The 144179-nt window shown below is 42.5% G+C and overlaps 7 protein-coding genes across 12 annotated transcripts; 3 read left to right on the top strand and 4 right to left on the bottom strand.

The window, feature by feature from the left end:
- Nucleotides 1–43725: 43725 nt before the first annotated feature.
- cfap221 (cilia and flagella associated protein 221) lies at nt 43726–74587 on the bottom strand. Its single transcript, XM_061226678.1, has 24 exons — nt 74555–74587; nt 72568–72741; nt 71459–71559; nt 71030–71116; nt 70075–70170; nt 69687–69787; nt 67792–67895; nt 62844–63003; nt 60277–60469; nt 59284–59398; nt 57423–57531; nt 56935–57022; nt 54981–55067; nt 54732–54827; nt 52047–52140; nt 51582–51682; nt 51311–51391; nt 50796–50903; nt 49240–49416; nt 48829–48987; nt 47868–47968; nt 46221–46316; nt 45334–45444; nt 43726–44534 (listed from the first exon to the last, which is right to left on the bottom strand). The coding sequence occupies exons 2-24, from the start codon at nt 72686–72688 to the stop codon at nt 44420–44422; spliced, it is 2601 nt and encodes an 866-aa protein (XP_061082662.1). The 5' UTR covers nt 72689–72741; nt 74555–74587; the 3' UTR covers nt 43726–44419.
- A 3151-nt stretch (nt 74588–77738) lies between these two features.
- Nucleotides 77739–88911, top strand: sctr (secretin receptor). Its single transcript, XM_061225928.1, has 13 exons — nt 77739–78211; nt 78565–78673; nt 80937–81032; nt 82160–82257; nt 82632–82741; nt 83097–83229; nt 83677–83830; nt 84233–84293; nt 84583–84652; nt 84790–84881; nt 85576–85696; nt 85911–85952; nt 87839–88911. The coding sequence occupies exons 1-13, from the start codon at nt 78164–78166 to the stop codon at nt 88001–88003; spliced, it is 1299 nt and encodes a 432-aa protein (XP_061081912.1). The 5' UTR covers nt 77739–78163; the 3' UTR covers nt 88004–88911.
- Nucleotides 88912–89003: 92 nt separating this feature from the next.
- Nucleotides 89004–94827, bottom strand: tmem37 (transmembrane protein 37). 3 transcript variants are annotated; one of them, XM_061225930.1, is made up of 3 exons: nt 93923–94827; nt 93056–93098; nt 89004–90637 (listed from the first exon to the last, which is right to left on the bottom strand). In XM_061225930.1, exons 2-3 carry the CDS (start codon nt 93074–93076, stop codon nt 90023–90025), a joined length of 636 nt encoding a protein of 211 aa, XP_061081914.1. In that variant the 5' UTR covers nt 93077–93098; nt 93923–94827; the 3' UTR covers nt 89004–90022. The 3 variants fall into 3 exon arrangements, with proteins under 3 accessions (XP_061081914.1, XP_061081915.1, XP_061081913.1); XM_061225931.1 differs by lacking the exon at nt 93923–94827 and adding an exon at nt 93665–93773; XM_061225929.1 differs by lacking the exon at nt 93923–94827 and having other exon boundaries at nt 93056–93613.
- A 129-nt stretch (nt 94828–94956) lies between these two features.
- Nucleotides 94957–99786, bottom strand: dbi (diazepam binding inhibitor (GABA receptor modulator, acyl-CoA binding protein)). 2 transcript variants are annotated; one of them, XM_061225933.1, is made up of 4 exons: nt 99649–99786; nt 96390–96507; nt 95472–95534; nt 94957–95298 (listed from the first exon to the last, which is right to left on the bottom strand). In XM_061225933.1, exons 2-4 carry the CDS (start codon nt 96442–96444, stop codon nt 95225–95227), a joined length of 192 nt encoding a protein of 63 aa, XP_061081917.1. In that variant the 5' UTR covers nt 96445–96507; nt 99649–99786; the 3' UTR covers nt 94957–95224. The 2 variants fall into 2 exon arrangements, with proteins under 2 accessions (XP_061081917.1, XP_061081916.1); XM_061225932.1 differs by lacking the exon at nt 99649–99786 and adding an exon at nt 98958–99114.
- Nucleotides 99787–100029: 243 nt separating this feature from the next.
- c17h2orf76 (chromosome 17 C2orf76 homolog) lies at nt 100030–102367 on the top strand. The gene is made up of 6 exons (XM_061226633.1): nt 100030–100171; nt 100353–100491; nt 100676–100726; nt 100847–100884; nt 101120–101201; nt 102015–102367. Exons 2-6 carry the CDS (start codon nt 100362–100364, stop codon nt 102089–102091), a joined length of 378 nt encoding a protein of 125 aa, XP_061082617.1. The 5' UTR covers nt 100030–100171; nt 100353–100361; the 3' UTR covers nt 102092–102367.
- A 1099-nt stretch (nt 102368–103466) lies between these two features.
- On the bottom strand, nt 103467–114891 carry steap3 (STEAP family member 3, metalloreductase). Of its 3 annotated transcripts, none has more exons than XM_061225423.1 (5): nt 114818–114891; nt 112701–113190; nt 110343–110870; nt 106371–106535; nt 103467–104340 (listed from the first exon to the last, which is right to left on the bottom strand). In XM_061225423.1, the coding sequence occupies exons 2-5, from the start codon at nt 113181–113183 to the stop codon at nt 104047–104049; spliced, it is 1470 nt and encodes a 489-aa protein (XP_061081407.1). In that variant the 5' UTR covers nt 113184–113190; nt 114818–114891; the 3' UTR covers nt 103467–104046. The 3 variants fall into 3 exon arrangements, 2 of the variants coding, with proteins under 2 accessions (XP_061081407.1, XP_061081408.1); XM_061225424.1 differs by lacking the exon at nt 114818–114891 and adding an exon at nt 114648–114698; XR_009705839.1 differs by having other exon boundaries at nt 104205–104340; nt 106221–106535.
- Nucleotides 114892–138230: 23339 nt separating this feature from the next.
- On the top strand, nt 138231–140612 carry c1ql2 (complement component 1, q subcomponent-like 2). The gene is made up of 2 exons (XM_061226590.1): nt 138231–139238; nt 139916–140612. Exons 1-2 carry the CDS (start codon nt 138657–138659, stop codon nt 140093–140095), a joined length of 762 nt encoding a protein of 253 aa, XP_061082574.1. The 5' UTR covers nt 138231–138656; the 3' UTR covers nt 140096–140612.
- Nucleotides 140613–144179: the final 3567 nt, after the last annotated feature.

Genomic DNA, 144179 nt, shown 5'->3' with positions numbered 1-144179 from the left:
CCCGGAAATATTTAGTAAATCTGGGCCAATAAATTAAAACGCGCACACACTCACACACACATACACTTGGCTCAATTTGAAAATAGCATTAGGCGGAACAACAGACATTATTCCTGATATTTTGCCGAGGAGGGGACATTACGGAAGGCGCTTTCGCTGGGTATTAATTTCAGAATTCCACCAGAGGAGAAAAGACGTCTTCAATTTGGTAAATTAGAAAAATACTATTTTCCCAAAAACAGATGGATGATCCCGCTTCCCAGCATATGCATATTTATGGTTCATAACAATGGAAAGCAGGCAATTACAGGGGCAGCCGTGCCATAACAGAGCGAGCTGGAGCTGGATGCGGCCAGCTGCCCGCTCAAGCAGGCAGAGTGTGGCACACAATTAGGCTCCCATCCTCTGACCCACCCTCTTAGGCCTTTAATGGCCGTGCTGACGGCTCAGCTACGCTTCCGGGCCCTTCCGTCTCATCCGCATTCACGACTGTGGTCCGGCTAAACCGCGTCAGCCACGCGTTGCTGTAAGAGCTCTGCGTCAGCAAAGCAAGAAAGCAGATGTTTGAGAGGGGGTCACCACTATGCAGAGTGCTCCTGGTGATTCCCCTGAAAGTGTTTTTTCTGATTATTGTGAATTTGCGAAATTTCTTATGGGAATGAATGTGCCCACGCAACTACTCATGAATGCATGTCGTGCCGTGGACTGGTCCATGCGATAAACAGAAGAGACAGCACAATTAGCTGCTCATGAAGAAAATAATTGACATCGTTAATTTAAAGGAGGGTTTTTTTTCCCAGGGATAGGAATGATGTTATCCATTATGCGATTGGAAGCCAGTGATATGCATCATCGTTTTGCATATTTTTTGTTTTGTTTTTTTGTTTATTTCCTCCAGAGAAAAGCAGCATTTATCGGCGCTGAGCTAATGCCGCTCCATTTTATTCAGCTGGTCCGTGTGAAACAGACCGACGGAGCTTCCAGGCTGGGCTGCATTTACAGCAGAGAGAGAAAGCATACCCTCACATGCCATCAGACTCAATCAGTACAGCCAACACACCAGATTGCTCTCAAGGAGCTGCATTATGTAAAATATATTTTATCCCAAATTCTTCTTTCTTCCCATCTTGTAATGAGCAATTATATTCACGAGGCTGTTCCATCACTAGGAGTTTGCATGAGCAGCATCCTCCATTTCAGCGATAAACGTTGCCGTGCTCCATCTCTGTGAAACACGGTCTTTGTGAAACGCTGCAGGCTGGGCACAGCTGACAGGCAGGCTGCAGCCACCCAGTCAGCCAGTATTCACTCATGCAGGGATACCGGGCCAGCCAAATTAACCCTCCTTTCCTGGGTGGTGCTACGGTCAATTATGTGTCAGTAGCTACAATGGACAAATACATGTTCAGCACCATAAACCAGGATTAGCTACAAAACCAGGATTAGCTACAAAACAGCCCCAAGAAGTTGCCTCATTGAACCTGTGAAATAAATTAACATTTGATGGTAGACATTTACTGTATTGTGCAATGATGCAACTCACAATGAACATTTTTGCATTTAAATTAATAGCATTTTTTGTCTCCATATTTGATAGGCCACCAATTCACAGTTGGACCTCATTAACAGAGGTTTTTTGCTTCGTTCCATTTACTGTCGAAGGGTGGAATTTCCCAGGTGCATGACACCAAACATAAACCAGAAAACATGGCTGACTTGATTGCTGGTGTTTATGTGGCATGACATCAACTGTCCGCATTCTACACTGCTTACACACATTCTAAAATGCTTTACTATATGAATGTTTTATTTTATGCAGGAACAAATGCCTTTTAGTTGATGATTGACTCTTTATGAAGTGCGCCTCCACAATTGCTGCCATTGTTGTGTGACGTCAGACCACTGCTTCACATGAAGGTAAATGGATTTGGCCAAAAAGCAGGAACTTTGAGTTTGAGTGACATTCTATGGCACTTTTCCAAGTCAGAGGTCGGAAAAAACTCAACTTTAGTTGTCCGGAACGCAACGTTAAACTGCAGAAATTGCTACTTGAATCAAGGCCTGGGGCTATTAATGATACAGTCAGGCTTAAAGCTGCATGTCAAAATGAAAGGCTTTAATAGACCTACAGCTTTTGAACAAAACCAGCAAATAATGTGCTAAAGGTTAAGACTTCGTAAAAACACCCCATAAATGAGCAATTCATAAGATAGGCAAAGACTGCAAAAAAAAGCTCAAAAGTTAAGCCACCAAACTTCTTCTAAAGAAGGGAAGAGTCCCCCTAATCAAAGGATAGGGAGAGAGGCCAGGAGAACTGGAAGACCTGGAAAACACGATCCCTCCGGAAACACAAGTTTATCACCAGTTACAAAAGCATAACAATGATTGAATAATGTTAGATTCATCAAACACCTTGCCATTTTGCCAACTATTACACACTGTTATTGCATATGATTTACTAATTTCACTAATGATTTAGATTTTCTGGCTGCTACTTCATCACATTAGTGGATAATGAGGTGAACTTGAAAATCTAGGAACAGATGAACAGCAGGTGTTTCCACAACAGTTCTGAAAACCTGGAAAATTACAGAAATGCTCCCATTTACATTGTCGAATGCATACTTCAAAGGTTCCGGTAGGTGCAGGGTTCACCATGTGGGAGTTATGGTACCTAAATAAATTGAGTAGAAAGATATTTAATGATGAAATTAGAGTCTTAATCTGCAACATAAATATACAGTAAAACATAAGCCCCCTATTTTAGTAGGTATAGGCCAGAAACACTTTCAGGTTTCTTGCATTTGATAATTGATATTAATTGACTAACCACAGATTCAGTCATAATTAATTTATGAATGTCTCAACCTTCCATTAACATTAAATGCTTATTATAATGTATCTCTTCTTCAGGATTCACTTCCCAGTGTATCACCATGTATACAGAAGGCATTAAAATAGCATTTGCATACACAGCCATATCACATGCACACACCATAACACAAGTACACACACGAGTGCACACATGCACACAATGCACACAGACACACACACACGCAAGCTACAGTTTCAGGTCTGTTTTAGCCTCTTTTTTTAACATTTCTACGATTCAAAAATAAGTACAGTATGTTTGCTAATGAGGTTCCAGAAATCCAAGTAATGCAGAAAAGTTCTATTGATCTCTTTTTCAAAGAGCAATGAAAGAGAAACCAGTACTGCATGTTCAATTCCTGCACATTGCAACAGATTGAAAGGGTTAGATTTGGTGTTCTGAAAAGAATGCTTCTAAGAATTGTGTTTTCCGGCAAAAAAAGAAGCAAAAACTGGAAAAATTATTTTATCAAAGAACATCCACAGGGCTTTATTTTTATTTTTTTATTTTTTTCATCCGGGGTAAACAAGGTCCGGCGTTCTTCAAAATAATCATTATTTAGAATCTTTAAAATTTCACAATGAATCTCTAATTTTATCCAGTTTATCCAGTATGGCTCAATATAATTTGCACACATACAATTGTGACCTTTAATCCTCTTTTCTTTAAGGATGGTGTTTTCTCTTTCCTTTACCTTTTAATGCGATATCCTCCTCTTCTGGTGTGTTACTTTGGTGCCTTTTCTCCTCACATTGACCTGACCTGGCTCCTTCCTCCCTTCCTTCATGCCTCCTCCAGTGGCCTTTTCTCTTCTCATTTGTTAGTTATTTTCAATCACTTTGCATTCGCTAGCTCAAGTGACATATGTAATACATACAACTGACATTGAAATGTACAAGATGTTGTTAATTTACACCCATTTGATTGGCTTTTCAGTAAGCCAGAAATGCCGGCTTGATACACTAGCTTCAGGGCCCTGTGTAAGTCACTAAAATGGTTGCATTTGGCTTCTGTAACAAGGAGAGGAGGGAGGAAACGGGTGCTGCAGATGGAAGTCTCAGTTGGGGGAGGCCAAACGGGCAAATTTTTCATGGGGGACACTTGAATCAGTTGGTTCATTTGAAAGATTCATTTGAAATGATTTGTTTGTTCATGAACTGCCCATCACTCTGTTCCAGGATGCATTCACTGTACACACACCCATACAGACATGCACACACGCACACACACACACACAATGATATGATGCATGTTCTGAAATGAATGACTCCTCCAGAGCCAACGTCCCCCGTTTCACAGAGACCTGAAATGATGTCAAGTTTTATTTAGAGTGCTCCAAGAAGTCACATGAAGGAGACCTGTCATGGGTAATCGAGTCTTCTTCGCCGACCTGACAATGTCTACCTGCTGTTTGCCCCTAAAATCAGTGTCTGCAATAACATCATTCCAGTTTAATGTGATATACTGAGGGTGACATTAGCCAGCGTTATAGGTTTGGCTGGGTTGGGTTGGCTGGTTGTGGGAGGGAGGCGCTGTCTCCAGGGAGACCGTGTACCTCCTCCCACCCTCTGCCTCTTTAGGGCTGAAGGTTGACGTGCTATTTTAAGTCATAAAATCCATGCCAGAAGCAACGCCCCATTTATTTTCATTCTCATTTGTCACCCATTGGCTGTTCCTCGACTAAGCTTTAACCTCCACATGCATACAATATCATCTGAAGGCAGCCAGACTCGGGCTTTGCAGGGGAGGGTCAGGGCAGTACAGCTCGGACGTCTGTAGACGGGAGTCTGGGAAACAGACAGAAGAGTTGGGGGGAACAACATTGATGTATCAGTGACTGCTGTTACAGGGAGGCCATTCTGGGAAGCTTGCATAAGGTAATTTCTGGTAATTAGAACTTAGAGGAAATCAACAGGTCGATAGGCACGCGCCCATAGCAGACCTATTGAATTTCACCACTCGCTTGGCTTACTGTACTCTATGCATATCAGGCCTCAGTGAAAGGGGAGAGCGGTGAGTATCTGAGATGTCTGAGTGGCATTTTATGCTTTTTTCCACCACCAATTTCGTTTTGGAAGTGACTATTTAATGCCATTGCAAAACTGCTCACCTCCCATGCCTGTATGGGCCGCTATAGTTATCAGTATTCACTCCTCCAATACCCAAAGCCGATGACTGTTATCTGCAGACATGCCAAAGTCAGCCTCCAAGTTTAGATTCCGTAAAGTATTCTGACACAATTATGTGCAGATAACCACAAGGATAATTATCAACCACACTGATAATGAAAACCTAAATGATAAGTGACTGCACATGAGAGTAATTGAGCCAAAGCAATTCCACTCCTATCAGAAATGTTTGAGGCGGTCTGTCCACTCTGATATCACATAAACAGTCAACAGTGCTCCTGAGCCGAGGCTTCATCTTCAGGCTGTGCAGAGATCGAGACAGAATAATAGAAGTTTTCCTATTTAATGATTGTCACTTTGCCACATGGCTGTGTCCCTGCCAGGTAATGACAACCGCCTCCCAGCGAGTTTTAGGAGAGAAGATCCACTTCTCAAAATCCCTGCCCTGGGTGCATCTCCACACAGTCTGTGCTGCTCATTAATTCTGTTTCTCATTTGTCAGAATGTACAAGCGTCAGGTGGCAATTTAGTTATTGATGGAGGCTCTTTTTTGGCCCGAGTCTCCTCCTTGACCATGGAAGGACAGGGATTCAGTTCCCCGCTAAATCATACCAGGCACTAAAGACGGTACTTAATGGCTTCCGCCTGCTTGCCACCCTGCATTAAAGAGATGGATCGTGGGTAATGGCTACAAGATAAAGTAGAGTGCAGGGAGTGTACGTGAAGCTCAGGTCTCTTTGTGCTACAGGAATAGGTGGAAGCCCTCATTTCTTGAGTTAGTGTGAATGTGCTGGCCATAGCCCTCACAGAAGCACTTTGAGAAGAGAGCCATGCACAGGACTAAGCCTAATTGATTGTAAAATGTGAGGTAAAACTTTTCCCTGCTTGGATTCACAAAACGGACTCACCCCTTTATTCTAATCACAGACCAGCAATTAAGGATGTATAAATTAGACAGGTTTTCAACTTCATGTTATCCCTTAAATTTTTCTTCTGTTTTTAATTGCAAGAAGCCATTTCTCTTCACAGCCATTTTTTATCATAGATGAAAAAAAAAAAGAATCTAAAATATGAAGACTTTTATTTTGTACATAACAAGGGCATTTTCACAATCGCCCAAGCTTGAGGAAATGGAAACAAAGTTTACCTCATCACCAGAGGCAAACATTCATCATCCATTTAGTTTGGTTCTGTGATTAGAACTTTCTCAACACCCAGTGAACCCATGCACACACAAGCACGCATGTACGGACACACACACACACACATATAAACACACACAGGTTGCAGAACAGAGGTGTCTGGCTGGTGTGTATGGTCCGATGATATTTTGAAGATGCAATGGGCCTCATTTATCAAACGTGAGCCGGATGAAATTGACCATGAATCCTTCAGAAATGCATTTGCACAAATAATGTGGGGTTTTTGGATGTCCGTTTTTTCGTTGGAGCCGAACGAGTGGTCTCAGCTGTTTGTATTGTGTGCAGAAATGAACCCGCATAGTAGTAAAGCGTGTTTGGTGTGTTTATTATTCCATTAATTGACACTATGAAATGAAATATGTTTTTGACTTGTACTTTCATAAACAGAACTTCAATCTCCGCTTCAGAGAAGCTTTTTAATTTTTTCGGCCATCTCTTCAAAGACCGGAAATTCCATATATGGTATTAAAGGGGCTTCATTTTACGCTAATCACAAATTTTGTGAACATGCCTTTCATGTACAATTACTTATCAATTTATCAACACGCACGAAAAAAGCTGTGTCTACACGTGTTCGATCAATCCCGGCTTCGGTTCCGATCACACATACATTTGCATGCGGATTTCCGAAAATATTGATAAATGAGGCCCAATGTGTGTAAGTAGCTGGCATTATGAATGTGCACTGAGCAAATATCAGTTCCGAGTGCTGGAGGGAGATAATGGGCAGACATCACTGCAGATCACACCAGAAGTAGTGTTTCAGTTGAACTACAGAGGCCTGGTTTCAGAGGGAGGAAGAATGGCAATTGCAGTGGTACACACAGCAAATAACCAGGGCCTGCTCCAAGAGCATGTCCATTGAAGCACGTAATTAATTACTTTACACTGATAAACCATAGGATTCGATTTCCGAGTTTTTCTCTGAATGCCAAATATTCATGTCCCGTTTTTTCAACAATTAATTGTATTCAAGATTGGCTTCATACAGGGAAACCTTTCAAATAATACTAGTTACATAACCTGTTCTAATGCAATGAAAATAATTCATCTTCCAAGAAAGATCATCATAGAAATAATATGTTTTACAGGAGTGGTTCATGGCAGAGTAGAGCAACTTCTCTTCAAAAATAGGCAAGGTGTTTAAGATGTTTAACAACTTGGACCATAATAGCATACATTCTATCAACACACACACTCTGTACACAGTCAGAGGTCTGCAATATAGACAGTTATTGGAACTGACCTCTGTAAGGTTGGCAGCCTGCTTTCACACTGATTTGAACTCCCACTAAAACGTTTTCACAGAAAAAAATAAATCTCATTGCGTCCTCATCAAGATGTTCTCTGACAGCATCTTGGAATGGCAGATGAGTTTGGGCTATCCTTTTCTGACCAGGTTTGAAACCACATTCCTGCAGAACAGACAGCTGAGTTTACCCCAGTGCATGTGTGTGTGTGTGTGTGTGTGTGTGTGTGTGTGTGTTGTGTCCTCATTTGTACCAGGCGGATCTTTTCCCTTCTTGTCCTGTCCATAATTTCCTCCTAACTCTGATCCATGCTTATTTTACAGCCTCATAAATCCACAGGGATTGAGCATCTCACAGACACGATCGCTCTTCTTCACCTGAAACATGCTTCACGCCTTAAATGACGGTCCAATCTCAGCACGCTTATGAATCCCATAAATTCACCCTTGCGATGCAGGTGCTGTTGACATTAAATCACCCAAAAGGATGTCTACCTCTTCCAGAGATGTGACGCAGTCTTGTAGCTTTGGCTGAAATGTCAGCTCCGGGTGCAATTTGGTGGAGCAAATCATTCCGTGATCACGAAAAAACAGAACGGTGACAGTTTTGTTCCTGATGTCAAGGCTTTGGTTTAAATGCTTTTGTTCAGAAGGTGCAGGTCAATGACTCAATGTCTGTCAGGCAGGGGAAGTCTGTCATTTGTCATCTCGGTTCAGGACATAGAGTAAAAAATTTTTTTTTTTTAAAGTCATCCAGTTGCTACACTTTTGAAAATTGTGAATGTTTGTAACATTTATAACTCAGAGGACTTGCTGGAAAAATTTGGAGAGCTAGAAGGTTAACATTGGAGCATTCTCACAGCAGAATAAAGCTGCCACATACTGATGGCTGCATAATGGACTGAGCGCAAGCAGCAATCTGTCTTTCTGAAAAGCTGGATATATAACTGCTCCCTCTCCCTGCTCACCTCAGCCGATGTTGGCATTTTCTAGCACAAGCATATTTTTTCAGGCACAGCTTCCTACGGCGTGCCTGGACCAACCCCAGTGTGACACCCCTGCATCGGTTTGTGTGTGTCTTGGTGCTGGCGCGTTGCTCCTGCGACTGCCATGTATATTTAATGCATCCATCCGCCTGCATTTCTTTCCATTATTATTTTAACGATTTCTTCCATTTTTCCCCTCCCCAATTTGGACTCAATGGACTGTGCCTGAAAAATGATCACAATTGCCACTCACAGCCAGCAGAAGAGGTGCTTCAGCAGGTGTGCATGTGCAGTTTGTGCAATGAATGCCATGCACCACCATTAGCACACTAGTGCTGTTCAGGAAGCTTGAAAAAGCCTGGCTCATTTAAACTGACACCACCCCTGATGGGAGGGAAATATTGTGTCCCAACATTGTTGACTTTTGACTGTGGTAAAATTCTGCCACTGTGCTAACCCAAACCCGATGGGGCCCAAAGGTAGTGGTGATCAGGCTGAGTATTGGGCCTATCTTTAGCTCTGTGATGTTGAGTCTGATTGTGTATGGACCCACTACCAACCCTGGAGTTTGCAAATTGTGGTATAGCAACACTTCTGCCAGCTATGTATGGTCTATTTTTGTGCCAAAACTCTGTGTGCGTGAAGGGATATTTTGAGCACACAAAACCTTCTGTTTTCAGTGTTCCCCATGAGACATGTTGGCAAATTAACTAGCAACATTGACAAAATAATTAGCTAAACCAATTTTGAGGACAATATGACATTCTTCTTATTGTAAACGACCAGTTTCTTCGACATGCTTTTATGGAATATATGTGTTTTTGGGTACAGTCGGCAGTAGGCTATGTTTACCTCTTTGGTGCAGCTCCAATATTGCTAGTGTTGTGAGTACTGGGTTCCATTTTAAGACTTGTTTTAGACTTTGCTGGTCTGTAGGCGCGGTGGATCATGGTCATTGTAGTTACTGCAATGCTTATTTCCATTCTAATTGGGTAGAGAAGCAGGCTTTTAAAAACTACAAAAATAAAATAAAAAAAACACCACGAGCTCAGAGAAAAATCACAGTTTATCCACAGAATTAATTCAATTCAAATATTGAACCGACTTTGATCAATTAATTATTTATTCACCGAAAAAACACTGAAATGCCGGTTAATCTCTCAGCGCTAACCATTTTCCACAGCAAATTAAAATAACTGTAGTTCACAGCACAGGAGTGTCCAGCAGTGTCACGGCACTACAGTGTCCTGGAACGAAAGCTAGCTGACTTTACAAACATTAACATATGAATTATTCCTCTATTTTACCAATACATTTTACAAATGTTTTCCTCTATGAAAACACAAACTGGAATAAAGAGGATCATTTGCTGTTTCCAGTTGCAAGAGGCAACCCCCACCAAGATGACAAAACTCACACTCCTACAGTAGCCTATACTGACTAACTAATTAACTACTTAACTAACTAACATTGGTTACTCCTAATCGGTTCAAACTTAACATTTGGCTAGGCATGCAGACAAATTACTGATGGGGTGGGGGGTTAGGAGTGGAGAGCTTGTCAACCAGACACGATGTGATATATTTAGACATACGCTAAAATTGGCAATAACATTATGCTAAATTGACCGTCTATGATATTGAAATCCTTGCATGGTTGCTTTCATTATCGGTGAGATTGTTCCTCAGTGTGTCACACATGAAATGGGTGATTTGAGAATGGGTTAATGACATAGCCATGGTTCCAAACACTCTGATATTGTTCGGTCTTGGGACCCAGGTTGTGTTAATGACTGTGAGGGCTAAAAGAGTAACCAAATGTACAACACAAAACTATTATCTCAAAAACTCAATAACTATTATCTCAAAAACACCAAAACTTCCGATACACAATCAGCAATCTTGTGCTGGTCAGTTGACACAGATAATAATATAATTCAGAAAAGTTCTTAGTCAAGACAAACCTAAAATGTTTTTTTTAAATCTGTATGTTGTCTTCCTCCATGAAATGTTCTTGGATGCTGTTAGCAGTCTTATACCTAATTATACGGCATGGCCACAGGTGAGTAAGCTAATTTCTATTTAAAATGGTAGTTGTATTATTATGGGAAATTATCATTCTCTATTCCTCTAGACTTTTGGTACCTGCTGATAGGTACGTGAAACTGTATCCTGCTTAATTTCATACCATCAATAATTACTGAGACATGCATGAGATGAGAGAGTAGGTTAATGAAGGTTGGTTTTTGGCAGGCTTGGAACCAGGAACAGCTGTGTGGCTATTTTGCTTTGATCAGGCAGTCACGTCTCCATTATTTGGAAGGCAGAAAGATGGATGCAGAAATCTGGCAGTGCAGCCGGGAAGAAGGATTGCCAGTCCACATGGGCGACAGATGACATTTTCAGTTTCAGCCCCATCCGTGCTCTAGCTCCTCTGACGAGATCAGTTTCGGTAACTACTTTTAAAAGAATGCTCTCGTTATGACAGCGCCTCTCCAAAAACGGGAGCAAAATTTGAGAGATGCCATAAATGTTCCTACAGATTCTAAAGTTCACAATCCAAGCAGTTTGCATAGCGGTAGAGACTCTCAGTCATCATTACCTTCATTACTCATTTTTATAATCAGCAGCCGTTCTTACCAAGAACAACTTTACAGAAGTAGAGATTATCAGCATTACTCTCAGGAATACAAAAGTGTGATATCGCCAAAATGCATTGAGGGCCCATTTATAATTTAGACAGATAAAGTTAGCTGAGCAAACCAACAATTAGCTTCTGTAGTCTAGTAAAAAATGTTTTTGGCCAAACATCAAATAATACTTCGCACTGTCATTGTAGCACATTTCTCCTTGGCTCATTAATCATAGTGGCACGGATGGTGCAGTGGGTAGCACTGCTGCCTCACAGCAAGGAGGTCCTGGGTTCGAATCCCCGTCGCCCCCCCCCCCCCCGTCAGTTTGCATGTTCTCCCCGTGTCTGCATGGGTTTCCGGTTTCCTCCCACAGTCCAAAGACAAGCAGGTTAGGCTGATAGGAGAGTCTAAATTGCCCATAGGTATGAGTGTGTGAGTGAATGGTGTGTGTGCCCTGCGATGGACTGGCGACCTGTCCAGGGTGTATTCCTGCCCTTCGCCCAATGTATGCTGGGATAGGCTTCAGCCCCCCTGCGACCCTGTTCAGGATAAGGGGGTTCAGATGAGGGATGGATGGATATTAATCATAGCTCATCCCGGCTTCAGCAGCCAGAGCCTCACAAACACACCTGGCCTGCCGTGGTCAGTGGCGGCTTCTTACGGAACGTGCCACGGGTGGGCACGCGCGTTCGGCGCCCCCAGCTGTTGCCCAGCACGTCATTAGCATATGCCCACTGCAAACCCTCCTCTTCCGCAGCATTTACATATGAAGAGCTGCTGGAGACAGGAGAACGTCCCACCCCCACCTGTCATTCTCCCAAGTGGAGAGGTGGCTAGGGAGGCGAAGTGTGAGAAAGCATGCCTTTATGAACATATATGAGCTGCATAATTGTGATTCTGTGAACTGATGATTTCTCTCTTTAAATGAAGCTTAACTATGAATTTAATCAACAGCTGCACCAGGCTTCCTTTCTCACTCATAACCAAGTGGTTTCCAGGTAAACAAAGTATGCTTTTTACTGAATGAAATTATTAAATTAGCAACTTATATGTTGCTATTTAGCCGTTCCCTGCTAAACATTTCAGCCGATCGGTGTCAGAAACACAGCTAGAACTGTCAAAAATACAGCTTAAACCAGCTTAGACACTACTTTGGTCAATTTCGGTTCGCTAAACATAATTTTGCAAGAATAAATTCTCAGCTCACGTAAACTGAGAAAACAAATGTGCACTCATTTTTAAGGTTGGTTGGTTAAGCCTCTCATTACAGGCATACTAAGCAAGATTTTTTGGCTTGCCTCACCCACCCCATTTTCATATTTTATATCCATTCTTATAAAGTTTTATTTTTATATTGTGTTTTTCAATAGCTATTGTCATTAAAGAAAAGCTATTCCAAGGTTGAAAGCTGAAATCTGATCCCACTCCACTGGCACAGCCACACATAAGCCCCAACCACACACACACACACACACACACACGCACAGAAGAGTATCATGCCCAGAACAGTCCCAAACACATTTTAGAAGAAATACCAGCAGAGGACCACGGATTTGGCGGAACGTGTGCTTGTGAGGAATGTGGTTAGAAAACATGTCTTGCTAGTGTTTTCTGTTTGCTTGCCACCTAGCTAGTTGGTATATGCAATGGAAGATGGACTTGTTTATAGGCGTGCTAGTGTTTATAGGTGGTTGAGTGAGGTGATAGGTATGCTGTCATAAGTAGTCAATGATTCTGCGGTCAACGTCACTGTTCATTCAGCTGTTTCAAGAGTGTTCCTCACTGGTAAAAAATAGTTTCTGTGATCGGTGTTATTATAGTGAAGCATGTGACAGTAACAACTGATTTGTTGTTCCAAATCTAAAACACATTTTCAGTTTTGTACCCCCTCCATATCTCAATGTTGATGTCAGACACAGCCTGTGTGTACACTGAAGGCATTTTGGATGAGTATGTAGCGTAGAGTCCAGCTCTAAAATAATGACATCTCATTTACCCGGAGTCGGTCCTTATCGCCAAATGTGTTTTTTATGACTTTAGAATGTGATTTTCCTACAAAAGGAATGTGCGCTGTAAAAGCTGGGGGCACCGGGCTTTGGCTTTGTAAATGTGAAAAGCGCTAACGCGATGTCTGCCATGATTATTAGAGGGCTGGGTAAGAGAAACGGCTTGGTATTAAGTGAGGCCAAGCGACTTTGCACTCTAACGGCGCCAATCCTGCAGCAGCAGTCAAACGCAGTAGAGAGAGAGCCTTCGTCATCGCAGGAACAATAAAGGAACCGGGGGATTGTACCGGATATTGTGTGCGTGAGCAGAATCACAGCTGCCATCCTCCCGGCAGCCTGGTAGCCAGAGTATGTGCGCTTATGAGATACACGCTCCTCACACGCGTGTGTATGCGAATCCTCAATGGGGCACTGCCAGAGTGCCCTTGACTCGATGCTTCTTTCAATATCCAGCAGGATGGACACTGCGTAGAATCCAGCAGTGAGTACTGTGAAGGTGTCTACTAAGTAAGTGGATTATATCAGCAGAAACCCAGAAGCCCAAGCTGTGCATTGTTGTGGAGAATTTGACCAGAGTATCCCCAGCCCTCACACCCCCATTTGTATGAAAGCTCTGGGGGCTATGCCTACTGGCACTTCTCAACCCGTTGCATTACCATGGGCGGATGAAATGTCAGGGCGAGCCGTCTGTCACCCCCGCTGATGACAGAGAGCGACCCCAGCGCTGTGAACTGCTGGCACGGCCGCTGAGCCGTGGGCCGGGCCACAGTCAGGGGTGAATCATCAGCAGACTTCACCCTACAGCCCACGCTCCCCCGAGCACAGCCCTCCCGCCACCCCGCGCCATCTCACTCACAGCTCTCTGCTGCAACACGTCTGACTCCCGCCTTTAACGCGCCAAAGACGATATTCCACAAAAAAAAAACTTTCATCATATGTACAGTACTGTGCAAAAGTCTTAGGCACCTGTATAACATTCTGTACAGACACGATTCTTTCAAAAATAATTCTACGAAAGATCCTAAATAAAAATACTATGCATTTTACATGACGTTTTTGTAATTTGGCAGAATCGTTAAAAACTGAATCAAATCAATATTTTTTGTGACCACCCTTCTCCATTAAAACTGCATCACTTCTCTGAGATAACCAACGCTGTCCTGCTGTTCTATAAGACAATCAGCAGGGAGGTTGTTCTAAGCATGTTGGAAAACTTGCCACAGTTCTTCTGCAGACTTTGGTTGGCTCCTTGCTTCTGATCTCAGACAGCCTTGATCAAGTTTTTGTGTAAAAAGTAGTCAATTGCTTACAGTAATGTTACTTTTGAAAATGAAAAAAATAAACATATGTAAAGTCTAGGGTGCATAAGACTGTAAATGTAATCATGATAATGTAAATCATATTTTAACCAGACCAATTCATTCAATCAAACAGTGATAAAATAAGTCACATTTATATGGAGAAATGTGGGCTATACAGTACAAGATATGAAGGATGACACTTATCCATGGGATTTAATTTTGTCTTACTTGCTTTATTCACCAATTTTTACCACATGTCACTGTATGCATTATATATTGGCTAGTTGCTTTGTGCAACACTGAGAACTTTCATTTGGATGTCATGACTCACAATGTCATTAGCAACCACTGACAAAAATTGTTTCCAATAGTTGCCAGAAGGTCTGTGTATCATGCAGTTAGTTAAGGTGTATTTCAAACATGTTACTCCTGTTGATTGAGATCCATGTTGTCAGATGAGTTTGTGCAACTTGAGGATTGACATTTCAAGTGTGTTGATGTAAAAGGAAAGCTCAAGCTTTATGAAACAGTGGAGGGTGACAGGAGGGTAGGGTGAACGTGACAGCACTGCCGATGCCAGCCCCAGTGTGGATTAACCGGGCAGCCTGCCCAAGGAAGAAAGAAATAGCACTCCCTGATATCCGAGACAGAGGCTGTTTACTATAAATCTGATTTGTCTTCTCTTTCCATGGATGTGTGAACACAGCAGGACAGAGTAGAGTAGAGGAGATTTCCATCGATGAACTTCCTCTCTCTACCCTAACTCAGAGAGGAGAATGATCCTAACATTACATTACATTACATTACATGGCATTTGGCAGACACTCTTATCCAGAGCGATGTACAGTTGATTAGACTAAGCAGGAGACAACCCTCCCCTGGAGCAATGCAGGGTTAAGTGCCTTGCTCAAGGGCCCAATGGCTGTGCAGATCTTATTGTGGCTACCTTTGCGGGTCCCAGTCATGTACCTTAACCACTATGATACAGGCTGCCCGTAGATGCAGAGCATGTTCTCCTAATATATGCTCAGGAACATCCGTGGTGAGAAAAACATATCTCTGTGTTGCCAGGTAATCATGACTGGCCACTTTTTCGGAAAGCAGCTTCCAGAATATTTTCTTCTTTATAACTAATCGCACATATAGCATGTAGAGCGACTATCGAAAAAAGTTAAACTATAGTCGCCGAGAGGCTAAGCAGGGGAAAACTTTACCTGCCGGATGCGCTGTCAATAAATCTTCGCTCCAAAGATGTTGCGGTTTTACATATTTATTGCTGATAAAAAACACACAGTGAAACAACTTCCCAAAGTTTAAAAAACAATTCATTTGTTAGTGTTGAGCGATCAAAAGCGATCAAAAGCGTTCAGCAAAAGTGAGACTTCCCCCCTCACCCTCTCAGTTAATTCATAAGAAACACCCAGTGAAGAGCAGCTGACTTTACTATAGTGCTGCTGACATACCACCAACACCACATGACTCACATCCTTGTAAGTGACCATATACACGGCATGCAAAGAAACTTAATACGAAAATACTACAATAACAATAGCTGGCACTTACATAGCATATTTATTTAGTCATTTTGGTGTTCAGAAAGCATTAATAATGAAGGAGAGAGGACTGTCCTGTGCAGCTCTCTCATGGGGGACGCACAGTGGCCATTTTGTTCCAGAGAGCTCGCCGTTTACAATCCTAGGTTGAGAGTCATTTATTTAGTCAAGTAAACTGGGGGGATAGGCAGACAGAGAAACTGAATTGAGTGAAGCAAATAGATGATTTGGCCAGGATAACAGAGGCCTGTAATGGCTTTTGGTAAGTGCCATTGGATCTATAATGATTACAAAAGTCAAGTCTTTTGTTTTAAATCTCATCCAAAAGGCAGTGTCTCCAGCAGGAAGTGAAAGGAATCCCTGGTCCAGGAATGCCAGATGAGCCTTAATCTGGCCTTGAATATTTAGTTTCTGGAAGATGAAACAGAGTACCTCCGGCACATGGTCACCTGTGTTCATTAAGCCTAATTAATTTATCCCAATAATGTAATCAGGCATTTGGATAGAGCCAAGAGCAGAGACATCTGGTGCACCAAGACACGGGCATTCCCTGTCTTGCAGCAGAGTCTCACTGCTCTGGTGGCCTTATATTGTCTCTGAAAAACGAATCAATAAGTTTGTTTAAGATTCTAATTTAATAACATCTGATGTGAGCTTCAAATGAGCCTTCAGTTTTTAAATACCTCAGTATGTACAAATGAGCTCAGGATGGTGGTGTTTAATTAAAAATACCGAGCAGGACTACAGTCAATTGCAGATTCGTGAATTAATTTGACATTTTACAATTTAACAATTTGACGTGAAATAAAGGTCCAACCCAGCAAGTTTGATTTTCTGAGAGCAGCCCTCGGTGTATGGGTATATAGAGGCCATGCAATATAAACAATATATATTTGGTTCCATTATGTCAAAATCACAGCTTACTTATCATCTGGTGATCTTGACATCACAAGCCTCTACCAGCTGACTGCACAGTGATTGTGTGTGACAGACTGGGGATAGCATATGCATATCAAACAATGGATGAGCAAATTCAGTTATACCAGGGGCTGACTCACAAGAGGGGAGAGATCACAAGAAAACTTTTATTATGTCAAGATCAAAAGATAATAAGTTGTGATCACAAGAAACCAACTTTCATTTTCTTGTGACCATGAGATAAGTAAGTTCTAATCTCAAGATAACGGGACCTAAAGATATATACAGTACGTATAGCCTTTATGAACTTAAGTAAGAGAAGGCCTGTTTGCCCATGATAAATCCTTATTTGTTTTCATTTTCTCAATTTTCTGATATAACAAACCCATCAATAGTTTATACTCGTAGGAGTGAGGAGTTTAATGCAGCCTCTAAAGCTCAGCCACATTCATTTGTTTTCATATAAAAAGTTGCTGTATTGCAGGTCTTAAAAAGCAAGGACATCACATGCAATTATTCGATAACACTTTCAGTTCAGAGGTTTCTTTATTTTTTTATCAACAGGAATGCGGGTAGATCAATATTCAGTCCTGTGGTTTGGAGCTGGCCGGTTTAATTTTTTTGCCTTTTCTTTCTTCTTCCTCGATCAAAGTCACTCCAGACTGGTGACCTTGGGGCCTTTTCCAGCCCATATTATCTCAAAGTGATCACAGGCTACATTATGAAACTTTCTGAAAGAGGCATGGCAGCTGTGGTGAAATTTCTAAACTGATGTTGGCTCTGTTCCCCCGGGGAGATTCTTTAAGGGCAGCTGATGTGAACGCAGGATTGCGAATGTCCACTCAACTGCTGCATTTCAATGCACTCTTTTCATGGTCTTGATGCGGTTGTGGTCATCACCCTGATTGTGAACAAAACTGAATTCACTTTATTTTTCCTGCTTGTTTCCTTAATTTTCTATGCAGAACTTTCTTTTCTTTTTCCTTCCCTCGTGCTCCTAGCCAGGACAACAGATGGAGAGGAGGCCACAGCTGAGAAAGTGCCATGGGGACTGAACCTCTGTCCATGCCGGGGGAGACCACTCATGGCTAGGGTCAACTGCCCTGTGGACCGTGCCACAGTTCCTGCCCACATTGTGCAGTTATTTTTAAACTGAAATTTTTGTATGTCTAAGCGCGGTGCATCTTTTTTGCCTCCACAATATCACACAGCCTGTTTGTCTATTGGTTTTATATGTAAATGTTGCCTACAGTTCTGTAAGAGCAAGGTACATTTTCAACAAAGACAATTAGGTTTTCTTACTCAGCAAAGTAGTATCACTTTCTACCATTTCCGTTCCATTGGTGGCGGTTGAGGGGAGTTTCCCCCTCATCACTGTAAATTGCTTTGAGTCGCTGGCTGGTAAGAAAAGCCCTATATGAATGTGAGGAATTAATTTCCATTCAGAATGACAGAGGCTGCCAATTGCTTCTTGCCTGCGGCATCTGAGATTTTTGTGAAGTAGAATAACATTTCCCTACCTTTATATCAAAATGATGGAATATGGATAGAAAAGAAAATATTGTCAATGTGAGTGCACTCATGCTGGTAAATAAATGGATGGGCTATATTTAAGTTGCTGCTAAACTGATACATGACATGTACAGAGCAAAGTTATGTTGTACCGAACTGATGCAAAAGTGAAGTCACTAGAATGTTCGCCAGTTTCCTACTGCATTCAGTAGCATTGCAGTTTGAGGAGATCCTTGTGTGAACTGTGGTTTAAATATCCTGTAAACCCAGCTTTAGTCAAGGGATTTCACTCTCATCTGTCTCCACACATCAGCGTTATTCCCCCTGCAGAAACCTGTCCAATGGTCTCACTGGCTGAGCGTGAACTGCCTATTTAGTTAAATCCAAGGTGCTAAAGATCCCCCTAATATCTGCACTTGCACATAATGTCTTGTTTTGAGATTATAGCGGGTGGGTGTGCGCCCCCCCCTCCCCCCCTCCACCAAAGGGTAATGGGTTCGGCGCTGTGTTTTCGAGGGGCCGCCTCTGTTTGCGGACCATTAAACACCCAATAGAGCTCTGAGGTGGGTGAGTTGTGGTAATGGTGTGCAGGGCTCTGACAGGACAGTTTTGCTGATGGATGGAAGGTGAAATGAATTCAAGGTAAATGCAGAAAAGCCACACCACACCGCCTAGAATCCTCAGCAGTTTTGCCCTTGTTTACAGACAGCATTTAGCATACTCTTTGGTGAATGTCATTCCTGCTTGCTCTCTGATTTTCTCACTCTCTCTCTCTTTCTCTCTCTCTCTCTATTTCCCATCCTCTCTCAAATTTCTTGCCCTCTCTTTAATCCCAATTTCAGTTTTGCAACTTCCCACTTATGTAGTTTAAGCATATTCTGGTTGATTTGAACATTGACCTTGCTGATTTCCAAAGTGTATTCTGATAAAGAGTAATACATTTAAAAAAAATAAGAAACAAACCTTTACCACTCGCATCACCCCTGCATCATCCCAGCATACTCATTGTTTCTCTCTCCTGCTCTCCCTTTTACTTGATTTCTCTCGCAGTCTGTACATAGTAAAGGATGAACAATGATTGGGTGAGTATTTGGGTGACTGACTGGGACACAGGGCTGTAACATGGGGGGCGAGGTTCCAGTCAGAATTGCACACATTTCCACAGACACTCAGGGAGCTGGCCAATGCCACCGGGGCTGGCCCGCTGGAGATAACCCTGCTGCTTTCAGTCCCATGCTCCAGTCTGCCTGCGTGCTTTCAGAACTCCACTGCCAAAACATGACCAGCCAGGTACTCAACAAATGCAATAAATACAGCGAAACTGCACTACACTAGCAGATGGCTATTGTACTAAAAATGTACACAATGTTTCAATCATCTTCCACGTGAATATACAATATTTTCTTGAGCAATTTGTACTCAGGGCAATATTTCAACTCAAAGCAAGTCTTCTTTAGCCTACAGAATGTTTCCAGAGCTTAAATTAACCAGGGTTAACATAGAGGTCAAGGCAAAAAGTAGTATGTATTCAGTCTCCATACGTTTCAGAAGCACCAAGGCCATCAGAATGCCTGAGGGGATGTACAGCATACTGCTCTGGGGATTGTTTGCGGTTTTCTTCTAAGAACAGTTTGGCTGTGGTTTAATCACCCACCGCAGTACAGTAAGTGGATCATAGACAGATGCAACCTCAAACACTTTACAGAAAAGATTTGTCATTGAGGTTGGTTTTGAAAATTGCATTTCCCAACTCACACTCCTTTCCCCTTTTGTCATGTAAGATTGATAGTATTCCTTTGACAAATGCTAAACACAATGCAGAAACCCATCACCGGGTGACTAAATATCAGACTTACTCAGTAGAGCTAGTGAAGGTCCATCTCAGGTAATCGTGGTACTTTACTTATGTCTGCTAGCGATTGGACACATGGCTTCGATGCTGCATCGCTTTGCTCAGCATATCTCTCTCTCTCTCTCTCTCTCTCTCTCGCTCTCTCTCTCTCTCTCTCTTTCTCTCTCTCTTTCTTATGATTTCTTGCCATGTCAAAGTGCTCTACTCATTACAACTGAATAATAAAAGGGTTCCATTTGACATTCACTTTTTAGTGCGGTTAATGATCGCTCTATTTTCCATTAATTAACAGGGAATCCATCAACAGCATTCATCTTGTTTTAACTTCAGGGCATCGTTTGTATTTTTGCACAGTTGTATAATTAAAGATTCAATTTTGATACTGCCATTTTCCCTAGTTAGCAAAATCTGGGGTCAAATTTTAAATTGGTGCTTCTCCATCTTCAGGCTAATAAAATAACCCTCAAACTCCCACCCACCCCTCATTATGCTTGAATATGATGCCACCATCTATATTTCATACAATCCCAATTGCACAACCATCCACTTAGCAAGTATAAGTGGTATTGTGAGTACTTTGAGGTTTTCTGGACCCCAGAGTAATGAACTGCTTCAATGTGCATCACATTTGATATATCCATTATTACTGCTTTCTTAATACAAAATAATATAAAATGTATGTTTTATGAATTATAATGTAAAAAAAAGAGAAGTGGGAAATCTTGCTGATGTCCTTACTTTTAAAAGCCTGATTTTGTATTCCTCATTCTTTGAAAGCGATCCTGCTCATGGACTGCATCAGCAGAACCCAGAGATGAAAGGGACCCAGCTAACTCTGGGCTAACTGACGGCCGGGACATTTCAAATTTCACTTTATTTAAAATCGTGAGATGCCAGGGCCCAGGGGGCTTGTACTTGCTCCAAATTGGTTACAGATGTATGCAAAAATTTGAGCACCCCTGGTCAAAAAGCCTTTTACAATTAATATCTTGGTGAACAGAAGCGAACCTGACCTCTAAATGGTAAATTGTTTATATTTTTTTCAAAATAATACAAAAAGGGAAAAGGCCCTGTGCAACAGTTTGAGAACCCTGTCAGTACTTTGTAACTCCTCCTCGGGCAACTATAACAGCTGGCAAACACTTCCTGTAGCCAGCTAAGAGTCTGTCAGTTCTCACTTTTGGAATTATCCCCTATTCTCCCTGGCACAACACCTCTAGCTCAGAAATATTCTTCAGCATCCTTGCAAGTACGGCATGTTAGAGATCTCCACAAATTTCAATAATATTGAAGTCTGGGGATTGTGGTCGCCATTCCAAAATCGTCATCCGCCTTTCCTGGAGGTACTTCATGGTTGATTTTGAGGTATGCTTTGTATCATTGTCTTGATGGAGTACCCAACCTCTCTTCAACTTCACTGGACTGATCTTTGAACATTTGCCTCATGAATTGCTTAATATTTGGTGGAATCCATTCTTCCTTTCACTCGCACAATATTACCTGTGCCCCCCTGCTACCACAAAACTCCAAAGCATATTGGATCCACCTCCATCTTCTTTTTTAAAAGCAGCAAAGAATAATCCAAAAGGGTTCCCAAACTTTTGCATAGGGCCCTTTTCCTTTATCATTTATAAACAGTAAATCTTGCTTTAGAATTTGCAGAAAGGTCTCATGTTTAAAATTTACAGGTCAGGTTTGCTTCTGTTCACCAAGATATTTATTCTAATATCAATTGTGAAAGGCTTTTTGACCAGCGGTGCCCAAATCTTTGCATACGACCATATGTCAAGCGATTCTCTGGAACTAAAACTTCACAGACCGCAATCTACAAACTGTCAAGAGTTTTTTTTTTTTTTTTTAAATCAACAACTATGTGCATTTTGTGGAGCTGTTCTGAGCCTGGTCACTCTGTCAGCAGATTTTGGGCCTGGGTCAACAGCAGATACCGCTAATCACCGCTTCAAATGTAGACTTCATCCCAAACTCATTTCCCACATTTATGGGGTTTTTTTTCTCCTCATTTTTAGTAAGCTAGAAAACCTGCTGGTTCACACCTCTTTGATACAGCTTGGCTCTCTCAGCAGGTTTCCAATACACGGGACACAAAGACGGTTCCATCCTGACAGAATGTCGGCAGTCTGGAGTAGTGGACCTGAGCTTCCAGTAATATGATTTCATAAACAGTTGACTACACTGGGACGGTGGGGGGAGGGTGGATCCAAAAATATGAAGAAAACAAATATAGAAAAATGGAAGTAATTAACTTGCTTTCCAGATAAATTACAGGAGAGCTCAGCATGCAAAGGTAAGGGAGGAAAATCAGCCAAAATGCAGCAGTAAAATGGGGTGTCCAAATCACAAAAGAAGCCACCCCTCACTTCACGATGTCAGTGTTTCTTTCTTTCCGTGTGCTCTGCAGCGAGACCTTAATTTAAGCCGATTCTTCTCAGTTTTAATTTGATCTTCTTTTCCTTTCAGATTTAGTTTCCTTTGTAGCGCTGATGTTCTCTCTGCAATTCCCAGAGAAATGACTGAAGAAAAATAATGAGCTCCAGAAATAAGAGGATAATATGGGTTGTGTATATATAAAAAAAAGGAGATTCACTTTTCGAATGTAAAAGGCAAACAGGCTGGTGAAATCTTTGTGATAAGTTGGTATTGGACTTATGAGCTCAATACAAGTTTTCAATTACAAGGATTTCAATAAAATATTAAATGTGATATTAGATTTACAGAGGGCTTCTAGATGTCTAGTGCTTGCAGCTGTCAGACAAGATTCTATCAGTATATGTGAGCGTACAGTACCCCATGTACGCATTGGACATGGGAAATTCACAAACTACATCCTAGCTTTGGGATGTGGGAAAACATGGCTAAACAACTGCAGCTACAGACTAAGCTTGTGTTGGCATTAGAGTTTTATACCCACCGGCCTCATTGTTGTAGGAACCCACACACTCCTCCAGGAGAGCAGGTGACTGGGGAAAAGCCCTTCCCAGCCATGGCAATGCTATGGGAAGGAGCTGATGCAATAGCAGCTAAAGAATGATTTATTGAACGCAGGAGCCTCTTTGCCCCAACAGTGCAAAGATGATTTATTTACATCAGGATTCATTCAATGAGTTAACTCCAAATCAATGTTAATTTAGCTTTCTTCACACAGTTGAATTTATTTTTATACTGTTTGCTGCAGTATAACAAAAATAAAAAAAACAGGTGCATTTAATTTTGAATCACAGTTAAATATATAATTGATTGAATTTAGACCTTGGGCCTCATAGCAGCCAAACCATCCAGCTCCAAGCTCCAAGGGTTTCTTGAGTGATTAACGGAGTCCAGGGACGGGTATGTGCATTGTGATAGTAACGGAAATAACCACACATTACAACAGTGGTAAGCAGAAGAGCATATCTGAACACACAACGTATCATAACTTTAAGTGAATAGCAGCAGCAGAAGGCTTATTAAGTCTAAAAAAATATGTCTAATGCATATGTGGTAAAGTGCTCACTGAGTGTATATACCGCAGATTCTACCTGAAGACATATTGCACACTGCTCAGTGTGTTTGTATCAAAATTGCACTTTGGCTTAAATAGCAAAGACATTTTGATTCCTACCTTGCATATGCATCTATTCACAGTGTTGCTAAGGACATAATATCAATAGCTATTGTAGCTAACTTGGCAGTGAGTATTTCTGTGGTCTTTTCACAACCACATAAACACTGACACAGATATCTAAGAGGACCAAAGGCTGATAGTGTCCCGTTAATTGTATTGGGAAGTGGGCCTCGATACCTTGTTTTTGGACAGAACCGGGCACTACCCCAGTGTTAAAGGACGCTCCATCCCTCCTTAATGAGGTGAGGCGGCTAAGAGCCAGCTCTGGAGTAGAGGCACTGACTGCAGGAAGTGGATCACAGGGCTGACACCCCGTAACACGGCAGGCTTGTTTTATCTGGACTACACACAGTCACAGTGCCAGCTATGTGCATAATTGCCATTTCAGGCTCAAATGCGCAGGCACAAGCGGAGGGAGATTTAACAGGGCAATGGCAGGCAGATACACGTCTTTTTCTCAGTCGGGGGTCCCTCTGTCTATGTAACACCATTTTATGTTTCTTCATGTCTGCATCCAAGAGCTACCGTGGCTACCAATATGATATACAGTGGGCTCCAGAATTATTGATAAATATGCATGAAACGTGCTGTCAACTAAAAAAATGATAGTTATTCATATATGCTTTGTTTTCTAATATTATTTTCTAATATTTCTAATAACCAATGAGTTTTTATTTCCAAAAACAGGTTCTACAATTATTGGAATGATAGCTGCACGCCTACTGCTTATGTGTAATGTCTTCTTTCCAATCCTGTGAGCTCATAACACTCTTGGCATCAAAAATACATTAAACATATATTGCTTTCACCTGAAAATGAAGCCCTTTTCCTCAGGCAAGTAAACATCAAGGCAGAGTTATTTAATGTGAAATTGACTTGCAAGGCAGATCCTGCAACTTGTTGCCTGCATACAGCAAACCTTTACATGGTAATGGATTTGCTGAGAGATATGTATTTGGAATTAATGATAAACAATGGTGTTAAGGGTGATGAAAACCTGCAATTATGTCCAAACACATGACAGGCAGCACAATGCAGCCGCAGTGACAGAGTGGAGAGCGTTGGAACTCACGGCTGGTAATTTTACAAATTCTGCGCTGACTGCTGGCTTTCGCCTGGCTTCCGTCTCAAGAGCCCCGGAATGATGACTTTGTGATGTCGGGCCATGTCGTGTGGAATGATGGCTCACTTAGGGCTAAAGGGGGAGAGGGATCACTTAAGCGTGTCCCGCGTGTTAGCCGGCATCTCTGCAGCAGCTCGCCCGTGTTTGCGACAGGGGTATTGGGTGTACCGGAGTCCTTACCCCTGGGTGTCGTGAGCTGGATTTAGGCCTGGCAATAAAGGTCTGCGGGACTTGTTAAAGAGTGAGAAAGATCCTTGATAATGCAGTGACTGTTGTCACATTCGTTGAGGTCACTAAGCCTGTACTTGAAATATTAGGCATCAAACCTGGCAATGCCTTATTTCCTTGGCAGAACTCAGGGACTCAGATCAGAAAAAGAACAACACAAATACATATCTAACTGCCGGGCTGTTTTATTTTTGCCTCCCGGGGATAACATTAAAGAGACACTGACGATGACAAGAACTGCAGACATTTCACAATCTCTCAGCCTGTTTCTGCTTTACCCGCAATACGCTGTCAATCCAGGTGTCTTTAAATCAGTCTGGGGAAGTGTTCTCAACCGTTTCTGTACAGTGGTGAGAAAATGCATCCAAATGTGTAAATAGAAGTGTCATTTCTCATGTTTTTGTCATTTATTCAAATGCAGTCTACTCTGGTACATGACATACAAACGCATATTGGAATTCTCATTGAAACCATTGAACAACTAAAGTTATTTAATTGGTTGTACCTGAAAAAGTTAAAGTCAAGGCCAAGCTTGATATTTATGTTGCATGTCTTTCCGAGGACAAACATTTGATATGAGAAACTGATTTATTTTAAAGAGCCAGTGGTTCTTTATTCAAAAAGGATGCAAAGCTTTTCAAAAACTTTGAAACCTTCAATGTCCAAAATACAAAAAATGGTCATTTCTGTTTGTATTGTGGAACACTTGCATTGACTTCTCTTTCTCATCCCTGCTGGAGAAATCTTCATTGATTTGGTTTCATTAACGACAATTGGGAGTGACAGGAGATTATTTTGGTTTGTGCGACAAAGCAGGAGCTGACAATGGCGGAGAACAATTCCCTATAATCGGATTTCAGCTCTCCAAATGTGCCTTAATTTTAACACGTTCCTGCATCCAGTGGAGGGGTATAAAAAGTGCATGAAAACAGGGAACCAACAAAAAACAGCATTAGGAGGAATAACGTTGGAGCGTGCAGTGTGAGAACTGAACCACAGATAGATTTTTGTAACTTGAATTCAGTCATAGCAGTTCAGCAACAGTAGCATTGACTGGTCTTTTTCGTTGACATTTTTAATGCCATGCCATGCACTGCTCACCACTTCATGTCTCGTGTTCTATTGTGTGTGTGTGTATGTGCGTGTGTGTGTGTATGTGCGTGTGTGTGTGTATGCCTCAGTTTAATTTCAAAGCAGTCAGACGTTCAGGCTACCTTGCTGCTTTTGTGGAGAGGATAAAAGCTTCAAGTGTTCATCTGTGAGACAATAGCACAATACCTTGCATCTTGCTATCACAGATAGCCACTATAAAAGGGTCATTAATCCAACTCGATCTTTCATATATTGAAGATAGATTTCAATAAACAGATGAAATGTATTTGATATGAGGCCTGAACCATTCTGTTGTCAGATGTATCACAGAGTACACTCAAAGCAGTGGCACAGATTGTCTGTTCCTCAGAAGCATTATGGGTATCTGTTATCAAAAGAATAGACTAAAATGGTGGCACTTACAGATTATACATTTCAACAGACCAGAGCAATGTTGGGATGCTTTGAAATTCTGTATAAATTTAGTTGTACAAATAAACTAACAACGAATGTGTTTACATGTAATTGAAGGTCTGTCAATTGAATTATATCTGAATACTGTACATTTAATGTATAGGCCTAATTGCATATGACTATATAATGGAAAATGTGTTTACACTTGAAATGCAGCAGCATGTCTCTTGTAACAATCACTGTATGTTACATGATTAATGACTTTCAGCCACCTGTTTGGTGCACAATATAGCCTTTTCTGGCTTCATATTGGGAAAGCAAGTAGACCACAGCCTACATTTAAACTTACAAATATGTTTTTTTGTTTGTTAAAAAATACATGCCACACCAAATATAATTGCCTCCAGATTCACATATGCATTATACACTCACTGACCTACTTATCATGCAATTATCTAATCAGCTAATTGTGTGGCAACAGTGCAATGCATACAATCATTCATATACAGGTCAGGGGCTTCAGTTAATGTTCACATCAACCATCAGAATGGGGAAAACATGTGATCTAAGTGATCCAAGTGACTTTGACCGTGGAATGATTGTTGGTGCCAGACAGGGTGGTTTGAGTATCTCAGAAACTGGGATTTTCATACACAGTCTCTAGAGTTGCCATGTTAATGAGAGAGTTCCAAGGGGAATGGCCTGACTGGTCAAAGCTGACAGGAAGGTGACAGTAACACAAATAACAACACATTACACAGTGGTATGCAGAAAAGCATCTCTGAACACACAACATGTCAAACTTCTGAGTGGATAGGCTACCGCAGCAGAAGACTTAATAAGTCTAATAAATGCCTTATATAGTGCTGCGTGTAGAAAGTGGAATAATTTATATTAGTATGGAGAGATAGGAAAACACACCCCAGAGGACACAGTTTTTGCTGTATACAAATCATTTTAGTAAAGGTCAACTTCAGTATTCAGTCTCCATGATAAAGGGATGTCTGTGTGCTCAGCAAGACAAGTTTATCTCAATGAATGATGTGTTGGCAACATATGCCCAAAAATATGCACATCTTTGCTGAATTCTACTGTCAGCAAGATTCACAGACCATGTTTGTTGTAATGCATCCAAACTAGGAAGGCTCACAGTTATGACAGTTCCTGCATCAGCTTCTACCGCTTGTTTTTGGACCAAACCTCGACCAGGATTGTCGAATCTCCTTCCACCCAATTAGGTTGTTTGTGTTTACAGGTAGCTGGGAAACCTCATGGGTACTTTTTACACTGAAATGGTTTGTGAAGCCCTGACACCGTGAAAGCTGTCAGTTTTAACAATGGCAAAATGCTGTACACATTCAATATGCAGCGCTGACAGCAAGAAATAGATTTAAATGAGCACTCCACTTAGCCACTAATAAGAGGGCTACTTAGCCACAGGATTTTGAATCAGTCCCAAGCATGGGCTTGAAATGTAAACTACTAGTTCAACTAATTTTGATCAATCTTAATGTCCAACATACTGCATATGCAGCACCATAAATAGCTGGTGAAATGACAGGTGTTAAATGCCACATCCACACAATGAAAGGAAGGTCTTAAGAATAGCATAGTGCATAGGCAGCTAAATTGACTGAAAAACATCTAGTGACTTCTGTTGGTGGTGGAAGTCACAACGTCCAATGTGAAGCATGACAGCATCATCACTTCGTAATATCAATACAGGATATTCTGCACTGACAATAAAAGATTCATGGTCAGGCATAATGCATTGCTTTAATGGAGTGCCATAACTGACACATTGTTGGAATACACATCGACACCTGATGTTCTCCTCAAAACAAAAAGTCAAATCATTTAGCGGTTAGACCTTGATCCAAGTTTGGTTTGGTGCATTGGCGTTGAGCCCAATCTGCATGAGAACACTCTATGCTAACTGTTATTTTTTGTTGTTGAATTACTCAGCCGCATTTCTGCGTTAGTCTTTTTCCCTTTGTCAGCTGGTCCTGTTGTTGGATCGGTGGCGCGTGGAGGGGTGTGTGACCTGGGGCGGCCAGTCTTTAAACCGACTGCGAACTCCTCCCACCTGCGGGCACTCTCAGTGCCCAGGGCATGATGTCAGAAGCACCCAGCGTTTCTAAACGAAGTGAGTGGGTTTAAGAGCAAAGAGCTCACTGTATCACTTTGTGCCTGAATGCACCGAGCACCTCTTGGATCTATCCGGATATAAACTTACTCAGTGAGCACTTGATTAGGAATACCTTTACACCCAATTATTCATGCGATTATCTAATCAGGGAATTGTGTGCCAGCAGTGCAATGCATATAATCATGCAGATGCGGGTCAGGAGCTTCAGTTAATGTTCACATCTCACTATCTGAATGGGGAAAAAATGTGATCTTCTGGGATTTTGAGGGTGCTTTGAGTGTGATATGCAGAAGAGCATATCTGAACGCACAATGCATCAAACCTATAAGTAGATAGGCTACAGCAGCAGAAGACTTAATAAGTCTAATAAATATCTAATAAAGTGTGCACTGAGTGCATCTTTGCCTGTAAAATGTGAAGAGTACTGATTTTTCAGCTTGTGATTGGAAATGAGCTCAGAGATTGGATGTGTGGGAGATTTCTGCTCCTGCTGGTGCGGGGCAGAGGGGCTCAGCTGCAGAAGAACTGTTGGGGCTACGTCCTCCTGAGCAGTGACCACGCTGAGCGTATGAGCCCTTACTGGTGAACTTTATACTCGCAACCGTCAGGAGAAATGAAGCGTTCACCCTAGCGTTCTGCGCAGCTGCACCGGACCAATAGGCACTTGAACTTGCATCGGTTTGAAACCTCCTGAACTGCCATGCAGAATAAAGACTCTGGGCCTCGGTGGGTTTTTATGCCAATGCTGAAGAAGAAGGAAAGCGGGGGGGTCGATGGCGTGAATCCGAACACGGAGCCCGCCCCTTGCGCTCGGCCTAGCGTGAAACACACCTCTTATGTGCCAGCAGTGTCAGTAAGGGTGTCAGTAAGGTTCAATCATCCCTGTCCTTTCCTGGCTGTTTCTTCCTGTTCGGGTCAATTCTCATCAGCCGTTCCTGAGACCCTCCGCCGTGTTAACCCTTCCTCAGCTTGGGCCTTGCACCACTCCCGTATGTGCGCACCACGTGTGATGGCGCGTCAGGCCAGCCGGCTTAACACGGAGAGCACAGCTGGAACGGAGAGCCAGCACAGTTAATAGGCCCCCCAGGATGAGGGTTGCTGAGATGCTGGTTCACAAAGTGAATATGAGAAACACAGAAGTTTTCTGCAGTGCTGTAGGCAGCCTTTAATAACCAGCAGTAGAGCTTTCCATCAGTGTAAGAAACGATGCTGTTCTCTACTGAAATTATAACTGCTCCCCATCTCCGCGGCCTTCCAAAACTGTGACTGTGTTGCATGCCCGAAAAATCATACAGTATATAAACACAGTCACAAAACAACCCACAACACTAGCAGATCCCTAAAGATGTTGAATTTAACTTTGAGTAAAAAGAGAAGAGCGAAATAAATGCCCAGTGAGATCAGTGTCTCTTCTATCAATGTGTCCCATGATTCAGCTGTAATTAGAGTTAACGAGATTATGAGCGTACCTCTGAGCGTTTTGGGCCTGATTTGGTCCATAATTAATACTGGGAATTAGCAATTCATCAGTCATCATTGCATTTTAAGGTCTGTGGAGTGGAAGGAAGTGGGCAGGCCATTTCAGACATTGTTATCATCTCTCCATTTGCGTTAACGTGATGCGAGATCTCATTTCATGCTGCTGATTTTTTTCTTTGCACGTTTGCATGTTAGAAACGGTAGAGGGGGTGGGTGGGTGGGGGGGAGGGGTGAGGTTTGAGGAAGTATGGAAATGATTCACACAGTAATGTAGGCTGTAGGTCGCAAACCAATGTGGTTAAATCAATATCTGGTTAAACAATGTGCCATTTACAAATGATCCAAAACATTACAGTTTCATGATTAATATGATGTTAACAGTATTATATATACTAATATACATGCCAGCACCTTGCTTGTTATACATGAAATTGATGTGTCAACTACTGTAGAAATCTGCCACCTGCAGAAATAGATATGCAGCATTGCCCTCTTTTGTTTAATTAACTTTTTATATTGTCCAGTGGACATCCGTGGGTTTCAAGTCTTGATTAACAAAACATATTTACTGAATGCATAATAATATTTAATAATGATAGGCTATTGAGTCATTTAAAGCTTTTAATTTAGCCTATTCTCTAGTATCTACAGTACCATTGCACCAACTCAGTGGTCTCTGCTTCAACAGGAAGCAGATGACCTAGTAAACTGTCCCATTGAATATAAACACATAAATACATGTGTCTGTTCACAAGCATCAGAATGCAGAAATGGAGGGCTGCAGTGTGATTGATTGGCAGAAAGAGTCCACACACCTTGTTCAACCAAAAACCACATGTGAACATCCAACATGTGAAAATCACACATGTGAACTATATGAATTATCCCACTTATAATATGAGAGTGGAATTTCATGTTTGGTTTTCACATGTTGATGTTGAAGATCACATTTGAAAAAGTCAGTGACATGAAAATGTTCAGGTGCAAATGACTGAATGTGACCCATTTTCTTTCCACACATGGGAAATTTAAAAATGTCCAGTTCCCAAGTGATATTTTCTTTTCACGTGTGAATATTTAAATTCTCATGTTAAAATGTTAAATTCACATGTGCAAAGGCAATTTTTTTATACGGAAGGCTTTAATCGGCTGCTGATTGAATGGAAATCACAATTACCTGCAGACATTGTGGCTCGCCAGGTCTGGGATTTGACTTTTCTACTTTATCATTTATCACAGCACTCTCTTAAAAGAGTCCTGAATGTTGGGAGCAAAAAAATAATAATTTTTAATCTCTCCCTCAGTGAAGCTTTTAACTTAATGACTATTTAAGATATCTGCAAAGCTCTCTTTTTACATGAATGCTCTCATCTTATCTGAAATATCCCTCTTTCTTCTACAATACTGAAAAAAAGCTTGGGATGACTTTCTGCAACTTGTACAATTAGCTTTGGCCTCCTTTGCTTCTTTTACATCCTTGGCACAACTGACTGCGTGAGACCTTTCTTTGACAGAGGCTCATCCATATCACTAGTGATCACAGCTGCTTTGCAATAGGACTAGCTCCCTTTTCATTTCTGGAAATGATATTGCTTTTGCTTTGATTCTTTTTCAGCCCGGGCAGAGAGCTGTCCTGTAATGTAATGGTTTATAATTCGGTTTGGCCAAAGGGACAGGGACGGAATATTACATTAGTTTGTGGTGGGGAGAGGGAATAAATGGTTTATCTATCATTAGAGTGTGAGAGAGAGTAGATTTTGAACATCGTGGCACAACAGGCTCATTGGGGTAAATAACCATGGTTCCCGGCTGTGGGAACTAATGGTGCTCTTGTTCTGTCTCTGTGGGGACTCTGCCTGCGAGCGGACTCATACTCTTTCTCTGGTGTTACATGTGCGCGCACAGCAGGGCACCATTGTGTATGAAATGATCCTATTCAGAGCGGGCCCACAAAGAACCTCCCGCAACCTTTAGGAAGCCTGCGTTCTGCCCACCTCATGGGTCAGCAGTGGATGTTGACGTTGTCTGCTGCCAGTTCTCCTAGCGCTGGCTCCAAAGTATTCTGATCAGGTTTCTAAACATCTAACAAATTATTTAAAGGGAACAGAACTGGCTTGCTAATTAAAAGAGAACACACACACACGCACATGCATGAACACATGTGCACACACGCACACCAGTATTTTCATATACAGTATGGAGCTGTTGGTGTAAACATTAATTGCACACCGAACAGTGTCTGATTTTCACCAGATAACTAAAAACCGGAAAACTACTGACTTTGACAAAGTTTCTGAGAATAAATCATTTACACTCCCCGAAGGCTTCAAATATGATTATTTCCAGAACTTGGCACATCGGCAGCCTGAGCTGGGGCTGAAATGCCCGGGAAAATGTTCTAAAGAATGACACATCGCATTGTGTTAACCCCCTCCTGCTCCATTTAGCACAACCTCCTCAGACCAGATTTAGCATCAGCTCTGTATAAATATCCCCTGCTCCTGTGGACCTGTTACAGGGCAGGAAGTTGGGTGTGAGATCAAGGTTTAGCACATTTGGGGTTATGGTAATGAAGCTGATGCTTTGTCTTTATGTATTACTTCTTTGTCTTAATGTATTATTACTATTATGGCTGTTTAGGCTATATTGTGAAAATGTGAATAAAATTCCCTTGATAATACACCAACACACCCATGACAAACACCTCCAACCCCATCAAAACATGATGATTATGATGGTCTGTGTGCATGTGTGTGTGTCTGGGTGGACACGGTGCATGTCATCCACGTGATTGAGTCTCCATTAGCTGTAAACACATCTCTCAGTGCATCTAAGAACATTGGATGTCGACAGCAAAAACCATGACTGAGTCACAGCTGAGCAATCTTTTGAGTGGAGGGAAAACAGATTAAAGAGGACAGCCAGACACGTGGGATTGCAGAATAATGCATGGATGACATCCACTTAGCACAGCACAATGGAGGCTCCATCCAATCACCTTGGTTTAGTGTTGCCTGACTTCATATGATCAACCAATCCCCCCTCACCTTGCTCAGAAAGGCAACACAGGTGAGCAATGTCGGTTTCTGAAGTTGTTACTCTGATTATGGGATTGCCTGTTTTTACTGCTTATGGTGAAGACACTGATATCCTTCACTGAGGACCATTCAGGATTGTTCCTTCACAAAATGGAGCAGCTTTTGTTTGGAACAGCCTCTAGTACCATAGTCTCTTGTTAAGTGTGTTGCTTTTGTCACATTCTGTTATTACAATGCCATGAAAAACTATGGTAAAATTGTTTTTTAACCTCTATTTGTCCTGGCTGTAACATCGGTTATTAAAAATTTGACTTGCAGATGTATTTTTAACAATTTGGAATACTATAGTCAGTCATGCAAATATAAATGAATTTATGCAGGAAGACCATATGTACCATGCATACCAGATTACATTTGAGCAATAGATTAACCTCATCCTGCACACATCACACTTGATTAGCTTGGTGTCAAGTGTTTTCGCACAGCCTATTTAATAATACAACACTGCCACCTAAAGGATGCATCTGGCATTAGATGCAAGGTGTACAGGGACTGTCATTTTAAAACAACTTGTTTCATGCGTTTCTGGGAGACAGCTGAAAGCCACTCCATGTACAAATCCTTCCCTCCACCCTTCTCCCTCTCCTGCTCACCAATCAGTCTCTGCACTTTTCAAACTCTACACACCAAAAGTCTAGGGAGGTAGAGTATAGCATCTCAAAGTGAGGGGAAGGAAAGAATAAGTACTGTGTGTGTGTTTGTGTGTGCATATGGGTGTGTGTGTGTGTGTGTGTGTGTGCATATGTGTGTGTGTGTGTGTGTGTGTGTGTGTGTGTGTATGAAAATATTGCAAACCATCCAACTCCTAATATTCAAAGTGTTTACACATTAGCATTGATATACAGTATCAGACACTGTGCATTTGCTCATTCCACTAATTTAATTTGCGATAGCTTTCAACGCTACAGACCATGGCATACTCAGTAATACTGTTAAGCTTACATATATGCCATCAACAGTAACTAGCGATGATTGCAAGATTTATTTATTTTTAAGCATCATTTGTTCCTGCTACATTTCCCCTGTTGTCACCATGTGACTTCCCATTGTGTGGTTGTCTAGCATGCTGCAGGCAGTCTTGTTTCATAGCGGACACCTCAACCCACAGCACACATATGTCAGCCATGTGAAAGGACCGTAATTATGGCAGGCCACTTCAAATACACCGTAGGAATATCTGTGGGTTGTGGTGGCAACAAACAACATCTTGAATCCTTTCTTGAACCTGTTCCATACCAACGGGATGCAAGTCAGTTATACTGGCAGCCATAGATGTGGTACCATTTGGATCGATCAACTTTTAATTGGAATGCTTAATGAATTATGCCCTTTTCCATGGACTCTTCTTATCCTGATATTGATATTTCTTATACTGATGCCCTGTACCACAATTGTAGCAATGCTCATTTCCTTAACAAAATGAAAGTCTTCTCTCAGACCTGATTCTGTCAGAATCTGTCTGTACCAAACTACATTTTGTCTCATTTTCAAAAATGTCTAATTCTATTTTACATGCAGTTTTTGGAAATTATAGTATGTGTTGTTGTTTTTTTGTACTTATTTATTCATCAATTGGATTGTGAAAAAGAGGGGTGGGGGCAAAACAAAATATAATGACTCTCCAGCATTGGAAATGGCCAAAGCTGGATTAAGTGCATCTCTGTAGACAATATTTTAGCAATTTACATTTTATTTAATCAGTTTTAATTGTTTATTCTCATGAATTGTGAGCACCCCCTAGTGTTGATCACTAGGAATAGCTCTTTATCACACCCACATCCTGAGACTATACACATCCCATCAGAGCTCTTTATCACTCTTTATCTCTCTTTATCTACTCCTATGCACATTCAACATAATCTTGACAATAGATGTACTTGTCAACCTAAAAAAGAAAATATGTCTTCCAATCTATATCTATACTAATCGCTGCAACGCCCCATTGCAGATTGCAGAGGTTAACTCGGCACAGTTTGTGCTGAATAGACAGAACATGCAGGATCAGTGAAATGGGGGTATGGATTATCGTAAACATAGTTATATTTGAACAGTCAGGACAGCCCCCCTTTGGAAACCTGGTGCAGTATGCATCAGGCGACCTAGGATCATTCTGCCATAAATGTGAGAGATAAGTCCCCAGAATAAAGGGATCAGTGTTTGGTTTTAAGTCTTACAAGTAAAGAGCTCCTCACCTCTGGTATAAACTTGATATAACGTTTGGTATGTCAAGCTGTATGGAGCAGGGGTTGTGCAGTACAGTACCTAGTGTTCTGTGCACCCCTGTTGAAATGTGCTCCAGTACACCCTTACTGTATCGCAGATTGTGCTGTACGTCCGCACTAAAATCGGCAGTTTGGCGGCAAGTGAGAGTATGAGAGACTGTGCTGAACCTCCACAGCGGTATGCTAATATCAGTGTGCCAGTACATATAGACTCAACCTTGCACAACACTATAACAAGACTTAAGTCGATGTAACAAGTAAAAACTGGCTGCACGCCCAGAGCAAGTTCTGTCTTCATTTAAACAGCCTATATACTTATAAAAATACTAGAAGCTGTATTTTAATATAGCCAATAAAACTCTTACGAAACGGCATATGCCAAAAAAAAAAAAAACATGCTTATACAACCAGACAGGACCCTATACAACCTTTACTGTAACTCCTGCTCCTTTAAGAAAGCACATTGCACCTGAGTTGCAGCGCTTTGCCAGTTCTCTTTTTCTTTATTATTTTTTAATCATAATAAACTCTTAACTCTGACCTGAGGGGTGGAACAGAGATCATTTTTCTGAAATAGTTTTTTCCCTTTAGTGAGACAGAACAGCTAATGAAAAGTTGCATACTATATGCGTATATAATTTGAGGTGCAGTCTAAATTGGAAAACATATTCCACCGATGAGGGACCATTGATGATTAGAACCAGGAAGTCCAGACGGTTGTGTAATGGAAGGATCTCGCTGGTGTGTATGGTTTAATAGTCTACTGAAAATAAGAATGGTCATTCCCCTGGGTAGCTTTTGCAGGCTATGACCAAGGTTGTAGAATCAGCACTAACAGGTAGCCAGGGGAGGGAGGGGGTGGCATGAGAGCACTCTGCCTTTGCTGGAAGACCTGTGGAGGCCTGGTGGTGGAGGCAGGGAAGCCTGTGAGGGGAATGTGAAAGTGGTTCAGTGGCAGAGGAACAGAGCCTGGACCAGAAGCGTGGTTCTATCCAGGGAGCTTTTCCTTGCCGGTGTCACCTGTGGTTCACTTTGTGTGGGTTTAGGCTTGAGGGTTTGTGCATGCTCTTTATGGATACAATATCCATATACACTCTATATGGAGTGGGTGGTGAGGAGCAGGTGGAATCTCTGTTGCAGAGGTGGTTAAAAGGGTGTGCAAATCAGTACAAACAATGCACATGCATCACAATCCTGAAGTTCCTTCTGACCATCTTCAGTGACACCTTAACTGCATATGGGAACATACGTAAATAACGCAAAGCATGACAGCAAACTCAGGTCATGATTCCTTGTGATCAAGTCCAGCACTTTTATAAGCTATTGATCTCAGCTATTTTAGATGTACACGCTGGCATTTCCATTTGACTTGGATTTTATTAAGGAGCAATCTTGATTACTTTTCAGTCTATAATTTCATAAATAAAAAGGCCTCTCATTTATCTTCCAGCATATTACAGAAATGGAAAACAATTGAATTGACTGTGTGATGACACAGACTGTCTCCACATAGAATGTAGCACATATTGCATGCACTTTAAAAAAAAGTTAATACCAAGCAAAATCTTTGCTGCTACTTGGGTTGCACTGTGTCCTGGCAGCATAGATACTGTGTCATAGATACCCTTTTGCCCTTTTGATCTCCATTTCACTGTAAATAACACATCAGCATCTTCGCTCACCATAAACATCTGCCTCTTGTATACATTCACCGAGCACTTTATTAGAAACTTTTTTTTCTTTATTACACCTACGTATTCACGTGATTATCTAATCAGCCAATTGTGTGGCAGCAGTGCAGTGCATACAATCATGTACATACGGGTCAAGAGCTTCAGTTAATGGTCACATCAGCCATCACAATGGGGAAAAATGTGATGGAAGTGACTTTGACCGTGGAATGATTGTTGCTGGCAGACAGGGTTGGTTTGAGTCTCAGAAACAGCTGATCTCCTGGGACTTTCATGCACACTAGTCTCTAGAGTTTGGAAATAATGGCGCAAAAAACTAAACAAAAAAATCCAGTGAGCAGCAGTTCTGCAGACAGAAACGCTTTGTTAATGAGAGACGTTAGAGGAGATGTTAGAAACTTTTTTTTCATCCAAAAACTGGGAAATGTAAAATAATATTCTGGACTTTAGGCAACTCCTTAACAAAAACTAGATTGATCCAGTATTTGAGCTTGCTCAGTGCCAAGGCTGCAGGAAGTTTCCAAAGCCCAATTACTGTTTGATGACAAAACTACCAACAGTCTTAGAAATAGTCACAGAGGAAACAATTATGCCAATTTCTTCTCAGGGTTTTAGCTGAAAAAGCCATAGCTTTTCACTTCCATTAATCACACACATGACCAATCACCCCTGCTTCTCTTGCTGGAACAACCACATTACTTCAGTGCTAAAGTAGTAGTTCTATGCCCAGTGACAAAGATCTTTATCACTGCACAGCACAAGGAGTGCTTCTTCTAAGCTTTTAGGAAGATGAATAGTAGCAACTGTTCCTCATTTCACTTAACGGACAGATCTGCTTCCAACAGGTCATTATCACAGACTGCTTTGGTCTCTTTTTCTATTATAATATTAATTTACTTTGGGAACATGCAGGATAGTAGTGAATGCAGAGTAAATGTATATTATAATTCATGGTGAGATATTCAAGGTGACAGGAAAAGTGCAGTCATATTTTCTTACGTGTTTAGTGATTCTTACAAATGTGATTTAAATCAAATAAGCATACATTTTAAATCCAAATTATAAAAGCATTTATATTTAAATATTTAAATTATAGTCAGCAGTAGCCTATATTGTGACAAATGTAATGGTCCCAGTTTAAAAGTGAATATAACTTAGAGAGCATATATTTAATTATAAATGCTTTTATAATGCTAGGTTATAAAAGCTAGGTAGTTGCTGTGTGTTTAGGGGTGCAATATTTCTAGGATACATTGTGAGAAGTGGAAATAAAAAAATAAATAAAATAATAATTATTATTATTATTATTATTATTATTATTATTATTATTATTATTATTAGAGCAGGAGCTCCCAATCCTGGTGGAGAAGCATGGTGTAATTAATTAATTGAAATTGCTTAAGTATAAGGAACTGTTAATTGTTTTTTAATTATGAGGGTGGGCCAATGCCACACTGTACATATTGAATGCCTTTGGTCGGACTTAATCGTAACAATTAAGCCATACGGAGGTCCAAGCAGTCCAGTGCTTCACTGCACTCTTCCCTAATGAAACGGGTGATTAAAACAGCCAACGGTAGGTCAATACCTACCATGGTTACGCTAAATAAATAAAATGGCGTAAAGATGTGATGTGACTGCTGATCTAGTGGCGGTTTTGGTGTTTGTGTCACTTTCAAACGTCCTGTTCGGCAATATCTGCGCTATAGGCTAGTCTTGGCCTATTCGGTTGTAACGTTACCTACAAAACAAGAATCCTGCAGGACCGTATCTCACAAAAAGAACATTAACGAACACTTAAATACAAACGATCACCATGGCTACAAACATAACATTACTGTTCTTCTGTTCCGTCAATGAACACTACAAGATCTTTGCTCAAAACATAGATCGTTTGTCACAACGAACAACGGAATAGTGTGTCCAAACAACTCATTTGTTTGTCTTTTTTCCTTCATGATACCCAACCCAGCTGATTCATTGCAGCATATGCGTCTTGGTCAGCAGGAAATCACGCGAAGAGGTAGGCAAACCATTTTTTGGGTTGGCTGAAAAATCTGTTTAATTGCAGCTAACACTAGCGAGTTTAACTGCTTCCCACTTGCGTTGATAGAACACGAAAACACCGCGTATGCTTCAGCGAATTAGTTAAAACAGCTAGTACACCCTTCATATCGATGCGATATGCTGAATCATTGAATGTAGGCTGCTAACGTCCTTTCCCAGGGTTATGGGGTTTTCTTTAATAGCGGTCCCACTATTAATCCCGTTCACTTCCATTACAAAACGTTTTAGCTATCAACAGAGAGTAGCAGGCGGACCAGAGCATGATAGGAAAGATCGATCTGAAACCGTATTTGGACAATGGGGTTTCAGATCGATCTTTCCTATCATGCTCTGGTCCGCCTGCTACTCTCTGTTGATAGCTAAAACGTTTTGTAATGGAAGTGAACGGGATTAATAGTGGGACCGCTATTAAAGAAAACCCCATAACCCTGGGAAAGGACGTTAGCAGCCTACATTCAATGATTCAGCATATCGCATCGATATGAAGGGTGTACTAGCTGTTTTAACTAATTCGCTGAAGCATACGCGGTGTTTTCGTGTTCTATCAACGCAAGTGGGAAGCAGTTAAACTCGCTAGTGTTAGCTGCAATTAAACAGATTTTTCAGCCAACCCAAAAAATGGTTTGCCTACCTCTTCGCGTGATTTCCTGCTGACCAAGACGCATATGCTGCAATGAATCAGCTTCACAAGCTTCATGAGAGAAAATGACACTTCTACACTTGGCATAGTGACATTTCAATAGTAAATATTATTACTATTGAAATGTCACTATGCCAAGTGTAGAAGTGTCATTTTCTCTCATCATGCTCTTTCCCATGAACGTGAGCATCCAGCAGCGAATCTCAAATCCAGCCCTCTCCGTCCAACATGCCTGAACAACAGACACAGACTAAGGCAGAAAAAGTAAGGATGCCATCTGGCCGTTGAGGTAAAACCTATTTGCTGCATGTTTCATCTCTTCGGTGAGTGCCGCATTTAAGACGGGGCCCTATCTGTGGGCTGTGGTTATGTGTGCATCTGGCGTCGACTGCACAAGCCGCACGCCATCTGGAACTGAACCAATGTCAAGCAATTAACATGAAATCAAATAAACATTTAAAAAACTGGCAAAGTGTCATTAGTCTTTTAATGATTTAATCTGTGTTGTATTGCTGCCTGTCTCCCAAAAACATCAAAATGGCATTGGTGAATTTAATTAATTATATTTATCTTTTCCCCCTTCAATTTGCAGTATTCTTTTTTTTTTTTCCTCTGCTTCCTCCAGGTGGTAGACAATTGTGATTTAAGAACCTCCATTAACTATGTGCTCATAGTTTACAAGACCTCTACATTTTGGAGGCGAGGACTCATTTGGCTCAGTTGTTGAAGTTGTTTTTATTTGAAGAAACAGCAGCAGTAGCATCAAAGGTTTTGGGGTTGGGGGGGTGGTGTATGAACCTTCCATTGTAGATACAGGACAAGACGAAAGATGCGAGAAACAGTTTGAAGATGTGAGGTTGTGAAGATGGATGAGATGAAGCAACAGGAAACAAATACACGTCAAACAATATCTACCATCAGCATCAAGGTGTGAGTTCACTGTTTCTTAGCATGAGATGTTGTGATATAACACGTTGGTTATTGAGCTTCTTGAACATGTGTAAAAGAGGTAGCTCAACATGACATATGAAAGAGGTAGCTGAGTGTTAATAAGACACATCATTAGTGAGATGGGATGTGTGAAACAAACAAGGTTTCTAGCAGCATGGCATCAACTCAGAGACAAAAAGACCAAAAATAACAATTAAAAACTTAAATGACTTGCAGGATGCAATTATTGTCTCTGACTTTTTGTCTCTGAGGAGGGGAATTGTTGTGTTCTTCTTTACTTCTAGGTGGCCAGCCATCCCCCTCAAAACAGCGACGACTGGTTTTTCATCACTCGAGTGTGGACACTGCAGATCAGTGATATCCACCAACAAGCCAACACTGCAGATCAGCGATGTCCACCAACAAGCCAACAACGCTCTTTTGAAATCAACTGAACTAGACATCCCGGCGATTTGGGGAAAGGAGGACAGCCATCACCGTCAAAACAGTGAGAACCAGAGATCCTGGAGATTTGGGGAAAGGAAGAGAGTATGCTCATACACATCACTCAAGTGCGGACAATGCAGATCAGTGATGTTCACCAACAAGCCAGCGACATTCTTTTGAAATCAACTGAACCAGAGCTTGGGAAAGGAGGAGAGAATGCTCAAGCAGACATCAGTCATCAGCTCAAGGTGTGGCTCTTCACACCAGAGACTCGTGCTACATCAGGGCTTTTAGACATATTCATTCATTTGATCTAATAATCAAATACTTTGCTTTTCAGGTAGATACTCTGCCATTCATGTCTGTCTCTGAGGGTTGGTCTGTTTGTTCTCTTGTTGGCTTCTAGGTGACTAGCCATCACCCTCAAAACAGTGACACTGCTAATCAGAGATCTTGCCCACCAAGTATGCAATATTCTTCTGAAATCATCTTAACCAGAGATTCTGGAGATTCTGACAAGTAGAGAATGTGAAATTTATGAGGACAGACTTAAGATGCTTAATCTCTTTACGCGGAGTAAAAGGAGACTTGGATTGAGATTTGATGGAGGCTTTTAAATTCATTAAAGGGATTAATAAGGTGAACTATAGGCAATTTTTCAGGGTGAGTTTGGTTAGCAGATATTTGGGAGTATTTTTTCACGCAGCAAGTGGTCACTGTGTGGAATAGCTTGCCAGGACATGTTGTGGAGGCGGAAACACTGGGGGTTTTCAAGACCAGGCTTGATACGGTGGTGGATACTACTTGGCTTTTAGGCAAACTAAGCTGTAGGTACACATAGGGGTAGAGAAAGGCGAGCATTGCTGGGCTGAATGGCCTGTTCTCTCGCCATGACATTATGTCATGTTATAATTCTCAATTAGACTAATTTCCTCTCTTCAACCATCAGCTGAAAGCACGACCCTCCATAGTAAAGACTCCTGCCGCACCTGTGAAAACCAGCTTCTGTTAAGCTTCAAAGCTTCTTTTTTTCTGAAATAACCTTCATTTCATTTCATTTCATTTCATTTCATTTCATTTCATTTCATTTCATTTCATTTCATGCCTTCTAGCGACATAATCACACCATTCCCCCCAAAAGTGCTTTAGTTTTCATGTCTGGTCTAATCTGTTGTTTCAGTTCAGAGACCTCAGTCTATTTATACTGCAATCACACGATTGAGCACAGGTGGATGCAAAATCATCAGGTGGCGTTGATTAACGTGTTTAAAGTCATCTCTCAAATAATGAACACCTCACCCGTCATTGTCAGGCTTTTGTTTTTCATTTCATCTATATCATTTTTGGGTTTTCTTACCAAGTCACTTAGAGTAGAAAACATCCCATGAAAATATGAATCATGGCGACTTTGAAACACTGTGAAATAGTGGGGTTTTAACTATATGCATGTATGCCAGATACAGTATAGCTTCACTTTACCAGGACTTTTCCCAGACATCTGCCATCCTGAAGGTTTTCACTACAACCCTAATTTGGCACTCTTCATTTAACCAATTACCAGCTCAAGGAGATCATTAGCTGTTTAATGAGCTGTGCTTTGTTAGGGTTTGAGTGGGGTGGGCAGCAGTTTTACTGTGCATGTTCTCTTGGAATGTGATTAAAAACGTAATTGAGGAAAAAAGCGTGGAAAACAGCAAGAGTTACCAACCATTTTCATTCCACATTCATTGCAGTAAATAACTGATCGTTGTATTCCATTATACATTTTTTATATTAAATGAGTATTGGTTTACTCTCTTACAGCCAAACTATGTCACTTAGTGAATGATTATTCTGACTTTCAAACATGTCAGAGATCAGTACTCAGAAATCATTGTTAATAGTAAAATTAAATTATTGTCATAGTAAAATGCTGTAAAATCTCTGAAAGATGTTACATTTCTGTATTGCTTAATTGATTGACCTAAAGCTGAAATGAGTGAAGTCCGATGAGTACAGAAAACTGCTTGTTAAAGTTAATTGTCTGTTCAAGTGTTTTATTTCAGTGTAAAGACAACTATTGTGGACCATTCCAACTTTTTCAGGAAGCAATTTTTCAGTGATGAGGTCCATGTAGCATACCTGTACAATGCGTTTGGTGGTGATAGACATTATGGTAGCCATGAGATGGCAGTAAAGAACAAGTGAAATTGTGCCAGCAGGCTGTCAGCCCTGCATTTTACTTGGTCGAAATGTTCCAGAAATAAGGCAGGGAGAAATGTGGACTTTAAAGCCATTTATTTTCTGATAAATATTTTATTTCTTGTATAAATGTTATATAAAACCATAATGAGAAGTGAGCTTAAATGTATCAGATAACTAGTGCACAACATTTACATTTTTACCTGTTACATGCACTTATAAAATTATTTCACTGAATCACAAGATCTTTGTGTGTCCCTTATTTTTGGATACCCTCATACTCCCTAGCACTACCAGTACTTGCAAGCAATTCAATAATCAGTCAGGGGTTAAATAAATAGTATTTAGACATGTTATAAATATTAACATATAACAATTTGCTCATGATATTTAGACTAGAATTCCAAGGGACAGGCAAGACACTACACAAGCTGAGTTTGAGTTTTAACAGAAACATGAGATGAGACCCTGAAATTGTTGCTGCATACAACTATGAACTTGTGCTTATGGAAAAACAAAGGGTCTATACACTTAATCCCAAGCTTACAAAATATTAAAATGGTTCATCCGCACATAACTCCGCCATCCGTCATGACGGTCGACCCTTCCCACAGTTTTCTGTAGCGGCGCTCCACTGTGGTTTAGATGGCAATGAAAACAGAACAAAGGGAATGGGATTCCAGGGGGAATGGATTCCGGGGGGGGACATGATCTGTGCCGCTACAGGTTTCATCCACTGCATTAAATTATACAGAGAACTGGAAGGTACTGTGTTTATACATTTATCATCACCTCATCCGCGTGATTTAAGAGTGCGGTGAGCATCACTGCGGGAAGAAGTCCGCCGTTGCCAGGGCCTTCAAGCCCCTCAGTCTTGCCTGCACTTTGGGGGCCAGTTTACTGGGCTGAGCCTGGTCCTTCTCCTGCGCTCTCACTTGTCTGTACAAAAGCAACAGAGAGATGCCGTCAGATGAGCAGGTTAACATTAAACCGTGCCCTCGGCTGATCTCTGAAACATGGATGGAGTATGTCAAAATCTATGAACCGGAGCCTTAAAAAAAGCAAAAAGGTGCTTGCCAATAGTCCCCGGGGAAAGTGTATCTGTGTTTGTGCTAAATATGGTCAATGGCCCTCATGCGGCTGACAGAATCTCTCACTGAACACTTTCCTTGGAGTTTGAGCATCTCATAGATGAACTCTGGCTGCCTCCTAAGGTCAAATTTCTCAAGGCCAAAACAAGTGTCAAAACATGAAATATGGAAAAACAGACTGAAGAAGAGCTTAAGAATCTGCACAAATTCTTAGCACATATGTCTTCCCAGGCAACACAGACAGTAGTATAACTTCAATAACAATTGGATAGCTATGAGAGCCATTTTGTGTCTATTGAAACCAGGCATACCTACTGTATTTGTTGCCCAAGCAAAACTGAGAAAAATCTGGTCAATGAAAAAGAAAGAATACCCCAACTTCAGGTGCACACTCAATTCATATGGAATACCAGTGACCTGTCCCACAGCCTTAGGAGTTCTTATTTGGTAAAGGGCACTGTGGGGACTACAATGCATGACCATTTACGCTTGTTTCCAAGCCTTTTTGAGTCATCTTGCTGGCCACAGAGCATGATGCTGGCCTGTTCCTAGTTCCAAACATTCCTAGATGAATGTTGGCTTTCTCTGTGGCTGGATGCGGTCTTCTGTCATGTGTCTGTACGAGGGGAGCGGAGGGTGGGTGTTACCGGTGGTCTTTGGTGGTCCCGTCCTTCAGCTGTGCGATGCGGGCGCTCTCCGGCAGGGGAAACTCCGCTCTCAGCATCTCTGGGGTTAGAGCTACTCCCTTGCTTTCAGATCTGCACAAACACATGCCAACATGGCTGGATGACACCAAGATCCTGCTCTGAGCAAGAAGCTGTCCGCTCAAACTGCTCAGCTATGGCAGCAGAGTCCCTGGGCTGCAGCAGTTTCCTGCCATGTGTTCACTTACTCTGCTCTGAGTGGTTCAATTTAATTCTCATGTACAGAAGTGAATATTTTAATCAATATCTTGGGAGGGGTTAAGCTCACAGCTTAACTGAGCAGCCTTTCATAATTGCCTTCTGTAGCTTTCATTGATTGATTAAATGTTTAGGACATCATTTGTGAGTCGGGGCAGGGCGTTCAGAGTTCAGGGTGTTCATTCAAGTGTCTAGTGTGTTTACCCTGGTGGTGTGTTTAGGGTGTTTACTCCGCTGTTCACTGTGTTGAATCTGGGTGTTCAGTGCATTTAGGGTGTTGAGTCTGGGTGTGCAGTGTGTTCACTGTGTTGACTCTGGGTGTTCAGTGCATTTAGGGTGCTGAGTTTGGTTGCGCAGTGTGTTCACTGTGTTGACTGTGGGTGTTCAGTGCGTTTAGAGTGTTGACTCTGGGTGTTCAGTGCATTTAGGGTGTTGAGTCTGGTGTGCAGTATGTTTCGGGTGTTGACTGCGCGTGTTCAGTGTGTTTAGTGTGGACTCTGATGTTCATTGTGTTCAGTGTTGACTCTGGTGTTCAGTGTATTTGGGTGTTGACTCTGGTGGTCAGTGTGTTTAGTGTGGACTCTGATGTTCAGTATTTGGGCGTGTTGGTCATGGCTGGTTCTTGCTCTTACAGCCCATCCATCACGTCCTCCTTCAGCTCCTCAGGCAGGCAGGCCAGGGCAGGAGGTGCTGAGCTGGGGAGCAGGTCTTCATTAAAGGCATCAGCCCTGCTGGGAGAAACAGCTTTTAGAACGAGGGTGGTCTGAATGGAAGATTAATAGGGATATCCTACCCAATGGCACACTCCAGTTGTCTCTCACAAGGAAGATGGAATTAAAATGGCTAGAATAGAACAGCATCTTATTTTCAGGGATTTTCTGATTGTGTGTTCATTTACATAATTTCAAGGTGCATAATTGTTGCACAACAAATCCAATAACCTCTTGCTTTGTCTATTGCACCTCACAGTTTTAATATGCTAGTCTGCATCTTTTCTAGCGGATTTTCATTTGAATATTTAAATCAAATGAAAGCAATTTAACGGTCCATATGGGGTATTAAATTTGATAATTAACAGCAAAGTAATAGACTGGAAGCTTAGCATTAAGTGTATCACTCCAGGAAATGTGCTACATTCATAATCGATTATTAATGTGGCTGTTTTTCTTCTTAGCGGTGTTCAGCAATGTGCTACATAAACATCTGTTGGGATTCATATACAGCCAATTTGTTCTGAGGGCCTGGTTTACATAATATAAAACAGTGTAAATTAAAGGGCATGACAAAAACACAAGAAAAGGCCCAAAATCTACGTTTGAGCAGGCTGAAGTGAAAGAATCACTTGAAGTCCTCACTTTGGTACAAGTTCGGTCTTAAAGCGGTTTCTCAATGTAATGTAATGGTTAGACTGAACACACCCCCCCCCTACCACTTTCCACATCCACCAGATGAGACAAAGCAGATTTGCTCTGAGAATTTATCTTTGATTGTCAATTTGAGACCAAGGGCAAGTCTCCTTTGAATATATGAGGTGTTTTGTTCTCTTAAGAGCAAATCATTTGTATACCTCCCTACATGTAGGCGTAATCTTACACTAATCGCTTTAACACGTCCCGTTGCTTCTAAATACTATCACTCTAGATGACTTCACCATCGTCAAGCACCAACGTTATGCCTGCTGCAAATCACATCTTCCCTTTGAAATACATGAAACACGAGGCACCCAGTGACAATTCCTTCTGCCAACACCACTATATAAATTATCTCCATTTCCATGAATGAAATGACTGATCTCCAGCCATGTCGGGACAATAACACTCTAACTCTCCTCTGTTATTGTACCTCATATAGCCAGGAACAGCAGGTTGGCCTATTGGAATATGAAGCTTAACAGCATCTGTGCTTTCATTGTATGTATACAGTATGTATGCTTTGTATTGTATTGTATTTCAGGCCCATAGCTTGTTTTGTGATGCTGCGAACAGATTTTCCCAAAGGAAACAAAGTCATAGGCACCATAAGGAAGCACGGTCATTTCTTTGCTTCTCAGAATGGCTTGTGTGGCAGCTGATCTCTGACGTTGGCCATCCAAACACATTTGACCCTTTATTGGGTTATATGCTGAACTTGTCATATATGGAAGAAGCCACGGCTGGTCGGTCGCTCTCCCGAAAATGATTTTCGGAAGGGTGGGATGTCTGAAACACGGTCCGACTTACTGTCGATAATCTTACCAGAGCGCATTTTGCAATACACGTGTGGTGCAACGATGCCCTTACATGCGTGGCGTCCAGGAGCTGGTCAGAGCAGGAGGGCTGGACAGAGAGGACAAGGCTGCTGACTGGAACTTCTTCCAGGTCATCACCCCTCGGATCACTTCCTGCGGTCAACAGGGAGTGATGTTAGAAAGGAAGAGCCACTTTTCCTTCCTTTTGGAGGTTGTTTTGTCTAAACAGTTTGTGCCCTTCTGAATGAGCACTTATCTCATGTTAGTCTGCACATAAAGTAGTTTGGAGAAGACCTGGACTGCTTGTGATGTAGACACAAACAAACACGGCTCACTTTTGTCTCTATAGTGTTTTCATAAGCCCTCCTCTTTGATTCCGAGTCAGTAAATTCTTTCTCATAATAATCAGTTATGTTATCAACATTGCTCCAAAAATCGGTTAAAACCTAGGTGCAGTCATTCTCCAGTTGAATGGGACTAATGGATTGGAGGCTGCTCCACTGATGTAGAACAAAGCTGACTGTTTGGAAAGCAGGTGTGTTTGGATTCTGTCCCAGTAATACCCCTTTCTGCACAATGGAATCATATCAGGGCATTGCCTACACACTGAACCTCAGCACACCACAGCCAGCACGGTTTAAAAATAACTCCAAAACTTCACCACCCCTGCTGTACAATCAAATTTTACATTATGGGACATTTAAATTATCTGCTGGTTAATACTTTTTTGAGTAACCCACGTCCTTTGAAAAAAAACTTTGCATGGGTTTTAAGAAAAAATAAACTCAAGTAGAGGGTTTAAGTAATTAGTGCCACTTGGTACTTGCAATATGTCCAACAATATGCTTTTCGTATTTTCCCTTTTTTTGAGTAGTTCAATTTGTTGCAATTTTAAATGAGTAAACACATTAAATGTTACTTGTGAGAGGTAAATCAGAAAGGTTCAAAGCCCTTTGTAAAATTGTTGACTCTATAAATGCTTGTCTGTTGTCCCTCATATCCAGTGGGTTTACCGTCCGGTCCAGGAACTTCCTCTGGGTGCTGGGTGCATGGACCCCCACGTTAGGTCCTTTGGGAACGGGGTGCCTCGGTAAAGGACACAGGTGGAACTCGGGGTCACACTCCAGGTAGCGGGGGGGCTGCTTGTAGGCCTGTAGGCCTGGGGCCGGGTTCTACACAACACGGGGGAGATGTTAAGAGTTGACAAAGGTAATTTATCGCTGAACTCTGACACATGGCGTAACTACCCTATTATGGTCTAGCAATCTACTGGTTTTATCTACTGGTCTACTGGTTTGAGATCTACTGATCTACACATTTTATGGCATTTTATTTTCAGGTTTACCATTTTCAATCTCAAAGCATAATGAATTTACAACTGGGCGGGGGGGGGGGGGGATGTTGTGATTTGGATCAGGACATACAAAGATTCTGAGGGGGTGGGCATTCGGGGGCCGCAGCAGGGCAGGGGGGGCACTGAAACTCAGGGCGGTGGTCTCTTTCAGCTCCACAGCCTGGTCCTGCCAGCTCTGTCCGGGCCCCTCCGATTCTGGGAGACCGCATTCTGCTGGAGATGTTATCACCGCGGGCAGGAGTTCATCCTGCAGTTAAACAAAGAATGATCAGAACAGGGCTCCTACAGAGATCCTGAAGAGAGTCTCTCAACCAGAGGAGACAGAGGTGGAGAGATGTGATGTTTTCAACCGGCCTACGCAAAGGATTACATACACAGCACTTTCAAATACTTTCAAATGAATACACGAACACAGCCTACAGACATGCATCGTGAAATGGGATTTTTGGGCTTAAACTGATGGAACATGATGCAATTCATCCAGCTTTGGAGCAATTTTTCTCAAGTGAAGGCCCTCGAACTTGGGTCCTGGCTCTAGGGACGGGAAGGGGTAGTGGTTCTCAAACTCAGCCCTGTGTATGCTGGTTTTCATTCAACTGCGATCCTCATAAAACCATTTTTGTAAGAAATAGCTATGTATGCCATGAAGAATAACATCCCATATCAGTTGTGCTGTATAATAAATGATTGAAGAGAGGTTGTTTTTTAACTCAAAAGGCTCAGTTAGTGTACACATTGGTGTGGACACATGGCCACTAAAACCATTTGAAAGATAACAAAGGTTTCAAAGACAAGGCGAATAATAAGAAGCCAATTGTGTTAATAAATTTAAGGAAAAAAAGATAGAAGTAAACACATTCGACAACCTTAACTGAACAAGAGATCGTCTGTAACAAAAAGCAGCATACACAGACGTCCCTCTGGATGTTGCCGTGACGCTCAGGGCTCTTTGACGGACGGCCGTCCTGGTGCCTGTTGTGTTTACTCAGCAACAGTTTAATGGAGAATGTGAGGTCTGAGAGAAGGGTCAGGTTTCCATGGGCCGCTGGGACAGGCTGAGGATGTAATGTGATAACACAAACTCCAGTCTCTGGAGCGAGCGCTCGGTTTGGCAGTCGGAAGCATTGCCGCGGCGCGGTTCCCTCGGTACCGAAGGGCCTGTTTATGAAAAGCGAGCGACTCGGCAGGTCCCGAGGCCGGCGTGCCCCGTGTGCACCGAGGAATGCATCGCGGCCAATACGAGCAAGATGGGAAAAAGCACAGAGATGATCCTCAGTCTGGGAATTTACAGGCACCATCTTTCCGTTAGAAAATAGAACTCATAAACTGACCCTTGCAGCATATTCGTCACGGATGACACATTTACTGGCACAAATCTAGTTTCAAAAGCTCCACAGGAATCAGCTCCAATATAGAAACATATGTACTGTGAGCTGGAGGACCAGTGCCCAGATGAGTGTGTAGGGAAATAGTAAATCTCAGTTTAGCAATTCTATGAAATCTTGAATGGTATCTGCGGTTTACAGCTAGCCTCCACAGTTTTAGTAGTAATAATAATAATAATAATAATAATAATAATAATAATAATAAAAGTACTAATAAACGCTTGGTGGTGAGAAGGGTCACCTCAGCTCCTGAGCGTAGCGGTCGGGTTGAGATACTGGGAGCAGAGCCCTCCCACGCCTGTAGAGGTGACACCTGCTGATAGCCCATCAACCTGTAGTGCTGAGGAACCTTCCAGAACAACAAGAGAACATTTTAATACAACAGCTTCATCCCACACACCCCAAAACACAAAGCAAATTGTGGTGAATGTTTTGAGATTCAAATTTTTTATTTAGATTTTAAAGTTAACCCTACTTGTGTGTCTGAACAATGAGCATCTGCCAATTCATCAAGCTCTGTCACTATGGTGTGTTTCTGAGGGTTTGTTTATGGAGCTTAAAAGTTCAGTCACCCTTTCATTGTTGCTAAGGAAATAACACATACAGATCTGAAGATGAAGCTCCTTGCCATGCTTCACAAACAGACTAAATGTCCTCATTAGTAACCAGTGTCTCCTCTGCAGGAGATACATAAGGTCTTACAGTTTCAGCTCTATAATACATGTGCGCTGAACAGGATAGGCATTAATACAGTACCTTGAGCTTGAAGAAGGGGACATGGGCTGTTATCAGAAGTGAGACAGGCTTCACCGGAACTTGGCCCAGGGCATGAGGGGTCTGGAGAGACACCATCTGTCAGACAACCATCTTCACTGCTGTACCTACTGATCTCTGATAATAATCAGTCAGCATTGCCCTATTCACTTGTTACTGCCTTATTCACTGATCATGGATCTGTCAGATAATCACTGTTCTGTTCCTTGCTGCTTTACTGACTGCTGCTTTTGACTGTTAGGTTCAGACTTACGAGCTCATCCAGGTGATCCAGACAGGTGAAGGTGGGAAAGGAGAAGTGGTGCAGATTGTCCCGGGACAGTTTCAGAGGGAGGGGCTTCTCGTCATCATCTGCTAAAAAATGGATTAGACACACACTTCTTTAGTAACTTTAGGAACCACCTGAAGTTCATCTTGTTGAATTGCAGACAGAGATATTTCAAATTAGCTGAATTAGTTTGTACATATGTCTTCACAAAGACATAGTGTGATGTTACCTATTAATATTAAACAAAACTAATTCCCGTTGATATTTTAGTAAAAAAAATAGAATAATGCAAATCATTGTGGAGTTGAATCCTCGATCTTTGTAGAAGGACCTTTCGCCTTGAACAACAAATGCATTTTGAGATACTTCAGTGACATTGGGCTTTGATACAGAGCAGTACTGTACGGTATGGTTCGGGATGTGGCCTGGCCTGTGGGTGTGGTCGCTCACCTGCAGGTGTGTCACTGCGAGCCTGCCTCTTCATCCTGCGCACTGCCTGCTTCAGGGACGAAAGACGGCTGACCAGGCGACAGCGGATCAGCACCTGAAACGCACACGACACAGAGCGCTCACCAGGACCGAAACTGTAGGGCGGCCTGTAGTGTAGTGGTTAAAGTAAAGGACTGGGACACGCATGGTCGGTGGTTCTAATCCCGGTGTAGCCACAATAAGATCCGCACAGCCATTGGGCCCTTGAGCAAGGCCCTTAACCCTGCATTGCTCCAGGGGATTGTCTCCTGCTTAGTCTCATCAACTGTACGTCGCTCTGGATAAGAGCGTCTGCCAAATGCCAATAATGTAATGAAACTACAGCTAACATAGCATCTTGTGATATTCGGTCGGGTTTTGGTTGCGCTAATTGGTTCCTGATTGGACCTTATTCGGTAAAAGAGAAATCAGGAATTGCAATTCCTACAAATATCTACCACGAATGACAACATCTGTCCCAGTCTCTCTGCTGTCATCTCATGCAGAATTTGGTCAAATTAAACTAGATCTGACCCTCAGTAGAAATTGGGCTGTAGATAATTCAAACTGGCCTAGGTACAGCAAATCTTCCCAAACCTTATTTCTGGGACAACAGACCTGTGCGATATTGGAAGGATGGGCGCATTTGGACTACGTTTGTTGAATTTGTGATCCTGTAATCGGATTTAAGAAGGTTGATGACTTCCTCTTTCTGTGAGCTCAGATGCGACGCTGTAATCGGATTTCCACGGTCAGCGAGGCTCAAGCAGAATCGAGGCGTTAATCTGCCGCTCATTCGTATCCGACAGCCGTGTAGCTGCTTCTGATACATATCACCGGGATGCTGTATGAGAACAGCACGCTCCCCTATCTGTCACCGGCTGGGCTGACCGCTAAGACGCCACACGCTCCCGCTACAGCAGAAGCCAGCAAGCCAGATAATGTCCATGTTAAATGATACAATGCAAAAAACACACAATGCATAAACAAATGGGATTTGCCACAGAACGGGGGAACTATCAATTCTCAGCTTTGTTTGAGGTTTTAGGCGGCCTGACCTAAGATTAAAAGCCGGGGCAGGATTTAATATTAACTTGGGTTCTTCAGTCCGTAGAACAAAGGCTTTTTCAGTACAGATACCTTCAGTCTTAGGCAAGGTAAGTATCATATTACATTTTAAATGCATTCTGAAGTTACCCCATAAGCAGTCTCGTGAATGATGATAATGAAAAGTTATTTCGCTGTAGAATATAGTGTCTGGAGGTGTTACAGATACATTCTTAAGACTGTGTAAACCATTACCCAGCCATCTCATGGAAAAAAAAACACATCTTATCGGTAATTGCTTGCAGATAGTTTTTAACCAAGCGCCTGTCGGTAAAAGCTTGTGTATTTGTCAATTACACTGAGATTACAGACGACAGACCCTCTTTGTCAGATAAACGCTATCTTTGTTTAGCTTTAATACTGCACTCAAGCTCTTTATAAAATAAACGTCTAATGCATAGGAACGGAGGCTGATCAAACGGATATTATGTACCAAGCCATTCATGCTGAGAAGAAATTATTATGGGGAAGATGCTATTGAAGTATACAGGAACCCTGCGGTTAGCTTACTGACTATTCTCTTTATCTAAACTAAAAACAGGGGAATGAAATCAGTTCTTTTTTTTTTTACTACTTTTTTTGAGAGAGTAATGGATTTCACTGCGGCATTTCAGTGGAAAAATCCATTTTAAGGCTTGTGTTTAGAACAAGAAATGTGTTTAAAAAACATAGCAGATTGCTACCAGGCAACACCCTATTATAAATCAAGATGAAATATCCCTTGGTGTATAAAAGAACTTCAACCTATGTCTCTCAGCAGAAAATACCAAACAGCATTTAACAGTATGGAAAATTTCTTACAATTGGCACAAATGAACAAAGTGAGGACAGAGAAGTCCTTAACGAGCTCGTCAGACTAAATATAGCTGACCTTTGGACGCTCACCCATAATGTGCTATTTAGAAGTTATGCCGTTTCAAGTGTTAATTGCTTTCCCTGGCTTGCATAGTTTCCCTAAGACACTGGACTATGGACAGCCAGGCCTCTTTTATGGAGTTAAATACACAAATTATCCTTGTTTTCCTGCTGCTTGCAGATGCAGCAAGACAAACACACAGGAGCTGGATATCTCAAAGATGCGCATCAGCTGTCCATCAGGTTCAATGTGCATCACGTCACCGTTATCCTGGAAAGCTACAGTGTTCTGGGACTGGATGCCATCAGAACCCTTATTAAATATGTCAAAGAAACAGATCAAAAGAGGCCATAATGCCACAAACATGAAGTCCTTTCTGGAATGGAGTCGTATTTGTCAAAGCACTGTAAAATTATTCATCTGTACGTCATAATATTTTTTTTTGCATGACGTTTTGTGCACTGTTTATCTTTATGCCCCAGTTTGGAATGTCCAATCAGATTTGTAGGCCTGTTGACTGCCCTGTCCAATCAGAAAGGTGGTCACTAGCATGCGTTCTGTGAAAAGTGTGCAGCCTGCTACCGTCTCTTATCACACTGCACAGCTGGTGCGGGGCCGAATGCAGGCACCTCTTAACACACACACAGTATTTCTGTCAGGAGCAACAGGCGAGGACCTGAGGGATTTAGCTCAGGCTGGTGTACCTTTCGGGCAGCTTGCTGGAAGAGTGACAGGGCCCTCTGTCTGACCTCCAGCGGGCTGCTGGGAAAGCTGTGGAATTCTGGGACATAATCTGGCAGCTGAAAGACATTATGAGTTGACATGTTACAGATCAGAGAAAGAGAGAAAGAGTTTGCAGATCTCTGCCCTAGTGGATTGTGGGATTAGAAACCAGGTGGGACATAGCTAGTATCAGGCTCGGGTGAAGCCGAACATTTCAAATCCGAGGTTACCTGTCCAGTGGCACGCAGGACACGCCGAAGAGACAACCGCGTCCGGTCCTGGACGCAGACCGCCTCTGCCACGTCCTCTCGTCTAATCTGTGAATAAAGACCAAAACACCACGCTTTTATAGTGGGGCAGGCTGAGGAGAAGACATTTTATTGTGTGTGGCGGGAGGGGGGGGGGGGGGGGGTTGTCTGGCAGGACTCCAGGGTTCCAGCGGAGAAGCCGAGAACAGTGGGGAGTTTGTCTCTTGAAGTGGCTGTCGTCTCTTCTCCCGAAAAACAAAGTTCCCATAAAGTATAAAGTGTGTAAACACAGAGCAGATGGGACAGGAAGCCCTCCGGAACATCTGGGGGGAATTCTGGGAGACATCCGTCTCTCTCCGCGTCCCCAAAATCCCCCCGACTGCATCGGCAACCGCAAAGAGACTCATGTCCACATCTCTGTACAAACAGCTGTACTCCTTTTCAGCCTGATTGACCTATTTATGTGTGAATGAACAGTGGGCAATATATCCCACTGAAGTCAGAGCAGCAGATACCGCACTGTACCTCAATAACAATACGAATTACAAAAAATGACTTCAGATAATTATTTATATATATTAACTGTAAAAACATTATATTGCTCTTGTGCATAGTATGTCCCTTCCTAATATTTCTCTCTTCTGATGAGTGCCATCCCGATATTGCCACATGGATGTATTTGCTGTGTCTTAAGATGTCAGAGGATTAGCGTACTTTATGCTTCTACCTGACTCCCTCAGGTAATGACTCCATTTCCCAGGAGTTAGTGTTCTGGGAGAAACCCTTGGGTCACCCCCACATCTCATATCTAAATTGCATCTAAATCACAGTTATATTCCCTGTTCCTCTTGCTGTGATATCTTATTAAACCTCTTTCCTGAATGGGTATTCTTGGGCCCTCCTGTCTTCCCTCTGGCATATCTGTCTTCCCACCTCTGGCCTAATATACTGCTCATATTCACACATTTCCACAATGTATTTGTACAGCCAGCTTTCATTTGAAAATCACAGACTACAGTGCTTAATTATACCATGTGTGCTGCTGTTTGATCCCAGCTGATTTGCTATGCTAATATGCCTTGATTATATACATACTGTATACCGTAAATCCTCAAATTGCGGCCGAGGTCTTTTTTTTACTTAGACTGCACAAAGCACAGGCCTTTATTTCTTATTAGGCTTCTCTTGTAGAATTTTATTCTTAAGGATCTTTTGTGCGTTTTATTGTGAGACATACATTTCGTTTGGAGCAGCATACCGGTAGGCTATCAAAAGATCCTCGCTTTGGTTTGGGATTTAATTGACTTTTGGACTGTTTGATTCTATTGCTAAATGTTGGGACTGATGGGCACTGAAATCTGGGGGGTATTTGATGGTTCACTGTTAAGCTTTATGTAGTTGAAAGAGTGTCGGGATTTCCACCCGTCTGTTTATTGCAAGCCAAAATTAAATTGAGTTAATTTTTAATTTTGCCTGATTTACTTTTTATTAAATTCGTAGGCTGGAATGCCTCACGGCAACAATTGTGTTTAAATGTATACTGCTTCAGCCTTTGGCAAGCTACTCAGAAGGGGGCGGCAAGCGACTGGTAGCTTGAGAGCAAGGTGTTGGGAGACCCATGGTGTAGGACAACGACTTTTCATTGGCAACAGTATTAAACCAACCAACAATATAAAATATTAAGAAGAGCTCTTTTATTTAATTGAGTTAAATCGAAACAATGTCTTCTAGTGCTCATGGACTGATAGCCCTACTGGTAGGCAACATTACCCCGGTTTGTATTTGGGGGCCGGCCTTTATTTGTCCGAATCGACCACGCCCAGGCTATTACCCGAGGCCCGGCTTCAAATAGAATCCCGGACACAATTCGAGGATTTACGGTATATAGACATTTTCTGTGGTTTGTATTTAATATATGGCCATCAGGCCATCTTACCTTATATTCGCCAATGGCCAACTCTCTTTCTTCAAAAATCTGCTTCCTGGTCTCAGTGGAGACTGGGTCCCTCCCAAGATGAACTTGCCTTGTTCAGCACAGACATAAGACATATTAATATGGTCTATTCATTTCTATTACAGTCTCATATCTGTTATTATCAAATATTTTGATTGAATTAATGTATTGTGTTTGTGGTTTCTCCCTGACTGACAGAGCAGAACTGCAATTCACTTAGTTTTCTTAATTAGCTAATTAGCACAAACCTGCAGCCAGGAGGTACAACTAACTAGTAACATCAGCTGTCTGAGTTAATGGGTGGAACACATTACATTCTGACCCCTGGATTGTACAACGCTGCCTCATGCACACTGAAATGTGTTGTATGAACTCCTACAGAGTACATAGGTCCGATGTGTACTCTGTTAGAGTTGAATTAACACTGGTTATTTCACTGTGTGCCACGCCCTGCTGTACTAACGGCTTACCATCTCAAAGTATTGGCCCTCTCTTCCTGCACGTCCTGGCGGACTTTGCTTTCAAATAAAGCTTCCTTCATCTGTCTGGACAGGGACCGCGCCTTGGCCTGGGACATCGCTGGACATGATAAAGAACAAACACAAATGCTGTGCAGGCACAAAGGAAAGACGGACTGGAACAGCCAGCTGAAGTAGATCACACAGCATATTCAAAGCTTTTGTCATATCACCCTGCGCTGACCAGGAACAGAGTGTCTGCACTGGTCAGCCAGAGTCAAAAATGTATTACACATTCCTTGATAAACTTGAATAGCTTCCATAATGAATAATGAACATGCATTGCCGCTGATTTTGTTTTGTGTTTGCTTCTGAAATTCGGTTCCACAGTGCCTGTCTGTTATTATTGAATTAGATTTGATGTCAATCACATTTGCTTAAAGCCAAATGCAGTGTAGCCAGCGTTCCCGTATTGAGAAATCGGCTCCTGAAATATAAAGTCACAGTAGCACAGACAGTTACCACTCATGCATTGCTTTGAGTCATTAAAGTGAAAGTGAAAGCCATCCACTGTAGAAAAGATGTGTCATTATTGCATTATGGCACTGGTCAGAATGTTTAGGGTGTAACTGTATTCCACTATGATTGCTAAAAGCTACGCTTTTTTAAAATCAGAATGGATGGTTTTCCAGTGTGAATGACCTGTGAAATGACTGGGATTGAGTGAGGGGGATTACCCATCATAGTTCAGAAACTGTACAGCATAGAATCACAGACTCTGTAAAGACAACATACTGTCTGTGTCATAAGAACAACATGAGAATAACATGTCATTCAGCCCACCCTAGCATGTCATTCTGTGTGTGGTCTATGGCTGTAGTTACTGTAAGCTAGCGTTATGGGACTGGGGAGTTATATTCATTACGTAACCGGTGCCTACAGGTGGGCATTCATAAAGACAGAATTCAGAAACCCACGTGCACTCTGTGTAGGAGCCAATCAGAGGCGAGCGTGCCCCAGGGGTTAGGGGAGGATGCTTTCATCCTATCAGGACGCTTGGGGAAAACGAATAAGGGCTCTTCGCTACGACGGTCCGATGAACAGGTGAGGCTGTGTAACACGGGCATGGCAGGACGGTGTGTCAACACTCTGAGTGATAGTGCCTCCAATATGAACTGTGTCGCACTTGCAGGGACTAATAAACCGCCCAGCCTCTGTTCAGCTAATCTGCGCGAGGTCTGTTCGATTGCAGTAACAAAAAGGCGGAATAATAGGGAGGTGGGAGAGTGATATGCAGGAGCAGGGGGTAATGCCATCTGTGGGGATCGTTTTCCCCACTGCGTCACTGCATCGCACTGCTGAAGAGCACTGAACGTGCAGTCTGAACAGTGCAGTCTCCAGTCTGCAATGAACAGAACAGCAGGTGGGTTTTAATACAGAAGTCATTTGGAGGATTATGCCCTACTATGCTGTGTCACTTTGTTACTGTGTGCTGTGTCACTTTGTTACTGTGTCACTTTGTTACTGTGTGCTGTGTCACTTTGTTACTGTGTGCTGTGTCACTTTGTTACTGTGTGCTGTGTTTGTTACTGTGTGCTGTCACTTTGTTACTGTGTGCTGTGTCACTTTGTTACTGTGTCACTTTGTTACTGTGTGCTGTGTTTGTTACTGTGTGCTGTGTTACTTTGTTACTGTGTGCTGTGTCACTTTGTTACTGTGTCACTTTGTTACTGTGTGCTGTGTTTGTTACTGTGTGCTGTGTTACTTTGTTACTGTGTGCTGTGTTTGTTACTGTGTTACTTTGTTACTGTGTGCTGTGTTTGTTACTGTGTTACTTTGTTACTGTGTGCTGTGTGTGAGTGGGTAATAGTACCTTCTCTCAGGTCTTTGGAGGTCAGCTTGTCCTGCCTCTGCATCAGCACCTTGGCCACTCCAGCAGGCGTGCTCACATCGATAGCAGGTTTCAGGCCCTGCGGCTCCCTCTCCCTCTGTACAGGAGGACAGTGTCGCCGTTAGCAACCCCTCACAGCTGCTCGACTGACAGATGAGCTGCCAATGACGGAGCATAACTCCTACAGCTGTGTGGATGGAAACCGGGCCCACGATGGGACTACCAATCAATTAACAAGACAACAATGAACCGGACATTACAAATTGGTTACAAATTTTTCCCTTTTTCTCCCAAATTGGTAGTTAATTGTGCCATATTTATTCCAATTATTTGCGTTAGCTGGAGATGCACCGCTTACGTCCCTGCCCCTCAGCAGCCCGGAGGGATCTGGCGATCCAGAGAGTGACACACCTTCTTCAAGCCATATCGTCTCAGAGCCTGCGACCGTGTAGCCGAGGCCAGTCTGACTGTATATTATCTTTTATTTCATTCTAATTCATCTGAATGGTCTTTATTGCACTTTATGCAATTTTGCACATAATTGCACTCGAAAATTAAGGCTCATTGATATCAATGAACATCTGTTCTGATTGGCTGGCTAGCTCCAATGAGTTGAACGCCGTCTGTGCCAAGCGCTTGGATTTGTTCTGCCGATGTGGAAGTCCAAACGGGTTGTTTAAATGCACTTTCTTGGATTTATTTGAGGACTGTGCATTTTGATGCTTTCTCAGTGTTTTTATAGCACCTTCAATTCCTTTATAATCCACATAGCAATATGGTAAATATGGGACCTTTAATATTAAACACCATTGCACCTTATTTCATTTTATGTCTCTCTCCAGACACAGTGGAGGATCTGATCGGAAATAGCATTGAAGGGTCTGAGCTTTGAGAAAGTTAATGTGAGAGAATGTGTTCAAGTTGGTTTAACCAGGGAAAAAGGGTTAGAAGGCCAAATCAGGGAAGTGTCCTCACCTTGCGAGGGCCCAGGGTCTGGGCCTGGGCCTGGGTTTGGGTTTGGGTCTGGGTCTGGGCCTGGGTTTGGGCCTGGGTCTGGGCTGGACCCAGGAGCTTCCTCTTGGTCCTGGACAGGTGCAGTGGTGAGATGGACTGAGGATCCAGGAGCTCTTTCAGTGACACACTGCCCTGTGTGTCACCCATACCATCACTGTCCACAGCCGAAAACACACACACACTGCCAATTAGACATGTAATTAAATAAGAAAATAACATATTATTATTATTATTATTATTATTTAAACGTTTTACATAGTTTTTATTTTCTATTTATGACAAATAAAAACATCACCAATTTAAAAATGATATTATTAATGATATACTGTGTGTTATTATGTATAACTGTCATCATCCTTGCTTTCTTAGGTTCAGTCATATTAATATATTTTTAACCCCTTACTTAAAGTGTCAGTTCAATAAAGGATTGTATAATTCATTCATAATATAAGCGTAAATTGGTTTCTGTGAAGGGACCGGAAAATGTTGGCGATCTCTCAATCTTTCGTCTCGTGATGTCCTCGTTACAAATCGATAAATCTTCATACATCCATAGATGCATCTTTCTCCCTATCTTCCCATCGCTCATCTCTCCCAATTACGCCTGATGGAAGTGGACACAGGCCTCACCAGCCTGTCTTAGCAGGGGGCTTGATCTGGAGGTGACCTTTGTGTGACTGTACACTTGATATCAGAGTACATCCCTCAGGAGAATCATTAACTTCCCTGTGCTATAAACTGGGGAGAAATGCAGATCCGCCCTCCGTGATGGATTGCACTCATTTTCTCATGGGAACAGAGTAAGGGGGGGACTTAATATGCAGACGCACAGCCAAACACAATCAGGCCCAATTATCGTACTAAAGCACACTCATCTAAATTCAAATGTGAACACAAGGCTTCCCGCATTTGAAAATATAGACCTACCTTCAATTCCATTAGTAGAATTTTTTTTACATATTTAGGCATGGAAAAAAACAGGCCATTTCGATGTGATCATTCATGCAAGTCAGCTCAAATAGCAGCAACGTGTTTATGCGAAGGTGCTATTACCCTTTTACTGCTTTTTCTCAACTTAATGTTGAGAGAATTGTGCAAGATAAAATCATTGGAACTATTAATGTGACTGAGAAGGCCACTCAAGGTTGTCCAAAACAGAATAAGGTGTTCACCATATATACTTTACCACCCATCCACAAACATAAACATCAATGAGACCTACTTAGAAAATAGATCCAAAGGTGCTTAGCAGGATTTACCAAGCTCATATACAATGTCATTTTTAAATTAGTATGCAATTTACTGGTCAATTATTTTGTTAGTGTGTACAAGAGCAAGGTTTCTATTATTTTTGGGTTACTATTGGCATAAGCTAATTAAAAAAAATGTATTAATTATATAACAGTAATAATAATTTCATATGTACCGTGTATTTTAACTAAAAATGTGATGTTGAATGTAACGCATCTCATCGGAGCTGACATCACAAAGCTGTCAGGCGGATGAAATAAACTCCCATGATCATATATCAGACAAGCAGCGTGAGCCACAAACACAGTCAGTTTATGGGCTGTCTGGTCATACAATGGATCACGGACCCGAATTTAGACAGCGTACACAGACAGTGTAGGACCGCAATTCTGTGTGGCTCTAGGGGGTTACAACCACCTTCTGTTGCCATGCATAAACTCCAGTGTTTGGTCAGACCTCTGGAAATGAATGCAGGAATGGTGGAATATAAATGTAACTTAATTCTTAATGGTAGCTTTCCAAAATAGGACATGAAAATAATATAATACCATGTGACAGGGCAGTCTTTCCGATTGGCGGAAAATCCAAGATGGTAGCATTTGCTTTTCAGATTATCTTTGTGTATTTACAGGTAGAATAACCTTTTTCTGGTTCAATAATCTGATTAAAAGCCAACATCGTGTTTATACAACATTGCTCAACCATTGCACTGGAAATAATCTGTCCCAAAACAATGCTTTAAATGTTCCAATCTTAACAAATGTTCTGTCTTCTAGTGCTGGATCCAGGTCATAACTTTTATAAACAAACTTTATAAACAAACTCCCCAGTCATTCTTGGCAGGTAAATATATAATATAGTGAAAGCATTAGACAAGTACTTCATTATTACATTACGTTACGTGGCATTTAGCAGACGATCTTATCCAGAGCGACGTACAACAAAGTGCAAATCAAACACAAGAACAAGTGCAAAAGTGGACCTGAGAGGACAGTACTGTTCCGAGTCCTAGTGTAAACATACAGCAATTCAGAACCCTTCACCTACCACCATTCCATAAAGTATACAAAGCAGGTGAACTGCAGGCACCTTATTGACCAGAGGTGTCGCTATTGCACTCTGAGGCAGGGAAAACCTTGCTGACAGAGACCTTTGCTGGGTTACAGTGCTCTGCTCCACTGAGAGCTAGTGTGGATGCACAGCACTTTCCTGTTATATTTCACACATTTATCACACAGGCCAACATGGATCATTTCACTTCCCTCTCCTGGACGTACCCGAGGCCCAGGTACGGAGAGCAGGTCCCCGTGATGGTGCAGACGTAAGGCTTGGAGTTGAACTGAGAGATGACCAGCTGCAGGGTGGTCTGGGCAGTGCCATACTCCAGCGGCGTGAATGTCACCGTTACTGTCACCCTCCCGTTCGCTGGGATGACCCCTATTAACACAGAAAGATCGGCTGACTGGCACATGCCTCAGTTCTGGATTAAACCTCAAATGAACAAGTACAAGTATACATTGATGTATTTATATTCTGATAAGTAATGTTACAACATATTCATATACTGTATACTTTGTTTTGGAACAAAGATAGAGCTTGAGATTTGACACGTCAGCCTCATTGTCTTTATACACTGACCAGATTGTCAGAGGGCAGTTCAAGGAAAAAATACATTTGATATTTTACCACTTCCCTATGTCTCATAGTTTATGTTTGAATCCTATTGAATCACCGAGTTCACCTTAGACACCATCTTCACTCGATGTGATTGATTATAAAGTACTGGTTCCACCCTGATAAGTGGCTGTTTTCTTTTCCTTCTTAACCCAGCACTCTAAGCTGCATGGCTTTTGCTTGACAGAGAAGGGGTATTAGGCTTGCACGCAAGGCCATATGTCTATATGCAACATATGCTAAACTTTGATGGAAATGTTTCGAATGAAAGTTCTTTTTTCAGACTGTAACCTATGTCTCACAAAGCAAAGACAAAGAGAGAGAGTCGGTGCTCTAATTTCTTCTGTGTGAAAATGACTTTAGTGATTAATGAAGTGTTGGAGGAAGTGGGGAAGCTAGTGTAGCACTGAGCCATTTGGGTAGGACGACAGTAAACATCTAAATTCATCCCCAATGTCTGGATTGCATCAATGCTCCGGAGACAGTCTGGGATAAGCCTCACACCCCCTCCCTCTCCCTGAGGGCCCAGACCCACACGTCACTGCCTATGAGGAAACTGAACACAGCTTGTTTTCTGTCACGGTGACGGCAGGTTACCTCAGGATAAATCAGGAAACCTGGGTGAGAGGGACGTTAAATTGCAAGGCACTGACATAAGGTGAACATTTGGATTTGGTGGTCCTTTTAGTGGGACTTGAGATTAAAGGGATTTGGACCCCCTGTCTTGAGAAAATTCATTGGGTAACATAATCTGTTGCAAATGACTGTGAAGTTAAAGTGCAGACTTTCAGTTTAACACAAGGGTTTTTACATCTATAGTGGGTGAACAGTGTCGGAATTGTAGCTGTTTTCATACATAGTCCTCCCAATTGTAGGGGACCAAAAGTAATTGGACAATTGGATACTCAAATGTTTCTTGGACAGGTGTGTTAAGTTTCATCATTAGTTCATGCATAAAAGAGCGAGCAAAAGAAAAAATGTCAATCAAAAAAGAAATCAATCATAGCCAAACAATTAAGTGTGTCAAAACGGTTTGGTACATTGTTAAGAAGCAAGAAGGTGCTGGTGCGCTCAGCAATGGCAAACAACCTGGTAGACCATGTAAGACCAGTGTAGTGGATGACAGAAGATTCCTTCAAATAGTGAAGAATGGTATCAAAATAATAAAAATAGTAATGATATATAAATGGTGAAGAAAAATCCCTTTGTTCAACAGATCAAGTGCACTCTCCAGGATGTAGGCGTAGATGTGTTAAAAATATACTTTAAAAAACTTGTGGAGTTTTGGAACAAAGTTTCATGGATGGATGAGACAGAGATCAACCTGTAGTGATGAAAAGAGGAAAGTGTGGAGAAGAAAAGAACAGCTCATGATCCAAAGCATACCACCTCATTTGTCAAACATACATAGTGTTATGGCTTGGGAAAGTATGGCTGCCACTGGAACCGGCTCACTTGTGTTCATTGATGATGTCACTGCCGAAGTATCCAGAAACATCTTGTCTGCTCAGATCCAAGCAAATGCATCAAAACTGATGCAGCAGGACAATGATCCAAAACATACAGCCAAATAGTTTTTTTCAGGACAAGAAGTGGAATGTTCTTGACTGGCCAATCAGCTGACCTCAATCCAATTGAGCATGCACTTCACTTGCTGAAGACCAGGCTGAAGGCAAAATAGCCCCCAAAAAAGGAGCAGTAGAAGAAGGCTGCAGTTCAGGGAAGTTACCCAGCATTTGGTGATGTTCATGGGTCAAAGACTTAATGGTACTGACAATGGTACCTTAATGGTAACATTCATTGATCGCAAAGGACTTGCATTTAAATATTTTAATATGATGACTTTATTTCAGTTTGTGTCCATTTGTCCAATTACTCTTGGTGCCCTAAAATTGGGGGGGAACTAGGTATAAAAAGGGCACAACACAGTTCACCCAATATGGATGTAAAATTAAAACAACTAAAGCTGAACGTCTGCACCACATTGTTTGATTTCAACTCTGTTTGCTGTATAGAGCGAAAACAACAAACATGTGTTACTGTCCAAATAAGTACACCAAATATGTGTATACATTTTGAAATGTTATTGCGTGCAAAGTTGTGACCTGGTTAGTTGCATCAACGGCAGACAAACAAATTTTCTGAATACAATGCTGAATATTATTTCCATGGCGAACGCCAAACAACCCTGTTTGTTGACTTGAGATCTGCTGCATCTGTTGAGCCTCCTTTTTTTTTCAGATGGAGTGCCATAATGTTCTTGGTTATTTATTTAGGTAAAATTAACAGATACAAATTGTTTGGTTTATGTGTTGTACATGACTGTTGAAACAAAGCTTCAGATTTGGTTACAAAGTTTTTGCATGCCCTTATCAAACACTGGATATAACTTAGCACATTGTCAAATCAAACAGATTAGGCAAGGGAAAACATTTTAGGGAATTTTTTTTTGTCACTTGTGCCATTAATGTCTCGGAACTGCTGTAACACTCTACTATCTCGATCTTTTAAACAATTAATATTTGTAAAGGTGGCATAATTTTCATAGCTCTTCACTCTTACTTGAAGGTGAGAGTGAAGGTGAGAGAAGATAGGTGAAAAACTATTAATTTGAGCATTGCATATGATTCTGCACATGACATAATATTCCTATTAAAAAAACTACCACTGAGTAAAATGTTCCACTGACTTTCAGAATATATTTTTGGAAACAAGTTTAAGGCAATGTTTAAAGTTATGTGAAGCATTTTTAAGGCTACAGTATATTTAAGACTTTAATGCTACGGTTAAGACTGTGTGAAGTCTTTTAAGACGACATGTAAGGCTATGTTAAGCTGCTTTTAAGGCTAAGTTTAAGATATACACTCAGTGAGCACTTTATTAGGTATTTAGTAGACAATGTTAGTTGAGAGATGCTCTTCTGCATACCACTGTTGTAGTGCCTGGTTATCCCGTCTGGCCCTTCTCCTCGGACCTCGTCTCATTAAGAAGGCTTTTCTGCCTGCAGAACTACTGCCTACTAGATGTTTTTTTGTTTTTGCACCTTTCTCTGCAAACTCTAGAGACTACTGTGGCTGAAAATCATAGCAGTTTCTGACATACTCAAACCACCCTGTCTAGCACCCACAATCATCCCACTGTCAAAGTCACCTAGATCACATTTTCTCTCCATTCTGATGGTTGATGTGAACATTAACTGATGCTCCTGACACGTATCAGCATGATTTTATGCATTGCACTGCTGCTACACGATTGGCTGATTAGATGGCATAAATAAGTAGGTGTTCCTAATAAAGTTCTCAGTGAGTGTATATAAGCAGTTTTTTCACACTCCAGATTTTGAGGGCTTCCAAAGCTGATCACAGAGATTTGGGCAAAACCTGGCCTGAGCGATTTCAGGCTGAAAACCTGCAGCCATGCGTCCAGCCTGGGATTCAAACCTACAACCATCTGATCACAAGCCCATTTTCTAAATCTCTGAGCAAAAAGTCTGTTTAACTGAACAGAGGAGCATTGATATATTCCCTTCATTGGCAGAAATATGTAGGTCACACGGTTCTGTAACTATTTTTAAAGTATTTTTCAGCTGGCTTGTGTAGCCTGGCTCTGTCAGTCCAAAATCCAAACTCAGCCCAGCTTTTCCAGCGTTAGACACAGATGTACAGCCCGGCGACGTGTTTTGTGTGTCCATAGTGTTTTCAAAACACACAAATCAGAGCGGGGCCCTGGGCGACACTGGCTCCCACACCCCGCACACGCACACACGCACGGTCGCCTGAGAGACGGGCGAAACACGAAGCCTTCTGCAGCACCTGAGAACGACCAGCAGCGGAGCTCTGGAGCCTGCACACACACGCCTGACCCCGAGACAGCGGGACATTCACGGGATTACTCAGCTACTGCAGCTGAGAGCTGGCCTGGAGAGTCGTTATTATCAGCACAGAGCTCCAGGATTCATTACTCCCCAGTTATTCATAAAAATGCAGAAAAGTGCCTGCATGTCTCTTTCAGCTATATTTATAATGCATATTTATAAATATGAGAAAACAGTACATGCCCATAGGAACTGCCAGGAAATACCAGTATACATTTCCATACTTCCTGTTTGAGACTAGTTTGCTGTATGAAGGCAGGTGGCAGTCCAGTTTTTTTTTATCTTTAATAGAGCTGATGGCATGTGTGGCATGTGTGATTAGCATGTGGGGGGGGGGGTGTTTCTGTTTATAAGTAATTGAATGAAAACCAAGGCTGACACGTTCAGTTAGTCATCCAAGAAAGTGATTCTCAAGCATCATATTTTGCTGGTTGTGGTTTAGTGGTTTAGTACAGTTCAAATTCCATACGCCATTTGGAACATACATATGTGGATACAAGTGCTTAATGAAAGTGTCATTTACAATTTAGGCCAGAACCGGACCTACTCTAATGTAGGTCATAATTGAACATAATAAACATGATTGATTGACAGTGCATAGCGGCTCCACCCATGCTAAGGTTCACTTCACTTGAAAGTTCTGTACTTCACAGCCCCTTAGCGTGAGGCAGAGTTACCTGAGAGAGGCTGGATGCTGAAGGCCTTGTGTGGCTCGATGCAGTACACCTGGAACTCAAAGTCTATCGGGCAGCTGCAGCTCAAGGGAATGCAGTGGCCGACGCTGCAGGAACAGGGCAAAACATGAGCGCTCGACTAATGAGTTATTCACTACCAGTACCATTACCGTCAACAAACAAACATACAGACGATAACATGCAGAGACGGTGTGTGGACTTTCAGTGGTTTACATCGCCACACCACTCTGGCCTTCAGCGAGCACACAGGTGACAGGAATGGCGAGAGGAATGGATATGTAGCTGCTGCTTCAGAACACCCTCCTGTGCAGCATAATAGCTGGCACTTCTCTCTCCATCCCTCCCTCCTGGCATTCCTAACACACAAATCTTAATCGCTCTGACATAAATGCAAAGAAAGGGAGCCTGCAGTCTGCACTGATGAGATCAAATGAAAGCTGGCCATTTGTCACGGCAAGTTGGCCTTGTGTAAATGTTCAGTAATTAGTCAAAGGTGCTATTAAGGAGAGACTTCCTCGTGCTTCTCATTCTCTCATGGAATGAACTGTGACTCATTTCCCACCTGTTGTGTACCGCACTCTCTCTCACCCAACCCAACAGTTTCTATTCACAGATTTTAAATCATATTATCGCAGCATTTTTCCATAATTTGACTCAAAATTGCTAATTGCTTTAGGTTAGTACCCTAAACCTTACACTGAATTAGTCTTAAGTGGATTTAAATGTGTTGCCTGCATGAATAATCTTGTGATATTACATAATTTTGCTAAATAATTTCAGTCCACGATAAGACTGGGGCATCTGTTCCATGAAGACATCACAGTTAATTATACTGATAAATCGATCAATCCTGTTTTCGTCCTAAACATGCCACAAGCTTATGGGGTACAACCTGCTTCATGACTCAGCCCCTTGGTTTTTGGCTGGCTCACTGTAAAAAAAAATCCCTTCCAAGGGCTTAAAATAAATGCTTTTATATACCACTCTTATATATTAATTATACTGTATTAGATATGCAAGGAGAGCAGGGTCCTTAGAAGCAGCTACATTGAAGTTGGTTCAGTTGTAACTCTGCAATGGAAGAGGACTTGTCCTTTTCAAACATATTCCTTCAACGCTTGATCAGCTTTCTCTGCTCGTCTCCATTCTGTCTATCCAGACTAATCCAGACTAATAAAAAGGCCCATAAAACGACTAAGACCAGACTGCCGAAAATCTTTATTGCCTTCCGTTTACAGGCAATATCACTTGGGTGTTTATTCCCCGAACTTGTCTGCAGCGTCCCCTTATCGCACTGTTTTATAAACGGGACCTGAGCTTTTTTTCTCACTTTATTTGTTTTGAAAACAAAGGTGCATTTGTTTCCTCACGGGTTTGTAACACGACTGTGGTTACAAAGGGAGGGCTGGAGATAATATCAGATACCGTCACGTTAACAAAAGCCTTGGGCTGATAGTGCTGTGAGACTGAAAGCCGAACACGTCAAACACCTGAATTAAACATCAAACTTGGCAACGTTTCACAGTGTTTAATTTTCTTGTGCAAATATCTTCTGGGGGTCAGCCATATTTCACCCTTTTCCATCATGGAGAGAACAGGTGGAGTGTGAACTTCACAAGGTCAGCGTGACAGTGGGTTACATCAAAAGATTTTTGGGAATGTTGTTTCTGTTCGCGTCCTGACCCTGTTATCATCCTGGACTGCCTCATAACATTGTCAGACTGCAAAAAGCTTCTCTCTTCTTTGGAGGGACCAAAAACTTATCATAAACCTCACAACTATTAAGTTAACTATTAACTAATACGCATGAAGTTAATAATTTTTCAGGAGGGAATTTAAAATATTCAGACAATTTAATTGAAAGTTTAATTTAATACCTCTGACCCAGCGGGACGGGTGGCAGGCGGACATGGGGAGGTATTTCCAAATCGTTGATGACGGGGTAAGCGTGGACAGGTACCAGGAGGTTCTCGTCGCCCTGAAAACGACAGGCACACTGTGGATGGAGGTCACGGTTGGGCAAGTACAAAGCATATGAACAGAAAACGACTTCAACTGAAATGACTCCCCTTACACAGTAGTGAATAAAATGACTGTGTGCATGTGTTGGTAAGTACAGTGTTAGTGTGTGCTTCTGCTATTTTATCCTTTAATTAACCAGGAAAACCCTCCCTCACAGAGTGAAAATCTCCTTTACAAGTCTCAAAGGCAAAGACAACACAGTTGTGAATCATAATACTCATCTCCTGAGTGTTAGATATCTACCTTGCAGTGAATCCGAATGGAATCATAAAAGTACCGCCATTCATCTGGGCTGAAATGCACTTTCACTGTATAGGAGAGTCCTGGGACCAGCCGACACTGCAAAGCACAAACATCCTATAGTCAAAGTGCCTGCATTTCATTGATGAGTGTAGTGTAAAGTTATTCTTTAATACATACAAATACAAATAAAACCACAAAATATATTTAAAAAATGTTGTATTGCAGTATGTTTTTCCGACATCTTAATGCACTTGTAATATGATGCAATAAGTAAAAGTACCGCCTGTAGCTTAGTGGCTAAAGCCCATGACCCAGAAGGTTGGTGGTTCAAGCCCTGGTGCAGCTACGATAAGATCCGCACAGCTGTTGAGCAAGGCTCTTAACCCTGCATTGCTCCAGGGAGGATTGTCCCCTGCTTATTCTAATCAATGATAAGTCGCTTTGGATAAAATTATCAGCTAAATAAGAAATTATAATTATAGGATTCTTGTGAACCTTTCAGCACTTAACCAAACATTACATCAAGAGTGAACATTCCCAAGCATCAACACTGGGAGTTTGTTAACATATACTGTACAAGTGATCATCCCAACCTCCTTTTTACTTAAATTTAAGTGTTACTGATACATTACTGTAAATTAAAGTGGCAAAACCAAATACAAATTTGCACAAAGAATAAAACTCCCACACACTGTGTACTTACATAAGTACACATTGTTGAGATTAAAGTCTTTTAATTCAAGTTCATACTTTAAGCGAATGCTCAAGAGCATTGCATTGCAGCACATCTGAATGTGGTCTTTCACATGAAGAATGCGCTGCAGATTTCCCAAGAAACAGGAACTAAACGAAACCACCACACTGCAGCAGATCCACGAGCGATAAGAACAAATGACAGTGTGAGACAAATGCCAAAATCTTCACACGCCATCAACATACATGCTGATGAGTTTACCTTTTTTGAATACTTTGTTTGAAAGTGCTTTGTTTGGGTGGGTATAATGTGGATGTTCACCACTTCAGAGGAAATGTTGATGAGTTTCTGTGGAAGGAAAAAGATTACAGTACAATTCCAGTTGCTGAATGCTTCTTTAACAAGCACACAATGAAGATTTGATCTGTATTTACCATTCAAAAGCATTTGCTAAGCATATTTGTTAAAGTACAATTGTACAATTTGGAAGCCTATTACATGACTAGAATTCAACTACTGTGGTTAAAATCAAGTGATGAGTAGTGTCACAAATAGGAGTCAAACCCAAAATCCTGTAAATACGAGGAGAAATACTGATGAATGACAAATACGAAAGATGAAATTGAAGCAATAAAGGCCTGACTGTTGACTTCATCAGGTCCTGCAGCGAATCTTTGGGCCCTGACTTACCAAGACCCTCTGGTAATCTGACCCCACCTCGAAGCCGCCAAAGTGAATCGCAGAAGGCTCGGCTTGTATGACATCGTTACCCTGGAGTTTGGAAAAGACTTCTGGGAAGCGAAAGGAGACAGGCAGTGTATGAGCAGAGCATCAAGAGAGTAGAGAGAGAAGCAGAGTAGCAGAGAGCAAGGCATATTGTACATGCTACATGCTATAAAAAGAAAATACTGTGGACATTGGTCATCTTGATACCTTTTCTAACTCTGGGTAGGAGCAAAACTCAGTCCAACACATCATCAAATTGCTAGATGTGACAAGTATGTGGCTAGAGTACATATGTGAACTGTCAAATTATGCTGACTCTCATTACTATGAAGTATTGTATTCATTATAGTAATGGGAGTGATCAAGATTGTGAAATTTTTAATAAATGGAACCACCATGTGTTAATAGTGACTGTAAATAATAATAATTGTAGTGTTTTGCAGATAGGACGGCACGGGTGCAGTGGGTATGGTGCAGCCGCCTCACAGCAAGGAGGTCCTGGGTTTGAATCCCTGTCGGCCGGGGCCTCTCTGTGTGGAGTTTGCATGTTCTCCCCGTGTTTGCGTGGGTTTCCTCCAGGTACTCCGGTTTCCTCCCACAGTCCAAAGACATGCAGGTTAGGCTGATTGGAGAGTCTAAATTGCCCATGGGTATGAGTGTGTGAGTGAATGGTGTGTGTGCCCTGTGATGGACTGCCGACCTGTCCAGGGTGTATTCCTGCCTTTTGCCCAATGTATGCTGGGATAGGCTCCAGCCCCCCTGCGACCCTGTTCAGGATAAGCAGGTTAAGATAATGGATGGATGGATTTTGCAGATTCGTTTGATTAGTTAATATGAATTAGTGACCAACGTCATATTGTAGTTCCACCCATTATGAATCACACACTCCCATTACTAATACTACATTGCAAATGATTATTTGCTACATAGAGGCCCTTAACAAGGGAAACACATACACCTGATCTTTTACTCTTGATACAGCTCAATATTCCACCTGTAATTCTACAGCACTAACCCCCTCATCATATGTCTAGTTCCTTAACTTGTGTGGAGCAGAAAGATCAGCATCGTACTGGTTTCCAGTAGGTGATGTGGCACGTCCAGCCCCATCCTTGTCTCCTCCACCAGCTGCCCCAGAGGAAGCTTCTGGAAGCTTCTTTGGAAGGATTCTGGGGTGGAATGCACCACCTCCATTGCAGCCTGGTGCTCTTATTCTCTGATTTCCAGGATGAAACATGCCATCCGGACTGGAAGAAATACATCAATTAATCAATTAATCAGTCTTCATTTATCACACTGATTCACACTGGCCATTTTCCAAAAAATCGTTCAAGCCAATGCAGGAAAAAACTAACTGATGGTTCAATACCATTGATGTTATGAAGTAATGGCATAAGTACTGCACTGACCAAATGAGCCCCCGGACTACGGAGAGGAAATGCGTAGGCTACAGCAAAAACACCCACATTCCATGCTTCAATGCTGTTGCAAACAGACGTTTGAAATCTTACACTCTTCAAATTGAGAGATTGAATCTCTCTTTTTTTATATTATGCTAATTGCATTCCAATGAAAATGGAGGTCCTTTGTTGATCATTCTCTCTTATTAATTCAACCCTGGACTGATGGCTTCTCTCTTCCCTGTGTGGGTCTCTCTTCTTCTGAAGGCACGGCATTTGCATTACCCCCAGACTGGTCGATAAGATGACCAAAGGAACACAAAAGTGCTGCAAAGCCTCTTGTCGCTGGGGATTATTGATTTTGTTCTGCAGGCTTGTGGGTGGAGTGGGTGTTTATTCAAGTCTACATCACTATAGATTTTTCACATGGCTTATTTTGGTAAAACAATTGTAATCAATAATGTCTACAATGTTAGAGATAAGGAGGAAAACTATCACAGGAATTCTGTCTCTGAGGCTGTGCGGGTAGGTGCATTAAGGCGATTGACTGCTAATATTTCTGAAGCATAGGTAACTGGTAAAAGGTAACTCAGGTAACTGTTTAGTTTTTAGGCATTTAGTAGACTTCTTATGCAGAACAACTTGCACAGCTTAAATTATTGTATATACAATCCATGTATACAACTGGACATTCACTGAAACAATGCCAATCCCCCACCTAGGAATCAAACCCACAACCTTTGAGTTGAATGCCAATTTCGCAAAGAATTATGCCAGTATCAGTGTCTGAAAGAATAACATATGCAATGTTTTAAATGTATAAACACGGTAATCATATATTCCTTCATTTCATTTCTGTTGATGACCCCATCGTTTGGCTCTGTTATCAAGAATACTAATAGGAATTTTATTTGGCTTGCCGTTTTTAGGATTTCTGGGCCCAACAATACCTGAAAATGCGCATGAACTTGTCTCTTTCTTGCTGATTATTTGTAATATTAAAATGATCTAGCTAGTAGTAAGCAGATGATTGAAAAATACTTGTCAAATAATTTTGCTATCGACTATCAATTTCCCAGGAATTCTGTCAAGAAAGGCGGTTATTGAATGCACATGATTCAAGCATGATTCAAGTAAATTCACCCAGAAGGACCACGAGATAGCAAACAGATTAGCTCGCACCTGCCCGGAATATTACCATTTCTGTTAGCTGAAGCTCCTAGCTACTGTAGATATCTAACTCATTAACTTAATATCTAGCTGTAACTTACCGTTAGATAAAACAAGATCGCCTTAAAATATTGTTCTTAAAGTGAAGGCAAAAATTATTTAGGCAAAGAAATCAAATGGTAGTAAATGCGCAGTAACTATATTTAAATAAAACAAACCTAAAATTAGGTTCCATCCAAATGATCATTGGCTGGTTGACAGTTAAATTACTGTTAATTCGGCTGACGTTAAAGTAACTAACTTAGCTACACGCTTTCCTTTGTCACAACAGACACGGTGCCTCACTATCAGATTATTTAATTTATATAAAGGAAAAGGTGAATTTACACTTAGATTAGCAACACTAACATTATCTCAAACAACTGCACCAACTCAAGTCGTGCTTTAGTTTTAAAGAACAGTTGTGCATGAACAGCAAAACACAATGTACCTGTTATTTCCAACTTCCACCAAACACTTACTGTCACCATGGTGATGCTCCGGCTTTCCGGGGCGTGAACAAAAGGCGTGCGGAGTACCTTCAGCTCTTGCCCAAGATCATCATCCAAAATCCAAGATCACCACACACATCCAGTTCTTCCCAGAATAGTAGAAGTTCAGAATCGGTTACTCGGGCAGAAACGTTCTCGTACCGACACTTTGAGTCGAGCTGTTAAATCAGTTGTGTTACAAGCAAGCTTTTGCTGCATGACTGGAAGATTTGCCGGAGCGCTCACTTGCGATCCATAAAAGGAACGAAACGCGTTACCATTCATAATTATTCTTTTTTACATTTTTAACCTATGCATACTGTGAATAATGCATCAATCTGTGTTCGTAGGGCTTGCAAAATAATCAGGTCTGATCTTACGAAACAGATCATAAATGATTTTGCCATGAGTAAATGGAAGCCTCTTATTAGATTAAGAAGGTTTATCATAAACTCCATCGATGATCATCGTCGTAGACTTAATCACAGTGGCTGTGAATACCTTGCAAATTCAAGTCTTAGTTAACCCCTTCATCATATTACATGGAGAAGTCAGTCTCAAACAAGATTTTAAAAAGTCAACTCGTTATTTATTTTATTTCATGTCCATTGCAATGCTATAATATTTTTTATTAATTATGAAAATGGGTAGAAATAATATGTGTCCGACTACCTGCCTATCTCTCTGCATCTCTTTCAAAAATGTAGATACTTTATATTCACACTGGTTTGAAGAGTGAAAATTAGTGGATGAATTGTATATTTGCCTCCTCACATGTTAATGTGTCATCTCTCTAACATCAACATTTCACATATATGCTCACCAACTATCTGAATCCACGGGGCGGCCTGTAGCGTAGTGGTTAAGGTAAAGGACTGGGACACGCAAGGTCGGTGGTTCTAATCCCGGTGTAGCCACAATAAGATCCGCACAGCCGTTGGGCCCTTGAGCAAGGCCCTTAACCCTGCATTGCTCCAGGGGAGGATTGTCTCCTGCTTAGTTTAATCAACTGTACGTCGCTCTGGATAAGAGCGTCTGCCAAATGCCAATAATGTAATGTAATGGTTGCTAAGGGTGTGCAGTGCACCTTCATCATCATTCTCATTCACGTATCCAAAGACTCCATTTCTGACAGATTTCCATCTGCCAGACGTTTTATGACCTTTGCTGCTGTGTAAATATGAAATTTCTTTGGACAAATACAGTGCAGTCTATTAGTATTTGGGAACAATTTTCTGTTGTTCTCACTCTGTACTCCAACAAACAAACATTTGAAATCAAACAAGCACCATGGAGTTAAAGCGCAGCCTCTTAGCTTTAAATTGAGGGTTTTCACATTCATATTGGGTGAACAGCATAGGAATTGTAACCGTTTTTATACATAGTGCCCCCAATTTTAGGGGACCAAAAGTAATTTGATAATTGGCTGCTCAAATGTTTCTTGGAGAGGTGTGTCAAGTTTTATTGCCAGTTCAGACATAAAAGTTGATTCTATGAGTGCCATCTATATTTGCAGTCTGTTGTTGTTGTCTCTCAACACAAGGACCAAAGAAGTGTCAATACCAGTAACATGGTGATTAGGGTGTTATAGCTTGGGTGTGTATGGCTGCCACAGGTGCTGGATCACTTGTGTTTGATGATATCACTACTGACGGTAGCAGTCAGATGAATGATGAAGTATACAGATACATATTGCCTGCTCAGATCCAAGACAATGCATCAAAACAACACTGGGACGATGCCTCATCATGCAACAGGACAATGATCCAAAACATACAGCAAAAGTAGCCAAGGCATATTTTTAGGCATTTTGTTGACTGGCCATGTCAATTAACTAACCTCAATCCAATTAAGCATGCATTTGAAGCATGCTGAAGACCAGATTGAAAACAAAATAGGTTCAGAAACAAGCAGGAGCTGATGAGGGCTGATTGATTGCAAAGGCTTTGCAATGAAACATTGAATATGATGAGTTCATTTTAGTTTCTGTTAATTTCCCCTAAAATTGGGGAAACTATGTATAAAAATGTCTGTAGCCAAATTCCTGCACAGTTCACTTTTGGATTTAAAAACCCTCAAATTACTAAAGTCAGAAATTCACTGTCCAAATACTTACAGACTGCACTATATATAACCTTTTGTACTATGGCAAGACGCTGTCCTTTTGGGCCAAAGCTGAATTATCCCAATACAAATAGATTTCCTCAGATTACATCTCAAAGGGTTCACTGTAATGAGCAATTCCTTGTAATGGACAATTCGTTTTTTTTTTTTATCAGCTTTTCTAAACTTGTTTTGTAATTAAACATATACTGTTTAAAATAAAATTTTCAATTTCAACATATGGCGGATGGTAGCACTGCCGCCTCACAGCAAGGAGGTCCTGGGTTCGAATCCCCGTCGGTCGGGGGCTCTCTGTGCGGAGTTTGCATGTTCTCCTCGTGTCTGCGTGGGTTTCCTCCGGGTACTCCGGTTTCCTCCCACAGTCCAAAGACATGCATGTTAGGCTGATTGGAGAGTCTAAATTGCCCGTAGGTATGAGTGTGTGAGTGAATGGTGTGTGTGCCCTGCGATGGACTGTGTGTATTACATCAATGTTTCAAATATATTATGCTATAAAAACGTTACTTCATTTGACGAGTCTGAGGTAGCCTACTGCTGCCATGCTTCACTTCAGTCAATTGCAATGGACGTCAGGTCTGAAGGGGTTAAACATAGTATAATTTGACTTAATATTCACGATGCAGTCCATTTAATATCGGAAATATTCACATTGTATTATAATCGTAGGTCATCGTATTGTCCCATAAATGTCGCATAATTCTTTTTACATTTAATTTTAATTTAATGCTTAGAATTAGCGTGTTCCTGAGATTTTTTAAATAGTAGCCCACGTTCTAAGAAGAACTCTTACATTTATTTTCAGCGTAAATCTACAACGAAATTGAAGGTGCTTGTAAAAAGCATACTACGGAATGCACTTTGTATGCCTGGTTTGATCGGTATTCGACGTCGTAATATAACAAGACGGTGGTGTCCAGTCCAGATAGAGAAGTAGGCGTTGTCTTGTTCATCAAAAGGAAACAAAGATACAACATACAACGTAGTAATTCTGTCTGTTGTAAATCGAGCCACAGAGGTCATTGGTTTATTTGGCATGAGCAGATCGCACAATTCAGGCTGTTGGATAATTATTTCATCATTAGTCTATATGTTTAAATAAACTTTTTGGAGCACATCGTCACAGTTATCCAAATTGGAATTTCAGTTATCAGCTGGAACATTCACCAAGCGAAACGATGGACAGGTATCAATACGCTCGACACGGAATAGCCGGTTCTTGAACTTATTCACTCATGACAAGCTTTTTTCATGTTTGTTGAAGAATGTCGTATTACGCACTGAAACGCTTATGTTATCTGAGGGCTTTAGAGACCTGCCATGGGCTAATACTGAACGCGCGCATGGATCAATGCAAGTTGGCAACTTCAGACTAAATGTTTTCCAATAAACATTGTGGATGGATTTAAAAAAATAAGGTAGTCTAATCAATCAGGATAACTGCCAAAATGAGGGAGCTTGTTCTTCTTACTCTTTTTCTTGAAGTTTACGCACAGGTGAGTTAATTTTTTTATTGGCTAGGCTAAGCGTAATCCCCCTTTCCTTTCATTTAAGCGAGTTTTTCGTGTGTCTGTTTGCTTAAGTAATGAACAATAAGAATGTGTCCATATGCGTCTACTGTGCTGATTATGTGTCCTTTGTTCCCTCTTTTTCTGCGTTATGCAATTGCAATTTCTCATTCATAATTGTAAATATATAGTTTCACATAATGCAAACAATGACGCAACACATTCAGTAGCACAGTATTTAAGCAATGGCAGTTATATTTACTGTACTTTATTTAAAATAGTACATTCTTTGCTGTACTATAAAAGTGTTGTGATTTCTTTTTCTTTTTGTTGCATGAAAGGGCATTCCCCCAGAATGTGAACCTCATACCATTCTGGTCAGACAAGAGGAAAGCTGTTACGCCAAGCTGCAGAAATATAACTTGTCTAAACCTGGATATACTCAAGCAGGTGAGCCTTAACTTGTCAGAAACTCTCCACATTATGGGGTTCAAAACGAAAGAAGATGACCTCAGCTTGACCTTTGACCTTAGACAATTTAAGGGAAAGGTAAATCTGGTCACCCTCATGTTGGAAAGTTATTAAGATGCTTAATTAACGTTAACTTTAAATTTAATGCCTCTCATGGTCCATTGCTTCAAACAAAAAAATTGGTCTATTGTTGCATACATAACATTGAAGAAACCAGTGTTTACAGAAGCATAATTCACGAGGGTCTCTCGTGAATTATATAGACATACTTTTTTGAGGCTTTTTCTCCCAGTGAACCTTTTCCCTTTCCATTTGACATTCCGTTCAGCAAGTTTATAGCATCAATGATACAATGACACAAAACCACAGCCCAGTCTGATAAAACTGATTTAAAAAAAACAGAATCAGTTTTTATATTATGGCAGTATTTTTGCAGGCATTTCAGGTTGTACCATAGAAAGAAAAAAAAATTCCAACCTAAAATAATATTATGTGTTCATTTTGAAGGATAAATGGATAATATACACACATACAGCGTATGAAGCCATGACATTATCAAGAAAGCTGCTTTGGGTTTACTTGATGTATTTTATCACTTAAGACCGCAAATGCCTCTATACACACCATTGTACAACCAGTAAACTATTGTAAATCTCAATGGGCATTTAAAAAACTTTCACTTTCATTTCTAACATATACTACAACTGAAGTAATTTAAAAAACTGAAAATGGACACAACATGAATCTGAGGACTGTTATGACAAGTCTGGATGATTTGGCTTCAAGAAAAACATTGTTTCAACCTGTCACTATAAATACGTTGGAGAATAGCTATTACATACAAGAAATGGTAATCTTTTAAGATTGTAGGATAAAATGTTTAAGTATAATTGCCTCATATTATTTTCTCTGTGTTAATATTATTCTCAGCTAGTAGTTAGCTTCATGATGGTCCTGTAATTGTACAGGTTAGATGATAGCATCATCTAGTGGTGGTACATTGAAACATATATCAGTTTTCATTCAGATGCATTGTTAATGCAGAACTGGCTGTTGTGTAATTATATATTTTATATTTTATGTATTTATGTATTATTTGCTCATTCATTATTATTGCATTTTGATGGAAAAGATAAATTATGCATTTAAACACAGAAAGTGGGGTTTAACAGAAGCACATATCTTTGTTGTAGCCACTGTTATAGTTACCAGTACATTGTAACTATGTACTTACCTTTGAAAACAGGGACTGTATCATCCACAAACCATTAATAATATGTGGTTCCTATAACAGTGTGACTCTTGCTTGGTTTTCCTGTTATGGTGTGACATATTTGTCACTGACAGTGTGGACCACTGAATTGGGAAGGATAGAGAGTGATGAGGGGAAGTGGGCAATTAAAGCATCATCAACCTCAAGACCTGTCTGTTTATTTATTAATTTTGTGCATTAGGGAACAGAGCATTTCCATTGTATAATTGTTCATTCTTGAAGGCAACAGACTAATATTTAATATATAATCATTCATATGACGCAGTGTTAACTTGGGCTTCCCACGTTTCAGAGCTTGCCTAATGGTGCAACAGTGATGGCTCACAACGGTCAAGCATGTGTAGACTTCTGTTTACATGTCCATCATTTTATATGACTACTACACCATGTGTGCTGGCTACGAATGCCTGCGTAAATGTGTGTGTGTACGTGTGTGTGTGTGTGTGCACATGTGCCTGTGTGTGTGTGTGCACATGTGCGTGTGTGTGCATGAGTGTGTGTGTGTGCACATGAGCATGTGTGTGTGTGCAAATGTGCCTGTGAGTGTGTGTGTGCATGCGTGTGTATGTGTGTGCACATGAGCATGTGTGTATGTGCACATGTGCCTGTGTGTGTGTGTGTGTGTACACTTGGGCGTGTGTGGGTGTGTATGTGCACATTTGTGTATGTGTGTGTGTGTGTGTGTGTGTGTGCACATGTGCGTGTGTGGGTGTGTGTGTGTGTGTGCACATGTGCGTGTGTGGGTGTGTATGTACACATTTGTGTGTGTGTGTGTGTGTGTGTGTGCACATGTGCGTGTGTGGGTGTGTGTGTGTGTGTGTGTGTGCACATGTGCGTGTGTGGGTGTGTATGTACACATTTGTGTGTGTGTGTGTGTGTGTGTGTGCACATGTGCATGTATGTGTGTGTGTGTGTGCACACGTGTGTGTGTGTGTGTGTTTTCTTATTTTTTCCCTTCATTTTGTGAAGGATGCAGAGGCATGTGGGACGAGCTGAACTGCTGGCCTCACGCCCTGATTGGAGAGATGGTGTCCCAGCCCTGTCCCAAATTCCTCAGAAGCAAAGGTGAGTGGCTGCCATCTGCTTCCTGGGCCAACTGTCAACCCTGTGGGCCAACTGTCAACCCTGTTTGAAAGAAGGCTTTCTCCTCTTCTATGGACATTGAGCAGCACCTGAGATCGGTCTCTAGGGTAGCCTGGAGAATATGAGCTGTCAGTCAAAGAAGCCAAAGCTGTCATGAATTGCACCCAGCTGACCTGCACTAAGTAGCCTTATCACCACACCTCCACCATAATGAGATGTGATTGTGAACTGGTTATTCTTATTATTGACTATGTAATACTTGTAACAGGCTCTCAGAGGTCCATGCTAATGCTGTCATGGTCAGAATGGCCCATAGCCCCTGCCACAGTATCTGTAGAAGTAAATAAAAATCTGAAAAAAAAGAAAAGAAAATGTGTCACACTATCACAAGGAACAATGTCCTTCAGGAGTAACAATGCCAACTAGTGACAGATTTGTAAAATATGCAAATTTGTGTTAATTAGTGCATGCGCAGGGACATCGTAAGTCTGCTTTTCATCTACTGTTGATCATCTGCCCCCCCCCCCTCACCTCCCTCTGCCACTTCAGTTCAAGAACAACCTTTCATAAATTTCCCTCCTGGCATGTCCCTGACTAATTGGAAAATTTGTTTTCCTTTCTGAATTTCACCTTGGTGTCCTAGAGTACATGAGAATAATCATGAGTTTTAACTGTTAGATTGATTCATTGTTGTTGCCATTGTGGGGAAAAAAGAGAACAGCAACAACAACAACAACCAACTTGTCCTTCTGTTGTAGAACTGAAGTGGTGTTTTCATCCAAATCAATCCTGTTGACATCAAAAAGTGTTTGATGCAGTGAATTACCAGACAAATAGGGGCTAATCACATTAATCTCGCAATACATTGAGATATGTTCCATGTGGAATGGATGACAATTCATAATGCAGAGATTGATGTGCTTAATACTTAACATTTTACATTGTGCTGACCTTCACATGTTCCTTTTTCATGTTTCCCATGAAATTAGAGGGGTGGATTTATTTTACAAGAGGGAAGTTGAATTAACATGGGCCTCAGGACATGGTGAGTACGGTACAGCTTTCATATATGTTTTTATTTCTTCTCGACGTCTCACTGTTTTTTCCAGGGAAGGTGTTCCGGAATTGCACGGCTAAGGGCTGGACAGATGCCTTCCCACCCCATGTCATTGCCTGTGGGTACGCCTTCAACGACTCCCTCGTAGACGTAGGTGACACTGCTTCTGCTTTCATTCCAATCATTTTACCAGGGAATCGGACATTTGTGTGTATCTGCGGTTCCTGAGATTACATTACTCAATTTAATCATGAATTTATCTGTTGTCGTGAGTGTAAAAATGTTTAGAGACAAGCTGAAAATCTAAATGAATTTTTTCTCAATCGAGTCAATTCTTAAGAATATGAAGATCGTAAAGTATATATTTTACTTCATCATGTACCAGTGGCCTGTGTATCCGTCATATCGTGGAAGCTATTGCTGCTCTAACTTCTGTTTCAGCTTGTCCTTAAACACATGCACCCACCTATGCATGCGCACGAGCAGTACTGAAAGTTGTCATTGTTCCCTCTGCCTCTCTCCAGATGCCTCAATCCCACAAGTACTTCCTGTATGTGAAGACCATGTACACGGTGGGCTACGCTGTCTCCCTCGTGTGCCTGGCTGCTGCTATCTTCATACTCTGTCTGTTCAGGTGTGTAATCTCCCACAGGAAAGAGCCATAGCACCACCTCTCATGATGAATCCACTGCAGCCAGTATCTGTAATGATCTTTTCAGATTCTGTAACCTGAGGGAACTTACATAACTTATGTAAAATTTTAATGTATTATTCATTTAAGGGGGAGGGGACCTGTGTCTAAGGATCGGTGGTTCATTTGGCTAGATTTTATTCCACATTTACATTGTATATGTGCACAGCAATTATATAATTGAATAATCAAACACATTAAGGCAGAGATCATTGACTGGAACAGAAGCCATAGGAGCAGGGTACACCCTGGACTTGTGATGCCCAGTGTAACTCTGTCTATTTTCTCCCTCATCCAGAAAACTGCACTGCATGAGGAACTACATCCACATCCAGTTATTTCTGTCCTTCATCCTGCGGGCAGCCTTCATCTTCATCAGGGACTCTGTGCTCTTTTCCAACGAGGACTTATACCACTGCGACTCATTCCCGGTGCCTATTGCTCAGCTGCTAATCAATTATTCCATTCTTCATCTGATCAATCAATCAACGGTTTCCATCCACTATTATACTATTAGTATTATACATTTCCAACTGAAGAGGAAATGTATAATACCTGCACAATACCTAATACAAACCTAATACATCCAGTCAGCTCATATATGCCTACCACAGAGAGGCTAGCACTGCATAAAGCCTGTATTTGAAAGCCTCTAGGGTTGGGATACTCAAGTGTGGCCCTCGGGGGCCAGCAGTTCTGCTGGTTTTCATTCCTCCTCTAAACCTGATGCACCAAGTGAGTGTAATCTTCTGGCCAGTCACTGAAATTATTGGACTATCAGGCAGAAGACATTACCAGGAGTACCACTGCCAGGAGTACCTAGGGTCTTTTCCTCCGCATTAATCTGTGCTCTATCCCTTCTGACTCTCCCCCTGCAGGTAGGCTGCAAGCTGGTGGTGATGTCCTCACATTACTGCATCATGGCGAACTACAGCTGGCTGCTAGTCGAGGGCCATTACCTGCACACACTGGTCCGCATCTCCTTCTTCTCTGAGAAGAAGTTCTTCTGGTGGTACATCGTGTTGGGCTGGGGTAGGCTTGGTCGTTTGTCCAGACAGAGGCCTTTTCTGATCACTGCAGCCCTCTTTATCCACTCCTCTATTCTCTCCCCCCTGTTCCAATCCCCTTTCCTCTCATCTGTGTTTTCCCACCCTTTCTATCCTTTCCTTATTTCTTCTTTTTGGCCATCACCTTTTCCCATCTCTTCAAATGATTTTGATGTTCAGCAGAAGGCTTTCTTTGATACATCTGATATATCCCAGGGCATTTGCTGGCAAATTTGCTCTCAACCAGGAATGTTCTAAAGTACTTAATGCAAGCAGATGTATTGATTATATTTTAACATTGCTTGTTTTATATCCAGTCTACTATCTCAACTATCTGTATTTCAAAGGATGCATGACAAATTTGAATGATACTTCATTTCCTGTTTAGGTTTGCCTATGATTGTTATCGTGGGTTGGGGCATGGCCAAATATTTTCATGAAGATGAAGGGTAGGGTATTTACAGGCTATATTTTCAATCATATTTGTTAATGTTTTCTTGTTTATAAATGGTTATGACTGAATAGTGTCACGGAAGTTGAGTTGAAACCAGACGTTTGAATCCGAGATAAACTGTAAATGTATCCTAGATTACCAACTTTAATTGCTTCAGTAAACACATCCAGATTGATCAATTGTATATGAAAATATTATATGAGTGAGCTGTTGAAGTAAGGATATCAGCCAAGTCTGACATGTAGCAATAATAAATAATGAATGTTTCTCCTTTGCGGCTCAAGGTGTTGGGAGATGACAAATCACTATTGGATCTGGTGGATTCTCAGAGTTCCTGTCCTGCTCTTCATCATTGTAAGTGCAGAAATCCCCATGGCTGCTGCAAGGAGTTAATGAGGTTTAAATAATGCAGCAAAACATGATGGTTTTCCTGAGTAAAGTGTTTTTACAATATGTTTCACACCGTATAATGAACTTCTTTTTCTCTGCAGATTAACTTGATGTTTTTTCTGAGTATTTTAAGAATCCTGGTGGGAAAATTAAGGACATCAGATGAGCATGCCAGTGATTTTAACCAATACAAGTGAGTTCCCTTTCTTTCTATTCACAATTTGCATGTGGCAATGTCTATTTAAAAGCAAACAAGAGGCCTGTTTCTGGCCTCGTGCCAACCTCACATTTGCATTTGTAGCTATTTCACTGCTGTGAAAATCACAGGGGATCACAGGCCTTTTAACCCCAAAGCATACTGGAGACCAAGATGCCCATTGTTTTTAAATGTACCACAGATATTTAGCCCTGAGTTGAATGGTGATGACCAAAGACCAGTGGCTGTATTCAGTCCTTGGCGATGCCTGTGCCATATTGCTCTTTGGAAACAGATAGATATCTGCCATTGGAAACAGATCTAAGATCAAATCTCCCAGCTTCAGTCTTATACCGAAAAGTGTGCACTAAATAATATAAATATAAAAAATATAATGCGTTTCTTAGTCAGAGGTCAGGACACAAGAGTTCCTATACAGGACTCAGCTGGGTTACTCATCCTGCTAACACATTGGGCGCAGGTGTGTATGTGTGCTGTCACAAGCTAGTATTGAATCCTGTACACTTACAGTGTTGACTGCGGCCAGCAGCCCCACAGCATCACGGTTGAGAGGGTGTCAGTCACTGATCAGCTGTTGGACCAATCTTCCAGAGTAGAAAAGCAGTGGCTGCCACACAATGGTGGACTTTAGTCCTTAATGGCTACCGTATGTGCTCTTTTTCATCTTAAGGAGGCTTGCAAAGTCCACCTTCCTCCTAGTCGCTCTCTTCGGCTTGCAGTATGTCCTCTTCGCTTTCGTCCCATTCAGCCAAATATGGAACTCTGTGGAGGTGGCTCTCTCCTCCGTTCAGGTAAGAGGCTTTATCTGCGCTGCCTATTTTAACCTTTCCTTCTTAGACTGTACTGCAGCTGCAAAGCTTTTGAGTGTCATCATATTCAAACAATATCAGAGAAACTGATACATTGTGTATACATTAGCTGAGCAAAAAATTACTTTTAGACTTCAAAGTTAGTGAAGAGAAAAAATGAAAAATGAAAAATGAAAAAAAAACTTCTCCATTGCAGGGCTTTGTTGTTGCAGTTCTGTACTGTTTTCTCAACGGGGAGGTAGGTTTTGAGTTTATTCATTGCCCGCATGCAAATCATTCAGAATAAAGCATCAGTCAGGCAAATTTCACCAAATATGTTCAGCGATTTACACTTTCAAGGTTGAGGGATTTGCAAGGACCTATTTTTGCATCTGAACCCAGGTACGCCATTGCTGCAGTTGTGCTGTTTAACCGTGAATTACTTCACTAAATACAAAGCAGAATAATGGATGTTGTTCCGAGCATAACGTCATCTGCTGAGCAAATTAATGATGACGTTTGGAGATTGTTAAAGTCAGCAGGAAAACCGACTGGGCTGTGATCCTGTGGAGCCAGAATAGGTCATCTGCCTTCCAGGGCAACGGTACTTTTAGGTACAGGTCATTTCATAAGAAACGCATGCTAAATAAACCTGCCCGGTTAGCAAACCCGACTGAAAAACAGACAGGATACAACTAATTGCCAAATGCCTGTGTGCACTTGAATGGCTGTTGCAGATTTGGCAAGGTTTAAGTTTTGATTAAATTCCATCACCCCTAGCAACAGACAGCCCGGCTGCTCCAGGAACAAGGGGCCCACTAGTGTCCTGGTTGGGTGCCAGACAGGAAGATCCGGGAGCGATTTCAGGGTCTGCATTCCAAAGCGAGCTCTCGCTGCTCGCCCGGCTCTGATCAGCCATCAAAATGCCGCACAGTGTACAGTACTGTGCAAACGTCTGTGCACCCTTTTTATACACTCATTGGGCACTTTATAGGTAGTCCTGTACACCAGCTTATTAATGCAAATATTTCATCGGCCAATCATGTGGCAGCTACTAAATGCATAAAAGCATGCAAACATGTCAAGAGGTTCAGCTGTTTTTCAGACCAAATGTCAGAATGGGGAAGAAATGTCATCTAAGTGATTTTGACCATGGAATGATTGTTGGTGCCAGACAGGGTGATTTGAGTATCTCAGAAACTGCTGATCTCCTAGGATTTTCATGCACAATAGTCTCTAGAGCAGAACAAAAACAAAAAACATCCTGTGAGCCGCAGGTTTGCAGGCAGGAGCACATTGTTAATGAGAGAGGTCAGAGGAGAAGGGTTAGACTGGTCGAAATGGTTAGACAGGAAGGTGACAGTAACACAAATAACTATGCAGTACCACAGTGGTATGCAGAAGAGCATCTCTGAACACACAACGCATCAAGTGGATAGGCTACAGCAGCAGAAGACTTAACAAGTCTAAAAAATAGGTCTAATAAATACCAAATAAAGTGTTCACTGAATGTATATTGCAAATTCTCCAGCATGCTTAGAACAAGCTACCAGCCGACTTTCTTGCATGGCAGTGTACCTAAGACAATTGCAGTTTTTAAATGCGGCCACCCCAAATGTTGATTTAATTCTTAACCATTTACTGCTCTTTATACTAATTTAAGTGATATTTCGAAAGTATATTAGCAGTATGGAAATTGTTAACAGGAGCCGAATGCATTTGCACAGGACTGTACTTCCGAGCTGACCAATGATAACAGATCAGTTTCTGTTGAAGACAGACAGGAATGAGAAATAAACAAACTTTTAAATAATACATACTTCAGCAATTCTTCTCATCATGATAATGTCCTAGATTTAATCACAATTTGTTGTTTGAATACAGGCCAACGGCATGACTGGTGGTTACTCTGTCCGTAACAAGCGTCAGAACAGCAACAGAGCATGCAAGTAGAATAAGGTTAAATCAAGTAAGAGAAGGGAATTGACTATATAATAGTATTATGTGGTGACTAAACCTCTCTAAAACAGCCCAGTCAGTCAGTAACACAACTTATTGACTGGCTTCCCCAAAGCAATGATCTGTGCTTCATATATGAATCATAGAGGCTGAATGATTGGCGACTGGACTGACCTTTGACCCCAGGTGCAGTACGAGTTCCAGAGAAAATGGCAGCAGTGGAGGCTGAAGCAGCACCTGCACGGGGAGCCCAGACCACACCACGGCTCCATCAGCCACAGCGGCCTGGCCCTCACCCATGTGTCCCTGCTCCACCGGGGCTCCACCACCCAGCAAGCCAGCCAGGTGTAACCATGACAACGCCCAAGGCCGTGGTCCCACCCACCTGCTCCCTGTCCGGACTGCTTTTACTCTGACAGAGCTCAGAATCTGCTACACCCAGAGACTCAAGGATCTCTATCTGAGAAACCTTTATCTCCCGTATAGCTCAAAACTAATGCTGGCTCCCAGCACTGTGTCTGTGTGGGAACGGCATATGTGCCAGAGGCTCCAGGAGCCAGCATATATACCACAAACATCTTCTGTTCAATCTTTCACTTTAGAGGGCCCATAGCGCTAGATGCTGCTTGACACTCTTGGATCTTGTTCCTGGGATCAAACCACAATCTCTGAGCCTATGCGCACAGGTAGATTTAGAGGGAGTTGTATAAAACCCATGAAGATTTTGAGATCTATGCTGTTTTTAAGGGGATGAGGTTGCCCCCAGATAGTGCAGCATCACAGGAAGGAAACTGGACAGAGGCACATTGTCAATCCATCTTTAGGACCAGGTTCTTAGAACTTAGAACTGGAGCCAGCACCACCGAATTTAAATGCATTTTGTCCCAAATGTTCTCCTGACCTTTCAGTAAGTGAATCTTGTAAACTGGCCCAGCTGACTGTGGATATGTGTTACTGGCTTACAATCCTTCACATTGCCAACTGTTCCACTTAATCTATTATCAGAAAATGCCACAATTCTTTAATTGGCATCACTTGGAAAGGCAGGGAGAAGCCTGTCAGTTGATGGAAGTGACAATCTGTGTGAATATCTGGGTTAATACACAAACTTCACTCTGCTGCACTGTTATAATTTGCTCGATTTTTATTTTGCCATATCTCTGTCGTTCTCTCAACTAAATGTAAATGTAATGTCATTTTCACTGACCCATTACTGAATAATCCAGAGAAATGCTGAATAACCTGGTGACTTCAGTACTTTGTGCCTCAAAACTCAATGTAATTTTATATGTCAGGTAGTTGTCTACATCATATAGTAATTAATTAGGATAAAAAACCGAAAACAAACAGAACGCAGAAATAGCAGTATTTTATCATCTAATTTCCTCTTTACCCAGCACATTTAATACATTTATTTTACACAGTACCTGACAGTTTTACTGATGAGCATCAACATGTTATCACCTTACTCTTTAGACACGAGACGAAGGTAGAGACAGTGAGAGTAGCTGTAATGTCTGTAAATCAATCACAGACACTGTTGATTCATTAATGCGCATACAGAGGGAGTGAGCGGTGAATCAGCCCAGCTGAGGGGACGACCTTTGTCACACAATAACGGATTTGCATTATGCAGTTCGACGATACTGCGATAAAAGATTCTGGTCAGGTGCACAGGAAATAAATGCAGGCTAAAATAACATGCACAGAATCAATGTATTTCATCTGCCCTCAAATAAACTATACTGCCTGACGAACACAGAGTAGTCTGATTGGATCACCATTAATGTTATCCAATCAGAAGCAAAAATTGACCAGATGTATTTGAACAGTCATCATGTTGCTTTCAGATATGCTAAGCCACTGGTTACTCCAAACTGGGTTACAAAAAGGAAAGGGTAACAGTGAAGTGAACAGATTTTGCCTGAAATGCAGACAGAAGTGAGTTTATTCTGATCCACATGCAAATGACAAATCATAAAGTTGTATATTAAAAGGATAATCTAGCATTAAGTAATTATGAAAATGTTCAAGAAAAGCCGACACCAAAAAATAAAATTAATTTAAGATGAATTATTATGAAATTGCTACAAAAATTAAAGGTGGCATCAGATTTGAAATGTTAGTAATAATGGCGTTACAAAGTTTGTAGATTTAGTTGCTCATGAATGAGAAAAAGGTCATCTGATGTGTAAAACTTTGACAAAGGTGCAATTATTTTCTAACACAAAAAAGATGTGCCCCTATTCCCCACATACTTTTTTTTCACTTAACTGTATATGAAGCATATTGCACAAACCATTTACACACTCTTTAGAAGTAAAATTAATATGCAGGTTTTGGCCTGGAAGTAATGAGGTGGTCTCGTGCCTAGCATTTCCCTGGCCCACCAGCGGGGGGCAGCACAATGTGGTGGATGTGGCGGGCGGCCGTTCCGTTGAGGAAGAAGAGGAAGACGGCAGTGAACTGGCACCAGAAGGTGAGGGTGAAGCCCAGGGGAGAGGCGAGGGAGTGCAGCAGGATCACGAAGACCAGCATCCCGCTGACGGACAGGGCGAAAGCCACCAGCACCAGCGCCGAGCCCAGGGTCCAGCGCCGTCCCGAGTCCTGGTCCCAGCCCACCTGCGACATCACCAGCAGCTCCAGGCCAAAGATGGCGCCCACCACAGCCAGGGAGGTCAAAGACCGGCACAACCCCATCCCCACCTCCAGCCCTCCCATCCCAGCCGCGCTCAGCCGGGTGGTGCAGTTGGGCGGGGCCCCCGCCTCCGGGACCACGGCCCCCGGGCCGGTCCCCCCACGAGCCTCCACGGTGCAGAGGTGCCACAGCCCGTACATCTGCCCATCCGCCAGCAGCCAGTGGCCATCGCAGATAGCGATAGAGGACAGGATCACCGCCAGGCAGGTGCAGAGAATGATCATACTGCGGGTCAGGCTCTCCAGGAAGGGCGTCCTGGTGGGCCGCACGCGCCCTGATCCCAGGGGCTGAGTGCGACAGAGGGGCAGCACGGTTACAAAGCAACATCATATAAAGACAAATGTGCAAAATGCACAAACGCACATACATATATCATGATGATTTGGGGGGGAAGTACTTTCCAAATAAAATTAGCTCAAAATCCAAATTATTTAGAAAAGGAGCAATACAAAAATCTTTTTTTATACATTTTACTGTTTGCCAAGTGTTGTAGAAAGCCACTATGAAAATTAAGAAGTTACCTCCCCCCTCACCACCACATACAGTGGTGTGCAGAGATTTGGATTTGGGCACCACTGGTCAAAAAGCCTTTTACACTTAATATCTAAGACGCAAACCTGACCTCTAAATTGTACACTATTAAACATGACACATTTCTTAAAATTTTGACAGTTTTCAACAGTTTCAAAATAAATAAGAAAAGGCCCTCTACAAAAGTTTGGGAACCCTGTCAGTACTTAACAACCATAACGGCTTATAAACACTTCCTGTAGCCAACAAAGAGTCTTTCAATTCTCGCTTTTGGATTTTTTTCTTGGCAGAACACCTCTAGCTCAGAAATATTCTTCAGCATGTATGCCATTTTTGAGATCTGTCCCCAAATTTTCAATAATATTGAAGTCTGGGGACTGTGGTGCCAATTCCAAAACCTTCATCCGTCTTTCCTGGAGGTGTTTCATGGTTAATTTTGACATATGCTTTGGATTATTGTCTTCTTGGAATACCCAACCTCTCTTTCAACTTCAGTGTCTGGACTGACCTTTGAATATTAGCCTCTAGAATTTCGAAATATTGGGTAGAATCCATTCTTCCTTACACCTGCACAATATTTCCTGTGCCCCCAGCTCACACACAACCACAACCCATAATGGATCCACCTCCATGCTTAACAGTTGTTCTTCAGTTGCAAGGTGTTCTTCTCTTCAAAGGCTTCACCATTTTTCTCCAAACATACCTTCTTTGCTGGTGGCCAAAAAGTTCAATTTTGGTTTTGTCAGTCCAAAGCACATTGTTCTAAAAGGCTTCAGGCTTCTCAATGTTTTCCTTTGCCAACTCTGCAATGTAGGTCTTTATTCTTTAAATGATGTTGTATTGTTGTCCTGTGATACCTATCTGCACTCTTTTTTGCAGCTCTTTAGCGTGTGGGTTCTTCTGCGCATTTCTCACCAGGTCTCGGGCCATCTGAAATCTTTCTTGGTCTTTCAGACTGTTCGATTTATCTTCCATTTTCTAATCATGTTTCTGACAGTGGAAATAGTTTGTTAGGAACATTGAGAGAGGTTTTGTAGCCTTCTCCTTCTTGGTGGACATGAACCATCTTCATTCTGAAATCCTTGGACAACTGTTTAGAGGAACCCATGGTTGTTAACACCAGACATAATAGCCACTGCAGTTGGATACTTTATAAGTCATCAGAATGAAAAGTTCAGCCCTGGAGTTATACTCACATGACTCATTGAACCCGTAATAAGTAAATCACCTGGGTCTGGGCCTTAGTAATCATCCTTTTAAAAGGTAACAAATAATAATCCAAAAGGGTTCCCAAACTTTTGCACAGGAACGTTTTCTTTCATAAAACAGTAAAAATGACAATAAAAATCTATCTTGCTTAAAAAAAGTTATCATGTTTAACTCAAGTTTTGCACCCCACTGTAACTCCTCACCTGAAAAAATCAGCCTACACAACATATTTCATGAATACATTATTAATGTAATAATAATAATAATAATAATAATAATAATAATCATCATCATCATCATCATCATCATCATCATCATCATCATCAACTTATTCAGAGTGACAAACTAAAATAAAATGTAATGAACAATTATTATAATTAATTGTACAGACACAGCTGACTACAGCTGACGCAGCTGCTGCTCACGGTTCTTATAAAGTAGACCTATTTATAATTTATATTTGAGGATTCTGACGATTATTTATTTATTTATTTATTCATTTATGTGGGGTGAAATTTATTAAATGAGTGTGCTATTGTGCCATACAAGTTTCACTTTTTATATCCTCCAAAATAACAATTATTTGTACCACTGCAAACCAACATTTCCGACGATTACAAAACAAAAATTACCATACATATTGCAAAAATGTTTTACCTGGTTTTCTTGTAGTTACATTTACTGATGAACACACGGGACAATTAGACTAGTGTTTTTCGGTTCGTATATAGCTAATATATATTAAACATAACACATTCAAGAGCGACTAAAAACAAGACTTGCTAATAAAAAGCTTTTTACGGCTGTTATTGTGTATGTTGATATCTTACAGCCAACTGAACATTCCAAAGAGGCTGATTATCGCGTTTTCCTGTCACACTTAGCGGCCGGAACTCTCGCATGATTGATGAAAAGGCAAATAAATAAAAACAAATCGAAGAACATTACATTTTCATTAGGCCTACCTTCATCTTTATTGCAGTCATGGTTTCTTTGCTGATATCCCCTCTTGTGCAGGAAAAAAAACCGAGAAGAACAAGCCAAATGGTTAGCTAGTCAAAGTCAAAAGTCAAAAGTACAGTTAGAGCCGAGTTTAAGTATATCATTAACAAACATTATCAAGACAAAAGGAGTTTTCGGTCCCATCTGAGAACGGGTTCTTTTGCGGAGAATCAATATTCTAAACTATGCGGACAGTAGCTTATTAGCACACTCATCACGAGCGATTTTAGGAACAAGGTAAAAAGCAGCGGAACTGAATGCCTCTCCTGTGGAGTATCTTCGGTAACTCCTCCACCTTCAATCTGTGTGATTTGCTGTGCACGGCCTTTGAAAGTGATCGGATTTATTATCTGCTTTCATGCGTGAACAAAGTTCTTCTGTGCAATGAGCGAAACGACTTTATCACTTTTCTTTGTCGCCTGGCTCTTGCTCTTGTTGCCAACTAGGAAAAGTTAAGCTCCGCAGAGATGAGGGTAGACTACGTGCTTCGGCCCCTGAACCGTCTTTTTGACACCGTGACGTCATTTGCAATATCTATGCAATAAATAGCATTATAATTTATATAGCCTAACCGTTGTGTAAGCCAACTTGGAAAGTAGATGGGCCGACCTGGACACTCCTCTGCGCTGGTGCAATCAACAATAGCCCGTACCCTGGTAAGCGAACTTACTTACGCTTAAGAGCTAGTCCGTTAACGTGGCCTTTTTTAAATGTTTAAAGTATGCATGGGGGAATGGCACATACTGTAGGCTATTAAGTTGGCACAGACGCTGTTGGCCAGGTTGATTTTGGACGCAAACAATCCTTTTATTTTAATCATCTTCACTTACCTCCAGTTCACTGAAAGTGCTTTGAGAAGTTTTTATTGAAGAAAAATAGCAGTGGGCATCACCATGGCAACGCGGACAGTTACTGTATCCTTGTTAATGGCGGACTGCACGAGATATCCCAAATGCACTCCCAAGAGCAAGGATCGTTGCAGCTTGAATAACAAGCAGCATATGAGACTACACCGCTGTAGTATTGGGTAATTCAATACCGTGATGCAATTATACTGAATGCAGCTTGTCTGCAAGGTTTTTTTGTCCAGTTTGGGGGGAAAAGTTCAGCAAGTGTAGAGTTCTGGGTCAATAGTGTGGTTTGGATTCAAGCATTCAGTCTTCATCCAAATTAACCAGATGCGTGCGTTCGTTTAAAAAAACAAACTTTTTAAAGAAAACGCTTCTGCATTTGCATTTGTCGCTCTCGTGACTATCAAGGACTTGACATTGATACTTTTTCTACTGATAAATGAAATTCGTAATCCCACGCATACATTTTTGCTATTCAACATCCATTGAAGTGAATGAGACTGAAATACAGGAGTCTGTGAAATTAAACAGCTTCAGTCCCTTCATTGTAGAAGCAACCTGCACTAAAATTTCAAAACCGTTTGAAAGACCGAAAAGGATGGGGTCTGAAACTCCATGCAGAAGGAAGGTCCGCCAGGGTGTGCAGTTGCCCTCCAAAAATACCTGCAACTTCAGACCCCATCCCCTTTCAATTTGAAACAATGGAAGTAGGTCAGCAAGCACTTTAGGAGCAACGATGCTAACCCAATTTCAACACCCAGGGGGGTATTAACCTCTCTTTCACTAGTACCAAGCAATACATGAGCAAACATTCAAAAAATGATAATTGAAATACATTTAAAAAATCATACTTTCCCCAAGTAACAGCAGCAAAAAGGAATGAGAACAGCTAGGATTAAAAATAAATAAAAATATTCAAATGTACAAAATAAAGCACCATAGGGAACACAGGCTAAATTCAGAGAGGATTGGGGGTAGGGCACAAATTAGAAAGGAATACGATGCAACAAATGTTAAACCTTGGTTCCTTTATATCACATCAGTTTACAGCAAGGCAAAAACAGGACAAATTGTTATGTGACTGCTGGTGGACGGCATCCTGGTCTGAGGTGTTTCGGTCCCACTGCGTTTTTAATCACACTTGGCATTAAACATACAGTATTTTGGGGGCTTTTGGGACAGGGGTTTAAGGCATATCATCAGATGACCGGCCTGCAGGGACAGCCAGAAAGGTTCTAGTAGCTTCCCATGGGGTGCGTTTCCTCCCTGGTCCTCCGACATTTAGATCCCGTACTTCACCTTCAGCTCCTCCACCTTTTCGACGTAGGCTTTCATAGCCTCCTCTTTGCTCATTCCTGTGGAGGATATCACAGTTAACTTGAGCAGCCAGCGGTCTCATCTTTCAGACAATGAAAACGCCACCGGTTGTCCTTCAGTGACACAACGCCTGGCCTTTGTCGCACAAAGGGCCAGAACAATGGGACCTCCAGGGGAAAGGGGATGATTAGGGGATTGTGAGTATTCTGACCTTTCCGTTTCTCCCAGGCGTCCCACTTGGCCTTGCCTGCGAAGTCCAACATACCAGGACGAGCTGCGGAGACAAACAGTACGGAGCGTTAAATATTCATATCATAAAAGCCAACGTATTCATATCATTTTTCACCCAATGAGTGAGGGCACAGCGCGGTTTGACGACGCCAATAAATGAGCAGAGGTACAATGAGCGGTCATCGTCTTGTTTTGCCAAGACTTGTTTTACAAACGAAAAGGTTGCTGAACACAATGGCTCAAAACCAGGGAGACCATTTTGTGTTTTATGAAACTCCATCATCCCATCCCCATGTCTCAGCACCCTGCAACCACCACCTGAGTAACATCCTCCTTCAAATGCATGTTGGGAATTGATGTGCTTTTCGCCAGATCAACTAGTACATAATTTTAACACAGCTGTTTTGTAATGAGATTGGCCTGGAGGATTAACAGCCATGTCTGCCAGGCTCAACTGCTGTGACCCATTAAGGAAATTCTAGATGAATAATTATTGTAATTATTATTGTTTTCATAGATACAAAATTTAAAATAAAACTAAAAGGCCTACGGCATTTCTACAGGTGTTTTTGTTCATCCTTTAACATCAGTTTCCACATGTGAACACATACAGTTAAGCCTTGAGTAGCCAACGTTGGTCTTAGAGCCACAGGGCATACTTGTTCAGTACTAAAAATTAGGTCACAAATTTAGACCATATTTATGAAAAAAAAAATCATAATAATAATAGTCACAATAGATTTATGATCAACTAAGCTGCTGAAAACATTGTCACAATGAATAATTCAAACCAGTAGATGCAGTAGCAGTAGCTCTCCATGAGCAGGGCTGGCCACCCCTTTTAAAACATTGACCTCTCCTCGACAGAATAAAGTGTGAAATCACATGATCAGCAAACCTGTGTTGATGTCGCCCACCGTAGCTTGTTTATATAAGCTATAAACATCCAGCATTTCTGCATCGCTTGGCTTGGTCTTCAGGACTTTCACCTCCTCTGCAGCTCTGTCAAATTCAGCCTGGAAGACAAAATGTATCAGTTAGAAATGAGACCATCTGACAATCACATCCTTGCTTTTCATGCAGTACAATAGATGCAGACCAATATGTAAGGAGCCCAAGTAAATTAAACCCTTTGTTCTGCATCATCCACAGCAAGTTATTACTCTTACATGCACAGTAAAGTAGTCTTCGAGAGAGCATATGCTGACCAGTCAATTACAGTGAATCAGTCAGCTTGGGACAGGCTGCTTCAACTGCACTCCAATGAAGCATCCTTAGAAAGCTGACCCAAGCTAGTTCTGGTTCAACTTTCTTACCTTCGGTGAATCGATGCCTTACTTACACCCATTATAATATGGGATGTCTCTACTATTCACTGATGTCATCCAATGTCAACCAATCAACAAGCACTGATGCCAAACAAAGGAGGGGGAAGGAGAGGGAAAAAAAAAAAAACACTTATTGAGCGGCAGAAGCACAGCCCGCTGGGATATGGCACCAGTCCCAGATGGCACAACAGGCTTTATAAGAAATGGGCAGCTGAACAGTGTGCTGGGCGTGTCAGCCCACCAGCGGGGCAATTGGGGACTGCGCTCAATACGATTATCCAGCTAGAGGCAGGACTTGGACAACTGGTTCTGGGACACTTGCATAAACACAGGATAACGTGCATATGCTTTTCTCGACCACTAAGTGGCGCCAAAAGTGACAGGCTTACAGGAAATGCACAAAACCAAACTTTGGACTTGGGTCCGAATAAGAGACATTGATTCGGCAGCAATTGCATTCAATGCTTGTATTGAAAGTTCCAAACAAATGCACTACAGTTTGCAGTGGCAATGCAACTGCAGCTTTCACTGTCATTGCTAATCTGCTTATCAAATTGCTTCATCCAGGGTGACTCACAATGAGCAGTACACTTTCACCCATTGTAAAACAATGAGCAGTACACTTTCACCCATTGTAAATCAGTAATCAATCTGTGCATTAAGCACACAGCTCAAGGCTACAACAGCAGTTCTACAACCAAGTTTCAAACATGCAACCTGTCAGTCACAAGCACAATGGAAACAGTGCTGTGTGTTTTTTTTTTTTTTGGGGTGTCCTCAAATAAACTGACCAGTCTGGGATCAACCCACAGCTGCAGGCCAACAGGATCAAGGCCACACTAAACGCCGATCCCAAACTCTAAACCACACTACTCTTACTACTGTAGGGGACTGTGCAGGAAGTCAACTCAGACAGTTCTCATTTTCGCTCACCCAGGAAACCAAAGAGCAACAGATTATTGCGCGATAATTATTGCAAAACAAAAATCTAGTGCAATCTAGTGGCACAATGTCCACGTATGTTTTAAAGCCGTGTTACCAGTTACCTTTAACTCCAAAAGGCAATTCCAAATCAATGCATGGGCTATTTTATGTGAACTAGGGAAGGGATTTGCCAACTACACCTCCATGACTGCATAGCAAAGTAAAAACCAAAATTAGCATAAGTCCCTACAAATAAATCATGAGTGGGCACAACATCAGCTATCAAGAGCAGTTTCTTTTTAAATATAGTTATGAGTATTTTATTTTTTTGTAACCATTATAGAGACAAGACGTGGTACACAGTGCATTTATGTGTACACCAAATCCTAGGTAATAAAATGAGCGGTTAATCTGCTAAATAATAGAAAACCATCCGAATGAACGCATTGACTATGTGAATGCAAGACTATGCGAGCACAGATCAGATGACCATTGTTGGGCGGTGGGGCCATTCTGCTCCATTATTCAAACAAACATCTGATGTATATGGCAACACCTTTGCTACAAGACAAACATCAGTAAAACTGGTTTTACGCTTTAGACCCTGACACAGAATCTAAGATCACCATCACAGCGGCTCTTCCGTCTCGCTGTGATCTCAGGTTCAGGTCAGGCAGCACATGAGTGCGCCTAGCCTCATATCTGATTAAGAATGTATTGATTTTATATTATGGTTTCATAAATTCGGTCCCAACTGCCACCATCTCCCCCAGCAGACTAGCTCACACGCTTCAAAATCAAATATAGCTACGTTGAAACGGCCAGACATTAGAGCACGTGGAACACAGTGACCAGTACAGACATATCCCTCATGGCAAGAGGGAAGAGGACCGCTTTGACATTTTCCGGACCTGTACCTAGAATGGCTTGCAAGTGTGCTCGCCCAAACCGGAGACATGCATTACAATTTACGTCAAGCAAATGAATAGAGCAGAGCCTTTGTGTCATAATAAGGGCCAGAAAGACGAAATAACGGTTACAAGCTGCACCTCTTTGTTTCCTGGCTTCATTAGCTGCTGTATCGCACCCTTGAAAACGAAGCTCGTCAACTGACAAGTTAAGCGTTAGTAAAACTGCTTAACGGCAAGGCAAACGGAGAACCTCAAATACGCCATACTGTCCAAAATGCTAACGCCGCCTGCAACTTTCTTTACCTGAGACATGATTCCTTCAGATCCCGATTGAAATTTTTGGACCTCTTGATTCTGTCAACCTAGGATTTCCGTTTACTCCCGTGTCGTTTCCTCGCGCATAGCACCAGCATTCACGCTTTACGCTATTTTATCACGCCCTTCCTATTCTATTGGTCGACAGGAAAGTGTGGCTGGGGTGAGTGAAAATAACCAATCAACGCACAGAGCACTAACAAAAGGACGACGTCCGCAGAACAGTTCTGTCAGGAGGTCAAATAATTAGGGAATGAGGTCAGCCGGTATTGACCACACTTGAGTTGAAATTAGCATCTAATTGTGGAACCCTGTACCCAAAGCTTGCTGCAAGTAAAAAACAAATAAAAACTAAAATAGCGACAAAAAAGGCATTATTTTGCCATGTCTTCATTGTTTGATGGAACTTAACATTTCAGTAATGATGGTTAATGAATGGTAGGGTAAAGGCAACAAAATATATCTGGTAAAAATAAATAAATCTTTCTTTTTACCAACATGTAATGTTCTTCTTTTAAGTAAGCACCTTGGCTTATTTGATTGAGCACAGACTCCCTTCCATGAAAAGTGCTGTATGAAATCTGATGGTAATGCCCCATAAAAATTTTAAAAAAACTTAAGACGCCGAATTTCTGTACCTAGTTAGTAATAAAACCTCAGTGAAATAAAAATACTCAGCTCATCCTGCAGATGGAGTTGTTACACCACTGGACTGTTCCAGACAATTGATCATCGAAATGTTCGACAGTGCTTGCCAAATAAACTTTTTTGACAGCGTGGTTTGTTTGCTGCAACGTGGTTACTACCCTGTGCCCGTCTCCCATGCAATTAACGTCGCCGGCTCGCCCACTGAACTGTTATTATACGGTCCAATGGGCTTGCCGCATTGTTATCGCTTGCTTTAGCCTAACAGTCCCATGAGCCTCGTGAACAAATTCGATTGCTCATGTCTGCGTCCATGCGGACTGATCCAGGATCTGTTTTTCAAGGCTGTTGTTAGCCCTGACTATTATCTTAAAAAAACATCAGCTGATCTGAAGCACATGCGAAAATAAAGTTCCCCGATGCATTGATGAGTGTGAGCAACCCGGAAACCCGACAAGCCTATGAAAGCCACCCTGAGGCCATCTGTTCGGGAAATTTGCAAACTTTGTAACTGCGATATGCAGTTAGGTTAAGCTATTTGTCAGACAAATTATTAGGTATGTGTCTAAAATCCAGTTGCCTTCGATTATTACTTGTATTCGTTCACCTGTAGGGTAAACGATGTCTTATAAACCAGCAAGTCACCGTCTTGCGCTAATATCATCAGTGTATTGTCTGTGGTTTTAAAAAGGCATATTATTCTATTGAAATCTAAAATGTGTATTTTCACCACACTAGGCCATCATCATGTCATCTGAGGCGGTGCTAACTGTTCGTCTAGTGAGATCTTTTGAGCATCGAAACTTCAAACCTGTGGTCTTCCGAAGCGTAAATCTTGACCAAACAGTAGAGGAATTTACTGCACTTGTTAAAACAGGTAGGCTTGCATTACTTTAACAAGCTGACATCATATATGTAGGTAAAGTCTGACAGAAGTTTTCCGTGTGGATTTAAGTTGGAGTAGTTTGGAATACGCTACGCAAATTGCAAATGCATTGGGCTTTGCTAACATACCGAATTCTTCATTTCATTTATTTCAATTTGTGTTGCTTCCCTTACAGATGTCTCGACAAGAGCGGGAGTGCCACCTCCCTTCAAGAAATTCGAATACGGTACTTTAGCGATTTTCAAGGGATCCATTTCGAATTATTTAAACAATTCCGAATGGAATCATACTGCAGTATTGTTTTAAAGTACCCAATTTAACAACCAACTTTGTTGCATTGTTTCAGATACAATGAAAATCATCCACCAGGCACATGGTGCAAAGGTGAGATGCTCATTCTTCTCCACTATAGCAATTATACGTTTTTGACGTAGCCTACTGACTGTTTGCACAGGAACTACAATCTATACAAAGGTAGCAAGTAGCAGCAGCACAACAGGTGATTTAACAAAGTCGCACCAAAACCGACTATATTAGTAGAGTTGCACTATGAAATAAGAATCGTCTGAAATCATTTGTCCCTTTTGCATTTAAAAAGTGTATTCAAATCTATTTTCAGACCAATGAATTGGTGATGAGCCTGGAAGATGACGACAAACTTCTATTGAGAGAGGGCATGAGCCTTAGAGCTGCAGGAGTTGGTCTGTGTTTTTTATTATTATTTTTATTATATTATAGATGTGAAACTTCATTAGTTTGCAAAGGCACCATGTCATCTGCAATATGCAATATGTGCTCAGATGCAGTGTGGACAATAAGAACAGTAAGCATGTGAACCACTAGTCAAGAAGGCAATGCAGCGTTTCCATACTTACCATTGGCACAAAATTACAGAATATGGTAACCAAGGTATGACAGATCACTCACAAAGCAGTATTACAATGGCATTTGTATTAATTAAAAACCAATGCTATCCCAGCAACCCAAAACAAAATGCGAACTATTTTGCCGAGAATATCCGGCATTGATTTAACAATCTATTTTTAAGGGCATCATTTATTTTAAAGTGGATATAATTAATTCCTAAAAGAGCCACCAATATCCTTATCTCTCAGGAAAATAGTTGAAGCTTTTGAAAGCCTTTTTTGTCCTTCCTAAATTTAAGGACTTTTAAGGAGTATGGGAACCCACGACAGAATGTGATTTTTACTCCACAGACCGATTAGTTCCCTTTAATGAAAGATTGGTCTATGGCTCACAACTTTTGTTGCATGCAGACATGCGTTCAATTGGTCAGTCAGTACAACACACTTGCATGGTTTTGACAATCTGAAATGTATCTGCCTTTTTCAGTGTGCACTTCCGTTTTTTATATTCATTGTACATCCTGATTGCATTTGCAATTATGATGGTGCCATTCATCTCAACTTATATTACTCTTAAGGAGGCATCACATGGTCAACTAAATGCTGGAAGTTTTGCAATTGATTTTATTTTTTATTTTTTTGATGCAGCCAATGAAACTGAACTGGCCTTCTTCCGGAACGAAGATTATGAAACCTACAAGGCAAATCCTAAAGCAGTCTGGTGACACATGGCAAAGCATTGGAGAGTATGAAAATTTGTGATGCTAGCACGGAAGAAAACGACAATGCACAGACTTAGGTTTTCAAGGATAGGGTGGCAATAGAATTTTAATTTAACCCATATACTGGTTCCCTGTTCAATACATTTCATTTTGAGGAGGGCTGCCAATATGCTTCAGTTTTAATGATCTGTTCCACTCCTCTTCGAGAGGAGCTGTATTCAAATAAAACATGATTTATTTTTATGGACTTTATATCAAATAAATGTCTTCAAGCATTCAGCCTTGCCTATGTACGTTATTACTAAATGAAAACCCTTTGAGCACGTAACAGTTATGAAAGCATTGCCTTTATTGCTTAACGGAACAGTTGAAATACACATGTAGAAACGGGTTTCCATTGAACATATGCCAAATTATGTAAAACGGCAGTCAGTTTCACGTAATCTTTAAAACAAAGAAGTCAGGGCAATGCTGCTGATATGTACATTTGTGATTTATGTTCCATGAAATCTATTCAGCAGCTTTTGAATGTAACAGCTGAAGTACATCGCTAATGTGATATAGCATGACATGAAAGCTTTGCACATTTAGGCTAATTGCACTTCAATTATGAATACTGAACAAGTGAATAAATAAACATCTCACCAGGACACATGCACAATACTCAATGACATGTATTCCGCCATTGCAGTCATCCAAGTGGACAATCTTACGGATTAAAACATGATATGATGGCATTTCCTGGGTCCATAGTGCAATAATAGCATAATGCATAACATGACCAATACAGATGTGCAAAATATTAATGCGTATTGCAACATTGCCACAGTTGCATTTTGTCGAGTAAAGGTCTGCTTGCACAATGCCTTGGGTCTCTGAGCAAATAATCTCAGATAAGCAGTTGGGTTTACGCTGTGGAGGTGAAAAGCTGTTTATTTTATCTGTTTGTTTGCCTTTTAAACCTTGCAGCAAAGTCATCCGTTGTGTTCTTTCTGACCTAGATTTCAGAGCCAGTAAAGCACATGGCCTGACAAAGTTCAGTGCCAAAATGAAGGGTTGTTGGGGGGGGGGGGGGAACTGAAGGCACTTCTGGCGACTGAAGGCACTTCTGGCGTCAGCTGGGGGGTCGGAACCGACATGATGCGGATCCCAGTGATGAAGGAGCTGGAGAGCACAGCTGCTGGGACAAACAGCTGGCCACACGTCGCCCTACGAGGGGCCAGAGGCGCAGCCCCGTACAATACACTCCTGATCCCTTCTGAATGACCGCACAACTTGCTGCTTTTGAATGACGTCAAGAGAAAAAAGGCTGTTGACATCTCAAAAGGGTGGATTTCATCCAAACCAACCAACCCTCCCTCCCTCCCTCCCTCCCCACACACACATAGAAAAAAGCTTAGCTCAAGTAAAAAGTAAAATGGGCCCTTTATACAGCTATGTACACATATATACACCCATCAGCCACAACATTAAATCCACTGACAGGAGAAGTGAATTGATAATTTTGTTACAATGGCACCTGTAAAGGGGTGGGATATATTCAGCAGTAATTGAACAGTCAGTTTTTGAAGTTGATGTGTTGGTCAGACGACTTGGTCAGAGCATCTTCATGACAATGGTATTCCCTGATGACAGTGGCCCCTCTTTCAGCAGGATAATGCACACTGCCACACTGCAAAAATTGTTCAGGAATGGTTTGAGGAACATGACAAAGAGTTCAAGGAGTTGACTTGGCCTCCAAATTCCCCAGATCTCAATAAACAAGTCCGATCCATGGAGGCCCCACCTCGCAACTTAGCAGGACTTAAAGGATCTGCTGCTAACATCTTGGAGCCGGATACCACAGGACACCTTCAGAGGTCTTGTGGAGTCCGTGCCTCGACGGGTCAGAGCTGTCCTACACAATGTCAGGCAGGTGTGGTTTTAATGTTGTGGCTGCTGTGTGTACGTGGACCTGGTTACACATTGCTGGCGTGTTCGGTGACGGCGCCGTTGCTCTCCTCCCCGGGCAGTTGGAAGCGGGCCTGGCGGGCCTGGGAGTCCCAGCCCCGGCGGATCCTCCACAGCCTCCGGGCCACGCAGGGCAGCAGCAGGCCTAGCCGGCCCAGCAGCACTGCGCACGGCAGGGCCAGCTCCAGCATGAAGCTGGGCGGCAGGTAGAACGGGTAGGAGCCCGCGTTGAAGGCCCGGTCCCAGCCGAACGTCAGGGCGTGCAGGGTGCCCAGGCCCAGCGCCGTGTAGCCCAGCCTGGACTGCAAGGCACACAGAAACAAAACGGTGGTGTCATCGGTGGACAGTTAGATTTAGCCCCGTGCCGCAGCACGGATTGAAATGCAGGTAAAACAGGAAAGACTATTGTTGCGTCCACTGAACTTGTCAATTTGCATTTAAACGGCTCGATATTTGCATCTACTCTTCTGTGCTAAATTCATTCAGATTAAGTACAGGAAATGTACATCTTGAAATGAGAAAAAGCATGCATATTTCTGAATTACAGACAAAACGAGTGGTCTTGTTTTGGGATCGGTTGGATTTAAATGGAGTTATTTTTGCGCGAATGTTTTGTGATAATTTTTTAGGGGTATCCATAACACAGAAGTGGCGCAGCGTAGCAAAATCAGTCATTGGCAAGCCCATTGCCATTACACTAGACCTGTGAAATGGCATTGAGTTTTGGAACGGGTGAGATTTGCTATTATCACTGGAAGAGCGACCAACGCAAGTAGCACTCACTATAATTAAATATATGCCTGGATTTTTGTCTTGTTTGGACATGTTTTGAGTTACTGAATGGAGCACTTTTTAGATGAAGCAGAGCTGACAGCAGTGCCTTGCTGCGTACATACACAGAACCCATGGGTCAAAGGCTGCACAGCCTTTCCCGGTCCATTATATTATTTACCATCAACATCTTGCGTGTCGGGAGTGAATGCGCGCACGTGCAGCCGCTCCTGCTGCTGGTTCACGGACACGCATGCGCCGCAGGGTGCGATGTGACCTTGACTTCCTCCACACGCAGAGCTCCTGTGCTGCGCCGTGCTACTGCGGGGGGTAACGGAGCTCCCCGTGAACCGAGACCTTCATTATTTTCACCTCCCAAGGTGAACTTCAGATAATTAACCGTTATGCGATGCAACAAACCTGAACAGCTGTAACCCGACAACTTTTTTATTTTAAAGGGGCAGTTCACCCAAATGAAATGAAGCTACAGTGCGGTCCTTAAGTATTTGGACATCGGTACAATTCATGTTGTTTTGGCTCTGTACTGCAGCACATTGGATTTGAAATGAAACGATGCTTTATGTTATTTTGGGTGAACCCCTTAAAGAAAGCAGAACTTAGTTTTTATTTTTTCGGCTCGGTGACTCTGCACTACCATAAACGCTTAAGCTGCTCATGTTATCCCATGCTGAGCCCGTGGCTAAACTGCACTTTTCATTCACACCAAGCTTAGTTATTTAGCCTCTTCCTTGCTGCAGGTCTGGTCGACTGAGCGCCACCTGCTGCCGGTGAGCGGGAGTGATTGATGCGGTCTCATCTTATTGAGGAATGATGTTCAGACATCCTCCACCCCCCCCCCCCCCCAGCCAACCAAAAGCATTTTGGCGACGCTGCTACTTCTCCATGTTGCCATCCGAGGGAGTAGCGGCATGTGACTAATCTCTCGCCGTGGGGATCAGCTTAACCTGAACACGAGGGGGGGGGGGGGGTTGGGTAGGATGGCAAATCCCCGGAAAATGGAACCATTAAGGCTGGATGGGAACAGGCTCTCCCTCCTCCAGGGTCGTGAGCACGAGGCTGTCACGCCGCGGCACTGAAGCTGCGTGGCACCAGCGGTGAAGGAAGCACTCCCAAGAGTTCCTCCGCTCGCCTCCTGTCTTTACATTACCAGGGACAGCTAGGTCCCATCTTAAATGGGAGGGAACAGCTAACGTTACCATTATGTGATTAACGTGTATGTGTCTGCTTAACCACTAATCTTTGCGCTGAGAATCAGCAACATGCAGTAAAACATTAAATTACAGTTTGCGGTTACATGAGTGTTCTCGGTTTTTAATGGGTGGGTGAGGGCAGATACTAACCTGCACAAAGCTTAAGTCCCTCCAGTGGCTGAGATGTGTGTGGTACTAACCTGCACAAAGCTGAACTCCCTCCAGTGGCTGAGATGTGTGTGGTACTAACCTGCACAAAGCTGAACTCCCTCCAGTGGCTGAGATGTGTGTGGTACTAACCTGCACAAAGCTTAAGTCCCTCCAGTGGCTGAGATGTGTGTGGTACTAACCTGCACAAAGCTGAACTCCCTCCAGTTGAGAGAGTTTCCCACGGAGGGCAGGGAGGTGACTGCCAGTAGAGAGAGCACACCCATGGCCAGGATGCCGAAGGAGAGGTACAGCTCCATCCGCCATACCTCCTTCTCCACCCACGAGTTCTCTATGCCAGCCTTCACCTGCGAAACGGCACAAGCCGCGGTTAGCATCAGGGGACCAACGCTCGCAATCCACGTGCCACCTGACCCTCTTGGGTTCAACGTCTCACACATACAATGGGCCTCATGCAAGACCATTTTCGTTTTGTTACGAAACTTACACATTTATCTTATCAGCAATGTTGCACTCCACAGGCTATACAGGTTCAACAGGACGGACTCTTTTTACACTCTGTGCCACACACCTGTGTCCACTGGACCCCACCCACAGAAAGGCCAGCCTGCTGTTTTCACCCTACACTACCCCATCAGGGATGCAGGTTCATGTTTCCGGATGGCCTTTGACAGAACCTTTTGAGGAAAGTATCAGAATGGTTTCAAAAACATTCAGCTATACAATGTTTCTTTCCTGTCAATTTGGTTTGGGGTTTTCAATTTCAATGCTTACTTCTACCACTACCCATGTATGTCTCTTCATATTAAATTATATCATTTTAATTGCCTATTAAGCACTACACAAAGCTGCAACAGAACAGCACGAACTAGAAGAGCAGACAACATGTACAGAGGCTAAGAGCGCTGCTGTGATGCAAAATAAACTGTGATTGGTTGACATATGAGCAGCCCCTCCCCTCCCCGCGCGGAGAGGAAGCAGACGGCAGTCGGGGAGTTGTGATTGTGTCATCTCTTAATTAGCAGCGACGCATCACCTTGCCGTTGACATGCTGTTCTGTTGCAGGGGGTGGGGTGGCTGTGACAGTGATGATGCTGCTCTCCCGCATCCCTGGTACGTGCGGGGCACACTTCTCAAAACTTTATATGAGGGGTGAGTGTGTAACCCTCATCGGACAGGACTGGCGTGGCGGCCATGTCGATTGAACTTTCTCTAAACTTGAATCATCGCACATCATATTTCAGCAAATGTCCAAGCACTGCTGTTACTTTTTATATTTATGTGTTTGTTTTTGCTGACAAATCGTGCAGCAGAAACGCGTACATCTCTAATCCACTGCCCCTTTAATCGGTTAAACCTAGGGACAAAGGAATCTCAGAGCACAGCCCTTGGCCTTTGAATAAGACACTGTGAACAACGCTGTTGTTGCGGTTTCCGCGCATGCAGATGTAAGGGGGGGGGAGACATGAGAAGGAAATAGAGATGTTGTGTTCGGGGGTGAGGTCACGGGGTTAAGAGAGGGTGGGTGTGGAGCAGGCCCGGTCGCTGACCTCACCCCGAAGCGTCGGACACTCCGCGGCCCTGACCTCACCGCCCCCACGTTGGGGGTCGCTCGCCCAAACGCCGTGTTCCTGCTCGGCCTCCCCGAAAACCCGCCGCTAAAATGCCCATCAGGCGCCGGGCGCTGCGTGCTCATGTTTCTTTTCCGGAAACAGCCTTAAGGCTTTCCCCTAAGAAAACGGCGCTTGTTCGCATTCACCTCACGCCTTTACCGCGGCGCTGTGTGTCAGCAGGCGCTTCACATTTCCCGGAACAGCCGAGCGTCTGACAAAAGAAAACCCCTTGAAAGGCGACGCAAGGCACAGCGAGTAGGAATCTTCAAACAGAAGCACCCGGTGTGCCCAGCCAAGTGAGCGTTATGCTCACGAACTCTATCCCACCTCCCGACAAGACGCCTTCTCAAACCACATATACTTCTGCTGCGCTTTTTTCTACTTTGTTTTCTATGGTGCATAAGGAAATGAATACATTTAATAAACAGAATCAAAGCAACTGACATTCTTTCTGAGATGCCTCAATCATTTTGTGGTAAACCTGAAGAATGATGTTCCACACTTTCACTAGAACCTTCCAGAAACCGTGCAAGCTTCTGGAGCTCTGTCCAAAAAGCTCCATACAGTTCAACAATAGTCCATCTAGTTGCATAGTACATCAGAGTAAAAATATTATTTTGCACAGCAGTGAACCAATATAAATTTTTTTACGATAAAAAATAAACAGATTGTTTTATCTGAATATAAAATGATCTATTTCACAACAGAGGCCATAACAAATTATTCAAACCTTGAAGGTACCAGGACAAGCCACAAAGCAGTGTCACAGACAGTACAACGAAGCACTCGGAGCATGTCACTGGACACTGATCTTTCCTGAACAATAGCCCATAAGATATGAATTATCTAAAGAACCATCATTTCCGTTAACATATCAAGGTCCACATATTTCAGGACACAATGGAATTCAAATGCAGAACCAAACTATCCCTGGCCACGCCGCCAGGTGGCGCCAAAGTGTCTCACCTGTGCTCCTCTCTGAGCACAGTGAAGTTCTGTGTCTTTCTCAAGTGTCAGATACAAAAAGACACAATGGGCGTTTATGCAAACTCGGACTTGGACAGGCGAAGCCCAGAGGTCAGCCGTGCCGCGCTCCCCACCCTCCCCAGGAGGGGGAGACAAAAGGCAGAGTGACAGTGACGAACGCAGCTCTGTGTGTGTGTGCCGAAAACGATCCTTATCGTGCAGTCACTCTGTTTATTATTGCTTAGCAGATGCCTTTAATCCAGGGTGACCTCCTTTTTAAATACCATACATTTGGAAAGAAGACATATTGAACTGTTAAAGGTTAAGGGAACAGCACCGCCCCATCTGGGACGTGAACCGCTGACCGTCTGGTGCCAGCCTGCAGCCCTCACCATTGCTCCAATGGTCCTACTCAACACTCATGACAATAAAACAGGGATGATGGCACAAACACATTAATATGCAATCCTGTCAGGGTAAGAGGACAAAGGAAAATAACAACATGTATACTTTCACCAGCATATACAGTCCAGTAGGGCGTATAAACCTTTCAGTTTAGCTCATTTTGATCACCAAATTGATTGGTACTATGGCACAATCTCCTCAGGAACAGAAAAATTAGGTTTTAATTCATTTATACATTTAGCTTGTTGTTGTATGTTATGGCTTGTAGATAGTAATTAAGGGACACTGTGAATTAAAGGTTATAATAAAGTATAATTAATATAAATGTGGAAATACGTGTGGTATTGTGCTGCTGATTGAGGTTGTCGAACTCATTACTCAGATTAGCAGGCCTCACACAGACAGTAACAACACCTTCACCAGCAGCAAGCTGTGAGCAGCAGGAGGCTGGTCTCCCTGCAGGGCTCTCCACCAACACAAACAATACACCCACTGGCACCAGGGGGCGCTGTGAGTGGGACCAGCTCGAGATGCAGCGCACAGGAGGGGCAGGGGAGTTTCCACAGAGGAGGGACACTGGCGTGCTCCAAAATCAACTTCATGTGGAGAGGCCCGGGGATCTATTACAGCATGCTTAGCTAGAGTTTAGACCTCAGATTTAACCTCGAGACAATATAACATTACAACTGGAACAGCTATCCAAATCTGTGACATGAGGCTAAACTTTTCCGCTTTTGATGCGGTTCTGTGGTCTAGAGGTTTAAACTTGTGGTTTAAGCTCCAGCTAAGAAAGCAAGCTGCAGTTGGCCCACCATGTTCAGCTCATTGGCATGTTAACCTTCGGCCCATTTGGATAGGCTGAGTTGAGGCACAGAAAGAGCTGGTTAAAAATCACTCAAGAGTACGCACAAATGAGTGTGGCTGGGTAGTTATTGTGCAGTTGAGATGCCCAGAGACATAGCTACTCTTAATATACTTCTAGAGAGGTTGGGGAGCACATAGTAACCCACTAATCACTCATAAGTGAGGTTGAGGCAGGTCTCAAAATACATGTGGCAAAGTATTATTTTTACTGCAAACACTAGACACTACCATAACATTACAGCATTAAAGCCGTTTTGACGTTTGACGGGGCCGGGGCAGGCCGGAGTGCTGAGGTGGGCCTCTCACCTGGTTGAAGGCGGCGTTGAGCAGCCGGTAGCGGGCGGACCTGCGCATGGGCAGGCACAGGCTGTAGACGGCGTGCAGGGCGGCGCACAGGAAGCTCAGCAGGCCCAGCTGCTTGCGCAGGCAGAGCCAGCGGTCCAGCCAGCCGGGGAAGCGGCTGTACTTGGTGCCCCGCCTCAGCTGCAGGCCGGCGGCCAGCAGGCCGGGCAGGTACACCAGCGCCAGCATCTCCAGGGCCACGGCGGGCAGCGTGGCGTTCACCATCTCCACGGGCAGCCGGTAGAAGTAGTTCTCGCCCTTCACCACGTAGGGCAGCAGGACGCTCCGCACGAAGTTGTACGTGTAGGAGAGCAGGAAGAGGCCCAGCGAGCAGAGCACGGGCCCGCCCCAGGAGGGGAAGAGCCGCAGGGGCCCGTCCTCCACCCCCCGGGACTCCGTCAGGGCCCCCGCGTCCAGCGGGACGAAGCCCATGCTGCGGGCCAGCTGCATGACGGTGCTCTTGGCCTGGCTGCTGTCGCTGCACACCGGGATCTGGGGAAGACCACAGAGGACTACAGCACACTGTGTGGCAACGACCATCACATCACGCGCCTCGAGGACTGACAACTGCTGCTTCCGCCCTTCCTCTACCTGGTAGTCAGGTGTGAAGACAGTCTGACCAATCAGTAGAAGTAATTACCCAGGAGACAAAACCAGGGCTGGATTTGAGGGCTGGATTTGATGATTCCTGCTGTATTACATTACATTACATTACATTACATTATTGGCATTTGGCAGACGCTCTTGACTAAGCAGGAGACAATCCCCCCTGGAGCAATGCAGGGTTAAGGGCCTTGCTCAAGGGCCCAACGGCTGTGCGGATCTTATTGTGGCTGTCCCAGTCATTTACCTTAACCGCTATGTTACAGGCCGCCCCATGGTGTGATACTGTTCTTAATGTCAGAAAATGATACATTGACTGACACTTCAATATATGGGTGATTCTTATGAGCACTTTACTCTCCCTTTGGTGAAAAATATAAATAATGTAAAATGTAAAAAAAAATAAAAACAAATGCACATGCACATTGCTGATAACAGCTACTTCTAAAGTCTAAATGTCCCCACAGTGCAAGTGTGAAATTGAAATTGATAAACTTGCATAATCCTTCTGATGTTTTGAGGGTAAATTCATTTAGAGATTACGAAACAATGTTTTGACATTTATGAATAAACTAAATTGCTCTTAAATTAAATAGTTCCTCCCACTGACAAAATGGCTTTTTTTTTTTAATAGCAAACAAGATTCAAGTTAGGTCGTTTTAGGCTTGGTATTTCAGTTAGAGTTCATTGACCTTAGCAAGAGCCCCAGGACCCATAGATGCAAAACAACCTCATAATATCCACTGCCATATTTCACCCAAGGTATAATATCGTTTTCAATGTCCTTTCCGACGTGAAGCCTACTGCTGGTGTCCCCAGTTGCAGAATAACCTGTATGGGGCATGTCACCTTGTGCTTATGTTGTACAATATATTTTACAATATATGAATTTGTTCTATGATATACTGTAATCACAATGTATTTATGCTTATAATGTAGAACAGTTTCTTAACTAAAATATACTGTAAGTATGATTATGAAGTGGGTGCTTTAACGTTCATTTATGTTGATAAACTTTTTTCATTTTCAATATTTTAGACCAGGGTAAAAAGAAACTTCAGTCTGTTTAATACTGCTCATAAAATAGCTGGGTGGGACTGAGAACTGGCCTATATAGTGCACAGAAACTCAACTGTTTCTGTTGGTCTTATTCCTTATCTTGTTCCACTGCCACCTCCCACACCAATTGCTCAAAGCTCACAGAATTTGGCAAGCGGGCTGGGCCCTGTGCCAAACTCCCAGTCCCTCAGTCAGGAGCTTCTCAGGCACTAGCTGGTGCTGCAGGAGTCCGGTGAGAAAACTATGTACAAAAGTCATAGGCAGGTCAAATAAGTTTGAAACGCTTTGTACACACACGCCCTTCCCATAACAAACACTTTAATACATTTTCTTTATCTGTGTCCACCATATTGCGTTTGCCAGATCACCTCATGGACTGGCCAATGCACTTGAGAAAACTTTGGTATTTCACAAGAAGCAAGGAGTCTTGGTCCTGGAGAGCCGCAGGGTGCGCTGGTTTTTGTTTTCGCCTTAATATCAATGAGCAATTTCAGACCAAAGAAACCAGGTGAGGTGAATTGACTGTGTAATTAACTGTTGATCAATAAAGTGCTGAGTAACAAAAGCCAGCACACCCTGCGGCTCTCCAGGACCAGGACTGAGGAACACGGAGCCCACCCCAGCACAGGGGAGTAACCCTGCCTGCCCCCTCTGGCTCACCTGCCTGCTCCCATCTCGAGGCCCAGCCAACAGCGCCCAGGCGGAGATGACGTTGAAGCCCTTCACCACGATGCTGTCGGGGAAGAGTCCGGCCAGCTGCTCGGCGTTGGAGGGCCCGCCGCGGTTCACCTCCACCGCGTTGCTGACGTCCACCAGGACCTTGCCCTCCAGCGCCGCCCGCAGGCGGCCCAGCGTGCCGTAGTGCTCGGGGAAAAGCGCCAGGAACAGCAGGTCAGAGCGGGCGACGGCGTCCTCTTGTGAGGTCACCTCCGCGCCCGGCGGGAAGAGCCCCGCGCAGCGCTTGGGGTCACGGCTCCCCACCACCACCGCCCGGCCCGAGCCGGTCAGCCGCGCGGCCAGCGAGCGCGCAAAGTCCCCCGTGCCGAGGACGCCCACCGCGGGGCCTCCAGCCGAGTCAGCCACCGGGGGCTCCGGCTCCCTGGAGGTCTGCAGCAGAGGCTTCCTCATGTCGCCATGCGGCATGCTGGTCCTGCCAACGAGAGAGGGGCACACAGCCGTCAGCGCAGGAGAGGGACGGAGGGGGAGGACAGGGCGAGATGGGTGACCTTGCTGATAACATGTACAGAATTACATTTTGGTTGATTTTGCAAACATACAACTGACACCCTTAACACTAACATACAATGAAAGCAAACCATATGAACTCGTTCTGCCAGTCATTTGGAAGTGACCTCTTAGAAGAGGTCAAGCCGGTCAATAAAATACATTTCACATACACAAAATCAATCAAATGTGACGGAAAATGAGAGGCATTCCAAGTCTTTCCACAATGTATCAGTAGAATGTGATTTATGTTTGCTGGTAGCTTCAGGATCTAGTGCTCTGCAAGATGTTTGCAGGTTAAAAACGTAGTACGCTACTTTAAATTTGTATAATTTGCACAAGTTGTTTTAAGCAATTACATATGCAGGGGAAAAGCACTTGTGAGTGGGCATATTATTAAAATAGTCATTGGCCAAACTGGATTTGTTGTGAGACATGGAGCTAAAAAGATTTTCCTTTTATACAGAATCCTTGATACTGCATTTGAACTTCCTGTAGGACTGTTCTGTTGGTTGAATCCAGAGACAAACAAGAATCAAGGTCACAGTAGGAAAGTACAGACAAAACAGAAACAGCCTCCTAGAAAAATGCAGGCATACATGTAAATGGTAAACGGTTGGCATTTATATAGCACCTTTATCCAAAGTGCTGTACAATCGATGCTTCTCATTTAGCCATTCACACACACCAACGGTGATTGGCTGCCATGCAATGCACCAACCAGCTAACTGCATGTCTAACTGCAAGACATTTTTCTGCTGAATTTTTTTTTTCTTTCCAGAAAGATGTTCTTTTTTCTCTCACTTAAATGTTTATACTATTCTTTCAAATAAGCTAAGATTATAGCCTTGCTGTGTGAGGGGGCCCTGCTCCACAGAAGAGAATCTCTCATCTTCAGCTCTGTATGCCTAAAATGTATGCCGGTTTCCACCCCCATAGGCAAAGTGAAACCAAACCGTACTGTATATTAACCCCATTAAGTGACCCGTTTCTATGTACTGTATTGAAATAAAATGCCATTGGCAGGCGAGGTCAATCACGCACTGGCACGTAAAGTTCACACACCTAAACACGCCTCTCCAGCTCTAAGATAATTATGTACCAGTAACCGGTAATAATAATTATCAAACACCTAGCTAAAATATACGGTGGATTGGGAACACTCCGAAGAGATTGGTGCCAAGCCTAGCTAACTTGGCTAATGACATCAATAACGCTAGCTAGTTATATTAATTTAAGCTAAGTTACCAAACTGTATGTAAACGTCACTTTCAGCCCATACGTTAGTTTTTTTGTTTTTTTCCGAAAAAACCTCCCATGAAAAATGGCTGGCTACCTGTGTCGCTAACTTACAGCCAACTGGAAAACGTTGGCGAGCGTTACCGTAACTTTGAAGAGAACAACCTTGGCACCCATATTTCCCACAGTACGATTGAGCAGTTTCTAAACCGATCTACCTGTCAGCAGCGACATGACATTATATAATATTTGTTACCCAGTCACATGACCACATTTATAAGTATAAATGAAAGCTACTATCGAAGTTTACTCACTTTGTTGTTGAGCGCGTGTCTTACTAGTGAGGCACGTCTTCCGTTTCGCTGGTGACGAATATACTTAGTCCCCGCCCTCACAGTTTACTAGCTGCAGTTCACAGGATGTATTATAATTGCGTTGTTTGTTTTCCACTTCAATTCAAAACAGCACATTTTGAACCTCAATATCTCACCCGTTTTTGGTTTTGCTACGTTGTCATTTCTGTGTTATGGATACCCTTAATAAAATAAAGCCATTAAATGTTAATTGAAAGGCCACGACTTAAAATGTCATTAAACTAATATTGGTGCTACATAAACACCGCTTATTTGTCCAACAACTTTATTTCCTTAGTTGTTGTGTGCAGTGATGGCATGGTATCAATATTTTTGTTTCTGTGGAAATAACTCGCATATAAAGTAAATTGCAAAAAGGGTGCAAAGAAGGGTGCAAATAAGGGTGCATTCCGATTTTAATGTTGTTCAGCGTATACACCCCCAGGAGCCACTGTTGTGCGTGCGGGTACTGCGGAGCGGTTCTCCGTGCAGGATATAAAGGTGGAAGGCTAGAAGCAAATGTCGGCACTCTGTCGGCTGCATTCTTCTTGAACGATTATTTTTGTTTGGTAGTAGCAACGTAAAATGTAACCTAGTGGTTACTTCGAGATAAACGACATCAATGAGGTTAGCGTTCGACAGTGTTACTGTAGCAAGCTAGTTGCGTGCTACTACTAGCCTACTTAGCGCAGGGCTTATAGATAATATTTTGCCACGTTATCAGTTTGTAACATAGGAGTGAAAACAACTGCGACAACTCGATATAGAAAGAGTCATGCTAAATAACGAGTCGAACAACTTGCTGGGGAGTCAGCAACCCTCAATATCATTTCCATCGCACTCAAGACGAACGAGTTGCACATGTATTTCCTTGTCTATTCTCATAACGCTCTTGCTGGGAATAGTGGTCGTTGTGGCTTTGGCTGCGGGTCCTCTGCACGCTCAGTGTTCTGTCAAATGGTGGGTCCTGTTGACACATTCCAGTAGGCTAGACCTGTTAACCCGATTTTCAAGAATCTGTCGAACAGTTTTTTGGATGATATTGGGAGCTTGAATGATAGGCTATATATTACAATTTCTCGCTGCAATATAATTTTGTCGTAAAATTGGTTAGATATTGCTTTTAAAAACGTACAGTAGCTTAACCTATCCTGTAGGCTATCAGGGGTTTGGAAATGCTGGTAACCGAAAACTACATGTCATGCATAAAAAAAATCGAATCGCCTGATTTTACTAATCATTTTGTTGATAATTGTTCTGGGTCAAAATTAGTTTGAGTAAAACGGAAACAAGCTGAAAATTCCATTGGCTATAATGAAAACACATTCAGCTCTTGGGTCATTGGACCTTTCAATATTTTTTGGTGTCATTAATCCAGCATTGCAGAATGGCATGGCATGGCATAATATGACTCTCCTGTTTCAGGATTATCAATCTTCCCTGTGATGCCGTCTCCTCTATTCTGGCGGATCAGATAAAAAACTGGACAACTGAAGATTGTCCTGGGAACAGTCAGAAGTGCCTGTATGCTGTAAGATGTCAGTCTGTTCATTTTTTGCAGCCCTCTGTACAGTATTTGTTGGTTACTTCTTACATATTTAATGTTGCAGTTCAAATACATTATTATAACAGCTTAAGCGAAAGTATACATTTTGAATGTGGACACAAAGGGATTTTTGCGAACAAATGCAAATTTCCTAATGAATAATTTAAAAGTACAAATTTCCATATTATATAAAACATTTTTTTCATCCGGATTAAGTCATAGTTCATTTTTCAGTTTCAGAGATATATATATCTCAATCGTTGATTATTTGCATTGTTTAATTATTTGTACATATGTGGAAATCTCTGCTATTTTCCACATAAAATAACCTATAACATTGAATTGGCAAATCATATTGAAACATTGTCTGCAAATTGCCAGCTATTTTGGTTAAGAAGCACCATGTTAAATGTCTAAAAGCTAAGTTGTTTCTAATCACTTTCATATTTTTTCAAATAAACTACAGTAGTTGTAGATGATAGATGTGATATCTCAAAATTGACAAATCTGGCCAAAATCACCATTTTCACCTGTGGTGTCTTGGTCTCCTCTTAAATTCCCAATTCCCAGTTTATTTACCTCGGACCAGAACCCGTGATCCAAAATACAGTGGTCTAGGTAGCCTACTATCACACATAAAAACACTGAAAACACCTCTATAAGCATTAAAAAAAAATATTGTCTGGATAAGCGCATGAGTTTTGGAAGTGATGTATTCACTGTCAACCAAAGGTGTATCAGCCATTTACAAGCGTGCCACTGCCTCTCAGCTCGTTTCAGTCCGTGACAACATCTTCGCCACGCACACGACACCTGTCCTGAGATTTGTGGATGACATCGAGTTTGTCTTCCGCCCAGCAGAGTCAGACGGCTGCGAGGTTTCGGTGAGTCATATCCTGTCTCTCGGGGTCACGAGTCACGACCTTTCATGGCCATAGCAACTGCTGCATTGCTCTCCAGCACAGCGGGCAGGGATGCAGTCCTTTAGCCGGACTGGCAGGTGGGGCACTGCTGGTGTTTTATGTAAGACACTTAATCTGAACTTCTTCAATAAGTATCCAGAATTCATTTTAAATGCCTTTGACAGAGGTGACTACTCGGGAAAAGAAATCACATATTATATGATATAATGATGTAGTAGTAACGTATCGTGTTCAGAAGCATTTTGGTAGTCTGGCATTGTTTGGGAGGAATAGTGCTTTTGACTGGTTGGCCCCACCCTATTTCTATCCATTTCCTGTTTTCATCCACGGGTAATAAAATGAGGTTTAGACAGACTGATGTATCCACTTATGGCTACCCCACCAAAAGGAAACCCAACATATATACCAATTGTAGAGCTTTGTTCTGGGCTGTACATTGTATAGATGTGTCCCAGTGTGACTTCTATTTCATTAAATCCGTTTTTCCCTCCCTCTACTATCAAGGGTCATTCAGTGTCACGCAGCTGGTATGCCGTCCTAGATTCAGGGACCAACTACCGCAATATGTACAACCTAATGCAAGGTGAGTCTTCAGTGCTGATCAGGTAAATCAAATATACAAATATAACCTCATCTTTACTGCTCCAGGCTAACTGTTATAATAATTTCTGATGGCAGGACAGCATGAGATGAGATGGGACTGTGTGTTGTTGTAATGTGTACTTGGAGGTGGGGGTATATGTGATGTTGGTGAGTTTTGGTGCTGGGGGATGGGGTCTCGTACACCATTCTCCATATGGCGACTATGAAGGCTCGGCCCAGTCTTAGGGTCACCCGTCGTCCTGGAAACACCCTCTGTGCACCCTCTCTTTTCTGGGCCTCTCGAGCCCGGGTGGCAGAGTGACCTCCCGTGGGGCTTCCCGTCTCTCTCCTCAGTTGATCCCCTGAGCCTCTCCTCTTTGCTGCTTAATGGGCCTAATTACGCACTGGGGCGCGAAGGTGACCGCGTGAAAATTTTAAGCAAGATATTTGAACTCGCAGCTTGTCATCGCACTGAATAAGCTCTCCTCTGGCTTGCCAGTGATACTCTGGTACTTTATGTTGGCTCTCGTTACATTACATTACATTTTATTTAGCAGGCGCTTTTGACCAAAGTCATAAAACGGTGCATGTCAAGGTCATGGGCATATCAGTGCTCTCCTGGACAGCAGTGTAAAAGAGGCTCCCTGACTCTTCTAACAGCATTCTCCTTGTATGCAAAGCTGCAGATGTTGAGCCTGTCTGAACAGCTCACGTACGGGGCATCCAGTAATCTCCCTTATCACTGTGACACATTGGGCTTTGTGAGAGTGAGCTTGAGTGACTCTGTGCTTTGCAGGCGGTGGTCTGAGCTCCACCCCAGGATTCAGTGAATTCACCAGCGACAGGAACTGCACCCAGTACTCCACTGCAAAACAGCTTATGGGCCTGTGAGCCACTTTCCCCTCACACTGATGCATCAGAGGCACTTTGAGATCCTGGGATTGCCAGTGTTTCACATTGTGTAGGTTTAGATAATAGCCGCCTTTAGAATAGCCCAGGCTTGTGACATTGTATCGTTTGGTACGCCTTGGTAAGTCTGTGAGGTTGTTAACAGCAATAAACTGTCTTGCATAACTGGGGTCTCATTTATGTGAAGCCATCTTTGTGTCTGACTGCCATTTTCAGAAAAGGTCCCTGTGATCATTGTAAATAATTTTTCAATGCACATTTTTTTATGTTAGAAATATCGACTGGACCAATACTGATATATTTTTATTTGATAGTCACCTTACAAATTTGTCAAGAACATTAACTACAAATAAAATCCACTGCCTGGACCCTAAGATTTGGAAACTCTTGATGTGCTAACGAAGGTGGCAGACTCCGTAGTATCAGCCATACTAGGCCCAGGAGCTGCCTAAAGGCATATTTTTACCTCCATCAGCGTCTTGTAATTTTAGATAAAAAGAAAACAGCACCGGAATGCACTGTCATTCTGTGGTTAAAAGGCATTTAATATTCCAGCCCTGTAGCTTAAAGGAAAGCCAGAGTGAAGAAGAAGGTTTGACTGGGTCAGGGGCTGTCAACACCACTTCATCAGTCTGCCTTTGCTGCTAGTGGAAGGTTAAATCCCCGGGGGTTTGGCCGCATCTGTAGCGCGTTTTTGTTTCATGTTCAGTTATATTTATTTATTTTTTAACCGATTTGTCTTTCCACTAACGGTCAATGGGCACGCAGGAAAATAAAGGTGTGTCGAAACACACAATGAGGCAAACGCTTGGCGTCTGAATTTGTGCTTGCCTTGTACTGACTTGGAGAAGAGGCTTGCGGTTGATTTTTAATGGGGGCACAGTCCGTTCGCTTTGAGGCAGTGCTCTCTAACATGCAAGCTGCCAACATGACACTTCTTATGATGAATATCGATATGGGTATGTGAAAAAGCCCTGGGTAGAATCCCGTCATATTTTCATATTTAATTGAAGCCTTTTGTAGCTCCTGGTTTAAGGAGTGCTAGGTAATGAGATAATGCCCAACTTCTCTTGGACCTAAGTGCTTAGACTGCTGGACTTGTTGGGGTTCGGTTGGGAAATGGTTGGAGTTCAGTCGATGGAACATTACTGTTAAACCCTATGGTTACACCACCGATGATGATGATGATGATGATGATGATTTTAACCATGAAAAATGTCCCGTGGGGGTTGCTCCATGAATGTGGTTGGGGAGATAATCGGACATTCCAAATTATGGGTAGGAATTGGATATACAGCGCCAATCAAAAAAAAAAAGAAAAACAAAGTCCATGAGCACAAGATAACAGTTCAATAAACAAAAGTTTAATATGTAATATCCTATGTGCATGAGTATGCAGGCACTAGCAGTCTAGAGAATGCAAAGATAATGAATGAGACTGCATCAGCATTCACCTTCATGAAAACATCAGTCTGCTTGTTCTTCTTCTGGAGTTTTTCCTTCAGAAACAGACTGATACTGGTGTTCATGAGGAGTGAGGATCCAGGGGCACGGTGGACATCACGTGTTGTGACCATTTCTGTCCCATTCATCCTAACACATCCAGAACATTTCCTGTTTGGGATGTTTGTAACACAGGCAGGCACTCATTGATGTTTCCTATACTTCCCTTTCCTCTCCTTGGGCTCTAGGAGGAAAACATTCTGAGGCCATCTGGTGTCAATCACAAATACAGACCTCCAGGGGTGTCTGTGGGTGAAGCCCCTTTCATTTTGAATATAGCACCACATCAAATCACTTCAAAATCATGTCCTTGCAGTATACAGATGGATGGCAAATTAAGGAAAAACCTGAATAAATGAGTGCAGAAACATAATAAATGCAGATTTCCATACAGTTGCACTGCATGATATAATTAAGCGATTACCATCCGATGATGCTCTGTGGCATGTCTAAAAATGACCTTGATGTTTGGCTCAAGATGGCAAGAGGAGAAAACATTCTGAAAGTTCTGACTTTGGAAGAGGGTTCATTATTGGTCCACACACTGCAGGAGCTGCAGTCAAAGACTGCTCAACTGGCCAATAGAGAGCCCAGAGCCAATTGCTCCCATAGATGATCACTGTACAGTTATTCTGCACAGTTTACCCCATGATGAAACATTTCCTTCCTGATAAGAGTGTTCTTCTTCCAGGTTGATAATGCCCCCATCCACAGGGCATGACGGATTCACTGAATATGTAGAAAATGCTGTGAATCATATGCTATGTCATTTCTCAGTCACCAGATCTCAACCCAGTTGAACACATACGGGAGATTTTGGACCAACATTTTAGACAGTGCTCTGCCACCATCATCCATCCATCCATCCATCATCACCCGCTTATCCGGAGTCGGGTCGCGGGGGCAGTAGGCAAAGCCGGGTATTCCAGGCGTCCCTCTCCCCAGCAACGCATTCTAGCTCCTCCTGGGGGATCCCGAGGCGTTCCCTGGCCAGGAGAGATATATAATCTCTCCAGCGGGCTCTGGGTCTCCCTCGGGGTCTCCGCCCAGTTGGACAAGCCTGGAAAACCTCCAAAGGGAGGCGCCCGGGAGGCATCCTGATGAGATGCCCGAACCACCTCAATTGGCTCCTTTCGACGCGAAGGAGCAGCGGCTCTACTCCGAGCTCCCTCCGGATGTCCGAGCTCCTCACCCTATCTCTAAGGCTGAGCCCGGCCACCCTACGGAGGAAGCTCATTTCGGCCGCTTGTATACGCGATCTCGTTCTTTCGGTCACTACCCAAAGCTCGTGACCATAGGTGAGGGTTGGGACGTAGATCGACCAGTAAATCGAGAGCTTCGCCTTCCGGCTCAGCTCCTTCTTCACCACAACGGTCCGGTGCAACGCCCGCATTACTGCTGACGCTGCACCGATCCGCCTGTCGATCTCACGCTCCCTTCTACCCTCACTCGTGAACAAGACCCCGAGATACTTGAACTCCTTCACTTGGGGCAAAGACTCGTTCCCAACCCGGAGGGAGCAATCCACCGTTTTCCGGCAGAGAACCATGGCCTCGGACTTGGAGGTGCTGACTCTCATCCCGGCCGCTTCACACTCGGCTGCAAACCGCTCCAGTGCGTGCTGAAGGTCACGGTCTGATGAAGCCAGCAGAACCACATCATCCGCAAAAAGCAGCCACCATCATCAAAACACCAAATGAGGGAATGTCTATCTGTATGAAAGGAATTCCTCTAGTAGAGTTCTGGAGACTTGTAGAATCTATGCCAAGATGCACTGAGGTTGTTTTGAAGGCTCATGGTCGCCCAGCATCTGACTAAGATACCTATGTTGGTCTTTCCTTTAATTTGTCACCCATCTGTACGTGGAAACACAAGGCATTTGCATATATAAAAGCGCAGCTACAGCTTACAGATGTTGCCCAGATGTTTTACTTGTTTATTTTGTTTCAACTACAGATTGTTGTCCATAATATCTGGATTAAACACGCATGCCCCTTTATTCATCTACATAGCTACTATTTTTATTTTTATTTTAAGTAGATGGTTTTAAGTTACATACACAAAGGCCACTGTATTATTGACCATACCACTGCATTTAGTTTAACATATATTTAAAATCAGTTAAACACATTGCTTACATAACAGCCTTGATCCTGCCATAAAGTTTACGCCATAATACATGTTTATGTTTTATTAATCCTTTACAAATTTGCAATTGTGAGAAGCATTCACATCCCATTAATTATTTGCAAGTCATTATTTGCAGGGAATCTCAAACCGAGGTGACTGACTGTCAAGCAATATATTATTAATTCTGTAGAAAAAGAACTTTCGGACTAGGACCTGGCGCTAATGGTATGCATTACAAATTGCTGCACAAAGTGCATGATATCTGGAAAAGGTAATGTTGAGGTGATCTCTCGGTTTGAGTGAGGGGGAGGGGGCCTTGTTTCACCCCTCATACCCATGCCCTGTAAATTAGGACACAGAAGAGTGAGGCAGAGGTGGAGGAGAGATGATGTAAACAGCTGCCAGGAGAGGTACAGGTACCTGGGATTTTCTACACTGGCGGAAAATGTCTATGCAAACAATTAAACTGAATTTTTGGAAATTGGGTGGGGATTAACGGCAAACTCCCGGACCAAATCAGGTAAAACAGATGCATTGCCTGTGTTCTATATATTTATGTTTGGTGAAATTCTCTCTTAAATTGTTCTGTTAGACAAGTCTGTGTATGACAGCAGAAAATAGACAGTGATATTTTAATTGCTCCTGAGGGTGGGACACAACTGCTCACCAATTATTCACCAAAATTATGAATCATATGAAATATAATGTCACTAATTCTAATTGATGTGTCATACAAAAGATGCCATGCTTCATGTGCCACTGAATGAAGTGACTGGGGTTTTCTGCTTGCTCCAGAGAGAAGAGTGCCCCCTACCCATTCATGTGTTTATTCGGATCCACATGAACGGTTACATGTGGAACAGTTATACACAAGTTTTTACAGAACAGTAATTTCTGTACAGATTTTTAGCACAAAAGTCCTTTAAATGAAAATTAAGTCATGTACTGACAAGCGTCAAAAGAAAAAAGAAAAGAAAAAGCCAAAGGCTCCAACCATCCTTCATTAATTCTGGATATTAATTCATTAAAAAACCCAATAATTTCAGATTTTTTTTCACCCTGCCCGGCTAATCTTCAGCTGTAAGGGGTGGTATGGATACTGGACACTTAACCCTTTTGTATAAAATGTCTTAAATTCCATGCACACAATACAGTTCTTTCTATAGTACACATTGGGATCAATTATATTTTGCTAGTACGTAGACCTATATATACATTTTCACATACATGTCGTGAATCCTAGATGCCACTGTGAACCCTCTGTAGCAAGCAGGTAAGGTACACATGAGGATGAGAACGTTTTGTATGAAATTCTGTGATGATGATGTTAGCGACCACATGACAGTACACAAAAGCCCCCTCCCAGGCAGCCTCTCCCAAACAGTCTTTTTAATGTTTTAATACCAAAGAACAAGGCCACGTGCCACTCCAATCTCTCAGCACAAGTCCCGGTCTCGCTCCAAAACTCCCAGCCAGTGAACTTACGCTGAGCGGAGAGGCAGCTCATATCACAGGCCAATGAAAAGAAGCTCACTGGAGAGCCTGGTTTGCCTGCTGGAGCCCCATACTGTAATTAAATAGACTGTTCTGGAAATCACCTTCAGGGCCTGCAGGAGAGATCCTTGGCCATGTCTATCTATCTGCTGTGATGTGTGCTTCTCTGACCCCTGGCTTGCCAACAACCCTCAAGCCTGGGTATTTTACACCAGGAGCCTCTGGCTAATGACACCAACTTCAGGTGAACTCAAAGGTTGTGAGCCACTAACCCACTTCAGACCCTGCCCTGCCAAATTAAATCATTAGCTGGCTTCCATGATGTCTTGTTTTAGTTTTGAGGGATTATTTTGACCAATGCTCCTGTCCTGATTCAAGTGGGTCCTCACCCCAACCAAAAATATATATATAATTGTCTGAATTTATTTAATAATTTATGAAAGCAATTCATTCTGAATAATATGTGGATGGACACATTCCTGAAGGGTTCCATACTAATTTCCGATTAAATATTTTCAAGGTATTGACATGCATGACATTTAAACCTTAAGAAGTATTTTTTCACCCCTAAAATGACTGCCCACTTTGTGTATTCCCACTACAGAACTATCCAAACTATAAATACAGCATTCGCACTGGAATTTATGGGACATAATGTTGGCACTTAAAGCTGTTGCACCTCCTGGAGAGTGCCTGGTCTCACAAACAGATGGTTATGTGTTGAAATACCAGGTGTTCTCTCTTAAGCAAAATACTTCATCCAAATTCAAAAGTGGATAGTAGTGGAAAACATCAATTGGCACTGGCCAACAATAAAAAGCATTTAAACACCTTGTTCCACGTCTGTGCATCGCAGAGTCTCGTTTCTTATTTAGTAGTGACTCACTGCAAACCCAGCCAGGTATTCTGATAACTCATGCAGTTACTGTCATGATTTTCTGCAAGGTCAGATTGGGTAGATCAACCTGCCTAGTCAGTATAGGCTCTGGTGGAGTGAGTACTAATTATCAGGTACTGGGTAAAAGTAGACCTCTGCAATGCTGTACAGTCTTGACCCTCCTCAACTCACAATCACTAAACACGATTACAGCTTCATGGTCTCATAGAAAGCATGTTAGTCCTAGAAAGAATAGACCAGACTGGACCAAAGAGGACCAGAACACCAGACCAGATAAGCTTCACTGATCTTTACACAGCTAAACATTTTTCCCAGAATGCCTCAAGCAAATTAGCGCTGATAGTTTTGGCATTGCCTCTAAGAATAAAACAGAAACAGACCTCAATGTCAAGTGCACAGTTAAAAATCTCCCTCTTCGCTCTCCCCTTGTTAGACGGGGCTGAAAGGGACTCCGGGTTTAAACAGCTGTGCATTATTTATGTTCCTTTCACTCGACCTTCCTAAGAGTAATTTACAATGTTGAAGAAGGAAAAAAGGAGCAGAGCACTGCTGGGAAACTTGTGCAGAATATGAATATGCGGACTGAATTGCGGAGGAGGAGGGGTGGGTAGTGATGGAAAGAAACTGAAACCAGAGACTAGGCCTTGTCAGGAAACAGCTGGCCTAGAAAAATCACTTGAGATCATCCTCTGCAGCAGAGCAGTCAACACTGATCTCAGAGGGAGCGTGTGTCCTTTGGAGCAGCTGACTGAATCGCACCTTCCATGCGTAGGGTCAGTGGATGTTCTGTACGGAGGCGTAGCGTGAGTGTGCGTAGTGATGTCACATTTCCGCCGCGATGGTAGTGTTGAAGTTAATCTACTTCATAACACACAGCCCACAGAGACAACCCGCCACGAACACATAGACACACGCAAACGACACAAACACGCACACTTATACACGCTCACACATGTACAAACACATGCATACATCCGCACAGTGTCGCCTGCGGAGAGTTTTGGGGGTTCCTGTCAATAAGGCCCTTCGAATCATCCAGGAACATTCCCCCGATATGGCGCCTCTTCATAAACACGTTCAAACACACACAGCTTGTGAAAAATTATCAACAATAATTTATGTCTGTCTGTGTATGGGACAGCACTAAGAGTCAATATTCCTCAAGAATTATTCAGAGCAATTTCTTGTTTTAATGCTGAGTGGGAGAAATCACTCAGAAATTGGGATCACCCATGTAATGACCCCAGAACCTTCTGATCTCGTGGGTTTGATGTTGGACCACCTGAAAGGCATCTCCTCCTTTGTTGTTTTTTTTATCAATAATTCACAGATGGACAGTAGATGGAGTGATTTTGAAATGATATGAACACATCACTGTTACACAAGCACACTACAGTATCTGTCCACAAATCATAAAAGTCTATAAGTATGTTGTTTTCTATTCCACTCAAAGCTGTGATTAGTTTCAGTCTGAATATTGTATTGTACAGACTTCAGGCTGGCATTGTCACAGCATCATTGGTTGAATGGTGGCAGTGTCTTTGTTGCTGGGCAGGTTTGCTGGCCCGTTTGCTGTGGGCACAGTCGGTGGTGGTGAGTGGTAAACAGTGACATGCTGGATTGCTCGCGGTCACACAGCTGTTTGGCTGTTTGCACAGGCGTGGTACTGCGTGACGACGCATGGCTGGCTGTGTTGATGTAACACGCTCAGACCAGAAGGTCGACCTTTGGAGCCTCATATTCACTTGACCAGTCTATCAGAAAGGCACTGAGCGGACACCCATCAGATCACATGCCCTGGTCTGTCACAGGGTTCCCTGAACTGTGCTTATGGGCCTCCTTACCTGTGCTTATGGGAATTCTGAGGCGATGCGATATGACTCTTTCAGATCAATGTATAGCTCGGCCAATGGACTGCCAGCTTGCTAATGCTGTATACTGTATCACCATTTCTGCATTGTTATAATTCAGGACATCTCCCTAATGCCTGCTTCAATTAAATTGTGACGCATGAAAAGACAATGAAAGACAGTTATTACCACGTCAGAAACATCAACCTAAGCACTGGAATATTCATTGTTCTGTGGAAGAAACTTGTTTTTGAACACCTCTTCAGGTAGGCTACTGCTTGTAAATGTGAAGTATCCACATTTTCCCTGTTGGAAGAACATCAAATGTATTTTTATATATTTTTAAACATTTGAATAATGTACATGTATTCAGTCAGACGAATAAAAACAGTAAGTGAACATGATAAGAAATTGGTGCGAAGGGGTGTCTCGGTGGCGCAGCCTGTAGAGCACTGACTGCATGCTCATTGCGAGCCGCGACGTCAGCGGTTCGAATCCGACCGTCTGACATTTGTCGTATGTCTTCCCCTCTCTCTCTCGCTCCCATTCTTCCTGTCTCTCTATACTATATACTGTCCAATAAAGCTGAAAAAATATCTTAAAAAGAAATTGGTGGGAAGATAGAGGGCCAATCCGCTGGATTCCAAAGAAGCTGTGTTTTCAAAACAGGTTCACATTTAACAGGTATGAATATTACCCATCAGCTTTTTACACCACTGAATTTGGAATGAGGTCACGTGAAAATAAACTATGTGGTTGAAAGGCCAAAGACAGGCTTATCTGTTGGCAGAACATTTGACTTGCATTTAATTATCGATATGCAAAGTGCTAGGATCAGCACACGAGCAGCACGGCATCATCAGACTGGAATATTTATGCAGAGGTCTCCCCTGCTCTGCCTCGGCGTCGTATCGCCATCGTAAAGCCAGAACACAGCACTTTTTCCCATTCGCTGCCATGTAGTTTCCTGTTGAATTTACGCGCTTGTTGTCTCTGTTTTCATTGCATGGGCTCTATTGATTTTATCCACAGTGTAAGACAGAGCAGAGAGGGGGAAGGCACAGATTAAACGCTCCAGGTTTTCATTACACCTCTAAAGCCTTCAGCGCCCGTGTATTTATTGCTGTGGAGAAGTTTTCCATAATGCCTGGCTTTGCCCGTCAAAACCTCTTCCGTTTGACCTTTTATTACATGCCCAGTCACGTGCTGATATATCTTTCCTGCGGGCAGAGCAGTGTCTTTCTTCATTCTGACCAGAGTCCTCCTTTGGCTTGCATTTATGAGTTATCCTTTAATCTCACAAGCCCCTGTTTTGTCAGTCAGAGCTGACATGACCCCAGCAGCACTGAGCTGGCTGAAATTCAGCTCTCCAAGTTACTGGGAAATTCCAACTGTTTTATATGATGCATTTTCTGGCCCAGGTTATTTTCCAAAAACCTGTCATTAAGTGCTATTAACTATTATTATTATTATTATTATTAGTAGTAGTAGTAGTAGTAGTAGTAGTAGTAGTATTACAGTTTAACTAAGGTGGCATGTTCACAAAGACTTGATCAATCACTCACGTCTGTGATTGATCAATCACTCACGTCTGTGATTGATTGGTCTCTCTCAGTCTCTCTCAGTGATGTCACCAGCGAGCAGGCAGTGCCCCTGTTCCCCACCTGCCAGACTGTGGCAAGTCCCGACGGAGCCTAAGACCCGCGCTGACACCATACTGCCGTGCACTGGCCAATCAGAGCCTCCCTTCTTCACACGTCCCCCAACAGGGATGGGGGTGCCTGTGGACCCTGTGATGCAACACCTCCTCCCCCCCGCCTTGCTCCACTCACCCCACACAGAGCCCTGAATCTGCCTTGTCTCTCCATGTCCGTGAGGACCTTTCTTGCCTGTGTCTTACTGCACCGCCTTCTTCAGCACTGGTGTGTGCCATTTACTGAAGTGCCAGGATCGCGGCTGGACTGTTGTGTGGGCGTGCTGGCGAGGACACCGACCTTGTGCTCCTCATGGAGAGGGACTTATGTGGAAATAACACGGGGAAGCCTGGCAAACTTGCACTTATTCTGCTCCAGTCAAGATGAGGCCAACTGTGTCATAGCGTGGCAGATTCCCCACCATTGGCAGTTGGCAGCCTAGCTGAAGCCTAGGCTAGTATTTGTGACTATAGGACCTAGCCGGCACTCATCTCTACTGACTAAGCTGCTGAGAAGCCCTAGCCTTACATTTGTCAGTTGGCTATCATAATGCCGTGATGAAGCTTAAATGCCTTTAGGACTCTTTGCACGAGGGAGTGTATCTTGGTCACAGCAGCAGACATGGTTTTGAAAGTGCCTGTGAAAATGTTAAAGTTATACTGCAGCGGTGGTGACCGCTCTTCTGTCTCACACAGAGGCCCGGGGTCCTGCTCTGTTAGCCGAGCGCTATGACTGGGCCACGCTACAGTATTTTAAGATCACAACTGCTCACCACGCATGGAGCTGGCCTGCCGTATTTTCTCATAGCCTGAAGGCACGCGGAGTTAATCTTTGAGAAAGATTGGCATATGAACCATGGGGGGGAAAAAAAGCACCATTGTGGGAAAAGAAGTGAAGATTGACGTTTTGTATAACTCCAGTAATTGACTGTTGCCCTGGCATTGTCGTGACAGTGGCCGTGGCAGTGGTCAGCTGCAGGACAGTTGCTGCTAATGGCGTGTCACAACAGAGAGGACGCTGGGACTGTAAAAGGTACAGACACTGCCCCCTGGGGCCGGTGGGACTCTCTGCTGAACTCAGGTGATAGTGTCTGTCCAAATCACCACAACCCATCTCAGCCCATTTCACTTTTTATTATTATTCACTTTTCCTATTTATATTTCTCGCGTTTTTTTATTTTTAGCTCTTTTTTGTCTGTAAAGCAATTTGTGCTGTATTGCTTGAAAGGTGCCATAAACTTAATGACCGATTAGTCGATGTCTATAGGAATGCACTGCATATGTTGCAACAATGTAACATAAAATTCACAAACACAGTACAATGAAACAGTAGAAATTACTGAACATCTTCCACAGATATTACATCACCTCATTCTGTTCTTCCACCTCACCTTCTTCCTAACACATTATGTTTGATCACTGGAAGGTAACGATTATTTTATAATCATTGAAATTTTTTTTTAACAACTTTAGATGGGGAGCAAATAAGTGCCACAACAAACATACGACAGTGGTCTGTTTAATCTGAAACGTCAATGAACATTTAAAACCTTGATAAGCATTTAATCTCGGTTGAGACTGTCTGGTTAAAGGTTTTACACGTGGGCTTGATGTTTCTCAGTGTTAAACGGTGAAAAAGGATACGATCAGCCAGCGGCGTAATTGAGCCTGTTTCTGCAGTAAGATTACGACACACCGTGCCAACATTGCTCAGATAAGTGTGACAGCATTTCAGAGCACAGCGAGAGCACACGTCTGTCACGTGATCATCGATCAACACCCAATCGGAGGCTCTGTCAGCCAAGGGGCTAATCTAGCACATTCTGTGGTCCGCACAGGCTCCAGCCCTTCCACTCTGCAGGAGGGGGTGTTGCACATAAAACACAATGTTGACAGGAGTGGCAAAATCTGAACAACACACAGCCTTTTTAAAGCCTCCAGCTGCTCACAGGGCAGTTCAGAAGTGTGATCATTTGGACGCGAGAGTGTGTGTGATGACAGATTTTGAGATGTGCTTCACAGATGGGGGCAGTGCCTGGATTCACACACGCAAATACATACACGCACACACACACACACACACACACGCACACACACACACACACACACACACACACGTGCACACACACACACAGACACACATACACACACTTGCACAAACACATCCACAAACACACACAGAAACATGCACACACACACAGAAACATACATATGTTATGTATCCACAAACACACACACAGACATACATGTGAATGCACTTGGTCCCCTAGCTTCACACATTTCTGATGCTATCTAAACCTCTAAATCAGGCCAGTTCTAAACACTAGAAGCTAGTGAAAATTAAACCTTCAACTAATTGGCACATCACTGACTGACCACTGGGGAACCCATTAACAGCTGTTCGAAACTTGCGGGTAGCATGTCTAAGTAAAGCACTTGTCCACACAAACGGTGGGTTTACCTTGACTCATAGGAATGGCATGGTTCTGGAATTAAATCTAGACCTTGTCAGTGCTGGCTTGGGTCTGATAGAGGGGAAGGGTACCAGTCAGCAGGAGTTCCCCTTCTCATAGTCCCCCTCATAGACTGCCAGCTGACCTGGTCACTGCGGCCTCCCTGTGGAAGGTGTGGCTCTCTGTATGGCCCTGCAGCTCAGCCCCTGTGGAAGGTGTGGCTCTCTGTATGGCCCTGCAGCTCAGCCCCTGTGGAAGGTGTGGCTCTCTGTATGGCCCTGCAGCTCAGACCCTGTAGAAGCTGTGGCTCTCTGTATGGCCCTGCAGCTTGGCCCCTGTAGAAGCTGTGGCTCTCTGTATGGCCCTGCAGCTTGGCCCCTGTAGAAGCTGTGGCTCTCTGTATGGCCCTGCAGCTTGGCCCCTGTAGAAGCTGTGGCTCTCTGTATGGCCCTGCAGCTTGGTGGGTTGACCGCAGCAGGTGGCAGCAATCATTTCATTTCAGACCACTGAACTATGAATTTTCTAAATTCTCCCAAACTGAAAGTACAGGTGCATCTAAAAAAATTTGAATATTGTGGAATGCACTGAACTCCAGCCTCAGTCCACTCCTTGTGAAGCTCCCCCAAGTTCTTGAATCGGCTTTGCTTGACAATCCATCCCTGTTGCTTGTGCACCTTTTCCTACCACCTCCAGTCAACTTTCCATGAATATGCTTTGATACAGCATTCTGCAAACAGCCAGCCCTTTCAGCAATGATCTTCTGTGGCTTACCCTCCTTGTGGAAGGTGTCAATGAGTGTCTTCTGGACAACTGTCAAGTTAGCAGTCTTCACCATGATTGCCCGACCAGTATTGAGTGCCATAAATTAACATACTTTTCAGGAGGTCGACATTTCTGTATTATAAATCCTTTTTTTGATTGTGTTTTGAGACACTGGATTTTTGAGCTGTAAGCCGTAATCATCAAGATAAAAATAAAAAAAAGGCTTGAAATATTTAACTTTATGTGTAATGAATCTAGAATATATGAAAGTTTCACTTTTTTAATTAAATTACGGGAAAAAAAGAACTTTTCCACGATATTATTTTTTTTTGAGATGCACCTGTATTACATTACATTACATTAGTGGCATTTGGCAGACGCTCTTATCCAGAGCGACATACAGTTGATTAGACTAAACAGGAGGCAATCCTCCCCTGGAGCAACGCAGGGTTACGGGCCTTGCTCAAGGGCCCAACAGCTGTGCGGATCTTATTGTGGCTACACTGGGATTAGAACCACCGACCTTGGGTGTCCCAGTCATTTACCTTCACCACTACGCTACAGGCCGTATTACATTTTCATTTACATTTACATTTTTTACATTTTTGTCATTTAGCAGATGCTTTTTTAATCCAAAGCGATTTACAAGCATAGATTCTTCCAAGTTAAAGCATCACATCCATAGTTAGTAAAATACACATGTTGTGTTGTTCTAAACATATAGTCATAAGTGCAATTTCTTTTTTCTTTTTTTTTTTTGGGGGGGTTAGACAAGAGGGATAGGGATATCAGAAAGGGGGGTGGGGGAAATCAGGAGGGAGGACTAAGGTACAGTTTGAAAAGGTGTGTTTTTAGTCTGCGTCAAAATAGGGGGAGGGATTCTGCTGCCCTGACAGGTAGGCAAGTCATTCCACCACTGAGGAACCAGATCGGAAAACAGGCGTGAATGTGCAGCTTGACCGCCAGGTGCTCGTAGAGAGGGAACCATAAGGCGACCAGAGCTGGCAGACAGGAGTGGTCTAGCTGGGGAGTAGGGAGTGATTAAGGATTGTATGTAAGGTGGGGCAGTCCCCTTAGCAGCCTGAAATGCCAACACTAGGGCCTTGAATCGGATGCGTGCGGCAGTAGGAAGCCAGTGGAGGCCAATGAGGAGCGGGGTGACATGAGCTGACCTGGGCTGACTGGTGATCAGGCGGGCTGCAGCATTCTGGACCAGCTGGAGGGGCTTGATGGCACAAGCTGGGAGACCGGCTAGGAGGGAGTTGCAGTAATCCAGGCGGGAAATGACGACCGCCTGGACGAGGAGCTGGGTGGCTTTTTTCGTCAGGAGATGACGGATACGGCGTATATTGTAGAGGAAGAACCTGCAGGTTCTGGCAGTGGAGGATACTTGTGGAGCCAAGGTGAGGCAGTTATCAAGAGTCACCCCAAGATTATTTGCCGTACGGGAGGAGGAAACTACAAAGTCTTCAACTGTGAGCAATTGTGGGAGAGGACTTAGCAAGGATGTAGTGAAGCTCAGTTTTGGTAAGGTTAAGCTTCAGGTGGTGGGAAGTCATCCACGCAGAGATATCAGCTAAGCAGGCAGAGATATGTGTGGTGACCTGGGTATCAGGGGGGAAGGAAATAAAGAGTTGGGTGTCATCGGCGTAAGAGTGGTAAGAAAAGCCATGGGAAGAGATAACAGAACCAAGAGACATGGTGTATAGCGAGAAGAGGAGAGGACCAAGAACTGAGCCCTGCAGGACTCAAAGTCAAAGTCACCTGGTAGGAACGACCAGAGAGGTAGGAGGAAAACCAAGCAAGTGCAGACCCTGTGACAACCATCCCAGGCAGCGATGAGAGCAGAATCTGCTCTCATGGTTGACTGTATCGAAGGCGGCCGACAGGTCGAGGAAGATGAGGACAGAGGAGAGGGATTTGGCTTTAGCAGAGTGGAGTGCCTCAGTGACCGCGAGCAGGGCAGTCTCAGTGGAGTGGCCACTCTTGAAGCCGGACTGGTTGGGATCGTGGAGATTGTTGTGAAGAAGATAAGTGGACAGTTAGGAGCAGACCGCCCGTTCCAGAGTTTTAGATAGAAAGGGAAGAAGAGAGACAGGCCAGTAGTTGTTCAGATCAGAGGGGTCAAGAGTCGATTTTTTGAGCAGGGGAGTGACTCTGGCCCTCTTCAGGGAAGAGGGCATGGTGCCGGAAGGGAGGGAGGTGTTGATTAGAAAGGAGAGAAAAGGGAGAATGTCATGAGAGATAGATTGTAGAAGGGGAGAGGGGATGGGGTCAAGAGGACAGGTGGTTGGGCAGTGGGATGTAAGGAGTTTCAAAGCTTCGGAGTCAGAGAGGGGAGAAAAGCAGGCTAGGGAGTTGGGGAAGGTAGGCGGGTCAGCAGGGGGAGAGGGTGGGGAGAAGGAATTGCGAATGGCATCAACCTTCTTTTCAAAGAAGGAGACAAAGTCATCAGGTGTGAGTGATGAGGGAGGTGGGGGGGAGGGGGGGCAAAAAGAGAGGAGAAGGTTAAAAACAGTTTGCGGGGATTAGAGGTGGCCGCGTTAATTTTCGAGTGAAAAAAGGAAGATTCAGCTAGAGAGACAGGGAAATGGAAAGATGATAGGAGGGCATGGAAGGAAGCCATATCACAGGACCTTTTCCATTTTCTCTCTGCTGCCCGCAGTTTGGTTTGGACAGCTCGTAGAGCATCAGAAAGCCAAGGACTGGGGGGGGAGGCCCGAGCTAATTTGGTGGTGAGTTGACACAGAGAGTCAACGGAAGATGAGAGGGAGGACATGACAGTTGTAGCAGCATCATCGGGAGACAGTCGAGAGAAAGACTCTGCAGATGGTAGGGAGGAGGGGATTGTAGATGAGAGGGTGAGAGGTAAACAGGTGGCATAGGTTCCGCCGACAGGTGTCAGTGGATGGTGGGAGAGATGGATGGGTGTTAGAGGAGAGTGGAAGAGAAAAAGAGATGAATGAGTGGTCAGATATATGGAGTGGTGTTACTGAGTATTATCACAGACTACTCTTGTTGAAAAGGTCACCACCGTGGAGGCAGCCACCATGCAAGACCCTCCTGACACTTCTGTCTGACACTTATCTCAAAACTCTGGCCTAGCAGCCTGAGGTGATCACAGTCCTCACAGCAGGTTATTGGGACATAATCACCAGAGATGTCACCTCATATTCTGAAGGGTTCTTTGCATGCAAGTGAACATACGAGCAGAGGTATCTAATCTAAAGAGTGTGTGTGTGGCTAGCAGCATCACTTTACTGTATGCCTGAAGTTTTACTCAACACATTACATTGCAGGGTTCATTGTATGAATATGCAACATAACATACATAACAGCCCTACAGAGTGTTAACTATACATAAAGGCACAGAGATGGTCTATCAAATCAGAGTGAGAGGATTTTCCCTCGAGAGGGCAATAAACAACAATTAATAATAAAATATTAAAAAGAACACAATCTTCCATTACCTGCTGCTTTCAGACTCACATGAAACATAAAGTACTGTAAGTAAAATTATTTTTAAAGCATTGCCCATGAAGGTCTATGAACAATGAACAGCAAAAGTAGACTGGCAGGGATCTGAGGGAGGCTTTCACAACTTAAAAAAGATTGACAAAGTGTGCTGCTGAAGATATTTCAACGTTAGGTGTGCTCGGGGTGCCATAGGTGGAAGAATTTACATTTTGCTAACCAATGGGACGCCAGACCCACGGCTTAACTTCAACTAATCAAAACGTGAAATATCAACACTGAATTAACAACCAAACTGACTACTGTACTGTGTCTACTACTGTATCTCCTTCCCCAAACAAAGAAGGGAAACTGTGTACATCCATCCATCCATCCATCCATTATCTGAACCCGCTTATCCTGATCAGGGTCGCAGGGGGCTGGAGCCTATCCCAGCATTCATTGGGCGAAAGGCAGGAATACACCCTGGACAGGTCGCCAGTCCATCGCAGGGCACACGCACCATTCACTCACACACTCATGCCTACGGGCAATTTAGACTCTCCAATCGGCCTAACCTGCATGTCTTTGGACTGTGGGAGGAAACCGGAGTACCCGGAGGAAACCCACGCAGACACGGGGAGAACATGCAAACTCCGCACAGAGAGGCCCCGGCCGACGGGGATTCGAACCCAGGACCTCCTTGCTGTGAGGCGGCAGTGCTACCCACTGCACCATCCGTGCCGCCGAAACTGTGTACACCAAACTGGAAAACATAAGTCACTTCCAACGATCAAAATAGAGTGTTTAATTGGGTGGGGGCGAGGGGTGTTAAATAGACATGCCGATCAGGGTTAAACACTGCTGCCTGTGAGGGGGTGAGAGAGAGAAAGAGGAGAGGAAACAAGCAGAGCATGGGAGCGGTAACATTGATCAAAGTATTCGTTTTTGGGGTGGTATGTATACATGCGCGAAGGAGGTTTGGAGAGTTTGGAGAGTTTTCTCCAGTAACTGTTAGATAGTTAACATAACTTAGAAAATTTTAATTGAAGCACAATAACGTTCCTGAAGGGGGCTGGTGGTTCCATAGTAATGCACATATAGCATGCACTGGTTAAAGGATTATGAGACTGACACATTATCCATGTATCTCCAGATCTGAACCCAACGTTGGGATAATCTGTAAAAATGACTGAGACTGCCATTTTCCATAAACTGGAAATTTGATCGATTTTTTTGTGTTGGTGTGCTCCCACATTGGCAGGTTACAGGAATGTTTCCTTTATTTTTATTGGAGTTTATTTGCATGTGCATTCACAGCTGGGGCACTGACATTTCATCCATTTATCTCTCTATGTCTCTTTCTCACTCTCTTTCTCTCCCTCTCTCTTGATCTCTCTTGCTCTCCCTCCCTCCAAAACCAAACCAGGAAATACTTTACGTAGTAATACTGCCAAAGCCATTTAGCAGTACAAACAACAACAAAACACCAGTATAACAGAGAGTGATAATAATAATAATGATCTCCCAATTAATACTCTCCCTTATCATTACGCCACTGTCAGTTATGTTTTTGTCGGTTATAAATTCAAGTAACCTATTCTGTAACCCATTCTAGGCTATTACTCATTGCCATATACCATGTTCCCCAACAACGGCAGGAACTGTAAAAGTTTACTTCGATTACATATTTACCTCACTAGGCCTGAGTTTCCATACCCAGGTGCTAATTGAAGGCAAACAAGCATACGAAACAAAATGACCCAGGAGACTTCAACAGTGCCTCCTGTTCTGACACAAAGAAATTAGCTCTAACAAGGAAATGTTATCCATGCTTTAGACGGCATAATCATTCTATTCTGAGACCAATTTATGATGGCTTGTTTCAGCACTCATGTGGTGCCTTCTGACCCCAAGCCAAAGTGAACTATATTTAACCAATCACAAAGGGTGATTAACAGCCATGGGCACAAAGGACAGGATGTCTGAACACACCGGCTTACGGAATAAATAGCATGTCACTCTGCTGCTGTTCAGCTTGCACTCAGCTAAAAATTATTCTGCTTTCTGGAACATTCAAGGGAAGTTAGGGTGAACTTTACTCCAAAATTTGGACTGGATTTGTCCAGTGTTGTGACTGGGCTTCTTTGTGTTTCTAACACAATGTAGCCTAACTATTTTATTTTGGAATGTAATTTTGTATGTAAGCTTGTGTCAAAGAAAGGAGTGATGGGTTATGGTATGCACTTTGTTGTACGTCGCTCTGGATAAGAGCGTCTGCCAAATGCCAATAATGTAATGTAATGTAATGGGTGATACTTAAGGGGTTAATCCAAAAGCGCAATAAAGCCCATATGTGCATTCTGTAATGTATGAGCATGCTACAGTTCGCATCAAAGCCCCTTCTAGTTCTGTTGATATAAAAACTTTTTACCAGAGAGGAATGACTATGAATAAGAGCACTTTTTGTTAGCTGGTAGCTTAGTTGCTGAGACAGGGTGTGAAAAGTTAAACCCCGGCTCTAAAAGATAAGGATTAACAGATTTGTTACAGACGTGAAACCATCACTTTGTCAGAGATTAGGAACGGAATAAGAAGAGAGAAACTTGATTTGATTCGGTAAGTCTGAAGGGGAAGAGTTAGGAAAGAAATTGCAGCACTACCCGTAACTGTCTACTTTAAAATGTGTATTCCAAATATTCGGAGTTTTTAAGTATTTGTAACTTCAGTTTAGCACAAGCACAACGTAAAAACTGAAGAGGATTTACAGTGGAATGTATCAGGCCCGGTCTAGTGGACAGCTCTGAAAATGCAAATATTCTTCACTCGTCACTCACGGATATGGCCATGCATTCAGAGACAAGAGCACAAGATCGTGGTGCTGAAAGGACAGCGCATCTCGAAAATCCCGCTGTCAACAGGCGGAGAGCTGGATCTCCATCCATTCTAACGTGCACTTAACTTGAATGATACAAATACAAGAATATTTATTTTATCACTGTTATCAAAACAAAGTTAATAACCAAATAGTTGAAACTCGTCACATAAAATTTCTTCACGAAAATGTATGCTATTTCAGAATAGACATTGAAGACCACCCTTGAGAGAGAAGCTTTAATTATTTGTAACACTTTCTGATTCAATATTCTCTCAGGTGTAATAGTGGAGGATTTGTAATTCATACATAAAGATTGCATGATTATTGTTTCAATCGTAATCCAAATTGCAGCTGGCTTTGCCCTTAACTCGTTACGTCAGCGCCTCCCTTCTCCCCCGCCTTGTTGCAGACGGGCTAGTATCGCTTGGAGGGTTCTGTGCTCAGCTCCGTGCGCTCAGCCATGCCAAGATGAATATTTCTTACGTTTGTTCTGTGAAGCGTAGTGATAGTGGCATCGCTTAAACTGCCTAAGGTGAACAAAGCTCGAGGTTAAAACAAATTTGTTTTATTGGAAGAAAGAGTGATCCCTTTCGTCCACTTTCTGCTGGGATTTTTAGACACACAAAACCTTTCACCATTACTTCCCAAAGCAAAGCGGACTTTTTAGGGCTTGCTTCTCGGATTCTCCAGAGGAAGCGACTCGTTGCTGCTGTAGTGGGCATCGTCATGGTGTTGGCTCTTATTATAGCAATACCGCTGTTGGTTCAAACTTCGAAGACGTCGGCTCATTATGAAATGATGGGCACCTGCCGAATGATCTGCGATCCCTACAACCCGAAACCCAGCGCTACCGCCATGGAAGTCATGCAGGACCTTAGTGCCATCCCGCCTCCACCTTTTGTTCAAGGGACTAGAGGCGAACCGGGAAGACCGGGAAAACCTGGACCGAGAGGTCCGCCGGGTGAACCAGGTCCGCCCGGTCCAAAAGGACCACCGGGAGATAGGGGGGAGTCTGGGAAGCCTGGCTTTCCCGGGCTGACCTCGGGGACAGCAAGGACCGAAACTGGGGACGTTAGCCCAATGCTAGGGAGCACAAAGATCGCTTTTTATGTCGGTCTCAAGAACCCCCATGAAGGATATGAAGTTCTAAAGTTCGACGATGTGGTGACGAATCTGGGGAACCATTACGACCCGTCAACCGGCAAATTCACGTGCCAAGTGTCCGGAATCTATTTCTTTACCTACCATGTGCTAATGAGAGGAGGTGACGGCACGAGCATGTGGGCAGACCTCTGTAAAAACGGACAGGTAACTGTGAAACGCTCTATGTTGCTTCTTAACCTTTTGATGGCGAAGAGGATATAAACACTGCTTAGAGTGTAAATTAGTTTATGAAGTTTACGATTGAGAAACAATAGGCCATTGTGAATTTTCTCCATATAATAGACTCCTGGGTTTAAGACAACAAATAACTTATAGATATATTTTCGCGTATAGGCTATTCATCATTATTAGGTTTATGGATAAAGCCTTTTACGTTTGGTGAGCCCATCTTTGTCTGTGCATTTGCTGGATACGTGGTAATTATGTTATTCTGTCAATCCAAACATTAACATTAATCTAAACATTACGAAGCTACATCTGCCGAACAAGCAAGGCTATGTGTCACGGAGAGAGCGTATCACCGACTTTGGTGGTGAAGTTAATCTTCCAGTGTCACCACTGATCAGGCCAGTGGCTTAGTCCTCTTTTACTTCACGCGCCAATTACTTATCAGGAAGCTCACGGTATTTATTTTACCACATAAGATAACTGTCTGACGTTCTGGTCCACTGCCCACCACAATGCACCTGAAGTGTAACGCACATTTGGCTCACTTCTCACTCAAAGTGTTATAAAGTCTTGGCCAAATAAAAACGCATCGCTTAAATAATTCTAAAATAAATATTACATACATTTCTAATGGTGTGCGTTTAATTCCACAGGTCCGTGCAAGCGCTATTGCTCAGGACGCAGACCAGAACTATGATTATGCGAGCAACAGCGTGGTCCTCCACTTGGACTCTGGCGACGAAATATACGTCAAACTGGATGGCGGAAAAGCTCACGGGGGCAACAACAACAAGTACAGCACATTTTCTGGTTTCATTTTGTATCCTGACTAAACGGACATACGCACTTGTATTCCCGGCGCTACCAGTAAAGCAACGGTCCCCGAACAGGGGTACTGCTATGTTCATTTTTGTTTTGTTGAGAAGGGACAAACACCGGTCTTTCTTTCCTATTGAATAACCGTTATAAAGAAGATATAGCTGTCTGAGGTCATTTTGTTTGAATGTGATCATGTTTGCTTGGCTAGTCTGTGATGTATTTAATACGTATAGCCTAATATATGAATAAATATGTGTATCAAAGATGAATATAAAAATAAGTTAAAGTAAGAAGAGAAATGGCAAAAACTGATGTTTAATCTTCTTCCACGCAGTAAAATGCTCAGCGTTAAATAGCTATAAACGAGTTTAAATTATCCAATAGGCATCAGGTGTACGATCAGAGCAAAATGTAAGCTGCTCAATTAAAGTTGATTCAACACTGATCGTTTTACTGTACAGGGTCCAAATGTTAACTAAGCGATATGTAATTTACGTTCTTTTATTTCATTATACGATGTCCATAGCAAATACGTATTTCAATAAATATTATGTTTTTTAATAAAGTTCCTTGTGTTGTTTCATAGAGGCGTAGCCTATAGAGATATGCTAGTGTAGGCTAAATGCTAAGCTTAGTGCTTGTAAAAGAATAGCAAAAAAGAAAGTTTAACAAATAGCATTTTGTGTTATCTGGGTAACTCAGAAAGCATTCATTTATATATTGTGTGTGACATCAGCTCATTTAGGCCGACTACTATTTAAACATCTAATGGCAACTTGTACCTATATGAAATACAGAAATTGATAGGTAATTCATTCATATTAAATTCATGTCGGCCGTATGTTGACTACGGAGTCAACTAATTTAAGGCGCCTACATAGCCTATGGGAACAATTCAACAAGTGAATTTGATTTGTGGTTGCTGTGATTTTTGCTGCAAAATTGTTTGTAGTCGTCTTACAGCCAATACCTTCACCCATGATCATTTCAACTTAACTTCAGTACCACCCGCACACAAAATAATACAGAAAAACTAAACAATATCTTGTCAAGCACGCTTAAAACAACCGATTGCTCTCCCCCAATCTGAGGAGAGAATGGCCTTCATTGTTTTTTTATTCGCATTAGTTTTAATGACTCTTAATTGGGGCAGAATGATCTTTTCACAGTAAAACATGAATTAACCGACGTTATTTTATTTTTTTTAAGAATGAAGGCTGACATTCTTTGTTGGCAACACGCTGTAGCCTTTGGGCTACTGAGATGGTGGCACTTCGAATCTGCCCGGGGCCAGTAGGGAACAATCCACGTTATTCTAGGGACTGGAAGACCATCTGTTTCGTTTATTGCGAAAGGACAACGAAGCTAATGTCACCGGGTTCACTTTTGACGTTAAATGTACAAATCTACGTCTCTTTGAGGCCAATCTGTATTCGTACAGGCGCCCACGTCCCCTCTGTTCCCATGCTGAAACGGTTGCAGGTGTCGCGGAGATTGTCAGCAGCTAAGAGAATGATGGATTGATGAATCTTTGAGACGGCAGAGGCCCGTAGTGACACATAGCCCTGACAATGATCTATGCGCTCACCCATTATCATTCGGGGGAGGACGGTTTAACCACCTTAACAAAGTGGCCAGCTTCCCGTGGAGACGCCAGGGTACTAATTAAAGTCACAACAGCCCCCGCGAAAAAAAGGTCTAATCCATTATGTCAATTATCCGTACGTCCAAACGAAGGCGTTATTAGAAAATAATAATGATAACAATGGCGGTGACCTCGCGCACACACAGTGAAGTGTATAAATCCACAAAATCATATGGGACACGTGGTAAACATTTGCTAATTAAACAAGCAGTCTAGACTGTGTGTCTCTAAGTGATTACTGTAGGTGTTGGTCTCCACCTGGCTCTGCAATGCAATACTGTTTGCACAATCCAGTAATTTAAACAACAATTATAGAAAACCAATGTTTGTTACTTTGATGAAATATGACTGTGCATTTATATATATGGATTTAATACCTATTTGGATAGATTTAAACATATATTGGAAACAGGATGATTATATGAATGCAAATTAAATGCACACTATTTGAGAGTTTAACAAATTTTCCAACCATATTAATATATTTTTCTGTTTTAACATAATTACATATAATGTATTACCTATTTTTACTTACAGTATATAATACTAAATCTATTATTACCAAATGCATTTACCTTCCGTAAGCATCATTACAATGCTTAATTGATCTATTTCATAATGAGTTTTGGCAATAATTATAATAAATGGACTTGTAACTCAAAGAACATGGGTTTAATTCCCACCTGGAGAACTGATGCTGGACCCTTGAGCAACATACTGGATAGAGCATTTGCTGATGGAAATGTTACCAAGCCAACTTCAGAATAAAACACAAGTTCATTACGAAAATAACCTATACATTAACACACAATTATATTTAACAAATAATACTAAATGTTTATGACAAAAGCAAGCTGTGGGGAACAACAAAGAACAGTGGAAATCACGGGTTGTCGGAAGAAACGGCTCTCTGAAACGTCCTAGCATCAGGCAAACCGAGGGTGAAACAGAGGGGCGAATCGTCTGTATAATTCAGAGTAGGGGGAAAGCGTTTTGTTCAAAGAGTTGAGGTTTCAAGTCAAAAATGATCCCAAAAATGAAAACTCCAAGCGGCACTGCACAGTTTTTACTCTTCCAGGGTGTTCACTTTGCCACTATACTTCCCGTAGTCGCAATAGCACAGTACTACGCAGTTGCTCAATGTTAGCGCACCCCACAGCACTGAGCGGTGTTAATGTTGCCAGGGCATTCATTCTACCACTGGGGAACCAGAGAGAGGGGGCAGTGACATTTAGCAAAGGGGTGGGGGTGGGGGGTTGTGCGAGAGGACAAAAACGGCAGTCTGCCAGCGTGGAATAATCTCGGGAGACGAGTGGCCGCGTAGGAGGAAGCGATAGCTCAGAGATAAGGAGGGATGGAAAGCAGGATGCAGAGCGGTAAGGACAGGGGGCCTTTGATCCAGGCACAAGAAAGAGACCGGGAGACACTCACATTTTGGGGAGGGGGGGTTTGCGGTGGTGTGCGGAGAGAGCAAAGTAAAGAGGGATCACTTCTCCAGGATACATGTGTTCAGCTCAGCTAGAGACGAACCAATCACAAGCAGTAATCAGGGCGTCTGGGACAACAAGAGAAAAAAACAAAACATTTTAAGCAGACTTATAGCAGCAGATAGACAGACATGATATATAGACTTATAGCAGCAGACAGACAGACACGGTATACAGACATATAGCAGTATGCAGACACATACGGTAATGGCATATAGACTTATAGCCGCATACAGACACGGCATATAGACTTATAGCAGCATGCAGAGACACACGGGGATGGTAAACAGACTTATAGCATCATGCAGACACACGGTATAAAGACTTATAGCAGCATGCAGAGACGCACGGTAATGGCATATAGACTTATAGCCGCATACAGACACGGCATATAGACTTATAGCAGCATGCAGAGACACGGTATAAAGACTTATAGCAGCATGCAGACACACACGGTAATGGCATATAGACTTATAGCAGCATGCAGACGCACATGGTATAAAGTGTAAACAGGAACATGCAGAACCACAGATGTGGGGGTCCTTCCCTCTGACTGTTGTTGAATGCATTAGCCTGACTATCAAGATTAAAAATATATACAAAATGATACACTTTCTGTGGTCATAGATATATATAATCTCCCCTACCGTTCTTTAAAAAGGAAATAAGAATTTATATTAAGTGACAGAATAAAATCCATATTGCATGTATAGCCTTTGATGCATATAACACATATCTTTAAGGACTTAAAACAGGCTGTGTTAGCTGGTGGAGGACCTACCACTATGTGATAATGTGTCATGCGCTGTAACAGGGTGAATTAGCTTACAGTGATTTATTCATTTTCACCATTCAATTTTTTTGTTTTTTTGTTTTTGTTTTTATATAAAAATGTTCATTACAAAGAGAAAAGAGAACATCCTTTCAAATGTAATGCCGCAAGATCATTTAGTTCAATTTATAAGA

This window comes from Conger conger, chromosome 17, assembly GCF_963514075.1.
Source record: "Conger conger chromosome 17, fConCon1.1, whole genome shotgun sequence".
NCBI lineage: Eukaryota > Metazoa > Chordata > Actinopteri > Anguilliformes > Congridae > Conger > Conger conger.
This window is presented reverse-complemented; position numbering and strand designations above follow the sequence as displayed.

Excerpts from the sequence above, each read along its gene's own strand:
- cfap221 (XM_061226678.1), bottom strand. The coding sequence starts at position 72,688 with ATGGAGGTGGTGCATTCCACCCCAGAATCCTTCCAAAGAAGCTTCCAG. Across the intron at positions 54,828-54,980 it reads TCCTGCGTGCCACTGGACAG|CTGCCAGATTATGTCCCAGA; the intron begins GTAACCTCGGAT and ends AATGTCTTTCAG. Across the intron at positions 49,417-50,795 it reads CGCTACGCTCAGGAGCTGAG|GATGAACTCCTGCCCGCGGT; the intron begins GTGACCCTTCTC and ends GTTTAACTGCAG.
- sctr (XM_061225928.1), top strand. The coding sequence starts at position 78,164 with ATGAGGGAGCTTGTTCTTCTTACTCTTTTTCTTGAAGTTTACGCACAG. Across the intron at positions 78,674-80,936 it reads ACCTGGATATACTCAAGCAG|GATGCAGAGGCATGTGGGAC; the intron begins GTGAGCCTTAAC and ends CATTTTGTGAAG. Across the intron at positions 85,953-87,838 it reads ACTGTTTTCTCAACGGGGAG|GTGCAGTACGAGTTCCAGAG; the intron begins GTAGGTTTTGAG and ends CTTTGACCCCAG.
- tmem37 (XM_061225930.1), bottom strand. The coding sequence starts at position 93,076 with ATGACTGCAATAAAGATGAAG. Across the intron at positions 90,638-93,055 it reads TGACTGCAATAAAGATGAAG|CCCCTGGGATCAGGGCGCGT; the intron begins GTAGGCCTAATG and ends TGTCGCACTCAG.
- dbi (XM_061225932.1), bottom strand. Across the intron at positions 95,535-96,389 it reads GGTGGGCGACATCAACACAG|CTCGTCCTGGTATGTTGGAC; the intron begins GTTTGCTGATCA and ends TTGTCTCCGCAG. Across the intron at positions 95,299-95,471 it reads CGCCTGGGAGAAACGGAAAG|GAATGAGCAAAGAGGAGGCT; the intron begins GTCAGAATACTC and ends TATCCTCCACAG.
- c17h2orf76 (XM_061226633.1), top strand. The coding sequence starts at position 100,362 with ATGTCATCTGAGGCGGTGCTAACTGTTCGTCTAGTGAGATCTTTTGAG. Across the intron at positions 100,727-100,846 it reads CTTCAAGAAATTCGAATACG|ATACAATGAAAATCATCCAC; the intron begins GTACTTTAGCGA and ends GCATTGTTTCAG. Across the intron at positions 100,885-101,119 it reads ACCAGGCACATGGTGCAAAG|ACCAATGAATTGGTGATGAG; the intron begins GTGAGATGCTCA and ends ATCTATTTTCAG.
- steap3 (XM_061225423.1), bottom strand. The coding sequence starts at position 113,183 with ATGCCGCATGGCGACATGAGGAAGCCTCTGCTGCAGACCTCCAGGGAG. Across the intron at positions 110,871-112,700 it reads CTCGAGATGGGAGCAGGCAG|ATCCCGGTGTGCAGCGACAG; the intron begins GTGAGCCAGAGG and ends GGTCTTCCCCAG. Across the intron at positions 106,536-110,342 it reads TCAACGCCGCCTTCAACCAG|GTGAAGGCTGGCATAGAGAA; the intron begins GTGAGAGGCCCA and ends GCCGTTTCGCAG.
- c1ql2 (XM_061226590.1), top strand. The coding sequence starts at position 138,657 with ATGGTGTTGGCTCTTATTATAGCAATACCGCTGTTGGTTCAAACTTCG. Across the intron at positions 139,239-139,915 it reads ACCTCTGTAAAAACGGACAG|GTCCGTGCAAGCGCTATTGC; the intron begins GTAACTGTGAAA and ends TTAATTCCACAG.